The sequence below is a fragment of the Anopheles ziemanni genome, chromosome X (assembly GCF_943734765.1).
Source record: "Anopheles ziemanni chromosome X, idAnoZiCoDA_A2_x.2, whole genome shotgun sequence".
Classification (NCBI taxonomy): domain Eukaryota; kingdom Metazoa; phylum Arthropoda; class Insecta; order Diptera; family Culicidae; genus Anopheles; species Anopheles ziemanni.
In genome coordinates this window covers 9067726-9191587 of record NC_080707.1, presented here as the reverse complement: position 1 = coordinate 9191587, position 123862 = coordinate 9067726, and the positions used below count along the sequence as shown (strand labels likewise).

At 41.4% G+C, this 123862-nt stretch overlaps 6 protein-coding genes across 6 annotated transcripts; 3 read left to right on the top strand and 3 right to left on the bottom strand.

The window, feature by feature from the left end:
* The first annotated feature begins 6646 nt into the window (after positions 1 to 6646).
* On the top strand, positions 6647 to 12243 carry LOC131291427 (membrane-associated progesterone receptor component 1-like). The gene is made up of 3 exons (XM_058320637.1): positions 6647 to 7950; positions 11774 to 11926; positions 11993 to 12243. Exons 1-3 carry the CDS (start codon positions 7617 to 7619, stop codon positions 12241 to 12243), a joined length of 738 nt encoding a protein of 245 aa, XP_058176620.1. The 5' UTR covers positions 6647 to 7616.
* A 5945-nt stretch (positions 12244 to 18188) lies between these two features.
* Positions 18189 to 19628, bottom strand: LOC131291002 (DALR anticodon-binding domain-containing protein 3-like). Its single transcript, XM_058320194.1, has one exon. The coding sequence runs from the start codon at positions 19626 to 19628 to the stop codon at positions 18381 to 18383; it is 1248 nt and encodes a 415-aa protein (XP_058176177.1). The 3' UTR covers positions 18189 to 18380.
* A 30003-nt stretch (positions 19629 to 49631) lies between these two features.
* LOC131291001 (rhophilin-2) lies at positions 49632 to 100495 on the bottom strand. Its single transcript, XM_058320192.1, has 9 exons — positions 100433 to 100495; positions 54258 to 54502; positions 54030 to 54183; positions 53600 to 53741; positions 53312 to 53523; positions 53116 to 53223; positions 52909 to 53053; positions 50986 to 51986; positions 49632 to 50003 (listed from the first exon to the last, which is right to left on the bottom strand). Exons 1-9 carry the CDS (start codon positions 100493 to 100495, stop codon positions 49632 to 49634), a joined length of 2442 nt encoding a protein of 813 aa, XP_058176175.1.
* A 2460-nt stretch (positions 100496 to 102955) lies between these two features.
* Positions 102956 to 106662, bottom strand: LOC131290784 (uncharacterized). The gene is made up of 4 exons (XM_058319959.1): positions 106529 to 106662; positions 104984 to 105273; positions 104430 to 104582; positions 102956 to 104331 (listed from the first exon to the last, which is right to left on the bottom strand). The coding sequence occupies exons 2-4, from the start codon at positions 105150 to 105152 to the stop codon at positions 104006 to 104008; spliced, it is 648 nt and encodes a 215-aa protein (XP_058175942.1). The 5' UTR covers positions 105153 to 105273; positions 106529 to 106662; the 3' UTR covers positions 102956 to 104005.
* Positions 106663 to 107877: 1215 nt separating this feature from the next.
* LOC131290830 (longitudinals lacking protein, isoforms H/M/V-like) lies at positions 107878 to 110164 on the top strand. The gene is made up of 7 exons (XM_058320010.1): positions 107878 to 107964; positions 108031 to 108321; positions 108431 to 108557; positions 108624 to 108720; positions 108799 to 109578; positions 109641 to 109864; positions 110027 to 110164. The coding sequence occupies exons 2-7, from the start codon at positions 108195 to 108197 to the stop codon at positions 110076 to 110078; spliced, it is 1407 nt and encodes a 468-aa protein (XP_058175993.1). The 5' UTR covers positions 107878 to 107964; positions 108031 to 108194; the 3' UTR covers positions 110079 to 110164.
* A 1037-nt stretch (positions 110165 to 111201) lies between these two features.
* On the top strand, positions 111202 to 112854 carry LOC131290819 (large ribosomal subunit protein mL38). The gene is made up of 4 exons (XM_058319999.1): positions 111202 to 111356; positions 111463 to 111618; positions 111763 to 112120; positions 112207 to 112854. Exons 1-4 carry the CDS (start codon positions 111218 to 111220, stop codon positions 112787 to 112789), a joined length of 1236 nt encoding a protein of 411 aa, XP_058175982.1. The 5' UTR covers positions 111202 to 111217; the 3' UTR covers positions 112790 to 112854.
* Positions 112855 to 123862: the final 11008 nt, after the last annotated feature.

The window sequence follows — 123862 nt, the reverse complement described above, 5'->3', positions numbered from 1 at the left end:
GATTTTATCGAATCGTTCGATTTTGCTTAACATCCTTCTTAATAATCGTTTATTAGCATTCTTTTGAGTTTACGTACTACTTTTTTTAAAGTAAAGATACTTTACTGCATTGGCAAAACTGTATTTGCTAACTTAGGCCTTGTTAGTTCCAGAAATCGAGATTTAACATTCCCGCACGGAGCGTAGAGCGAAATTGCATCTTAGAAAATCTAGACTATTCCTTCTAAATTTAACCTAGTTGTGCTTCGAAATTTTAACTAACTTGCTATTGTTATTTAAATAAGTTATTTTTTTGACATATAAATCGCTAATTTTACGATCTTCCCAGAAGTGAGTTGCATACAAAGTAGTTACAAATCAAACGATATCTAACTGATTTTTGGTAATGACCACAAAACAAAAACAAAGATACAGCAATAGGACAGTATTTGATTGCCCAACAAACCATTCTCGTGGACCAGACTTTGGCCAACATTCAGCCTAGAGTAGAGTTTGTAACGGATGGTATTCTACCTGGACAGGGAGGATCTTTATCAACAGCTTTGAAACAACTGGTCCGTCAATATTTCACCGTCACCAAAACTTCTGCGCGTGGACGGGAAGACAATCTTCGGGACGGCACTAGGAATATCGCCGAAGTGTGTGCGTGCGTCTAAGTGTCGCGCCAGGCGTGTTATTTATTTATACACACGTGCACCGCGGCAAGGTGACGTGCAACCGGAGTGCACCGATGCGTTTCGATGCACTTTTCTAAATGCGTGTGCCCAGCACTGGAACGGCTGGCCGTTTCGAGTGGCGTTCTGGTGGCAAACATCGCCAAGGCACGGCATTACGGAAGGACGACCTCCGTCTCCCGAATGGGGATGGTCATAAAATCCTAATATTAGACCGCGCGCGCCGGATTACTGCCGGATGGGAATCGCCTTTGCGTTCGCTGTAAGTGGTTTTCTTTAGTGGCTTTTCCTTTATGGTAAACTAATCGCCACCGTCAGCCGCCGAGTTGTCTCCAACAGCTTGGTGTCGCTCCGATATCCACCGCATAGCAATGATTAATTCGTTGTTCATCTTCTTCGCGATGCTGCGAGCGTTGTGCTACATGGATCTTTTTTTTCGGTAGGCAATAAACAAGAAATGAAGCATTATGAGTCATAATGATAAGAAAGAACTCTAATGAAAGGGACATCGTCAGAAGAAGCGGATCAAGGCACGATTCACGGAATCATTTTTATAATTTAGCTCTAACCGAAACGTCAGACGTTCAAGCCAATTCCCTTATATAAATTCAAACAGTTTTCATTTTTAAATAACTGAAATTTGAGGGACTTACATTCATGCTTTATACAATTCAAAAGCTCAATCCCGTTAATGATGAGTTGAATGTTCTTCTTCGTGGTTCCCTCACTTTTGTAGAAACAAATACACACTGTTAAGCCTCTCTTATCGTTGCGAAAAGCTGTTAAAAGGTACTTCCAACTAAAGCATTTCCTTTGCCGGAAGCGTAGCGGAAGAGGCCTAACGGTTTCTTGCCGCTCGGCTTCCATTTTCGACCGAAACGTTTTTATTTTCTCTTCCGTCCCACAAATGCACCCCCCAAACGTTTCTCCCTCCCTCCACCCTGCCTCACAGACCAGATGCGTGTGTTTCCCGGGGGGTTTTGGTTTTTGGGAAGGATTTTTCACCGAATTTCATTCGTAACAGCAACCTGTTCCGCTGGGAATACCTGCCGGAAACTGGGAATGCCAGAGCTGGGGTGTGCTTTTGCGCGCGAAGCACCCCACGCGCGATGCGGTTGATTGCGTTCATTTTTTCATTGATATTTAATAAAACAAAAAAAAGTACGAATGTTTCAGCGGTGTTTTGGAACCGGGGCGGGACGGAGCAGCCCTCAAATCGATAGCCAACAGGTATGGCGCGGAATCAGCCTGCTGGCAATGCATTGTTTCACAAACTAGCGGGAAGGAGGTCAACGGAGGGCGCGCTGGCCAAAAACGGGAAGCAGCATAGCCCCACATACGTGTTGTATTGTGTTTCTTTGCCTATGCTTTTGTTGCTTTTCTGCTTGTCTATTTCCTTCAAGCACGTGTTCGGGCATCGACTACCGTTAAGTTCTCCGACACACGCCTTCGCAGGAGTACTATCAGAGTCCGAGGGGGTCAGTAAACGCTCCTCCAGAGAAAATGTTACTGTCCTGACGAGATGTTTGCTTTCCAACGGGAGCCAGATGTGCACCGGAAGCCCGATCAGTCCAAGTGTTTTTCCTTTCGGCATTACCGATCAATAAACTCCGGTTGTTGAACACTTTGACTGCCAATGACCCAGATAGTGGTTGCTCTTTTAGCTAAAAGGAATCTAGGCTTTCTTTTAACTAATCAGCATAGTTTCAAAAGTGACGCAGATTGATTTATGTTTTGGAAAAACCGCCCAACTCTCATCGACGGAAGTTGTCCCTCAGAACGTATCGATGTTCGCATCACATCATCGCCAGGGATTTTGCATGGCACCTTCTGCAAAACAAAGTTCTTAGAAAGAATAAAACTTTAGCTACGCTATCAACATGCTAATGTGGCGATTAGAATACAATTTGGCAGCAAACAATAACCTGTTTTCCGCCTCACATGCCTGCGTGTGCCCTTCACTTTCGAGCGAATTGGACGGTTGGAATTTTTGGTAGACCGTCGTTAGAGAATAAAGCATGCACAACACATCGTTCAGGTGCTGTCCCGTGCTTGCGGCGGATCGTGACAGCTATTACATTGGCATGTTACGATCATGACAGACGGGCGGACGGCACAGGCTGATAACGGCACAGGAACTCGATCGTCCCTCCCCCGATCCCCCATTAGATTGCGGCTCGTGCTTGAATGATGGTTTCGGGTTTGATATCATCGCCGCTCCGGCAGCCTTGATTGTTGATTGTGTCGCTAGAGCAGCCATCCATGGATGTGGCAACACGGTTGTAGTCGGAAGTCGACGTTTGTAAAGCGACGGTGATGGCATTCTTACACCAGGGAGATGACACTATGTGACACAGCGGACAGAGATGCCCGCGTAACCCACTCCTTTCGACACACACACACACGCGTTCACACAAATTGCGCCGTCCACAACGATGCTATTGATAACGATTATTTAAGTGCTACAGTCTTTTTCAGCCCCAGCTGTACTTGACAACATGAAAACAACTTTGTCAAATTCGAAATTAGCATAGGTTGTTTGATATTTAGTTGCATGATTTTACATAAAATTTTACTTCTGTTTATCCTATCTCAAGTCTAATACAGAGTAGTTAGGCATATTAGACCTGCCTACCAACAGGATGTGAATGCCATCACCGGATTTTCAGAGTAGAAAGTCTCATGGAAAAGAATTATCCTATAAATCATCTCGAGTGAAATGTTCTTTCATCGATTTCCAAACAAAAGATCCAATTGAAAAGACTAAACAAATGAAAATATCTGTAATTAGTCCTGAGTCGTTTATAGATTTAGTAACTTATTGGAGAAGGTTATCTATTTTTGTACTATACATTGCTTTGTAAAAAAAAGATTAAATAGTTCAATATTACAGCTCTGCTGTTGATTTGTTGCTAAACTTAAGATCATCAACGTAGAAGTGGCAGCCAACATCTATGGAGTTCCGATAGACAAGCAGTTTTCTTTTTCCATTATCCTGTAACAACATTCCTTCCAATTCTTCTGGGAGGTTAATCTCCGTTGTAGATACATGTTACATCTCGGTTTGGGACTTCTCAATCAACAATGGTTGAAAAATATAATACATAAATGATTTTGAGCCAAGTTCAATTGGGCTGAGAAATACTGTAGAGAGGATGATCTTCCTGCTTTTGTGTTAGACCGCTTGGCCACAGATTACAACACCACACTGTTGTCGCACGTACTTCAGAACGCTTCACTCGCCTTTTCTCCTTCAACTGAGGGTTTTCCGCGCCGCACTTCCTACGCCAGTTAACGAATTAATTCACGCGGTATGCACTTATCACTTTTTGGGCTCGGGAAGGGCAAAATGGAAAACGGGAAAAAAAATGTTTTATACAATTTATCCGCGCCTCACCGATTGTAATTGAAATATGCTCTCAAAACCGAGCAGGCTGTTTGCACACCATCACCACCTACACAAGTTTGTTTAGGTTGCCCAGTGATTTTGAATGGACAAAGTTATTGAACTTGAATAAGTTTCTCCAAATGGTTTGAAATCATATGAGATTCATAGGGCTTGTACAAACATTACGGACTGCACTGCACCACAACAGCACGCACTCAGACTGGGAGTTTTAAATCGAAGAAAAACACCGTTTCTCTAGCCGGAGCAGTGGCGATGTAAGAGACATCCAACAATGGAAAACCCGTACGCAGCAGCGGTCGAACTAGGACTGGAATTAGAAAGATCGCCCTCGGCCGCCTATACCCGAACCGTAAGCAAACGGTACAATGCAGCAACACACAGACACATTGGAGCGTTTGTGCGTCGACGAGACAGGAAAACGTTAGATGGAGGAGGAAAGTGGAAGGGACTGGCAACAGCTTATCTTTCCAGCATTAGAAGAGCAAATGAATGAACGATTGAGGAGAGGAGAGCGCCGGAAGAGAATTGAAGTTCTCCCGTATAAAGTCGCGTTAGAGAAAACGAAATGTTCAGGTGTTTTAGGAAGGAATGAGGAAAGTAGCCGAATTTAATTAAAAAACGAGCAATGCACAAAACTACAGTTATTTTTGAATACCATAAAGATTCATAAAAAAAAACAAATATCAAAATCGCACGCGTCCAAGCCATTCAAAAACAAAAAGGATGAAAACATTATCAGTTAAAAAGCATTTTGTCGAAAAGATCATATATGCGAATATTACCACCAGTTCAAGCGGCAAATGAAATCATGATCCAAGCATAGCTTTCCGTTTTTTCCGGAAATTGTAATTATTTATGAATTGCGATAAAAAGACTCATTTGTGCATACGGAATTGCAGAAGCATTAGAAGATTGCTGCATGTACTTACGTTGAAGACTGTCTACCAACTGAAATGATAGATGATATATTTGCAATTGTCTAAAGCAACCTCAGTCAGAATTACAAATGAACCACCATTGAACATGTACTTTACAGATTGTGTTTATCATCTAAAGAACTATGAATATTATTTAAACATCACGAAACACTTTTAATTTGTACGGAAGGGAAATGCTTATTAGAAGTCAAACATAATACGTGAGCTGTTGTCCTGGGGGAAATTTCTAATTTCATCGAATGCAATTTTCCAGGTAGATGTAATTCAAACATGATTCATGGAGTAATTCAAAGGTGTCCCATAGCATGTAGGTAATCATGTTCAGTTGATGTGGCAATACTATTTTTGCATCAATTCGCCACATTGGAATAACTAGTAGTAGTTGGTCAAATTTGCTAAATAACTGCAGTACCATAGTACTTACTCTAAAATCAGAAATATCAATTTCCTCGTATTGCGCAGTCCGCTTCTCTACAAATATAGTAATTGTCTCATAGATCCGTAAAACGTTTCTTAAAAAAATAGATTGTTATTACTATTAATTATACGAAAAAAACTCTGCTTTGTGTTGGTACCTGTTATCCTGTTTTGAGTCATCTTCGCCAATTCATATCTTTGCATCCTGATTTCTGTAAATACACATCCAGTTCCTCAACGAGGGTGCGGATAAAGAAAGAGATTTCGATCATCAACCCACAGCTACATACGAGCACATGCTACAGGTAGTTCAATTGTATTTTCCACAAAACATAAAACCCGTGCACAAAATTATTTTCGCCAGATTTATTGCAACAAAATCACCTCGATTCATCCTAAACCGTTTGCACTTCCCGTGACAGCTATTCGCGTTTCATCTGAAATGTCAGAGAGGTCTTCGCTTACAGAGATTTTCAGATAAAATCATAACAGCAGCAGCATTATTTCTAACTGCAGCACATGATATTCCAACTGCATTAGTTGATTTTCTAACTCGATGCAGGCTAAAATCGATTTGTTCGGCAAGTTCTGTTTTGATTCACTATCCACCAGCTTTGCTCGATGTATCGTTTGTGTTTTGTAGTCAACAGTGTTGCTCGGAAGAATGCTTTGGTGCCATAATCGATAGAAGCACCCCCGATTCAACCGGATTCAAACCGGTTTAACTGATGCAGTTGGAGTATCATATGCTGCAGTTAGAAATAATGCTGCTGCTGTTATGATATCATTTGAAAATCCCTGTAGCTTGATAGATATAAACCTTATTTTCCTACCATGGAAACGGTTCATGTATCGTACGTCAGATGTATAGACTTATCCCAGTTGTATGACATTAATTTCTATTCAAATTTCTTCCTTCCATTGAAATAAGTGTATCGAAGTAGTTAGCGACAAATTCAACAGTTTATTTGTTGGATTGCGCTAGGTTATGAATTTAAAATGTTGTTCAATTATCAGCACGTTTGAACGTACTTTTCAAATGCATTCCCTCTACACCTTGGTCATGACCGGAGCTTTCAGCATGAGAAAACGCTTCAAGCAAAAGCTACCATTCGCTTACCAACACTACGCGGACTGGTTTATGCGACTCATGGTCCAGTCAACAGTTGCGGTAACATCAGTGTGTGTTCAGACCCGGAACCAACAAGCTGTCGGTGTTGTCGCGTAGTAGTTCAAAAATCTACGCGTACATGTTTTTTTTAAAGAAAAGAAACGCAACAAGAACCTACATCTCATTCGGAGTTGCTGCAGATTGAAGAACGCAGCCTCAGCCAGCAGAAATAGCTTATATTTCGCATGCATCGTCATCGACGTTCAAATCGTCCGCCCTTTGTTTGTGTGTGTTAGCCGCGAAGTGCTCGGGCTCGTTAATTGTTGGCTTCTGCAACCCGCACCCCGCCCCTGCCAGACGGAAGCGTAAATTTTTCGAACAATTGTTACATCGGGTGTTGCACTTGCGGCAAACTAGCACCAACATTCCAGGCACGGTGTTATGTTTCGCAGCTAGACTCGCTGTGCTGTGGAAGTGATTCACGGCGGTTTAATCCGTACATCTCGTCACCACTGTGGTAGTTGTGTTGTTGGCATCGGGTAAAACTTATTACGTTGCCACATTAAGATTGTTCTTGACGAGCGCCTCAATCTGCAAGTCGTAAAGCGGAAAAATCATCTACGAGCTACAGAGCAGCAGCGACGGTACAGACACTGAAGCACGCACACAGGCTGGGGGTAAGAAGCCAGGCAGGGTCACACAACATATTGGCCAGTGGACCGTGTGCCAAATCGCCCAGTCGTCCGCTTATCGTCGGAAAGTACGCACAACGTGGAGTACGCGGAGTAACACGGAATAGCATCGCCGCCCCGAAAAGCGCACCTTGCAGCTCCCCGCGACGGCATACGCAGCACCGAGTTGCGAGTTGAAGCCGTTGTTTTTGACGTGAACTAGTGTGCGTGCGGTGCTTTTCCTAGTGCTGCACCGGGGGGTGGCCAGTCGTGCGTGAACGGCAACAACCGTAGTCGTGTGGCAGCAAAAAATAAAAAAAAAGGAAAATCTTCGGCGGTGACCTCACTTGCAACCATCAGCAGTAGCTTTCCATCGATCAACCCAACGCCACGAGCATGTCGGGACCGGAAACGTCCACGAGCGGGGCGGAGGATCGGACGGAAGCCGGCGAGGCCGGCCTGCTGTACGGGATCCTGAACGAGATCATCAGCAGCCCGCTCAACCTTGCGCTGGTAGGCGTGATCTCCTTCCTGCTGTACAAAATCACACGCAGCCGCCAGCAGCCGACGGCGCTGCCGCCGCCACCACCGGAAATGCCCCGGCTACGGCGCGATTTCACCGTGGCCGAGCTGAAACAGTACGACGGCACGCAGCCGGACGGCCGCGTGCTGGTCGCCGTGAATGGCAACGTGTACGACGTCACGAAGGGCAAGAACTTCTACGGACCGGGTAGGTTTTTCTGCGCGGGGTGTGGCAATCAGGGGGTTACTTTTGGGCACCCCGGTCAAGGGTCGGCGTTTCACCGGGGCGCCGCATTAGCATGTGCCTACCATGCCATCCGCTTCACAACGACCGTCGCCGGAAGCGACATTCTCAATGTCACCCGATCGGCGATCTTGCATTCTGTTGATTCAGCTGGAAGTCTTCCATCGAATAACTTTAACCGACATCGAGAGCCCATCGAAACGAGACGAGCCCGGAACCCGCACCCCGTGCAATATCTTCCAGAATGCCTTGTCATTGTGACGTCTATCAATCTATTCAAACTGAAACGGTTCCCTCGTTTCTATGGCTGGAATCGGGGTGGCATTTGTCTCGAGAAATATGATGTTTCCCATTTAGAGCAAATTAGCAGTCGGTATCCCTACCTGCTACCTGCTAGCAGCTCACATTGAGTTGTTTAGTCTGTTCATTTCAACCGGTCAAGAAATAAACATTACTTTTCTCGTTCCAGACTAAAATTGACAAAACCGAAAGATCAAGCAGTTCGTTTCGGTTCAAAAGGGTGCATTGCCAAAAAGGCTTAGTAATGAAGAAGCGGTGCTAAAAGGCTAAACGTGATATCGGTCGATATTGAAATGCTCTCTGACTTAGTCCTGTACAGTAGTAGGCACATTTAGCCGATCGAATGGAATTTTCATATGCGCAAGTCCTGCGATGAAGCTGCGCGAACAAATAGCGCTGGCAGAGATGATGGATCGACGGTTCTGACTTGCTGGAATACGCCTTGATAAGCGAAATGCGAGGCACCATTACTAATTATTTACTAGATAGGTGTTTACGATGCGGTTACTCATTACTGGTGAGTCAGGTATTTGCAAATCTGCATCTAGTAAAGCGTCTCGTAGCGTAACCGCTATGTCAATCATCCAACCTTCGACCACTAAATCCAACGTTTTGATGTGATATGGATGGTTGGTTGGTTAAAACCTCGCGTTCCCCGATTGAGTTGCGCGTTGCACTTTTTTACACTTTTTTATACGCCCCGAGGTCGCTTTATAGTGGCTCTGTTGTTGAAATTATTTGCATTAACAAGCCTCTATTTGTCTCACCAACATTCCGGTTCGCCGTATTGCCTTGCCATCCTTATCTCTTGTGCACCCCTTTTCGGCGCTTGTAGCGAAATCTATGTACTCTCCTGTGTGCGCCTTATCGAGGAGTAAGATGGACACTTTATCAGGTTACCCAAACAGCACGGTACACTTTGAAAGGCCGTCGCTGATATCGCCGAGTGAGGCAACTTGGGTGGAAGGAAAATTTAATCTTGACTGTCGTTATTCAGCAAAAACTAGAGCGACTCGTATTACAATCGACAGAACGGGTATTTACCGTCACTGCATGAGTGAGTAGAGCTTTAGTGAGACTCTTGTATAATCACGGCGTCGTGGAACACTTAACTAGCTCCATTTGGTTTTAATCCAGTATGGATCAAATCTGGTCAGCAAGGCATTTCATAAGTCTCAGACCACAACGCAAGACTTTGTTCTCTGAACTTTAGCCTTTAAGGCTTACATTTTACCAAACTCAACGATTGGAAACAGTTTCTAAAACGTTTGGCATGTGCTGAAAAGTGTTATTCTACCACTCTGCAATGGTGCCGCAAATCTATAGCGTCAACTTAACCGCCGACTTTACTCCGATGGAATATTTCATTTTTCTGCACCGTCATCGTGCGACATGGGAAGTTGAAGTCCTCCCTCTGTAGAAGCCAGCGGTTCCCAAACAGATGCGCAAGTTATACGCGATGCACAATTATTGCAAGTATGGAATACGTCTTAGCACGTACAGTCTTGGTTTTTTTGGAGCTGGTTTATTGAGTGGAGTTATTTTGGAGAAGCTATTACTAAACCATCTTAGCTTGATTGACTATCAGCTGCAATGTCATCGTCTCTGCGAAATGTCTACTCGTACTAAAATCAACAAATTACAAATTCATTCGATAATTTACTATTGTAAAGAAGATGTTAATGAACTTTCTAAAAAGAATTGATAAAGTCTGTACTTCAAGCGTGTTCGTTAGTTTCAGACGCTTTTGGTCGTTTGCAAACAAATAATTTGAGCTTGTTTGGTTTTTTGTTTAAACAAAAACTTTAGCCTATATTTGAAATAAAACTGCTTTATTATATAATGCACTGTTCTTCGTCTCGATGGGGAAATTAATCGCCGAATGTATTGCTAATGCCTCCAATGTGGGTGTTAAGAAAAAAAAAGTTGTGAACCACTGGTATACATACGTTTCACATTCACGAATCGCCAAATAAAAGCGAACAGATTGCTTGCAGTTAACATGACATTTTTCTTCCTTTTTAGAAGCCAATGAGACGTCCTGACTTCTGGGAACATCTGAGTACGCTAAATGTCTCGAAAGATGCTTCACCACACCACCAACCGCACACGCGACGTAGAGGTTGCCCGTTTTTTTTGTTTTCCTCTTCATCGCCTTACCGGCTTGAACGAAACCTTGACCGGCGGACGAAACAAACTTGTCGTTTTGCTCAATTTCAATTCCATCCGTCGAAGCTGACCCGCTGGCCTGGCGCCTCAGGGGTCAACTGAACACCCCCGAGGAGGGGTTTTGTGACGCACATACCGTACAGTGGATGGAGCGCTAGGTTCGGTTGCCCTTGAATCGAAAGTAGGCCTCCGGTGCTTGATCCAGTGATTTTGGATTCAATACTGACTAAATTAGAACGATGATGATTTTTCGCTTCCATATGGCTTTGCTGTGTAGGAGTTTTGTGTTTTTCTACAGCGCTATTATTGTGGTTCGATTTGAGCACGGCTGTGCTTGTGGTTGAGTAAAATCTTAAACTAACTCGCAAAATGGTTCTCTCAGTTTTATTCGTTTTCCTAACTCATATGAACAGCTACGAGTTATGAGATGAAAACCCAGTCATATATCTTATTCAGAAACTATTATCTTTGGAATTTAATCGGTTTCTAAGGTTGTCATTTTCGAGAAGCGATTTGCAAAAAAAAGTACGTTAAATCTGAAAAATCGGGCTTTATATGTTTTAAATCTCTCTTGCTTGTTCAAATGCCAAAATAGGATATGGGTTCATATAGTCATCCAGAAATCGTAGAGTACCCTCAAATTGTCTGACTTTTGAAATGAAATGTTTTAAGAATAGACCAAACCTGTTGGAGTGCAGTGATGTTAAGCTAGAAACAGATTTCGTTATCATTTTCCCGTTTTCTATCCTCGTAATAATTTTTACATCCATTGTTGGCTAGCTGATGAGTTGTTAGTTACTTATTGATTGTCGAGAGACAAGAGGGTTCTGGTCAGCACTTTGTAGAAGATCGAATGAAAATATGCTGTATTATAACATTTTCCTCGATTTTTTTTAACGAATATAATCGACAGATTAACAGTTCTTCTATGTTACTGAACAATACATATGGCGTTAAACGTACAGCAACAACAATGTATCAATTAATCCAATAAATGAAAGTATGATAATATGGGTTCCGTGAGGTTAGAAATAAGTAACATGGACGTGTGCGAAAACATCACCAAGATGTTATTTAGTGGCAAAGTATAACCTTTTTTTAAATATCGGAATTCGAGAATGACCTGCGTGCTAGTAGTGTTTTGTTATCTGATTTCGCTAAAGATCACGCACACATGAATGAACATTTGCTGCCTTATCGATCGGTTCGTTCCGGGAGAGCCTGGGGGTCGAAAGCAGTATATCTTCTTTCCAGTGTCGCGGTTTATGGACGCTCGTTGACACTTAATGCCATTTTTGTTTCCTTCCTCTGTCCTCAGGTGGTCCGTACGCAGTGTTCGGTGGACGTGATGCATCGCGCGGCCTGGCAACCTTCAGCGTGACCGCCTCGCCGAACGACGAGTATGACGATCTCAGCGACCTGAAGTCGCACGAGATGGAATCGGTACGCGAGTGGGAGATGCAGTTCAAGGGTAAGCGAGTAGCACGCGAGTCCATCTTCGTTCTAACAAATGATAATTTTTGGTTCGGTGTTGCAGAGAAATACATTCTTGTCGGTCGCCTGCTGAAGCCGGGCGAGCAGCCAACGAACTACTCGGACGAGGACGAGGATAAGGATGGGTCGGGCGAGGGCGGTCCGTCGGCGGTGCGAAAACGTGCGGCGGCAGCCGCTGCCGCCAAGGATGCGGTCGCTGCGGCGGTCGAGTCGGCCGCCGAGGTTGCGGCTAGCAAGGGCGAAGCCGAAAGTGCCACGGCAGCCGCCGACGACGGCAAGGACAAGGCCGAGTGACGGTCCGCGTCGGACCAGCGCAAACTGCTGCAGCCAGACGCACTGATCGACGACATGCTTGCCATCCGCATGAAGGTCACCAGCGAGCAGCAGCAGCAGCAGCAGCAACAACAGCATTACCTTAACCATCTTTCCTACAGCTATCATCCCGGGTCGAATGGAAGGGAAAACATCGAAACGGTGAACGCCAGTAGCACACAGCAGCACCAACTAACGCCTCAAACATCAACCGCAGCACAGCAGAGCATTCAGCAGCAAGGACAAAACGAGCAACTTGGGGTCGATCGAGAGTTGGCAAGACAAGAGCCAGCGGCATCACGGCTCGATACCGAGCCCGAGCAGCAGGTGCGGCGCCGAGCGAAACGTCGCCATCAGCACCACCATCATTCTCATCAGCATCAGCGGGGCCAGCAGCATCATCGCGCTCAGCAGCGGCTACGCGAAGGTGCCAGCGAGGGCGAAACGTACGACGGAGGAACCGAAAGTGGCAGCCGCAGCGACACCAGCACCTGTTCCGAGCCGGACGATACCGCTCCGAGTGCTACGCCACTTTCCATCGGCGATCGACTGCGCTACGATCAGCACTCGATTTGCGATATGTTTGGCTTCTGAAACCGCTAACACTGCTTTTAACCTTACCGTTTTTTTTTTGGGCGGAAGAAGCCGAGGGTTTCGAACAACAACAAACCTGTTGCCTCACCCATAACCCCCCTGGGGCTATTCCGGTTGGGGGATTTACTTTTTTAGTTTGAGTTTTACATAACGGACCGACTTGCTGCCCGGACGATGAGCTGTTAGTTCTTAAAAAACTATTTTACCGCAAATTGACCTCACCACGTGCAATAGAGTTGGCAGCTTAACGACGGGAGGTGGACGGGAGGTGCAAGGGTAGTCGATTCGGTTACCGATTTTCGTTTTGCGTTCGTCGGCCCAACGCCAGGCAATCTCCGCCCAGTCCGTGGTAACTAGATGTCAGATCTTTTAACCAAGCGGAATGTGAGTGGTAGGAATCATTTTTATTCACTAACTCTTTTGTTTGTGCATTGCACTTTTGTTCATCCAGTAGTTGCCTTTGGTTTTCTATTTTCTGTTTTGTTTTTCTTGGCGTGGATATGGTGCTTTCTGTTTTTCTCTATTTTGTTTCTTAGGAGTGAGCATAAATTACTAACTAATATATATTGTACAGATGAATGTTTATTTAACCGAAGGTACACAGAACATAAATACACACATAGACACACTTAAGTGCGCACCTACATACACACACATACACACAAGTATAGAAAGGATTGTGTAACTGCTTGGGCATGATTGCGAACGAAATTAAATGTGCCTCACAATTCGCGGTTGCCACGAATGAAGCAAAATAAAAAGTCATACAGTGAGATCAGGCTACTTTTTCTACAAAACTAAGTTCCATATTCAGGGCGGTTTAAGGTCAAGATGATATTGTTGTGTCCATCGGGGGAGCTCCTGTAAGTTGTCCATTTTGCCTGGGATGTATGTGAAAACAGAGAGAACAGAGCGTTCGAACCGTTGACCGAACACACCCGGGAGTCGGGAGTAGTTTTTAAACACAAAATTATACCGGCAAAAGTGCATACCTAGTTATACCGTGTGCGTCGAATTTGACGAAACTATTTTTAGCCCTTTATAACTTCTATGTTAATAAAGATATTTCCAAGATTCTAATCGTATTTTAAGAGTACATTTTAGTGCTGTTTTCTAATGACGTTGTAGTTTTAATCTGTACAATTTTGCTTCACTTTGCGCTAGCTCGGTGCAGATCGGTTTGGTAGAAATTCGAAGGGAATTATGTTAAAAACAAGTGCGCATCTGTTAGCCTGCTTGCCAAAGCTTTTTTTTATTTAATTATCTGTTTTATCAAGCATTCCGTACCAGAGCGTTCAATTCCACTACGTGGGATGCTTTACTATTTAGATTCATGTACTTTACAATTTGGAGTTTGGATTTTGGACATCATATGGTAATAATAAAAAAAATGCTTTCATATGTATTTAGAATCAGCAGCACACACCTTGTTTCTCCTTGGCTCACATGTTTTTCCTCAGAAGATGTTTATCTAGGCATACCATCCTTGAAAATTCGCGTGAATTGATTAAAGTCAACATCAAAACTCTATGAAACAAAAAACATTAATTAAACAAAGATTTAAAAACAAAAAAGGTATAAAGGGCTGAACAAATATTTCATCAATAATGACTCAAAACAACGTTATGCAAACCATTTCCGGTTTTTGGTATTGGGTAAATGAAAAAATTTTCTAAAAATATCCAAAATGTACAAATTGAATGGCGCAACAAAGCTTTTGTCTTCTGTTTCATCGAACCGTTACGAAAAAAAGCCGAAATTTCGTCAAAGTAACGCACCTGTCCAATTAGTGTTTACAGCGTATGGCACGTAGAGTAAAAAGTGTTTAAAAGAAGCACTCGATCGGTTTCCATCCTTCAAGGTACCGTTGCCCTAGGCACTTCCGGTGTGCAGCAAGTGAGCTAATCTGTTTCACTCCCAAACTAGAACGCCACAATTAGCAGTAAGATAAAAGGCAAGTGTGGACACAATATTCTCCAGTGTGCTTGATTTTAATTTGCGCTGTCGAGTAAAACACTGCAACTTACACCAGATACATGCGTTGATAACAGAGGAGAAAACAACATGAATAGATATATATTGCACGCAAAGCACGAACGAACCGATCCAAGGGTTGCATGGAAATCCGATTCAGGTGTATCCATATTAATTTCATTCATTTATAAGAAAATAAAAACATTTCCTTTGGTGTGTGTGTTGAAAAACGGATGCTATTTGAGATATATACAATAAAAACCAATCGTTATTGAATTAATTACACTCTTACAGTCAGTGGCATGGCAAATCAGTCGAATTTTGCCATCGAAAAACGAGAGCAGACTAAAACGGATGAACAGTGTTGACCAGAAGGATACTCGTACGTTGGAAAAAAACATTTACTGATGCTATCTGTCTCAAGGAGCGTATATATTGTTTAAAGTCGTTGGTTTATGGTAAAGGGCGAATCACTTGTGGGAAAGGGTATCCAAAAAAAGAAAAGAAAAGTAATAAATAAAGAGTATAATAAAATCGATTTATTATAATTGTGGGTAAAGCAAATTAAATACAAACTTGGCCGCACTACGTTACTTGTTATGTGTTGTGAGCAATGACTTATTTTTATTTATTTTTTTTTTTTATAATAACAAAATGGTTGTTGCGTTCCGAAATATAACTTTTTGTCATATAATTTATACCCGCAGGTATGTTTTATGATATAAAAATGTATTTATTTGTTAACACTCATCATACTGATATTAAAACCCACGCCGTCAAGGTGGTGAGCCCCCGCGCTCATGGACCGATTTTCTAACCGGCTTTCGCGGACCTCCAAATAATGTATATGTATTTATTAAAACAGGATGCCCTTGGTGAGCTTATTGATAGTAATTGATAGTAACTCTATTTCTTTTGCTTTTATTTGTTTTCCATTCTATTGCTTTTATTGGCAGGCGTTCGTAAGTGCATCTCAAATCAACCTAAACAATATACTTCTTAACTGATCTGTAAGAAAATATTTTATATGAAACTAAATAAGTTAACTGATTGAAATAAGTTCAAACAGTATCAAAAGCGTGATGGTTATGTTTTTATCAAACATGTTTACAAGAATTATTGATCCTGTTTATTAAAAATAGTTTCAGTCGTACCTTATCATATTTCAGTCGTAACTTTCTTCGCAATGAATTGTTTTATATTTCTTTGCACCACGGCACCTTTAGCTATATGCCTAAATACTACTGTGTTATATTTTTTTACTAGATATCATGATATGATATGATTGTTCAGTCATTGCGCATTCCTAATGATTAATACTTTTATATTCCTTGACTCACGAAATAGAAGAGTTTTACTTATATGTTAGAGTAAATAAATTTAAATTAAATATGTTTACTTTTTTTATTCAAATGTTATGCAATAAATATTTATCCTATATGCCTAAATAAGTCTGTATCAAATTTGTTTACTAGAATGATTGTCCAGTCATTGCGCATTCCTTGTTATTAATACTTTTATATTCCTTGACTCACGAAATGGAAGAGTTTTACCAATATGTCTAAGTAAATAAATAAATTTGAATTAACTATGTTCACTTTTTTGATTCAAATGTTATGCAATAAATATTTATCCTATATGCCTAAATAAGTTTGTCTCAAATTTGTTTACTAGAATGATTGTTCAGTCATTGCGCATTTCTAGTCCTTAATTCTTTTATATTCCTTGACTCACGAAATGGAAGAGTTTTACTTATATGTTTAAGTAAATAAATTTGAATTAAATATGTTTACTTTTTTTATTCAAATGTTATGCAATAAATATGTATCCTATATGCCTAAATAAGTTTGTATCAAATTTGTTTACTAGAATGATTGTTCAGTCATTGCGCATTTCTAGTAATTAATACTTTTATATTCTTTGACTCACGAAATGGAAGAGTTTTACCAATATGTCTAAGTAAATAAATTTGGAGTAAATATGTTTACTTTTTTTATTCAAATGTTATGCAATAAATATCTATCCTATATGCCTAAATAAGTTTGCATCAAATTTGTTTACTAGATTGTTTGTTCAGTCATTGCGCATTCCTAGCAATTAATACTTTTATATTCCTTGACTCACGAAATAGAATAGTTTTACTTACATGTTAGAGTAAATAAATTTGAATTAAATATGTTTACTTTTTTGATTCAAATATTATGCAATAAATAATTATCCTATATGCCTAAATAAGTTTGCATCAAATTCGTTTACTAGAATGATTGTTCAGTCATTGCGCATTCCTAGTAATTATTACTTTTGTATTCCTTGACTCGCCAAATGGAAGAGTTTTACTTATATGTCTAAGGAAATAAATTTGAATTAAATATGTTTACTTTTTTTATTCAAATGGTATGCAATAAATATTTATATGCCCAAATAAGTTTGTATCAAATTTGTTAACTAGAACGATTGTTCAGTCGTTGAGCGTTCCTAATAATTAATACTTTTATATTCCTTGGCACACGAAATGGAAGAGTTTTACTTCGTTGTCCAAGTAAATAAGTTTGGATTTAATATGTTTTTATCAAATATGTTAACTTTTTTGATTCAAATGTTATTTAATGCATAATATGTTGACCAGGATTCAGGTTCATTCGTACATTATAAAACAATCCTCTTCATGAATACTTTTATACGCCTTTTCACGCGAAATGAAAGAGTTTTACCTCTATGTCTATGTTTAAAAAAAATACGACCATCATAGCCGGGTATGTCACATAGTTTGGATTGAAAACGATGATATTTGGTGTTCAAAGCATTAAAAAAATCCTCTTAATGAATTCTTTTATACGCCTGATCGCGAAGTTGGTGAGTTTTACCTATACATATACCTAAATAAGTTTTGATTAAGTTTGTTTACTAGAATGATTATTCAGTCGTTAAGCTTTCCTAGTAAATAATACTGTTATATTCCTTGGCACACTAAATGGAATGGAGTTTTATGCTTTATGCAAATAAATAAGTTTGGATTCAATATGTTTCTATCAAATCATCACTTTTTTGATTCTAATGTTATGCGCTAAATATGTTTACCTGAATTCAGGTTCATTCGTACATTATATAAAAAATCCTCTTCATGAATACTTTTATATGCCTTTGCACGCGAAATGGAAGTGTTTAACTCTTTAACGGGTATGTTACACAGTTTTAATTGAAAACGATGCCAATTGATGTTTAAAGCATTTTAATTTTCAATATCACAGAAAACATAGCAAGAATTAAAATTTCAATATCACTGAACTATACTGCATTCTCTTCCTTTACTCTTGACATGTACTTTATGTTGACATTGGTAAAAGGGTAAATCTATTTTCGCATAAAAACTTGTAAAATATTTTTTTTTGTGAAATTCTTTTGCACTGGCCCATTTTGCAGAAAGCATTCTCGTGTAGGAACATAACTTTTTCAGTAAGTTAACAAGGCCAAGGAACGAAATAATTGCTTTTTAAAGTTTCAAGACATACCTCATTCGAGCATTGTTGCAAATCGTTCAATGCATTCAAATATCACATGTTCTCGATGGGCTCCAAGTCTAGCAAATGCAACAGGGTTCGCAGGATGTTGTATATAGCTTGTAGAAGATGTAATCTGGCAATCATAACCGGCAGCAACTTGGGGCTGTTGTCGGTCAGAATGCGTGTACTGCAGTAGTACTTGCTGAGGCACGAGACGAGGCCGAACGTAAACTCCAGCAGATAATGTGGGTCGATCCGGGCCAGCTCTCCGTCGCCCAACGTGCGTCGCAGGGCATACGGAAACCCGATCACGTACACGAACAGCAGATTCCACTCTTCTCGATCGGTAAGCAGGCCGAAGTCAACCTCGTCCACGGGTGGCATGCGTGGGTAACCTTCCTGTTCCATCAGTAGTCGGTACTTTTTGAAAATCGACACCAGACGAGCGAAATTGTACAGAATGAAGGTGGCCTTCTTGGATGGGTTCTGTTTGTGCGAGGCACCATGCTTCGGTACGCGCATATCGATCATACTGGAATGCTTCTGCTGAAGCACATCGACGATCGCAGCCGAGCGACCCAAACTGGCCACCATTCGCTCGAGTTCGTTGGAATCATGTATGCGCACCCCGTAGCGCTGTTGTGCAATCGGTTGCAGTGCGTCGGAACGTCGCCTAATGTAGTTATCCGCATCGACCAAGTCGGAAGAGACCAGCACCGGACCGGACAGAATTTCCACACGATGCTGTCGCTCGAGGGTATCGCCTAGCTGCTCGTCGATTACTCTGTTTTTTCTCTGAACAAACACGATCCTCTTAACCGGTGCCTGCATATCCACCTCTTCAAGAGTGTCCTTCTCCAATACGACATACCCAGCGAGAGTAAAACAGTTCTTCATAACCTTCCATAACGCCTTGGCACGGAAATGAGTCATCGAGTTTGAGGCGTCTTCTTCGATGGCCGGTGATTCTAGATACAGTCGCTCGGCTCCGTTGTTATGGTTTTCCACGGGTATTTTCCATTCCATCGCAGCAAGTGCATTACGAAAAGCAGTTTTTCGCTCGAACCAAACGTATGCTTCGCTACCAGTGATGGAGACGCGATCTACTGGAAGTGGCCAGCCCGCACTGGTTCGTTGTAGGAGCTCCACGTCGAAGTGGACATCGGCAACAGTTTTACCCTTGATCAACAGATCGCTGATTTCGCAACGCCTTTTGTCGAGAAATTTTATTGCAGCTGTGCTTCCTTCGTGCTGGAGAAACTCGTTCAGGAGGCGTTTGATCTCGAATACTATTACCATTTTGAATGCAACGGGATTGGGCGAGCTATTTTTTTTTTCTATCAGCACCCCAACGAGTCGACGAACAGCGATGCACTGGGGAATTTCCACTGAGCAAAGCGAGCCGCTTTCGACAGCATACGACAGGGGCAGCAAAAGATCAGATCCATACCGAACACATAACCCGACGTAAACTCGTATTGATTTCTTTAACTGGAGCACTATTTCTGAAAATACTAAATCAAATACAGAGTGTGGTAAAATCCTTCCGCCGAGAGGTCTGTTTTCCAACTGCAACTGCAACTGCAACTGCAGCTGCCATTTGACAAGCACGATCGAGCATCTGCTGTCAACGGGATTGTGCCGACAAAAGATCGGCACGAATTTGTCGTTGTAAATCGGTAGCAAAATAAAGGCAACTATTTTTAGCGAGATCACCACGATCACTGGATTGTTACACTAGATTATTTTGTTTTGTTTTCAGAGAATTCAAAACTGTCCAATTGATTTATTTTCCAACGTTAACAGACGGAATATATTCATGGGAGCTTGCCACTTGAAACCATTCGTATAAACGCACGCCAATTTGTGAGGTTATCATGATTGCTGGGACGGAAACGACGATACCTGTCAGTTTTTTCGACGTTGTCCCATACAAAAGGTAAACAACATTTTGGAAAAAAAGCGATAAAATGGCTGATATCGAAGATAGCGACACGAACTGCTGCTCCTCCAGCTCCTCGCTCGTGCGCTCATGCACGTAGTTCAGCACCTTTGGCGAGCGCTATCTTGTTCTTCAGCTCGCGGCACATGCGCTGCAGCCCCTGCGCCTCGTCGTGACCACACCCCGGTGTACAAAAACTTGCGTGCAATCACTGAACGCCATACATTAGAATTACTGAACGCCATATACTTGTATCACTGAACGCCAAGCAATAGGAGTCTTTTTGATATATGGCGTTCAGTAATTCGAAAAATGAGGGGAAGGCACTCTCTCCCCTTCTGTTATGGGTTACCCCTCCTCGTTCCTCCCTTCTCACATTTTTCCCCATACCCTCCGGGTCTCCCAATGCCCACGAGGGAAATGTCATTCGAAAATGTAAACAAAGACTATTTAGAAATTTACCATTTGTACATGTTACTCTTTTATTCATGTACTTTTATTCATGTTTTTACACTTCACTAGCACACCTCCCAGATCTACTCCTGGTGAAACCTGCAAAAGAAGAAACACTAAATCACTTGCTTGCACAATTATGCACAACATAATCAAGGAATACTTATCTTATCTTCTTTCCTTCGATGAATTGGAGATGGACGGACGCCAGCATCAACGAGCGGAAGAAGCGGAGAAGCACGATTTTCATCTGCTTTACTTGGTTATATGATAACAAACACTTTATTAATCAATCTTATCCATGCAATAATCTTGATAAGATTGAAAACACAACTATTTTATGCACTTATATTTTTACTGCGCTCGACGCACGCCAAGTGCTGCAGGCAGCTATCAACACTGAACTAGAGTTGGAACATCGGAGCTGGATCGTATGAGTTCATTTGCTCCCTATAAGAAATTTTTCATTCCGACCGTAAATTTAGTTTTATTGGCTCCTCATATTGCATTATGAAGATTCATTGTGCATAAAGATTGACCCACTCGTTGGTAAGTGGCAAGTGACTGACATTCAGACAATTTGACGAAAGCTGTTTGCTCCGGAGCAATCATTTACCGGTAACAAATTGTTTGAAAGCTTGTAATTACATAAGCTGTGAAATAATATAGCCACATAATTAACCAGCTCCTTGCTTACACGGGACAGGTTGACTAGTAGTAATCAATTGCCAATTTCAGGCTTTACTGCATACTTGCCTGAGCTATCAAGTTATCTTTTCGACGCACGAGTCAACTATACAAAGCAGTATTTGATCAAGCAGCGAATATAATTCTAATATTCGTTTTGTCCGTGACTTAATCAGCAGCATAAAATAATGAATAAATGAATAAAGATTATGGTGTTATACAGCGTTTTACATCTCACCTAGCAACCGGGACAGTGTATTTAGAACATCAAGAATGATAGCCTACTGCAGAGTATTTGATGTAGAATAGCAAAACCCACAAGTGGCAACACAAACCAGTAAGTAGAATATCCATCACTTTCTAGGATCTACCAGAATGAAAGTTGTCGCGTGGATGTTCGAAGTAGGCACGACCAGTCGAGGGGTGCACGTAAAAGTAGGGGAAAATCGCTTTCCGGTCGAAAACATACTTTTGCGAGGATTGTTGTGATTCGCGCTCGTTTTCTGATGCGAAAAAGCGATTTCCCCTACTTTTACCTGCACCCCTCGACTGGTCGTGCCTACTTCGAACATCCACGCGACAACTTTCATTCTGGTAGATCCTAGAAAGTGATGGATACCCAACGAGAAATTTTGGCGTCATTTTGATGTAAAAGAATTCTCTTGAGACCTGATCGCTCTTCTTTTCAGAAGTGTTTTACACCTTCTTTTGCAGCAGATTTCCTATGCAATTTTGGATGTAAAACACTTCTGAAAAGAAGGGTAAAACAATTCTCTTGATACTTGCGGGACACCGCAAAAGAGAACTGTTTTGACAACGTGACTGTGCAACGTGTTTATAACACCTATTTCTGGCTATACGCGTAAAAAACGTATACCCATTCGTAGTAGATTATATGAGCTGGGTTCAGGATATCTTTTCTTTCCCATAATAATTATTTTCATACAGGAAAATATTTTTGATTGTTTTATTATTTTGATACATCTATAATATTATATATATATATCGTCCGGTTCGGTAGGCAATCAGGGGAAATGTTCAGAAATCGTCCGACGCCTCCTCTGGTTCGTGCTGGCAAACAGCGACCACGGATCGTAGCAGGCTCCTTCGATGTACGATGTGCAGCACCACTCCGTCATGGCCAGTGAAAACACGTAGAACGCATTGATGATTATTTCAAGCCGCTTCTTCCTCCTTGTCGAGACCCTGAAATGTGTGAAAAGCACGGACAAATCATCATCAGTAAGAACTCTCTGCTGTGGGTTCTTACACACGTACTTACTGTCTGATGCGAGTTAACACGGCCCCGGTTAACCACCCCGAGTCGGTCAATCCAAGCGCTGCTATCGAACACTGGCCACCGATACTATGTTACAACCGGTAACAACCGATGATCGCCGCGAAGTCCGTTGGCCACCGACCAACTATTTACACTGCGTTGCAGTTTCTATACCTGTCGATGAGGGTCATCGTCCCTTCCTGTTTTCGAATGCTTGCTAGTTGGCCAGACTTGCACAGTAAACAGTAAACAGTAAACAAACAAAGGTTTGACAGCCAGTACCTCTTTCCACTGCGGTGCCTCCCAAAACAAATTATTGGTAGGTTATGAGGTGTCCATGCCTACCAAAAATACACTCGGCAAGGTTCTTTTAGGTAGGCATGGATACCTTTGGTAGGCAAGTGCAGCAGGGTTCTCCTTGGGTATTCTACTTACTGGTTTGTGTTGCCACTTGTGGGTTTTGCTATTCTACATCAAATACTCTGCAGTAGGCTATCATTCTTGATGTTCTAAATACACTGCCCCGGTTGCTAGGTGAGCTGTAAAACGCTGTAATACCATATTTTTTTTATCTACGAAAGGACTTGCTCCTTTGCTGGATCGGATGCGAAGATGTCATTCTTTTCTGGAGCTATCCCATCACTACACTGGTTTGTCTTTAGACAGCAGGAATGCTGACGGCTACTATGGAAAAATACGTTGGTCAAAAATAAATCTAATTGGTGAGCAAAAAACGTGTTTGCGATGAAATAAACCATAAACAAAGATTTTTGATTGGATACTATTTATTTATAAGTGCTTCCGGTTGTATATATTAATCAATCGCACTAAAAATCGCCAGTAACATAGTCAAAATATATACGGAATAAAACTTTGACCAGATGTAAATCAAACCTTCCTACTGTGGCAAATGTAGTTAGGATTCGAGGGGAGTAAGAGATATTTGAACCATGGATACCATAGAGGGTGAAACAGGAAGGCGGTGGGTGAGGAGTAGCTAGCAGTTGTGTGCAAGCAGCAGTTTGTTGGGTAGGGTGGGTAAAACAGTCAGTGAAACGGGTGGAAGTTGTGTGCAAGCACTCATTTTGTACCGCGGGGCATTCAACCGATTTCACCGGGTTCAATCGGTTTCACCGGATGCCGGGGTGTTGAAACCGGGGTACTTCTATCGATTATGAACCAATGAATGCATCCGAGCAACACTATTGCATACAGAACACGAACGATGCATCGAGCAAAGCTGGTGGATAGTGAATCAAAACAGAACTTGCCGAACTAATCGATTTTAGCCTGCACATTCGCGTCCTTCTTATGCAGCGATGGAGACCTATGCTAGTTATATACTTCGCTAAAGCTGCTGTACCAGGATTATAATATCAATTGCTACGATTCTGATTTCAACTGACAAAGTTATAATAAACATGATCGCGTTATAAAATCAACTGATGCAGTTGGAATATCATGTGCTGCAGTTAGAAATAATGCTGCTGCTGTTATGATATCATCTGAAAATTCATGTATGTTATTTTCCGAAATTGTTCCCCTGTCACCGCGAGACCACATTACAACGTACAATACCAAAAAAACTGGTACGGTTAAGGGACAGCGTACTATACCAAATGCAACCCAGCACTTTTGGGTTTTTTACATTCCTTTTGAAACACGATAAATTAATCCAAGAATGTTTTGTAACTGTCTGCCTTGTGTGTTACCTTCCTATCGAGCTTAAAATATATCATAATATAAGGCTACATTCACTCGTCTCGTATTGCCTGTTATCTTTATGGTACTCCGACTTCAGCTTCCTACCTTTCCTATACCATAAGTATCCATCAACGAATGATGAACTAATTTTTTTTTTTTGCAAGGCCTTATCTGTTCTGCGGCCGCCACTTAGCCTCGCTCTTACCACTTCAGAGGCCTTTATAACTTCACATTTCACTGAGTATGGATGCATTCACCAATTGTCTCCACAATCGATTTCTAAACGTAGAGAATGATCGAATAAAGTGGTGCTGTGAACAATTATTTAATAGAAACCTTCTCAGTGCTGTTCAAAACGTTTGTTTGTGATCGAAAAGAGACATAATTGTGGTAAAAATCTAATTTTCTGTGAAACACAATCCATCGTGTAGGATCAAAGTGAACTACATAAATTCAGTTGTTTCTAAAACTGTTCTACTCTGCGAAGAATGCAGTGCTGGGTAAGTTATTATGAAGGCCAGATAACATCAATAGAATAGTTTGCTCGTATTCAGTTCAAGTCACACAATATATTTGACAAGAAAAGTTGGAATGATTCATACTACCTTAACACGTTGACTGCCATGGCTATCATTTTTGATAGCCAGTGATGTTTCCTGGGGGGCCATGGCTATCATTTTTGATAGCCACCTACCATGATTTTTGAAGTACTATATCTTCTAAATGACAACTCTTACCTACAAATCCTTTGGTAGTTACATAGTTTCATCTCCTGTCTAGCTTAATTTGTGGTTGGTTTTACAATAACTGTGGTATGAAAAAAGTTACAAGCTGTTTTAGTGGAAGGTTTTTGTTTATTGAATCACATGTAAATCGCTTTGTCTCTTTCGCTTAATGTCGTTGCGTGTCTATTGGGTGAACGAGACGGATGCAGTCACGCTGCTAATACGTAAGCCGTTTATTGGAGAAATCTTGAGGCGCTATATATTTAATAATAACGCCAATAGAAATAAACAATAAGGTGTTAAAGGCAAAAAACCAGAAAAATATCAATTGCCGAGCTGTGTGTGTGCGCTTCGAGCACCTGTGCCCTTCCCAGCAGGCCATGGCTATCAAAAATGATAGCCAGCGATATTGTATGAAGAAAAAGTTTGGCCTGCAGGGAAACATGACCAAAATAAGCGTGGCAGTCAACGTGTTAAGGCTTGACACACAGTCGCCATGAATTTCATCATTCTCATTGGGCAACATCCTTAGTAGGCATAGTCATAGATTTACGCCCTATAGCTATAGCTTAGTCATAGCTTTTTCCCCATCGGAAAAATAGGGGCTATCAGTCGTAAGTATTGTTTCTAGAAGATTTTAATGTGATTGTACGCTCATATACAAATTTGTGGCCGAAAACTGACTGCCATGACTCTAATTTTTGATAGGCAGCTGTCATAAGTTCTATAAAGTTGATGAGCACTGAAAAATCCACGAACCGTGTTTTAACTATTATCACAGGCGGGGGGTCGAACAACCTGTTCTTTATCGTCTGATCATTGCTCGTAATTGAAAGCTTATGCTAGGGGGCGCATTCGGTGTTCGATCGCCGCCATCGTACTCGAACGCGTTCGACACAGGCATGCGGAGTCCATTCATTCTTTGCGATACGATAACCAACCTCACCACCTCACCTGGGCCCGACAGACACGGGCTACTCGCCTCCATACCTTACTACTCCGACACTTTTCGCGACATCCCGTACTTTTGTCCTTGTCGGTTGTTTTAACTTGGTTTTAAATGGTCACGCCCTTCACTTGGTCTTATAAAGGGTGTCCCAGAAAGTATAAGCACGATTTCTAAATTACGTTTCTGGAAAACGGATGACGCCAAACAGTTGATTCTTCGGGTGTTTGATTGTTTACATTCAAACCTACTAGATAGTACATCAAAACTATTTTTTCAACCGTTTCTGTTGAAATACGAGGCTTTTCCGTCAAAAAGCGCAAAAGCGTTCTGCACAAATGGTGTTCGACTCCTTACATTTCGCTAAGGAAATTGGCGAAATCGGTAGGTGTGAGTATCGGAGCCGTACGAACTGCCATCCAAAAGTTTCGGGAGGAGTCCAGCTTCGAGGATACGCCGAAAAGTGGTCAAAAACCTGGTCCTATCGACCAACAGTTGAACCGGGAAAGAGCAAAAGCATTCAAGCAAAAATAGGAAAGTTCCATCCGCGATGTCGCTCAACAAATGGGTACCTCAAAAAGTAACGTTCAATGAGACAAGGCAAGATTGAAATTAAAATCGTACAAAATCCAAAAGAAATCGAAACGGAGTGCAAATTAGGCTGCATGCATTAAACATCGGGCCCGGAAGCTGTACGACAAGCTGCTGTGTGGTTAACCCTCATGCATCAGTTCGACAAAGAGTCGACCAAGACCAGACCAATTGAGATATTTTGGGCGCTAACGAAGGCACACTTGAGAAAACATGTTAAAGCTGCGAAAAACATCGACAGTTTTAAAAAAAACTGTAAAACCGTTCAAAAGTGTCGAAAACCGTTCATGACAAGTCTGTGCTGAGTCATTTCGGAGGCGACAGATCAAAAGTGCGGTCATTAGCATACGATTAAATTTTAAAAATTTTTATTTTTCGCAAATAGTCCAGAACAAAACCCAAACACAATTTATTAAATTAAAATTCAGTTTCTGGAACAGGTTTTATTTTTTACCAAATTTTGAAATCGGGCTTATACTTTCTGGGACACCCTTTAATAGCTCCACTTCACGATTTTCTCACTAAGCCCACTTGGAATGAAAATATACTTATAACTGATCACTGGTTTAAGTTGATGCATTATAAATGATCTGGTATTTTAAACATCAAACACAGGAATGATCTTGGTGTTTTTTTTTAATGTTTACTGAACTTTAACTAGGATGGTTACATTCAAGTAGCACTGATTTTCTTAAAAGGTTAAAGTTGCAGGAATGGTATTTGTACATGTTGAAGCTACTCAACAGAAAGCTACAAGCAAAATCCAAAACCGTATTTTAACTTATTGCTTGCCTTATCTCCTACGTCGATCGCTTGGCCTCAGCTAGTCTAAACGCGGTTATCAGTGGTTCCTTTTTATCTTTATTTGTTCCGGGCTTCACGATGAAGTCTGGCTACACTGGGCACGCTACGAGGTTTTACTTGATAATCTCAATCGATGGCTCGTTGCTCCTGCTAACAAGCAGGAGCTGATTCATCATTCATTCAAATTGTTTGTTTGGTCTGGATGTAGGTGAAAAGAACCGATGATCACACAAACATCCTGAACTATGAGCACTGAGTTGATGGCAATTAGAGCACCATCAGCTCTCAGCTTCAGCTTTTGTTACTGATTGCAGCAGAATGGTCCATTCGATGAAAGATGAAACAATTAGTGTCGAATCGCAGCGAAGAAGGAAGTTTGTCGAAAGGGTCGATGAAAAATCTTGCATGTTTTGGGGTCTTCTGGTATTCTCCTAAAGCGTCAATTTGACTCAATAATTATCGATTTTTGACATTTCTTCAATCTCTTATAGGATAGTATTGAGGTTACTAAACGGAAACTATTGAAACTTGAAAGGACTGTAATAAAGCTTTTAGAACTCCATCGGACCATTGAACACATCCCTACAAACACCAACATCGGATCATTTCAACACGAGTTACCGCAATCTAGTCCGAAGACGCTGAATCAAGAAGAGCTACCAAGAATTGCTCCGTTAAATCAAGCCATCGAAGATTCCCATAATGACACTGAATCAAACGAATTGCAAGAAGTCTACCTTTCTGGCGCAACAACCATCAAGTCAACAGGAAGTGAAACGTTGACTCAACTTGCTTCGTCAAACCAAAAAGAGACAAGCAAACCAGATCAAGTCACAAGCAATCCTGACCCAACTTTGGCAAGTATTTTAACTCATACTGATTGTGTCGCTCTTATCAGCCTTATCTGCTACATCATCGCTTTGCCTCAGCTAGGCCAAACGCGGTTATCAGTTGTTCCATTTTATCTATATTTGTCTCATTCGTCCGTCTTCATGATGAAGTCTGGCTACATTGGGCGCATAACATTCTGGACAACAATGAAATGATAATTACTTTTAAAATTTCTTCAATCTCGTATAGGATAGTGTTGAGCGAACTAAGCGGAAACTATTGAAACTTGGAAGGACTGTAAATAAGCTTGTAGAACTCCATCGGACCATTGAGCACAACGCTACAAACACCAACATTGTACCATTTCAACATGAGTTACCACATTCCAGTCCGAAGACCCCGAATCAAGCTGAGCTACCAAGAATTGCTGCATTAAATCAAGCCATCGAAGGTTCCCATAATGACGCTGAAGCAAACGAATCGCCAGAATCGGGCGCAACAACCACCGAGTCAACAGGAAGTGGAACGTTGACTCAACTTGCTTCGTCCAACCAAAAGAAGACAAGCAAACCAGATCAAGCCACAAGCAATCGTGACCCAACTTCGAAAAGTCGTCGTGACAAGAATTGCGAAGGAAAGAACGAAAACCAAGGAGCCGGAACCTCCAACTTTGCTGCTCCTGTTCGCAAAAAGGCCGATGGAGTGGCAGCATTTCTGGATGGCATCGAATATCAAAAGGAAATAGCATTTGTGATTTTATGCCATGCGGTCAAGCTGATGCAAAATAATGAGACATTCACAGAATTCACCATAACCAGCGAGGATCCAGAAGGAGGCAAATTTGACGACATCGTAATCCGTTGCAAACATGGTAATCAAGCGTTCAATATGTTTATCCAAGCTAAGTGCAAAGCAGATGCGACGAAAGAACTTCGTTTGGAAGACATCAAATCCACAGGTGACAAAGATTTTTATATCAGCACGTACTTTAATGATTTTCTGCACCAAAACTGGGATACGAATGAAACGAATGTGTATGTTCTTTGTACCAACATTGGGCTGGCGGAAGATGTTGAACCGTTTGTGGAAAAATGTTCGCTTGGAAACACTGTGGATTCTTTTCTGGAGTGTTTGAGTGATGATGTTTATAAACCAGTTGGGGAGAAGATTGACGAAAACACAAACATCTCATTAATGGATCATATTCGTGAAAACTCGGATCTAAACCGACTTGCAAAGGGATTAGCCGACTGTATTTATAAAGAGAAAGACATCAATTTAAATGGACCTTTGTTTCAAAATTATCAACCCATAATCAAACAAATTGCATCACAAATTCCTGGAAAATCTGGATTTTGCAACGTTGATGAAGAGTTTTTTAAAAGGGAGGATGTTGTGGAAAGTGGTTTCAAGAGTATTTTTGGAAAAGCATATTGCAAATTGCTTGGTCAACAACATCAAGACATTTGGGAAAATGTTAGAGGAAAACGGTTTAGGATCGGGCGAGGTACTAAAGATTCTGAATCTAAAAAATGTGCGTTACCTCCAAAAGTAGATGAATCGCAAATCCGGATGTTTTTAAACTCATTCCGACTAGTTTGTAACACAAAACACGTGAAAAGTGATGTGATTTCCACTATGTCCAAACTATTACCATCGCTAAGTGCTCTGGAATACGATTTTTTACATGACAGGCTCTCAAGCTGGATCATAAAATGGATCCGAAGAGGAAAAGGGGCCCTTTTGGAAAAGAACGACATACAAAGTTTTTTCAATCTTTCAGTGCAGTTATTAGAATACCTACGCCTAAAATGCATATCACAAACGTACTGCACATCATTGCAAAACGTAGGTTTCCAATGTAAGAATGATACATTAGAGCAAAGAGAACTCTACAAAGAACTCAACTTGTGGCTATCAGAAAAGAATTCACATGAAATTAACACACTCAAAGTGCAGCAAGACAAATACCCTTCGTGGTTCGTGCTTCAAATTTTACAAAGCGCTCAAAACATCCCGGACAACAAGCTGGATATTTTATTTTTAGAAAAAAATTTGTTTGAAAAAGAAGAAGAAACAGTAAAGAATGTTTTCGGTGCGATGAATTTCTCGCTCGTTTTAGTGATCGATCGAAGCGAAAGGGCAAATGCGGAATCTAAAACTGAGATTTCAAATTGGTGTTTACAGGACAAAAGTTATAAAAAGATGATAATAACAATTGAACAGTCCTGTACTTTTGGAGAAAATGAAAAACCACTTTTATTTCAAGATTTGACGGACGACTGTGAGGGTAAACAAATAAGTAAAAATAACGCTAAGTTTTTTGGAACCACGATTCCGTACGAAGATATATTCTGCGATGGAGATGCCTTGACATTCGTTTCCGATGTTGGAAGCTTTGGGAATGATTCTGTAGTATATCGTAACATTAACAATGAACGATACTGTGAAATAGAGCCCATATATTTTCCGCGCCGGTGGAATCTACGAGGAATGAGCGATAATTCATTCGATTACGAAACTACGGGAATGTTTTGGAGAAATAGTAGCATATTCGCTTATGCGAAAGAGGAACTTACAAGGAAGTATAGTACAGTGGATAAAGTACCTATTGATAAGTTTTTAGATGAATTTCGAAATCTCGAACATGGATTTAAAAGGTTGATTAACCTACAGGCACAGGGACAGAAAACTACTGCGCAAACAGAAAACCAAAGACCCCAACATCCTCCCGGTTTCACAACACACAACTCAAATTCGGATGGAGAGACTTCTGCGAATATGAAAGCTCATATAATTTTTAATCCAGCCGGAACTGGCAAATCTTTCTACATGATTTGGTTAGCCAGTTACCTTCAGTTGATGGAGGGTTCCAAGGATTTGTGGGTTATTCATGTTAATTTGATAGAACATGTCATAGATTTTGCAGATACTCAGCTCAATTGTAAAGACACGATAGAAACTGACACAATAAGGTTATTTTTCCAACTGATTTATTTGGATTTCTATGTGACTAATAAATTTGATCGTAAAATGACTGAGTTGCGAAAAATTGCCAAAATACTTTCCAAATGTCTTCAATTCTCAGAAGGAAATCTGAAGCTGGATGAAAATGATCTAAAATGTACTTCGGAGCAATTAGTCCTGCTGAGAATATTCAAAAGCAAATTTAACAACAAAAAACTCATTGTTTTGATGGATGGGTTTGATGAGATCGCTCCTGATTACATGGACATGGTGCTTAAGTTGTTAGGAACTCTTCGCAGCCTCGAAGCAGTTTCTAAGATGTATCTTACTAGCCGTCCTTATGATTTTAAATCCAAAATGGATGCTGCATTGGGAGAATGTGGATACTATCGCTTGGATAATTTTAACGAGGAAGAGTTTTTACAGTTTATACATCGATATCTTTCTGTTCACATGGGGGAATATGATAACTTGGATAAACAAGTTCAAAGCAACATTTTGGAACTGCACACTAATCTGCTGGAGATGTTTCTTTCAAACATGATATACATTCCTTTGTTCTTGTCGATGGGTATCGAGTTGTTGCTGCCAATAGTGGAAAACAACTTGAATCAGAAATCAGAAATTAGTTCAATGCAAATACTTGAGGATTGTGAAAAACAGTTTTCAGCTCTGAGCATGATGGAAACTTTTATCGAAAAGAAGCTGATCGTCAGTATAGAGAAGGATGGATCTTGTGCTAATACGCCCAGTGCAAGAATAACAGTGAAAGAGAAACATGGAAGGATCAGAAAAACTCATTCTATTTTAGCTTTGTATGCACTTATGCCGAGAAGTGAAGTGGTGAAACTCTTATCACAAGAACAACAAGAAGAAGCCACCAGCTACATAGAAGAATTGAAAAAAGGATCAGAAAAGTCAGGCATTGTGGACGGAGTTGTGGACGATGCGCCAATTTTTATTCACCGTTTGTTCGCGGAATATTTTGCCGCGTTGTGGTTCTTCTCTAATGTTGAACAACCAGGTGTGATAAACTTCCTGAAACGTCATGCATATAAGAGAATGGAAATGGAAGACATACATGAGTTTTTAGATAGAATGGTTTGCGTGGACAAAATTCTTCATACGGCAATTTTTGATGGTTTGCGAGATAAAGTGGAAAAGCTACTGATTGAATCTCCACACTTGATTAAGGAAACGGATGATTGGGGAAGAACTCCAGTACATTTGGCTTCGTTTCGTTCAGTTCATCTGTTGGGTTTACTGTTGGATTCCAAATATGGATCGGAAGTCTTAGATGTCAAAGACACACATTTTGATTGGACTGCACTAAATTACTCTTACAATTGGTTAAAAACTAATGCTTTTAGTAACAAAGAAGAAACAAAAACAGTGTTGGATGAAGCGTACAAATTTAAAACTGCTTTGCTCGCGGCACCAGGTGCGAGGCGTCATCGTAGAAAAGAATTCTTCAAACGTTTGTTTACGTTAGTAGTTGACTTAGCCTCTTCAAATCCACATTATTTTAGGGCTTTAGTCAGAGAACCACGTGCTTTGGTTCAGAGATGCAATCGGTTCCGTGACAAGTTGAAACGTATTAAAATCAAATTTTAACCTTCAACATTTGTTTTTTTCAATAACGCTTCCACTATGTAAGTAAGTTGAAAACGAAATCAACAAAGAATGTTGTTCAAAAGAACGATTAAATTAAGGAAGTTAGTCAATCGTATGAAAGTATCATTCATTACCATTACCTCAATGATTAAAATTTCCACTAAACTTGAAGATCTCCTACTAGTTACTGACTTAGTTCCTGTTTTTGATTCCTGTTTTTCAATTAAATCATCTACATTCCACATTTGAAACTCAGTTTGATTTACAAAAACAAAACAAGCATGTACAATCTTTACACTTCTTGATAAAAAAAACAGCACATCATAAAAATGCACAAAACCTTTACCGAAGTTTTGTCGAAAAAGGCATAATTTTCGAATAAGCGTAAGTATATAACTCTGAAGTAAAGAGTAAAAAACAAAACTTTTCTCTCACCCCTTCTTAACCGACCATCTCCGGGGTGTCAAGCTTGTTTAGCATAAATATCACTATATTTGCAAAAACCATGTTCACGCTCTAATCACCAAATGGTTTTCTACAAATGATATGTAAAAGGGCAGGAATACATAAATATGCGTAGACACATAACAGTAAGACTTAGAACACAACCCTTCAAAGGAAAGGCAAAGGTGATTTACACAAATTTATACACTCATCGAAACGTGTAAAAGAGCACACTCAAATGCATTTATAATAAAATTTTTCTTTATTACAGCTTTAAAGTAAAATTTAGAGTTGAATAAACATTGAACGAAAGATAGGCACACAAGGGCTTTCGTGTCTCATTTACGTTTCCATTTCGTTCCTTTTCCTTTCCTACAACGATTTTTCTAATTCTCCTCATTAAGACTTCTGAAAACGAAAGGGGCTGAAGGTAGTTGGAATCAAACAAATCAACCATGTTTCTTTCGGTTCTTTCTTGCATTTGAGTTTGTTCAGTATTACAACAAACTTTAACTCTAAACCTTTCGTTCGTTTTTTAACAATTCCACTGTGTTTGGCTGCTACAAAGAATTTTCTTAGAGTTATTTCGACTTCGTATTCCTTGGTGGCCTTATTCGTATCGTTGGTAGTCTAAATGATTATTCATATCTACAACAAATTAGCTTACGCTGAAGTAATCGTTTATTTTGTATGTATTATTAATAATAACCTAATGAAACTAGAGCGCTATTCTACCACCTACCAGGAGCTCGATCCCTTCCTATTTTGTTATCTAACCCATTTTCTTTCCCTCTCACCCTCGAAAACATTCAGACGTTCCTCGGGCGAGCGAAGGTTGACCTGTTCTAGCAATTTCTTCTTGCGGTTGGTGAGCACAGACCGGAGGGGACACAACGCGGTTCAATTCCGCGCTCGGGACATGAAAGTGTGTAGAAGGAAGAGGAGAGAATAAGAGGGAGGGCCCCGAAAGGTGCAACTTCGGTTTTGCTTCGGCAATTTTCAATCAAATTGTTCTGATTGTTCGGATCCCGATTTGGCCACAATTTGGCTTGCTTTACTTCGTGCCGTGCTCCATGGGCAGCTCGCGGCACATGCGCTACAGCCGATGCGCTTTCTCGTGGCTGGTGAGCGACTCGCGCAGATGGGCCTACCGCACCGCTTCTTCTTCTATACAAGCCGTGATATATCCTCCTACGCTAAGTCGAACAATTGTTCAAATTCAAAAAACAAATTAATGTGTTTCCTTACACGTAATCAGAGACGTACCGACTCTGTCCGAACTCCTATGAAGGGGATCGTTCGTTACCTCGTGGTCTGCTTGATTGACTCAAACACCACGAGTTGTGCGACAGCTGTTTTTTTCTGACTTGAGTCACAGCTTGCCTGCGACCATGCGGTCAGAATAACCTTACTTTTCGATAACCTATTTCAGGAAATCCCTTGCACTGCTTCCGTTGCAGCCTTCCGTTTTCTGTACTTTTGATTCTGGCATTTATTTCGTTATGAATTGTGAGTCAATAATACATATTGTTTCTATTAAATGTTAGTGTGATTGAATGCTCATATAAATGGTTTATTAAAAAATTAAAGTATTATTAGCGGCAGAAAACTGTGCTCAATTGACAGATGTAAAACGCAAACGCATGATCTTGCAAAAGCTGTGACCAGAGGTTAATTGATAAAATACAATATGATTTAAAAAAAATCTAAACATCGAGTACCGAATTAGGCGTTATTCATTTTCTTGTTGTAAAACTCTTTGCCTATGATTTGACATAATTTGTTTTCAATTTAGTACACATAAATAATACATACCAAACAAATAACTAGACGTTTTACAATGCGTGCGAAATTAGCCCATCAAACCATGCGTATAAACGAATGATCGACTGATCTCATACGCCTTATTTGGCTACCATTCTGACCACACCCTTTCAAAGCACTTATTCATTTCACATTTCACTGGGTGCGGACGAGTACAGTTGTCTTCGACAATCGTTTTCTTAGCGTAGAGCATTATCGAATGAAGTGGTGCTGAGAGCATTTAATAAAGGGGAACATCCTCAGTGCTGTTGAGTAAGTTTGTTTGTGATCGAGAACAAGAATAATTGTGGTAAAAATCGAGCTTTCAGCGAACAGCAAGTAACGTAAATGACAAACCTTCGTGTCCGACCATAGTTTGATAAAAGTAAACTACACAATGTTAGTTGTTTCTTATACTGTTCTACTCTACGGAGAACGACGTGCTCGGTAAGTTAAGCTACACCGCTAAATCGGAGCAATAGGATAATTTGTTCGTATCCGTTTTGATTTACAAAAGAATTTTCATCAGAAAAGGTGGAGTGACTCATACCTTCTTAACGTACAACGTCATGCTAATCAATTTCATCATCCGACATAATCAATGGCAGTAACCTTAGACATAACCCTCTCGTTGGCTCGTTTGCGCCCGAAGGTATGCAATGGGTGGAACATGGATTCACTTCAAATATTTGAACCGTTGTGTTGCCGTTGAAAGCAGAAACGGTTTCAACTAAACGGTTAAACTAGACAAGATGGGTAGCATAAACCAATGAGTTCAACCGATGAAATGGACGGCATTGGACGGACTACGTGATTTGTTAAATAAGGGGGTAAATTATAGCGATTATTTGCAAATCCCTTCCAACTGCAAAGTACGAGGTGCATAGTGCAAGTGCAAAGCGAGTTGTCGCTCGGTGCTGGTGGTTGTGTCCCCGTATCGCTCCTGCTTTTGATCAGAAAACAGATACCGCTCCCGGTGCATTGTTTTTGAACCAGCGATAATAGGAAGGCGCGAGATGGTGAAAGCCTTTTCTTTTTTACACCAACAGTCGGGATATGATATTCCATACATCTCTCATCATCACTCAGCTTATCAGAAAGATCATTACACCAACAGTTCAGATTGATTGTTAAACAATTTCTGAAAGTCATGAATAAAATATTGTTGCTAAGCTGTTGCGTATTGCAACGGTCCGATTAAAACAGTCCAAATGATGACATAAAGAGGGCGCTACAGGATCGCTGCTCTAGAGTCGGTACAGCGGCACCTAGGCGTGTGAGTGAAGGAACAGCGGCCGATCCCGTGTGTTAATCTCTCCTGCCGGCAGAAAGAAAGTCTGTTGCGTTTGTTGGACATGTTGGTCCTGATGTTTTTTGTTAAGTTACTTGAAAGATGATGTTTGACGGTTCTGGTTGCGAAAAAGGAATGCTGTTAACAATAAATCAAAGGAAAAATGCTCATGACTGTGGAGAACGTTAGTCTGTGATCGGGAAAAAAAACAATTGTGGCAAAAATAAAATCTTCTGTGAGGAGCAATTTCCGTAGACGACAAACCATCATATCGGAATATTTTGTGATAAAAGTGAATTATTTGTCTTAATTTCTTATAAAATTGTTCTATACCACGACGAACCCTGAACCTCTCAATCGCCCTGAACCTATTAATCGAATTACAAAAGACATTCCGTCAGAAAAGTTGGAGTGAGCTAACGTGTAACGTCCGTAGTATCTTATTTAAGTTTTAATCTGTTAGCCTGAGATCCCGGCGAAAATTAGTTTGAATCCATCCTAAAATGAAGTTTGTCTGGGGAGATCCATTTTAGTGCTCAGAGGAATGAATCGAATCTGGTCCCGTCAAGAATTGGCCCATAATGCGTACCCGTGCTGGAAACGTTGTGAAGAAACAACAACAAAACATGGATGTATCATAAAATTCTCATTTTATTAACCCCGTATATTTCTACCTGTTTAAAAAGGAATGGTTCTCATGCTTCAAATGCTTTATAATATTGTACCGGTTTATAATTTTATGCACATAAATTTTATTCTTTCTGATAAAATCCAAGGCATGCACGTTTTAGGTAAAAACAGATGTTGTCTTTGTTCTCCTTTATTCTAACAATGTTTTATTTGTGTTTTTCATAGTGATCGAAACGAACTACCTGAGTCAAGTCCTTCCTTACACTGATCTGTCCCAGCATCGTCCGGATAGTTAAGCACTCGGTATGTTATCTGTTTTTATTCATTCCAAGTCGCTAACAACTATTTCAAACCAAATTGGTAAAAAGGTTTTTTACAGGGCTACGGAATGAATCCGCTTGTGCGCTCTTATATGGAGGGAGAACAGATAAATGTTGATAGCCACTACGTGAATGTCTATTCTATTTTAACAATATATTTTTTTTTCGTGGTCTTTTCATAGTGATCGACGTGAACAACCTCAATCAAGTTCTTCCTTAAATTGATCTGCATCATACGGATTGATAAGCACTCGGTAAGTTATGCGTCATTCGTCAGGAATTTTGTTACTCTGTTATCGTTCCTGGTTCCCTTCAGAGAATCGAGCATCCATTCCACTCAAATGCCCTCATTTCATATATCTTTGAGAGCAGGTTTTGTATCAGTTCGTGGCAGCTGTCACAAAATTAAGGCATTTTGCTCTAGGGATCACTAAATCTAAAAGGTATCCTCAGAGGCGGATCAATATATTCCGGGTCGTCACTCGGTAGGGTAATCGGTGCACTTAAGATATTTCCATTATCCTTAATGTTTTTGCATACAAAGAGCAAAATTTGAGTTGATTGTTCTGTTATTCCACTTGTTCTGAACCCGCTTTGATTTTTTATATAATTTCCGATAGCATTTCTTTTTGGATTTGTTTTAGAATTATACACATCAAAAATTTGATAAGATGGGTAATTCACATTTCCACTATTGGCATGTTGTTGTATAAGTAACTCGTCATATTCACCTAAGTAATCAGAACAAGCTAAAAAGTTCCCTACTATCTTGATTTTGTTGTTCATTATGACCTCCAAATCTTAAACCAAGGCGGCATAATAATTGTCTATTGAAAACTCAACTTATTTTAATAAATTGAAATTGGAACTAGGTCTGCGATGAGGAATATAATTCGCAAAGGTAACAAAACGCATTTTGGCCCGTGAATCGATGGCACTTCAAACGGAAAAATTTTACCGAAGCAAAGCAAAAGAAATCATATTCCACCAAGGCACTGTGGAGCGAAAAGAGCAAATTGCCGGGATAAAATTCAGAATCAAATGTTTTGCAATTTTTTCATTGTAATATCGTCTAATACTATTATATTACACGAAATTATTATGTTTCTGGACAATCCCGCCAGGTGGGTGCTGCAAAACCCACATATGTTTGGACTTTTCTATGCGTGCATTATTTTTTCAGTCTTTTTTTACATTAACTTAAAGATTTTTTTTAGTTTGATATAAAACAAATTAAATTTACTACAAACTTTCATTGAAATCTGAATTAATTGTCATCTGAAAAATAATTGATATTTAAAGCATCTAACGCGGATATAACGTCTCCTAACGAAAAGCTACTAAAATTCACGGCTTTTACAGGTAAGGGTACAAACAGAACAAAGTGTTAGTGTAGGGCACATTATTCCGAGGAATTGTGGGTATAAAAAGATGGGTTTGTGAGCTGTAGAACAAATAAAAGTGACCAATGACTTGGCTTGTCTTTCCTCTTTTACGTGATGTTCAACCATTACCCTGCTTCACATATTTCATTGAATGAGAATTTCAAATATTTCTTACCACACATGATGCTGCATATGGCATGATGGAGACGCCTAGTAGGTGATACTATAAGCTATAAGCTTCACATACGAAGTTAAAAAAACAGGTAAAGTTCGCGCGTATATGCAAAAACAAACCATCATTTATTGTTACAAAACATTCTAGACTATAAGGGGGTATGCAACATATTACAATCTTTTACAATCCTTAGCGATGGCGTAATTACGCCATCCTTAAGGTTTACCTTTAACGCCTTAAACCTTAAGGTTGAAAACAGAAAATTGAAAAAAAAATTAGGAGTTTTGCGAAACCATTCTTAATATTCCTTTCCATAACTGTGCTTGAAATTCGATTCCGGCCAGTATTATAGGAGTTACAGACCTTCAAAGTTGATGGATTTTTTTCACGCAATATTTTCACAAACCTTGACTTTGACGGGCTGTTTCTCAGAACCTGGAAAAACAGAGGCTCTAGTTTTTGCGTCATTTCTTAGTTTCATCTTATAGTTTAAGAAAACATATTTCATTTTTCTGAAATCCAAAAATGAATTTTTGATTTTTATACCAGCTTCGCTCCATCGTGCACGGGTCGCATGATTGTCACCTCTGTCCTAAACCGTCAATCGACTCAATAATTAACATGTACCTTTTGAAATTTCTTCAATCTGTTAAAGGATAGTGTTGATTGAAACTAAGCGGAACCTATTGAAACTTGGAAGGACTGTAAATAAGCTTGTAGAACTCCATCGGACCATTGAGCACATCGCTACAAACACCAACATTGGATCATTTCAACACGAGTTACTGCAATCCAGTCCTAAGACGCCGCATCAAGAAGAGATACCAAGAATTGCTGTATAAAATCAAGCAATGGAAGGCTCCCCTGATGGCACTGACGCAAACGAAACGCCAGAGGCCTACATTTCCGGCGAAACATCCACCGAGGCAACAGGAAGTGAAACGGTGACTCAACTTGCTTCGTCAAACCAAAAGGAGACAAGCAAACCAGATCAAGTCACTAGCAATCCTGACCCAACTTCGAAAAGTCGTCGTGACAAGAATTGCGAAGGAAAGAACGAAAATCAACGAGCCGGAACCTCCAACTCTGGTGCTCCTGTTCGCAAAAAGGCCGACGGAGTGGCAGCATTTCTGGATGGTCTCAGTTATCAAAAACAAATAGCATTTGTGATTCTGTGCCAAGCGGTCAAGCTGATGAAAGATGATAAGACATTTGAATTCAACATAACCAGCGAGGATCCAGAAGGAGGCAAATTTGACGACATCGTAATCCGTTGCAAACATGGTAATCATGCGCTCAATATGTATATCCAAGCTAAGTGCAAAGTTGATGAGACGAAGCAACTTCATTTGGAAGACCTAAAATCCACAGGTAAAAACGATTTATCACTTAGTATGTACTTTAATGATTTTCTGCACCAAAACAAGGATACGAATGAAACGAATGTGTATGTTCTTTGTACAAACATTGGGCTGGCGAAAGATGTTGAACCGTTTGTGGAAAAATGTTCGCTTTATGATAGAGTGTATTCTTTTCTGAAGTGTATGAGCGATGATGTTTATAAACTTGTTGGGGAAAAGATTTACGAAAACACCTCATTAATGGATCATATTCGTGAAAACTCGGATCTAAACCGACTTGCAAAGGAATTAGCCGACTGTATTTATAAAGAAAAAGACATCAATTTAAATGGACCTTTGTTTCAAAAGTATCAACCCGTTATTATAGACATTGCGTCAAAAATACCTGAAGAATCAAAATTATATAGAGTTAACGAAGAATTTTTCAAAAGTCCTGAAGTTGTAGAAAGTAATTTCAAGAGTAGTTTTGGAAAAGCGTATGAAAAATTGTTTGGGCATCAAGACATTTGGGAGGATGTTTACAAAAAACACTTTAAACTCAATCGATTACCTAATAAAATGTCTAAAAATTTGGTGTTGCCTCCAAACGTAGATGAATCGGAAATTCAGAAGTTTTCAGAATCATTCAGACTAGTTTGTAGCACAAAATACGAGAAAAGTGAGTTATTTTCCATTTTGTTTAAATTATTACCACCAACGTTAACTGGACCGGCACACGATTTTGTATATGACAGACTCTCAAACTGGATAATGGAATGGATCGGAAGAGGAGAAGGTGCGTGTTTGAAAAAGAACGATATACAACATTTTTTCAATCTTTCGGAGTTTTCATTACTTTATTTACACATTGAAGGCATATCAAAGGCGTACTGCACAACATTGCAAAACATGGGTTTGCAATGCAAGAATAATATATTAGAGACGAGAGAACTCTACAAAAAACTCAACTTGTGGCTATCAGAAAAGAATGCACATAAAATTAATACGCTCAAAGTGCAGCGAGACAAATACCCTTCGTGGTTCGTGCTTCAAATTTTACAAAGCGTTCAGAAGATCCCGGACAACAAGCTGGCCATTTTATTTTTAGAAGAAAAGGTATATGTAGAAAACCAACAAACAGTAAAGAATGTTTTCTGCGCGATGAATTTCTCGCTCGTTTTAGTGATCGATCGAAGCGAAAGGGCAAATGCGGAATCTGATACTGAGATTTCAAATTGGTGTTTACAGGACAAAAGTTATAAAAAGATGATAATAACAATTGAACAGTCCTGTACTTTTGGAGAAAATGAAAAACCACTTTTATTTCAAGATTTGACGGACGACTGTGAGGGTAAACAAATAAGTAAAAATAACGCTAAGTTTTTTGGAACAACGATTCCGTACGAAGATATATTCTGCGATGACGATGCCTTGACTTTCGTTTCCGATGTTGGAAGCTTTGGGAATGATTCTGTAGTATATCGTAACATTAACAATGAACGATACTGTGAAATAGAGCCCATATATTTTCCGCGCCGGTGGAATCTACGAGGAATGAGCGATAATTCATTCGATTACGAAACTACGGGAATGTTTTGGAGGAATAGTAGCATATTCGCTTATGCGAAAGAGGAACTTACAAGGAAGTATAGTACAGTGGGTAAAGTACCTATTGATAAGTTTTTAGATGAATTTCGAAATCTCGACCATGGATTTAAAAGGTTGATTAACCTACAGGCACAGGGACAGAAAACTACTGCGGAGACAGAAAACCAAAGACCCCAACATCCTCCCGGTTTCACAACACACAACTCAAATTCGGATGGAGAGACTTCTGCGAATATGAAAGCTCATATAATTTTTAATCCAGCCGGAACTGGCAAATCTTTCTACATGATTTGGTTAGCCAATTACCTTCAATTGGTGGAAGGCCCCAAGGGTTTTTGGGTTATTAAGATTAATTTGATAGAACATGCCACAGATTTTTCCGAAACGCAGCTCAATTGTGAAGACACGATAGAAACTAACACAATAAGGTTACTTTTCCAACTGATATATTTGGATTTCTATGTGAATAGTAAATTTGATCGTAACATGACTGAGTTGCGGGAAACAGCCAAAACACTTTCAAAACATCTTCAATTCTCAGAAGGAAATCTGAAGCTGGATGAAAGTGAATTAAAATCGGAGCAATTAGTCCTGCTGAGAATTTTCAAAAGCAAATTCAACAACAAAAAACTCATTGTTTTGATGGATGGGTTTGATGAGATCGCTCCTGATTACAAGGATATGGTGCTTAAGTTGTTAGGAACTCTTCGCAGCCTCGAAGCGGTTTCTAAGATGTATATTACTAGCCGTCCTTACGATTTTAAATCCGAAATGGATGCAGCATTGGGAGAATGTCGATACTATCGCTTGGATAATTTTAACGAGGAAGAGTTTTCACAGTTTATGCATCGATTCCTTTCAGTTCGCATGGGGGAATATGATAACTGGGATAAACAAGTTCAAAGCAACATTTTGGAACTGCACACTAATCTGCTGGAGATGTTTCTCTCAAACATGATATACATTCCTTTGTTCTTATCGATGGGTATCGAGTTGTTGCTGCCAATAGTTAAAAACAACATGAATGAGAAATTAGAGATTAATCCAATTCAAATACTTGAGGATTGTGAAAAACAGTTTTTAACTTTGAGAATGATGGATACTTTTATCGAAAAGAAGCTGATCGTCAGTATGGAGAAGGATGGAATTAATGCTGACACTCCCAGTGCAAAACAAATCGTGAAAAAAGAAATTCAAAATATCAGAAAAACTCATTCTATTCTAGCTTTGTATGCACTTATGCTGAAAACGGAAGTGGAGGAACTCTTATCACAAGAACAACAAAAAGAAGCCGCCAGTTACATAGAAGAATTGAAAAAAGGATCAGAAAAGTCAGGCATTGTGGACGGAGTCGTGGACAATGCGCCAATTTTTATTCACCGTTTGTTCGCGGAATATTTTGCCGCGTTGTGGTTTTTCACTAATGTTGAACAACCAGGTGTGATAAATTTCCTGAAATGTCGTGTGTATGAGAAGAAGGAAAATGAAGAAATACGAATGTTTTTAGATAGAATGATTTGCAAGAACAAAGTTCTTCATACGGCAGTTCTTGATGGTTCGCGGGAGAAAGTGAAAAAGTTACTGATTGAATCTCCACACTTGATTAAGGAAACCGATGATTGGGGAAGAACTCCAGTACATTTGGCTTCGTTTCGTTCGGCTCGTTTGTTGGGTTTACTGTTGGATTCCAAGTATGGATTGGATGTCATAGATGTCAAAGACAAGTATTTTGATTGGACTGCAGTAGATTATGCATACACTGGTTTGAAAGGTAAAAGTTACTTTTTCGAATATACCAAATTATTGATTGAAGAAGCATTAAACTTAGAATCTGATTTGCTCGATGGACCTCCAGGTGCGGGGCGAAATCGTAGGGTAGAATTCTTGAAACGTTTATTTACGAAGTTAGTACTTGACTTAGTCTCTAAAAATCAACTTGATCTAGACATTTCAATAAAAGATCCCATTAGTTTGTATCATCATTTTAATCCAAGTTTAATGTCAGATTTTCAGAAAGACTCAACTCTTTTGTCGGAATGTATCTATCTTGATTCTCAAATGCTTCAAATCCTCCTAGAACATTCAAATGAAAAAATATCATCAAAAGCACCCCGTTTAATACAAATTGCATTCAAGCATCGGTCAATTAATGTTCTTCAGTATTTTATATTGAATCGACAATTCCATTTGCCTGACGTGCTTTCTTTTGAAGACAAGTTATTGGTATTAGTTGCGTACATGCAGGGTGATGAAAGGAAGTTCCGAGATGCTTTTCATAAATACTGTGAGGACTATAAGATCGATTGCTGTGCAGAAAATGAAATAATTTCAGAAGTCGATGCACAAAGCTTTGATAAGAGCATTTTGTTGCGGTGGGAACTTTCAAGGCGATTCAAGGTTCCTTACAGTTTTGAGCTCTCTGGCACTCTCGGTATCGATGTGGGTTCCGAACTGTTGTTGTGTTTGGCATTACATACACAACGTTTGTCAATAGTAGAATACTTGATCCTAAAACTAAAAATGACCGTAAATAATCGGTTCATACAACATCTTGTTCAGATTGATCATATACACTGGCATCAGAGCACCTTGAATTTCCTTGTTCGTAGAAGTGAAGATGGTAGAAATGGTGATGAAACCGGACGAAATCTTTTCCATTCCGCCGTTGCAAAGGCTGGATTAGGTTTTGTAAAATTATTGATTGAATGTGGTTTCAACACAACAGACATCAATCCGAAGGAAAAGAACTGGGATGCTTTCTTTTACTGCGTGCAAAAAAACTCATGGGAAGGTTTGGAAATCTTCAAATATTTGATGGATTTGAGGAAGGAAACCCCATTGGATTGTTTCAATCACAAGGATTCGGATGGAAAGAGTGTCTTTCACTATGCGGCTAAGAACGTCCGATCAATTGCGGTTGAAATCATTCAGGGAAAGTTTTCTACGCCGCTAGAAGATTTAAATGAAAAGCAGATAATTGAGTTCATAAACCTCTTGACCTTAGAGGACCTGAATTCAGAAGAAATATTGAGTTATTGCGAAATAAGTTGGTTGAAGAACGAAGCGATGTGCATTAAAATTTGCGAAACACTGGATAAGAACAATAAACTTAAGTACACTGATTCAATGGGTAGGAATCTTTTACATATCGCCATTCTACAGGAATGGTTTGTTTTAGCAAAATGTCTTATTGAACGTTTTGAGTTTAACGGTGAGAAAAAAAATAGTGAAGAATTCGGCTGGAATGCTTTCTTCTATTACGTGAAAAAATTAAAGAAACAAAACAAATTTGGTCAAGAATCCCTGTCATTCTTTTTGTACATGATTGATAAGTACCCACGATTCGATTGCGTTTATCAATTGGATTCTAAAGGAAAAAGTGTCTTTTACTATGCGTATCACAGCTCTAAGATTTCGAACGCCATCATTGAAAGACAGTTTGGTTTGCCACTAAAAGAAATCACGTTGGAACAGAATGCTAATTTGACAAATTTTGTGGAATCAACGGGTTTCAATCCAGAAGAAATATTGAGTTGTTTTAAAGCAACGCATTTGTCGAACGAAGCGGCGTGCATTAGAATTTGCGAAACACTGGATACCTACAATAAACTTCAGTACACTGATTCAATGGGTAGGAATCTTTTACATATCGCCATACGGAAGGAATGGTTTGTTTTAGCAAAATGTCTAATTGAACAATTTGAGTTTGACGTTGTAGAAAAAAATAATAAAGAAAACAACTGGAACGCTTTCTTCTATTGCGTGAAACAATTAGAAGCACAAAAAAAAATTGGTAAAGAACTCCTGTCATTCTTTTTGTTCATGATTGATAAGTACCGACAATTCAATTGCGTTTATCAACTGGATTCTGAAGGAAAAAGTGTCTTTTATTATGCATATTATACCAGCTCTGAGATTTCGAATGCCATCGTTGAAAGACAGTTTGGTAAACCACTAAAAGAAATCACGTTAGAACAGATTACTAATTTGACAAATCTTTTGCTAACAGGGGGTTTCAATTCACAAAACATATTGAGTTATTTCGAAGCAACACATTTGTCGAACGAAGCGGCGTGCATTAGCATTTGCGAAACACTGGATAGGAACAATAAACTTCAGTATACTGGTTATATTGGTAGGAATCTTTTACATATCGCCATACGAAAAGAATGGTTTATTTTAGCAAAATGTCTTATTGAACGATTTGCATTTGACGTTGAGGAAAAAAATAATAAAGAGAACAAATGGAACGCTTTCTTTTATTGTGTCGCCTGGAGCTTCACTTTCGAAAGAGAAGGATTAGCAAATTTTTTCTCTTACATGTTGACAAAAAACGTCGAAAAAATGTCGAAAAATTGTTTCGACGATCGTGATTCGGAATTCAAGACCGTCTTCTACTATGCTTTAAAGAATCAGCCACTTATCGCTGACAAGATTATTACTGAAGAATTTAAAGCAACAGGCTCAACTTCGATTGAACAACAAGTGTCCTGTTTTGATAAACGTTTTAACAGAGAATGAAATTAGGACCAATAAAGAATTGATGTGGTTCAAAATGATAACTTTGATTCCTAGAGGTTGGCCAGAGCCTTCCTAAAGCTTCTACAGCGCTTGATACCGCTTCGCGGACTGAGCAGTCGTAAGAGGGTAATCGTTTTGCTGTATTTTTTTGTAATTCTCGGTATATGTACCTATATTCTTATATCGCCATACGAACACTGGTATTATATGTATGTAACAGGTATGCAATTTGCAAAATAAAAACAAAAACATATTTTAAGCAAAGATTTATGAGTTCTAGACGGTAAGCTATTGCCAGCAAAATTGAACAAAACAAGAAGCCACATCGAACATAAGTTAAAAAAAATCAAAAACCGATAGTTGTAGTATAGAATGTAATAAGTAAGGTTCATTTGTTCTGCTTATAAAGTTAATAAATATCTTGTATTCATAGTGATAAGAAACTGGTAATAACCATATATGCTTTGGTGTCGTTTTAACTATGTTTTCGTCACATGTCGTCACTACTTCGATTGTAAATAATAAACAAACAAAGGTATACTAAAATTACCATAGTCACAGTGACATTCTTGAGAAATATCTGAGAACATCTGGTTCACTTAGCCCGCTTCCAGGTCCACTGCATTCATGTAGGAATACGTCCCAGTGCCACGCTTATGATCGTAAACCGTTGTAGGCAAAGCTGATTAAAGAAAGGCCTAAAACCGACTGGAAGGAGGCAAGAATTTCTGGGTTGCAATATGTTAGTGCTATTCGAATGCCAACCTAATATTACCAATGCACTTAGTTTTCAGCCAGTTCATTGCGCGTTTATTTTCATCATTGATCTCAATACTGTTCGCATCTTTTATACGCAATTAAATTCCATCAAATGAAAAGATACAACTTGTTGAATTATACGAAATAAAGTTTATTGGCGTTTATTATCCACTATTCTTTATTTACCATTGAAAACGCCAGGCAATTATCCTGCACGGTTTTCTCCAAGCCCGGAGTCGCAACTCCGACGAAGAAGCAAAGGGGTGAGACTAAGTTGGGACACCAGTCGATTGTAGCTAAGAAACTGGTTTTATTGAATAGAATGCGGAGCATATTGAACAAGGATATGCTCCGCTAGCGCTACTTAATCTACCCTACTTATACAATTTTCCCTACTAAATACAGCTACCCTTGTAGCTACGGAAGCAGCAGAGCCTGTGTGCGGAAGAAAATATTACACGCGGCGGAAAATACTATCTTACGGAAGTAAACTTAAGCCGAACTTACATACTAATGCGTGCGTGGGCGTGGCCACGCGCGCATCCTATCCTAATTGCCCTACTATTCTTCCTATCCTAGCTAGCTTCTTTGTGTTGCGCATTACCCTAGTCCCTATCTATCCTACTCTATCTTATTGGCGCGGCCCTAATCCCTATCTATCCTATTCTATCCTTCCTTATCATAATAATCTATATCAACCTTATCCTAGCGACCTATATTTATCTTAGCCTAATAAAGCTTCCTACGCAAGCTCCGCTGAGCTTACGTAGGAGCTTTCCGTCGGTCACAACCATCATAATGTTTGACCCATGTTGCAAGGACCAAATATTTTGTAACAGTTATTCAATTTAAAATTGTCTGCAGAAGTAAATTTGCTTACCTTTTGCAGAAATGAAATTACCATTTGCTTTGGTATAAAGTAAAAGATAACTATTATCTATTTTAGCTTTTTTATGGAGTTTTGTGTACACTATAAACTCGACCGATACTGAACCGTTGCTTATGAAACTTTCCACACATTAAGTTTAACCACTGCAGATGTTATTGAAGACTTGTTTGATTCCTGTTTTTCAATACAATTATCCATATTTTACATTTGAAACTTTGTTTAACTAACACAAATAAAACAAGCATTTATGATGCTTACACTTCTTGACAAAAAGCAACTCATCATAAAAATGCACAAAACCTTTACCGAAGTTTTGTCGAAAAAGGCATAAATTTCGAATTAGCTTATGAACATAGCTCGGATGTAAAGAGTAAAAAACAAAACTTTTCTATCCACCCCTTCTTAACCGAGCATCGCCGGGGTGTCAAGCTAGTTTATCATAAATATCACTATATCTGCAAAAGCAATAATCATGCTCTCATCACCAAATGGTTTTCTACAAATGATATGTAAAATGGCAGGAATACCGTATTTTATCGAGTATAGTGCGCACTTTTTTTCAAATAAAAGGTTTATGAAATACTATCTGCGGAATATTAGTATATTCGGAAGTTACCCAAGCAGCAAGTTACCAAAACGAACTCCTCAATGCTTTTGTTTTGGTTTAGGTGCGCACTATACTCGTATGCGCACTATACTTGATAAAATACGGTACATAAATATGCGTAGACACATAACAGTAAGACTTCACAACACAACACTTCAAAGGAATGACAAAGGTGATTTACACAAGTTTATACACTCATCGAAACGTTTAAAAGAGCACACACAAATGTATTTATAATAAAGTTTTTCTTTATTGCAGCTTTAAAGTAAAATTTGGAGTTGAATAAACATTGAACGAAAGATAAACACAAGGGCTTTCGTGTCTCATTTACGTTTCCATTTCGTTCCTTAACCTTAATTAAGACTTCTGAAAACGAAAAGGGCTGAAGATAGTTGGAATTAAACAAATCAACCATGTTTCTTTCGGTTCTTTCTTGCATTTGAGTTTGGTCAGTATTAAAAAGTTTAACTTTAACTCGTTCGTTATTTAACAATTCCACTCTGTTTGGCTGCTACAAATAATTTTCTTCGAGTTGTTTCGACTTCGTATTCCTTGGTGGCCTTATTCGTATCGTTGGTAGTCCAAATGATTATTCGTATCTTCAACAAAATAGCTTTCACTGAAATAATCGTTTATTTTGTTTGTGAATGTATTATTAATAATAATTTAATTAAACTAGAGCGCTATTCTACCACCTACCAGGAGCTCGATCCCTTCCTGTTTTGTTATCTAACCTCAAAGACATTCAGACATTCCTCGCGCGAGCGAAGGGTTGACTTGTTCTAGCAACTTTCCCTACCACAAAGAGTGAGCACCGAACGTAGTTAAAAAGTTCTTATCGCTTAAAGTGGTCCCAGTGCTGTTGGAGGCTCGTCTGCATGTCCACAACCTTCTCTCCTCTATACGTACACACACACACCCACTGTTTCTAGAATGGCATATCATGTTGGGCCGTGACAAGGACAGCCAGACGGTTCCGCTAGAAGGCTAGAAGATTTTTCCCAAGCTCTGCGTGCGCCGGAACGGGTTCCAGCTGCCGGAGGTGAAGCTGCTGAGGCGGGTCTTCGAGCCGAGCTTGGAGCGGGACGATTTGGCGAGCGACTTGGTGGTGGTGCCGGTCGGTGACGGCGCCCCGGACGAGATGCCGGACGAGCTGCCGGACAGCGTCGAGATGGAGCCCTTGCTGCAGTGACTGAGGGCCATCGGCTTCAGGTAGTTTCGATCCATCGGCGTGATCACCTTGAGCTCGAGACTGTTGCCACAGGTGCGGATGAGCTTCAGCACCTGCTGCAGCGTGTACCATTTGACGTCGACCCCGCACAGCTCCACAATGAAGTCGCCCTCCTTGATGCCACCGAGCTGTTGGGTGAAGGCATACGAATAATACTTCTATGTTAGTTTATTTATAAACATTTATGAACATAGTCTTTGATTGAATATAATCTTTTAAAACTCATCACCAATGATGGGTCAATTTTATGATGAGAAGAAAATATGGATCAAGAATCGATTGAGAATGGTTAATGACATCTCCAATTTAGGAAAAAGAGAATGGACTCTTCACATGTTCAGGGTTAGTTACGCTGCATAGGGTTTGTTTACTTCTTTTCAAGCACGAAAGGATGACGTTAGTTAAAACATTTGGATCTGTTGTTCATCGAGTGTTTTTGAAAATCCAATTAGTCTGTTTCCAAAAGTGACGAAATTCAAATGACATATCTGTTCGAACTAGTGTAATAAGCTGCTGTTTTAATAATAAACGAGATCACAATCTACTACTTTTTCATCTACTTGGTTGGCAAATCGCATTGCACGTCTTTCTTGTGAAGTGAAGCAACAAGAGTTGTTTCTTTTTTGAGAAGCATTTTCTTTTTTCTAACTATCTCTGAAATATCTGTTCTTCCAATCGAGGAATAGTTTGCTTGTTTCAATAATGTTTATAGAAGCTATCGCGATGTTGTCATCAACACCCTAAGTAAGTAATCTCTTTTCGCGAGAAAATATAGTAGTTGTCAATAGTACGCTGTGTTTCTCGCAAGTTTTGTACCGTAAATATAGTTAATGTAACGAATTTGGATTGCGTTGAAATAATTTAAAGATCTCGAACTGTCCTTATTGTAAGACTAGACCTGCGTATTAAAGCCCTCCATTAAATCAACATGTCTTATACAATCTCCCTTGTAGTTTTGTTCGATTTCTAGTTTTTCTTTGATTTTATTTGGGTAAGAGAAGTTGTCATTACTTGAAACTCGAAAGGATTTTGTTCGAAATGAATGACTACGGTTACTAGAATTTGATAAGGGGACCGGATTCTCTTTGCAGAACCCAAGTCCTAACTTACATCCGCTAGGGAGTTGATGTCGACGGTGGAAACCATGACGGGCGCGTCGCTCCGGATGTTGAAGCCGAAACTGCCGACGTCACTATCCCCGCCGGATGCACTGTTCGCACCGTCCACGCCCTGTGACAGCTGGTCGGCGGCATCGTCCTGCAGCTTGAGCGCTCGGAACTCGCGCTCCGACACGTTGCAGACGTCCTTCAGACAGACCTCGCACGTCCGGCTGTCGTTGTAGTAGTTCGTCTTGTTGGCGCACTCGCCGCAGCAGCGCTGCTGGAAGCCACTGCTGTGGGTGCTGTTGCTGCTGTTGCTGCTGCTGCCGTTGCTGCTCCCGCCGCTGCTGCCGTACGGCGGCGACTGCTGCTGGCGCCGATCGAGCGTGCCACCGCCGAGCATGAGCGCGGCGCTGCCCTTCTGCAGCCGGACGCTGCGCGGGGCCGTCCAGTGGCGCCGGGCGGAGAAGATGGCGATGGGGCCGAGCCGGCGGAACGGGTCCTCGATCTTGTGCGCGGTAAAGTCGGGCCCGGTCAGCGTGATGGTGAACTTGGACGTGGCGTTCAGCGTGACGTCGAGCAGGTCGAGGTCGGACTCGTCGAGCCCGGCGTCGGCCGGACCCAGCGCACACGAGCGCTCCAGCTCCAGCTCCTCCAGCTCCTCGCTCGTGCGCTCGTGCGCGTAGTTCAGCACCTTGGTGAGCGCTATCTTGTTCTTCAGCTCCCGGCACATGCGCTGCAGCCGCTGCGCCTCCTCGTGGCTGGCGAGCGACTCGCGCAGATGGGCTCGCCGCACCGCACTCGGCTCCAGGTCGGACTCGAGCGATGCCTCGTCGAAGATGAACGTGTCCTTTGGCAGCGCGTATCGCTGCCGGGCACTTCGGGCTGGCGTGCTGGTGTTGCTGCCGCCGCCGCTGCTGCTGCTGCTGATCTCGCTGCTGATGCCGTGACTGTCGTTGCTACTCGCGGACGCTCCGGTTTTCGTTTTCGCCGTGTGGTAGTGCGCAAGGGCTGCAACGGGGGAAGGAGAAACATCAAACATCAGTACCAGCAGAAGGGCAGCTATTTAAATTTGTTTATCTCGTTTCTTGTTTAGTTTAATTCTCTTTTCTGCGATAAAAAATATAGTTTTAGATTTCAACGTGTTGATTGCTTATTTATTTCCCGGGCCTTCTGCTTCTATCGATCGCCTTATCTTATCATTTTATGATATTTTTCGGAAGTTGTTCCACTGTTACAGATATAGTTTTTTTATACAACAACGTTAATTGAATTAAACGAAACATGATGTTTTTAAATCGAGTGCCGAACTAGTATGGCGTTATTCATTTTCTAGCTTTGAAACTCTTTGCCTATGATTTGAACACATTTCCGATCAATTTATTTTTACTTCTTCACAATTCAACTTCTACGCATTGCATATGAAATGTTAACAATGCGAAGATAGTTCTTTACGATATAGAAGCACGAGTAAACTCTATTTATTTATATCTGAATGAAAGGGTGTTACGAGTTACATAAGGAAAATGAATAATGTTTAATTCAATGCTCACTATTACAAAGATTGTTCAACGCCAAAAGAAGACGATTAGTTCATTCTAACAAATACACTTTGAACCACATAAATGGTAGAAATTGATGGGAAAATTGTTCACCAAGATAAAACAAATTGTTAAGAATAATTAAAGATTTTCAAAACACAAGTTTGAAACAGAGCAGAAAATAGAATCTAAATGAACTATTTGACTAAATTCTAATAAAACTCTTTTAATGATCCTAAGAAGCTGTTTACATTCCATTTGAAACACGCTGAATTAAAACCACGAATGTTTTGTATCGGTCTACCTTGCGTGTTACTTTCCTATCAAGATGAAAATACATCTTCCACCTGAGAATATAAGGCTACATTCGATCGTCTCGTATTTCCTGTTACCTTTATAGTACTCCGACTTAAGCGGAACCAGCCCGGCCCAGCACTCGGGCAGGTACGTGTGTGCATCGTTGCTGTGTATGATGCGGTGGATCTCCCGGTACTCGAGAAATAGCTGCGTTGCCTCGCCGGACAGATCTCGATGACTCTGCGACGGGATGGAAGAGATGGATGATTGCTAGGACTTGGTTGGTCAGGTGGATTGCTTACCTGTGCGTTGTTTGGTCCGTCGCCGTAGTTTTCCAGCTGCAGCAGCAGCTTCTCGTACAGACATTCGCGCGCTTGAGCTAGCATCAGCGCAACCAGTACTTCCAGCACCTGGAGTGATGCGAGAGAAGAGCGTATGAAAATCATGCAAGCCCGACAATCAAGGTTGATTTTTGGGGTAAATAAAACAGTATCAAACCTGTGGCTTCAGGTCCATCGAGGGCGCGTTGGTGAATGTGTCGAAAATGTGGCGGAAGACGCCGGCCGCCCGCAGGAAGTTGTCCACCGCCGCGTCCAGACCCTTCTCCGACGAGCGGTCCTGCTTGGCACCGATCTGCGTGTAAATGGCGGCCAGGTTGAACAGGATGCACGCCTTCTCGAACGCGACCGTCCGTTGGCACGAGGGCACACCTGGGCAGGAGGGGGGAGAGCATGGGTTTAGAGCATGTGCGGTGGGGGAACATTCCTGGCTTGAGGTTGTACCTACCGGTTAGCGAGTCGTACCATTCGAAGTAAACGCCCAGGCTGCGGTCCGGCGGGAAGAAGCGTCTCTCGACGTAGTACAACAGGTTGTAGTAGCGGAACAGCAAGGACACGCCCTGTGCGTCGCGGGTTGGCGTTTTGGCGGCCTGTCAAAAGATCGTATCGAAAGATGGCGATGAGTTGTGTATACTTCATAAACATTCACGCTATACTGAAGCTAAGTTTGAATGCTGTGACATTTTCTCAATAGCATTTACACGATGTCCAATATTTCGTCATACACCACGCGAAAGAAGATGCGACTGATACCTAAGCCTGAGTTTGCAGTTTATATAGAGCTTTCAGAATACCATCAACATTGATGATATGATCCATGAAATAGCAACGAAAATAGTTAACAAATTAACTAGAATCAGGTCCGTCTCAACACTCACCTGTCTAGTGTCGGTGATGTCCGCAATAGCGTCTTCGTAGGTGTGAGAGTTTTCACTGTAGTGCTCCAGGATGAAGTCCGAGAATGGCTCCATGAAGTTCACCTCTTTCGTTTCCTTCAGCCCGAGCGGAATCATCGGTATGACGTAGTCAAGGCTGGAAAGGTTAACGAGACATACGCATAAGATAAACCAATCTTTCTGACACAGATCTGAATTGGCTACACTAACCCCTCGCTCTGGTAGATCTCGACGGACGAGTTCAGCTCGGAGAGCTGCTCCTTCAGCAGCTGCAGGTTGGAGTTGACGAAGCTCAGCTCGAGCGCCACCGTGTCCTTGAGCTTCTTGTTGGTGGTGGCCTTGTAGAGGTTTTCGGCACCCGCCCGTAGCCGCAGCTCCTTGTTGATTTCCTGGTTGAGCTTGCAGCGCTTGCTTTGCAGCTTCCCTCGGCATGTTGCCGCCCGCGGATCCGATCCCTGCAAGAAGACAACAAGGGAGCGATGAGAAGTGACGCTTACATGGTAGACGTTGCGTTAGAAATAGTTCCCGCAGTTCCCCACATCTGTAAAGCAACAAGATGTCGACGAAAGGAGCCATTACGCCGAACGAGCGGTGCGCGTTTATCTAATAGACCGCTTAGGGGTCATCTCACATCACCGCCGCCATGTCTGGATGGTTTCGAAAATAATCAAATTATACCAAACGAGGAGCACGCAGCGATTAGCCTACACTCGCGCGAACAACTCGGATGGTGGGAACACCGGTGGGAGTTTTTCTCGCGCAGATAATAGCAACAAACCACCCTCGTTAACCGCTGCAGAGAGCTTGAGGGCTAAAGGAAGCTTCAACATATCGACCAACCTGCGGTGAGGGAGAGACCTCTTCCATTTCCATTTTGGCAGCAAAGTTCAACGCTTCAACGGAGCGAAGGTACAAATTAACGTCTGCTAGCAATTGGATGAACCCTCAAGTTATTTTAGCCATGTTGGAAAACGTGCCTGATACATACGATGGGCGATGAGTTGCGCTTCCATCAGATAAGCAGGGTCTATCAGAGATACGTGCATACTCATTTCAGTCGCTTCGTGCAGGTGCAGGAATTCCACCGCTACTCCGATGCCGGCTTTCGGCAGCATTACCGTCATAAGACATAATCGGATTGCCGGGAGCAACCTTCCCTGGAGGCAGAAAATGTCACGCGACGCGTAAAAATGTTGTAAACCCCGCTGGTTTGGCGCTGCCCTGGAGGCAGAAAATGTCACGCGACGCGTAAAAATGTTGTAAACCCCGCTGGTTTGGCGCTGGTTTGGCGCTGGTTGTGACACGCAACCAGCGGGTCTGAGATGCCCTCGTGGGCGATTTTGCGCATGCGCATGGGTCAGTAATGGCGGCCCCCGAGTACCCTGTGTAGTGATGGTCATCATGCAAACATAAGTCCGCCAGTTCCATACATTGTTCACAACATATATATTATTTTCTGTTTAATTGATTAACGACGCTAATATACACTATTCTTAATATTAAAATTCACTTAATATCACTAAATACACAAAACAACACTGGAAATGTGATCCGGCCAAGTTTAACGCGATTCCGAGGTACGCCGTCGGACCCACATAGGTCAAGTGGTAGCCAAAACCAACTCCATACAAAACAGCTCCTGCAAATAAAAAGAGATATAAAACACTTAACATGGATAAATAATATAACATATGATAAAATACTCATCTTTTTCCGTTTTCCACCGATGAATTCCTCGAGATCGGATCGGACGCCAGCAGCAGCAGTACCTCACCATGCGGAAGAGTAGCGATGTAAACAACACTACAACTTCCAATTTCGGGCCGAATATGAACCGCAAAGCAAGCCCACGTACAAAATCTTCACTCTTAACGATAATGATCACTAAATAACACTGAAAACATCACTATTTTACGCACTTTATTATCACTGCACTCGACGCGTACCAAGCGGTCCCGGCGGCTGCCATCACTGAACGCTCCCCTGACAGCTTGACTGTGAGCTTGGGTTTGAGACTATGGTGGTCAAAAATAAGTGTGATCGTTGAACAGAAATCGCGTGTGGCGAAAGTTTATCTGTCCTAAAATTGTTTTAATTTGATAATGTTTTTTTTTGTACGGGGTTGAGGTTTCGCCTATTCAACAATTGCATGAAAAATCGGTGATAAAAATAATTTATCCACCCGCAATAAACTTTGTCCACAGGACAACCAAATCCCACAATAATGTAGGCGGTTTCGCTTGGCACGGAGCGATTGAAAATCTGGTCGAAGTGTGAATTTGATTTTCATTGTTATTTTCAAATACATGGTCGTAAATCATATTGAAAATGATGGAATCGAACGCATAATCTCTTTTCTATGTTTATTTCCGTTGTAAAATGTGCTGAAATCATTTCAAGTGCATTATGGACATGCTTTTTAAGTACGTTTAATCTGATTAGTTTTATAATAAGTTTGAAATTGAACCAACTAAGTTTGAATGACCAACAAGGTCATTGATCAAATCGACATTATTTCTTTAAGTTTGGCAAAAATGAAAACTATTTCAAAAATTGACTAAGTCCCAAAAGAGCGAGTACGAAAGTCCGGGGTCGAAGGTGGGAGTAGGATGGCCTGCTAAGCGTATCAACGGTGTTGCACATCGTTTGAAAAGTGTGGGCCAATGAGGGGTGGAAACGGATGGAGACGGGAGAAACGTAGACGTGACAAGGAATTTTGAGTTCCCGCTGCCACCTGGGTGGTTTGGCGCTGGTTGTGACACGCAACCAGCGGGTCTGAGATGCCCTCGTGGGCGATTTTGCGCATGCGCATGGGTCAGTAATGGCGGCCCCCGAGTACCCTGTGTAGTGATGGTCATCATGCAAACATAAGTCCGCCAGTTCCATACATTGTTCACAACATATATATTATTTTCTGTTTAATTGATTAACGACGCTAATATACACTATTCTTAATATTAAAATTCACTTAATATCACTAAATACACAAAACAACACTGGAAATGTGATCCGGCCAAGTTTAACGCGATTCCGAGGTACGCCGTCGGACCCACATAGGTCAAGTGGTAGCCAAAACCAACTCCATACAAAACAGCTCCTGCAAATAAAAAGAGATATAAAACACTTAACATGGATAAATAATATAACATATGATAAAATACTCATCTTTTTCCGTTTTCCACCGATGAATTCCTCGAGATCGGATCGGACGCCAGCAGCAGCAGTACCTCACCATGCGGAAGAGTAGCGATGTAAACAACACTACAACTTCCAATTTCGGGCCGAATATGAACCGCAAAGCAAGCCCACGTACAAAATCTTCACTCTTAACGATAATGATCACTAAATAACACTGAAAACATCACTATTTTACGCACTTTATTATCACTGCACTCGACGCGTACCAAGCGGTCCCGGCGGCTGCCATCACTGAACGCTCCCCTGACAGCTTGACTGTGAGCTTGGGTTTGAGACTATGGTGGTCAAAAATAAGTGTGATCGTTGAACAGAAATCGCGTGTGGCGAAAGTTTATCTGTCCTAAAATTGTTTTAATTTGATAATGTTTTTTTTTGTACGGGGTTGAGGTTTCGCCTATTCAACAATTGCATGAAAAATCGGTGATAAAAATAATTTATCCACCCGCAATAAACTTTGTCCACAGGACAACCAAATCCCACAATAATGTAGGCGGTTTCGCTTGGCACGGAGCGATTGAAAATCTGGTCGAAGTGTGAATTTGATTTTCATTGTTATTTTCAAATACATGGTCGTAAATCATATTGAAAATGATGGAATCGAACGCATAATCTCTTTTCTATGTTTATTTCCGTTGTAAAATGTGCTGAAATCATTTCAAGTGCATTATGGACATGCTTTTTAAGTACGTTTAATCTGATTAGTTTTATAATAAGTTTGAAATTGAACCAACTAAGTTTGAATGACCAACAAGGTCATTGATCAAATCGACATTATTTCTTTAAGTTTGGCAAAAATGAAAACTATTTCAAAAATTGACTAAGTCCCAAAAGAGCGAGTACGAAAGTCCGGGGTCGAAGGTGGGAGTAGGATGGCCTGCTAAGCGTATCAACGGTGTTGCACATCGTTTGAAAAGTGTGGGCCAATGAGGGGTGGAAACGGATGGAGACGGGAGAAACGTAGACGTGACAAGGAATTTTGAGTTCCCGCTGCCACCTGGGTTATATAATGGGTGTTTCGTCAGACCCCAGTGAGGGATGAACCCAAGTCGGTGTATCGTATACAAAATCAGATCCCTGGGTAGCGTCATCATGGGAAGATACTACTTTCCGGAGAAGTCTTCCTCACACGCTGGGACTACATCCCATGAACCGTGTCGAGAATCAGATTTTGGAACTCTATGTCTAGGTTGCAATCCATTCTGTTTCTAGAGTCTGAAGCGATGGATGCATGCAGCTTTGGCATCAGCCCGGGTCGCCATCGCGGTAACATCGGCGTTCCACAAAAACTGAAAGGGGCATCTAACGGGCTTTTGTCGGATGACATCCGATTCTCCCGCTTATCAGCCACAAGCACACACAAGACGCAATCGATGGGAAAGATTTGTCTGAACGATAAGAGGGCCGTCGTAAACAACGTAAATATTCGGCACCGCAAGGGAAGGAGACAAATGTTTCGAAAGAAACTCGTCGGGAAGGAATTGTGGAGATTGTTAGGGGTGAGGGCGAGAGAACGAGAGGTGAACTTCCTGTTCGGACTACCTACTAGCGTACGAAACGATCACTATGGCGCCCGGGCGACAAACCAGGGGGAAGAAAAATCCACACAAGAAACCGCAACAATAACCGTTGCTTTCAAACGCACGAAGCGCTGAATTGGGGTCTGCGCCGTAAGTTGGCAGCTGTCGGTAGGTGTTGATGCCGTGCCATATACTTCCAACGTGATATTTACGGAAGGAAATAAGTTTTACTTGCAGGCAACATTGTCATATTTGGAGAACGTGGACTTTGGAGAGCTTCGAGGCTTTGAAAACCTTTGAGACTTTGGAGAACTCTGGTACTTGGGGACATTCAAGGCTTCGGAGATACCCAAGACCTTAGAGTCTACCACCAATTCCCTTTTTAAGCCTTTGCTTGCACGAAGCGTATCGATCTAGGGCATGCATTAGTGCCACGTCCGGTATGGCCGCAAACGATGTTAGACAACATCGGAAGCAGCTTCAATTTGTCGATATCTAGCGTTGTGTCATCGGCGGACGCGTCTTCCGATAATGATGATAAAAGTTCCAATCAGGCAAGATCGCACGTCGTTTCGTAACACCGCTTACGCGTATGAGGAATTCGCCTTTGAAGGCAAAGCAGCCAATCTCCGTTTCAGGAAGCACCCAGGACAAAAATGGGTTACTGGAACGCCCCACTGAGAGCCCGTCCGAGCCAACGCGGGAGAAAACGGGATCTCTGACACACATTTATCTCCAGTACCCTCCACATACGTCAATCCCGCGCGGACCCGATCGTTAGGCAATCCCGAGTGGAAAGGTACGTACGTGTGTGGATGCTGCTGCGCCGGTTACCATCTCGAACATAATCTACCAAAACCAGTCTTCGAACGCGGCTAATGGCCGGTATGTTGCAGGAGGGGGGGGAGGGGGAAGGGTTCGATATTCTAGGGCAGAAAATAGACACAAGCCCTGTCGTCGCCAGTGAAGGTGAAGTGGCAAATGACGCAGTTATGTCCTTCCTGTTTTCTATTTCGTGCGCTACTTGTATGACGACTCGCATCTTACGCCATCCGTTCGCAACGGTTAGGTCTAAACCGATTATGCGTGTATCTTCATCAACTAATCGCTCCACTGTTATCTAAGAATCGGGAAAGAAAAAACTTTCTTTCTTGAATGCCGTCCGTTTTGTGCCGTTAATCGAAAAGTTTTTAGAAGAATATTTCATCATTTGGCGCTCTTCTTTTCGTTTCTAACTTCCTTCTAGTCTTAGTTACAATTTAGGCAAGTATAAAAATAACCTCAAACAGACTTTTCTTTCCCGTTGTCTTTCGGGTCAACTTAGAAAAGCAATGTTGTGCTTAAACTAAATCCCAACTCCACGCTTTACGTGCTATTGTTTGCGAGCAGTTTTGATAAGATCGGCTTTTTTGTTTTGGCAATTTAATATTTGATTAATACAAGACACAATTGAAAGTCTCCACTGCGTTCATAACCAAAATATGTAAAATAAATTGATGAAAGATATCATTATATTTAAGAAGGTGAATGCATTTTCTCGGTTCACTACCGCAACCTTTTGGTCGCAAAGCGTCTTTTGCCAACTAGAATTTAACATCCATTCTAGTTTGTCATTGGCTCTTCGTACTTGCTGATACTTCCAATTTCATAGGCTCTGTGTTTTCCTAAAGTTGTTTAGTGTTTGATTACAAGAATTAAAGAATATGTCACTTGACACCAGACCGGAGACACAATTTACTTTTTGGATAATCTACTACGATATGCTTAACTGAATCACTGTGAACTTATCGTTGAAACGGTCAGCAAGCATTTAAAAACATTGTGTTTAACATAAATCGTATGTTAATAATATAACAAAAGTAAAACATATGTAATTAATAATATCATTTGTAAGTAAATATAGATAAAGAGTAACCTAAAACATTTATACCAACATTCGTAACGAAAATACTTTTAGTAAACTTATATAAACCGTACTTCTACCTTTCTATAACTTCTAAATTACGAAGCAACAAAGTAAACAGTAAACGAAAAGCTTCAAAATGTGGATGTATATTTTTCACTCATTATTGTCATTTTGATTGTCGTTTGTCGTTTTGATTTGAAAAACAAATCTGATGGACAAAGACTCAAATAGCGTTTCGTTTATTTGTGTTTTTTTTGTATGTTTTAACAATTCGCTTAGCGAGTTTTTGTTGAGTGAAATTAACCGCTTTGTAGATTTTGATTCAAAAGAGAAATGTTCAAAGCAAAATATCCTGCGCAAACAAAGCAAATCAAGTGACTCCTTGGGAGAGGAAAAGTGGAACGCAATATGTGGGATTCTTGCAGTTTGCTAAGTTGACCGAATTTTCCACCGGTGGTAGAGTTTTCAGCTTTCCAGAATGCCGCCCGGCGTGTGAGTAGGGCGAACTGTAAGAAAGGAGGTTAGAAAAGGCAGGCAGCAAAAGTCTGTTGTGTCACTTGACATAATCTCGCGTCAGCCGCGGCCTCGGTTGCAGCATCGGGCCGCGGCCCGTATGTAATCATCACCCCGTTTTCCCGAGGCCAAACCCTCGGCCCCTCCCCGAGGTCCCCCCTCCCGAAGCCTCCCGGGGAACAACAACACAAATTCAGGCTACCGCATTTCAAACCGCCGGTGGAAGAATGCCGGCCACCGCACGGAAGAAACCCTCGGTGGAGCATGGGGACGGGGAGGGGAGGGGCGTGCTTGGCGAACCTTCGTGACCCCATTCCGTGCCGGGAGCTCGCGGCTCGCGCGCGCGCCGATGGTTTTGGATTTTTCTGGAGCGTCTAACTGGGTTTTTCTTTGTTTCATCCTACGGCGGGAGTGCGCCAAGTGGTTCGCCCTGCCGATCGCCGGTCGATTCCCGAGTGCTTGTTCTTCTTCCTCGACGCCACTCAGCCGCCTCGAATGGGTGAGTTATTTTCTAATTTTTTGTCTCTATGTTTTCCATCGCCAGCCTTAATGTTTGTGGAATTCGATTTTTTTTAAATGTTTTGTTGTTCTTTTTCGTTTTGCGTTTCGCTGGAAAACCTAATCACCTAGAAGGGAACTGCTTTTTGTGCCTCGTTTCGACTTCGGTGCTTCGGATGGTAACCGTTAAATGGGACCTGTGCTGATGCTGTGTGTGTGTGTCCTCAAGAGGAGGGAAACAGTAAGCTTTCTCAAAGTAAGGTGACGCCACGCTTTCAGCAGCATCCGAATGCAACGTGAAGACAACTTTTTCAAACCGTCAAGAGGGTGCAGAATGTAGCAGCTCAGAAGCACATTATTATGATCCAGATGTGTTTTGCACAACAGCAAACACGCGCAACGAGGAATTCCAAAATGGCATAAACAATTCCATCCGTGCTAGCGAACGGTTGCTGTTTTAAGAACACCAACAACACCCGGTCGTTTAATGGCGTGGTCAAATGTCACGAGCGAATTGTTTCCGTGCCGGGTCACGGCGCACGTGCCTCAACGGCCATTTTAAACCGAGCTTCCCGCGTCAAGTTTCGGTGGCATTTATTGCCGGGGGTTTCTTTTTTTCCAAGGCGACGCTTGGTACCGAGCATGCTGAGACGAAGTTAACACATGGCTGGTAATGCACACTGTAAGCATTTAAGCGCTAGAATAAAGTTAATTTTTGGTGCGTATTTTAAGAAAAAAAAAGTAAAAACAAATAATGACAAGACAAATGATTTCCTTTTCATATTACAGCAAAATCAAAACGTTTGATATCAGAAACAAGTGGGTTTGCAGAGTAAATACATTTGAAAGATGCACTGAAGACAACAATTCTGTTCATGGAATTGTCTACCCTTTCAATTATCCACTTTTGTTGATTTTTCATTGACGTGCCTGATGTTATACAGGAAAACAAAACACACCGATAGAAGTATTTTATCTTTTCGTAATTTTTGTACCAAACCAACACATTGGACTTGTTTGATGTATTCTAAAAGTAATAATGCATCCACAAATCGTAGGTTTGGATGGATTTAGTTATTATTCTTATTTCGGGAAACACGATCATCATGCCTAGCGAAGAAGTTCTTATTAAGGGAAAATCAGGTAAAAAGAAAGACCTTAAATCAAGAAAACGGAGCAATACGGACGATGAAAAACATAACATGCAAGTTGAAAATATTTTATCAATTAAAACAAAAAAAATGAAAACTATATGAAGTAATCAAAAATATCTAAACGACGTCTTTAAACAAGAAAGTCGTACAATCACGTCAAAATTCTTTCATTGGCATGTTTCGTGTGAAAAAGTGATCTTTTCAACATGCGACTATTCGTACCAGTAGAGAAATAGGGGATTGGTTCAAGCACCATGAAATCAATCTCTTGGATCGGCCAACTTTTTCACCGGCACGGGGAAATCTAATACGTCACAGATTTACCGGATAACGGCAATTATTCAACGAAAATAAATGAGCAAAGAAGTGTTGTCTAAACAATCGACATTTCAAAACAATATCAAAATTATTCCTAACCGAATATTTCAAACAGCAAGTTAAAAAAAAAATTGTTAAAAATATGTTGCAAACATTTATGAAGTCGTAAATGGCTCTTTAGAAACTGGAAAGCCGTTTTAAAACAATGTTCATTAAACGGTTTTAGTTTACACACATACCCAACACAACTAGTAAAAGTTGATTCAAACATTAACCTGCTTATTTTTATTGTTTAAATCAATATCCTACTTAAGTCAGCAAAATTGGAGTGGCTCTATAGAAACTGAACAAAATGTATCAACCTTCAACAAGTTAGTGGAAACTAGAGAAAAATAACAAAAAAACAAATTCTAAATGATCAAAACATCCCCTAAAGAAAGGGTATACCTTTTACTATAGTGGATCGAAAAGTGTCTTCTAAAGTGGAAGTGTTTAACAATCTCGCCTTTTTTCTTCGTGTTTTCTAGTTTGCTATCGTATGTGTTGTAGCAATTCAATTAGATTAACAGTTTCAGAAGCAGCTTTGAATTAATTTCACCATCGGTTTTTGGATGTCCCAAAACGGCAGGCGAGAGGAAGGTTTTGAGCCTTTCTCTTTGAACCCACTCGTGGCTTTTCTGCACTTGCCTTTCCCCCGCTCGCCTTTTGGGTGCACTAACTTCAGCCGCCCAAGGATGCTCACCTCGTTCACGAAGATTATAATTAACGCTCCAATGGCCACTAGTGTTCGACGAGGGGAGGAATCGAAACAGAAGCGAAAGGGAGGGGGGGGGGGGGAGAGGGAGCGGCCCGAGATCGTGCCAAAAACGAGGAAAACTAAAATAAACACCTCGCAAGCACGCACGCGGTATGCGCGCGCTTCCTTACGATTTGAAGACGATTTTCGTGCGGCTCACAGGGCTGGGTTTTCCTTTGTTTGTCCCGGGGCGTTGGTCTCCCCACACACGGCGGGAGGGTAGGAAATAATTGCCGATTTTGCAACCGACACCGGCCGTGTGCGAATATTATTACTTTTTTTAGTGGCAGCCAATTTACGCGAACGCACTCGGATCGAAAAGAAGGTGAAAGCTACGAAATATGTTCCTGTCGGGTGCGTTGTTGCCGGTTGACTACGCGCGCGCTTTCTTCGCCTTTCGCTTCGCCGTTTTCCCTCCCCCTTCCCCATGCTGTCATCCTTCCGTGCGGAAAAATCATTCAACCAGTACTAGAGTTTAGTGAAAACATTATTGGGTTTTCATCCATTTAAAGTACTCTCAACCGGTTGAACATATCCCCTATGCTTTTAAAATGTTCTCTCTACCTATTGAAACATTCCATTATATGGATCGAAACCCTGTATCTCAGGCTCAGCGCGTTGGCAAAACTGCTTTGTAGCATATTTAAAATGGGTACATCTTTCCCATGTGTTGATTTTAAATCAAACTATCGAACCGATCCCAAATCATCCCACTTTATTCATATTTCATCGTTTCAGGTACAATCATTGTGTCGCAACGTTCGAAGCAAACGTCAGATCGAGTAATGAAGTCAAAAAGAAGACGATTCAATGTTTGTCACAAGCCAATACTGTTACAATTTTACTAGAAAACCTTTTCTTCTTCTTCTTTGGAGGTTATTCTGGGAAGTCCTTTCTGCTCAGTTTACCAAGCAACTCAAAGCATAAACTTCTCAATTTGTTTGAAAAAACATCTTCCAATTTGAAGTGAGAACAGTCGTAAAGACAATTAAGGAAAAACATAGTAGCGCTAAAGTAAATGAAAATAACACTTGGCAGCAACATTGATCTTCCAAACCCGAAAAATATTTGACCCTGGTACAACACTCTTCTCCCTCACTGTTTACAGTCACACACCTTCAGAGCAAAGCGAAAGTTAACTAAGCATCCATGTACAACTAAGTTCGCAGCCGCTTGCAACACGAAACGCGGAAAGGCGAGCAGTAAAAAGGTAAAGAGGACTAATTTAAAAGGCCCAAAACGCAAAAAACTAAACCGCGCCGCCGGCGGAAGCCACACTTTGCGGGCGGAAGACAAGCGGCCAGGAAGTTCCATTGCGAAGCAAATGCCGGAGCAGGAAAAGCGGGCTGGAATTATAGAAACATTAATTTGGCACAAGAGGAAAGCCGACGGAAAAGGGAGCAAATGTTAGGGAAAGGTAAAGCGAAGGAAAGGTAAACTAATGAGAGCGAATGTGGGTGGACACCGAAGGTAAATTACTAGACCAGAAGATGCTTCAACTAGGGAATATAAACAGAGCGGCTAGAGGATTCACCTTATAGCGAACGATAATACACTACCTTAAGCTGCAAATCCTGCAGATAACCCATGGTGACGTTCGCCAAGCCTGGCCTGGCCGTGTATTGCTGACTCGCTTTTCCTTCGCCGGCGTGCGCTTTTCTTCTTCAACGCTCGGACACTTAATGACGTCGTTTGTATGCGCACCGCGAACCGAATCTCACTGTTAATCACTGCTAAATTAGCGATGTTCCACTTTTTTGTTTTGTTTTTGCACCCTAATTGCGATTCAGTTGAGTTTAGCTTCACAAGAACTCATCGCCAAGGATTGTTTGCAAATCGGATCTTTTAATTGCATTGTTTAGCACAAAGTTATCGTTTTCCATCGTACAGCTGCATGGCGCACGGTGAGTTATCCCTTCGAATTGAACAAACTGTTTATCATTTTTTGTGACTTTGAGGAAGGCAAAATATCTGCTTGTGTGTGTCTATGTGTGTAACATATTTCCTGGTCTTATTTTGACGGAAGGTGTGCTGCTTTGTCGTTTTAACTTCGCTACCCAACAGGTTGTTCCCAGCTTGTCATGAATGTTGAACACGCCACAAAGCACTTCCCCTAATTTTGAAAAGAAAACCAGTGGAAAACACACACACACGCGCACATATGACTTTTTGTTTTTATTGCGTGCGCGGCTTACACAGAGCCGGGAAACGGGGTGGTTGGTTTTCGTCGCATAATTGCAACCCCATTACATACGCGCAATGTAACGAACTCGAACCGGATACCCTGTGCATGCGCCTGTTCCCAAACAGGGGTGCTAGCTGTTTGAAACATTGATGAAATAAACCCAAACGAAAGCAAAACAAAAAAAAACGACAAATCAACCAGATTGTACCGACCAACCCCGAACCAACTTTCGCCGAAACGCAAACGTTGCGTGAAGAATGCACTACCGTATCGATGATGTTTACGATCAGTTGTAGGGTTTATGAAACCTTTTACAAATAGATATTGTCCTTTTAGACCCACGTTTCAATAGCTTTGACTTAAGACATGTTGCATGGAACAGAAGGAAAATAATGCAAACCATAAGATGTTAATGTTACTAGGAAAGTTCTAACAGAAGAAACAAAAATAATAAAATGTATGAAGAAACTCAAAGTGATTCATAAACACAAAATGTAAAGATAGTCAAAAGTAAACATGAACAATAGAAAGAAGCAAATGTATTAAACGATGTAATTAATTTGTTGAAAAACATCAAACCTAAGAAAGAAATCAATCAAGAACATACCACTTTTTTATAAAAATTGAAAAAAACAACCAACACAATTGTAACTTGAATGGTTTTGGAAAAAGAAGAAAGTGAAATCATTTGATGTAAGAGTAAATTCTTTTGTTTCTATGGTTGCCGACAAAAATAAAAAACATATCCTAAATTTTTTTGAAAAAGCTATTGCATCTTCTTAATGATTTTTCATTACCCTGTTTTTTTTTGTCTCTTGGGCGGGAAGTGAGAAATTTTCCCTTTTGCTTAGAAAAGAAGCTAAACGAAAGAAAAAACAAAAACTACTATCCGCTTTTAATTGTGCGAGCGGTTTTTGACCGGCACATTTTGTGTGCATCTTTTTTTTCTTCCTATCGGTTGAAAATATGCTTCCCTCCTGCCGACCCCTCCCTAGCTCTCCGTCCGCTGGCCTTAATGAAAGATTAGCATCATTTCTTTGCACAAATGGTGCGAGGAATCGGTCTGGCCAATGGGTCCGTTACCTCTCGGTCAGTTGTTTGAGGTACAACTTATTTATCCTAGCCTTTTTTTAAAGATAAAGTTTCTTTTTTTCTTATTTTTTTATTAGATGGTAAAGATTTAAAGGAACGTGTTTGTTTTTAACCATTTGCAATTTTACCAAATTTGCACAGATGTTGTTATGAAATATTGAAAAAACTATGTTTACATTTTCCTCCACAAAATAGAATAAAAAAAAACTTGAATTAAACACTTCAAATTTTCAGCTCGAAATTCCGTGTGATTCGATGATTTTTTACGTTAAAAGAAAGAAAAATAATAGACCACACAAGTTTATCATCTTCGAAACCTTTCATACACGTTTTAAATCAGTTTGTAATAAGTAGAACTAGTGTTAGAAAACAACTCGCAGCGGATTTCCTCTTGCGCACCGTCCTAAAGAACTGTTTTACTCTCTTTCCCATCTGTCTCTTGCCGTTAATACCTTTACTTCCAAGCCCTTCGCCCAGCTTCGGCAAGCACCCGAAAGAAAGCACACCTTTCATTCCAAAACATTCAAGCCCGCACCTGGCTCTCTATGTTTTAATAAAAAAAAAAAAACAAACCAAACCTCGCGCATTACTGTTAAAATGAACGGTTAAGGAATTTTGGGCTGCAAAAACAGTGAGCAAAAGGGTGGAGTGTGTATCGCTAACGGATTATTTTGCGTACACACCACTTTTCTCCCACAGACGCAGCGTAGCAGCGTTTGTTGCAGCGAAGAAGGGAGCTGGAAATTATGTTGGGTGCTTGGGAGCTTACCCACACGGCACGGTGGGAGAAAAGGCGGATATTTTGGAAAAAATCGAAGTGTTTGTATGTTGATGGAACGGAGCTTAAATGATAGTCAGATAGTTAGGCCGTAGTAATATTATTTCAATACATTGCTAAATGTTCTAGTTACATACATCTGGGAAATTTTTACTTTATAAAAATAGATATGTAAAAATTAAGTCCTGAAAAATGCAGTCCTTTGAGTAAAGGTATTGGAGAACTGAACGGAGTATTACAAGATTCCGAACTATCATGTTTTTGAATCAGTTTTGGTTAAAAACAATCATAATCGTCAAGAAGTTTAACAATTTTCAGTAAATTAAGCAAAATTTTAAATGACGTGATTGTTCTACCTTATCCCACTGTGCATGTGGGTGGGGGGGGATACAAAAGTTCTCGTGCACATTAATGCTCTATTTCACTCGTGCATCCCGATGAGAGTATGTAATAGCATAGTAGAAAGAATAGAAAATAAAACGCTTAAAAAAACAATTGGTAGGATTGACACGACAAAAACATTATGGCGAAGAAAGTGGTTTCCATGAGCATCAATCGTTCCGCTGAAGAATTTCCCTACCCAATCGGGTGGGTGCCAAGGAGGGGGAGGGGGAGAGGGTTTTTCCTTATGATTTATTTACTAACGGACCCCACTTAATTGAGCGTTCCGCACGAATGGAGCCCACATCTGGCGAATTCGACGGCGAAAAGAGAGAAAGAAAAACTAAAATAAATCATCCAAACAGAACTGAAAAGTCAATTTCCGCCCCGGGGTGGAAAACCGAAGCGGCAGTTAGAGACAAAGCTCATCACCGGCCCGAGACGCATTTGCAAGGGCAGAATTTGGGGAGCGTTGGGAAATGGAGACGAACGAATCTCATTCGGAATGAGGAATATGAGCGAAAACAGGAAGGATTCTGCCCGTCATCATCGTGATCACAGGCTGGGAGGAAGGCGGGGTGAAAAGCTTTCGCAGTTACAAACGGTATAAGCGCTGGTTCTGCAACTTTCCAAGCCCTCCATTTCGTTAGATGGTTACCTGAAGTTTTCGGCGCCGACGAAATGCAAACGAAGTACGGCGCCGGGAGGGGGGGAAGGGGTGGGGCGGGCCGGTTCCGTCGTAAAAATAGTGATTATTTTCTTTATTTCCACCACACGCTCGGGACGGTTGATTGAAGCTTAAGCAGCCAAGGCAAGGCAAGGTAAGCATCAACAAACCGAAAAATAAAACAGGATCGATATTTGGCCGCTTCCGTCATCCAGATGAGAAGTAAAAGTTCCCCATCCCTTCATCGATATCGAAGGGGTTGGGTGGCGGGTAGCATGTGTGAAAGGATAATCGGATTTCCGGTTAACAGGCAACTGCTTACGTTGACTGATGAAAGAAAGTGTCCGTTATTTCCCGACGAGGGAAGTCAAACCAGTGCTTGCGTACAATGACAAGTTGCTGATTCGCCTGCATTTCGTTTCGTTTACTTCTGTCTTCTTAATTCTCTTTTCCTCTTTCTGGTCTGCGAAACGTTCCAAATACAAGGGAATGTCGATACAGCCTCCTAATATTAGTTTAAATATCCCATTTTAGTTGTTCGGGCTACGATTTCAACGAAACATGCAATCGTTATCTTCTTTAGATTTATTTAAAGATCAATCACTCTACTGCGGAGTGAAAGGTGAGATCGTTTGAAATGGCTTAATCCATCACATTGTTGTACTTTTGTTTTTTTTTACCAGAATGTTTCGATAGTTTGCGAGCTGTTGAAAAAACGTGCCGCTATCTAATGTTTGAAGAATTTTATCATGATTGTTTTCCCCAGCAACTTTACCTAATTTTAGCATATGATTTGAGGGCGACGCGGAAAGGAGTAAACGTTAAAGAAATTTCTTGTTCCATTAAACATTGTTTAAAGCTAGCAAAGATTTTGGAACTCGCAACAAATCGAAAAACAAATTCGAACAGTTGACAGAAAATAACCAAATGGTAATTAAAGTTAAGCAAGAAAATAACTTTAACACCTCAATCTCTTGCAAAAACATCTTGCAACTTTTAAGACATACGTTTAAAGTGGCGTAAAATAGTTTATCTTCTTCATTGATAACAATCTGCAGAGAAAAAACCATACTATTCGTTAGTTTGTTGTGGTATTTTATAACTGCCTTTTTCCTCCTTTTTTCAATGTTGCCCCTATACAAAAATTTTGTTTCGAACATGGAAATGCGAAGACAAACAGTTTAACTTTGGGAGAAGAAACTAATAAAAAAAAGGTATTGAAAAAACAGTAACAAGATAAAGTGCCCACTTCAAGAGCTTATCAAAACACAAACAATTGGGATACTGTTAGTGTTTCGATCAATTATATGGTTGTTACAAATCTCCTTGGCCAATTGGGTATTCATAGTCGTGATCTTACTTGACTTGATGTATTTGAATCTCATAACATAGCATATTGTTTATGAAGCTCAAACTATAGACAAGTATCTTACGCAAAAAGGTAAGCAAAGCAATGGTAAGCAACACAAAAGAAACCATCAAGGATATCTTTAAAACACTTTAGGTGTCAATAATCGAACTTTCGAACAACTTAAAACTTTAGTACTGACCAGAATTTGAAAAAAATCGCCAGCGATTGTAAACAAAAAAAAACAAGTGACGTTTAGTAACATTGAAAATAAGTTTATATCCCCAAATCCAACGCTTCTGGACGGATTTCGAAAGATACTCAAAAAATCGGTAAAAATCCTTGATAATTGGCACAAATTAGATGTAAAGCATAAGTTAAAACATGTTCAATAAATACGAAAACCACCAAATCTTGTTTTCGGCAAAAGACAAAAGCTGATGAGTTAGAGATAAACTCAGATGCGTTAGAGACAGAAGCTGATGAGCTATTTCAAAACTTTGTGGCTTAGAGACAACAACATCTGCTTTCGAGGTTAAGTTTTTAGTGGCAACGATTGTATTTTTCTATGCCGTTTGATGTCAAAATGTGTTTACGTGCTGTTTCAGTATTCAACTTTACTAATATGTCCCGTCACATGATTCGCTGGTTTCAGGTGTATATGCTGTCGTATTCGAGCATTTTCCCCTGTTCTTCCCCGCACAACACTGATCATCAGTGTGACGCATGATTCGTTTCAGATTACAACGGGGTGGAGAGAAAATTCTCCCGATCTCCGGACGATGATCCGGAAACGGATCCGGGCGGGATGTTGCGGCACGGCAAACGATCGCGTGCTCGGCCCGCTTGGTTGATAGTGTGTTGAGCGACAGCCGGGACGGGAGGAGATTGATTGTGGCCGCCGGAATGTAATGCTGGGTGTGCCTCGGTTCGGCGAACTCGCGCGCGCACACTGGGAGGATCCGCACCCGCCGGTCTCTCTAGCATGGAACTAGGGGGTGGGGGGGGAGGTAATGTGTTTTTCCTTCGCCAAGCACAAAGTGTCTGCGCCCGACACGCAACGGTGAACACGCCTCGGGCGAACACGCCAAGAACAACATCGCCAAACGGTCGTCGACCAACAGCCCGTGACGAACGGCCTGTCTGGGAGTGTGTGTGTGTGTGTCACAAAGGTCTTGCGGAGGCCAGCGAGGTGCCTGGCGGGGTGTAGCGCATTTCCGGAAGCAACAGGTGGGGACGAGCTTACGACCGAACCTTTCGAAGATTGAACAACTACTTCTTGTCGTTCAGCTCTAAATTAATAAAACTTAACCCTCACGTTGGTCGGTTTAAAAAAAATCATATTGCACACAAATAAATTGGAGGTTTCCTAAAAGTCCTTTGGAAATTATTGCAAGCCGCAAAAGAACGAAGGAAAATCACCATCCCTTCCTTCCCACCCGAAGCGAATGCGATTTTTGCGATCAGTCAATTTTCCCGACGCCTGTATTTTCCACCTTTCACACCAAAACAAAAAACACCTCGCCCCCCGGTGCAGTTGCACATTTCGGAGGCTGCCGCGACTAATTTCGAGCGGGGTGTTGTTGTGGTTCACTGTTGCTGTTGGGCTGTTCGAAAGTTCACGCTCGATCGTTGATCGCTGGGAGGGTTGGCCGAAGGCACACTTGGCAATGACACTCACGCGGCCGTGTCTCGGTTACGGTCGCCTACTTGCCCGAGGGGGGGAGGGGTTGTTCGAAGCATTTCAAAGTCAATGCTGCAAAAGCGCCAACGCGGAAAGCGCGGAAAACTCGCACAGCGAAACGGCACAATAAAATACTGCTATCAATCACAATAAAACAAAAACGAAAACCACCAACCGTGGGTCGACCCCGCCGGTGGGTTGAGGGGGGGGAGAGGGTGTCACTAAAACGGCAAAAACCATTCGCACATTGGGGAAAAAAAAAACAAAAAAAAAATACACACACACACACCAACGAACGGATGCACCTTGAGGAAACGACGCGGCGCGAAGGACCCCGGTCCGGACGCGAACTGAACCGTCTTGCCGAACGCTCGACGAAGAAATGCTGACACCGCTGCGGTTTGTTATGTTCGACACCCCGCTTTTTCCCGGACCGGATTCGCCGAAAGGGGGTGCGGAGAGGGAGAGTTGCAGGTGGAAGGGCCACAGCATAAACACGGGCGAGCGCGCGTGCGCCAAGCCAGCAGCATAACAACAGCAGCCGCAAGACGAAAGCGCGAACGCGCGATGGAAAGATAAAGAAACCGACAGAGGAAGTGAGAAAGAGAGAGAGAGAGGAGAGAAAAAAGAAAGAGACAGACACGTGGGAAAGAGATTGAGGTTAGGTAAACCGAAGTGGAAGAGAATGAGACAGCTGGGCAGGAAAAACTCTACCGACAGTGAGTAATTCACACTTAAGATAAAGAAGTAGAAATAGAGACATAGAGAGAAGACATAGAGAGAGAGAGAGAGAGAGAGATAGAGAAGGTAAAAGAGCACAACAAAAGCTAACAAGTTGCCGCAGAGGAAAAGCATAATAATATGTTGAACGAACGGAAAATAAAAGAACAGAAAGGAAACACCACACACCAAGGTGGGGAACGCTTCTGCTGTGTTCTATTAGATAACACACGAACAGTTATGCTATTTTTCACCTGATTCTTCCATCATGTGATTCTTTTGCAGTAAACTGTGACCGGAAAAGAGTTAAAAATGGATCAGATAAAGATAAAGCACACTGGTTAACCTTTGAAGTTGCAAAATAGAGCTGCTTTCGAAAAATTACAAACAAACATTGTAAACAAGGTTTTTTGAAACATGCTCTAAAATATGAAACTCTACCCAATGTATGTTAAATATTAACAACTTGATCGTCTAAAAGAGCAGATAAAAAAAGTTTAAATTAAAACCTAATGCATAGAAAACCGACTGAAATAACTGTTATAGCACTTGGAAAGTTGTACACTATAAAAAGAAAACAAGAGCAATGATGCAGTTTACCTTTCTTATATTTTCCCCTCCCCCAGGCTTGTGTCAACATGTTTTTCCAGTGCGGCTTCGTTAAGCACTCGTTTAATTAGGATCGATACGGTGGCAAGATGCCATACGTTCTGCGCGTTACATAAACTGATTGCAAACGTGTATTACGTCAACGTACAGCTCCATTTAATGACCGTGATACTGTTTCGCTGAATAGCTAGCGAAAGTCATCCTTAAGGGGATTTTTATTGTCCACCTTTAGTTTCTTGATTTGCTTATATATTCATTCTTTTGTTTCTAAATAAAAATAATTGTTGTAATTGTTCGTGTTATTTTTCTACCTCTTATCAAATCATAATATTCCGAACTCTCCCTAAATAAGGTGTAATACATCTTTTCTACACATGCTAAGCAAATTTCAGTTGCTTTTCTAGAGCCCAACGATGAACGGCCGTTGCCAATCGATCCGACCGGACGAAGTCGTCAAATACAAAACGGCTTGCCAAAAATACAACTAAAAATCCGCTCACCGTAATTGATCGGCCCGATTTGTTGAATCCATTTCATACAGCTTCGCGGTGCTCGTTCGCTTCATTTCGTTTTGTTTTCGGCCACAGTAGAGTAGCGCGGGGTTAAATAATGCTCGTGCTGGCTACTGGTTGACTTTGATAATCAAATATTTAAACGTTTCCGATAAGCAGCGGTCACGTTGAAGCTTATTAAAGAGTGTGTTTGCTTTACTTCAGGGAATTTTCATAATTCAGCATATGCTAGATTAATTTTCGATTTGTTACAAAAAAAGTAGTATTAGCTTAGGGCAACAGTCATTTCGACCGCTCTTTTTAACACGTTACAGCTTCGTTATGTTTAAAGATTTGATGAATAACCCATAAACTGCTACATTTTAGTGAATTTGTTGACCAAGTTTTGGCGTTTTTGTTTTTTTTTTATGCACCTTTTTATTATTCCGTTAGCTCGAGGTGGAGGAAAAACAATTGAGCTTTCCAACTTTCATTCACTTAAAATGTCAAATTTTAATTTAGCAAAACGCAGCAAAAAATGCGCTAGAAAGCTAATATAGTAAGGAATTACATTTTTTATTTTGATAGTATAAAAAAATACGGCAAAAGATAGTAAACAATAATACTAAAAAGTAGCTGTTTGAAGATTTGACAGCTAAAAAAAACTTTGACATTACGAAATTATAGCGACCAAAAACGCATTCGGGTTTGTTCAATTTAGCATAATTTGTTTCTCGAACCTTGTCGAATAGAAAAATCTGAAATGTTTGTTTCAGATGTAGCTTTAATTATACCCTTTTGCAATGTTTTGTTTTCTTTTCGATTAAAAATCTAAATTTCCATAAGATTTTCGAGCAATGTGTTAAATAATTACAGTAACCAATACTGATGCTCCTGGTGCGATCCATTTAACAAAGTTTATGGGAATACAATTTCCTCCGAAAAACAAAACTAAAAAGGTAAAACATATAGCAGAATGGACGTCATTTTACCCCGCACTACTCTAACACGTGTCATGCCGGGTCGCGTCTCCCATCGTATCAATTCGTTAATAAGCCCGGCAATTCGATGCTGCGAAGCGAAGGAGAAATGGAGGGTAAAACAAATAGCAAGAATCTCGCACCCCCCCCCCCCCCCCCCCTTCACTCCCTCCCGGAGGGGTTGTCGGTTCCGATTCATTTGCATCGTGGTACAGATTTGCCTTTTTTTTCCTCTCCCGTACGAGGTTAGTGGGTCGCGTCCGCATTGAGCGCATTTCCTTCCCGTGCGGCCACCGTCGTAACGCCGGAACGTGTGGGAACGCTCGGCAGGCTTGGTGGTAACTGGTTTTTCTTTTTCGAATGTGGCCGCGCACTTCGAGGCAAATATAGATGCCGCGCCGGTGCTTCGCCGCGTCACACCAGCAGTCGAACAAAGAAAAGAAGGGCTCCAAATTGTCCACTGGCCGACTTAGCATCCCAGGTAACGCGGGAGATTAAGAAGCGATTAAGCGAGGGACGGTTCGATAATGAATGTCAATTTGAGCGGAGGCTGCACGGCGACCCGTTTTCCGTACACACCATGCGCGCACGTACCTTCCCGGGCACGTCCCATCTGTGGGGTACTGAAGCTTTGGATCAAAAGACTTGAACGATTCGTATGGCGCGGGAAGCGACGAACCGCACATCAACCATCAATACTTGGGATTATTACTGTGTCCGTTTGTTATGTCTAATTTTTCTTATTTCTTCTTCTTTTTTTACTATTATATTTTTTACAATAATTTTGCTTTTTTTGTGTGTTTTAATTTTACTTTCTTAAAATTTGTTTGTTTATGTTTTAAACGTTTCTTTAATCTCGAGCTCGTGGTTTTCACATTTCTCCCTAATTGTTTCACATGTTTTAGGCAATATTAATACTCTTACTTACTTTTAAATTAGTTTTATTTCCTTTTTACTTTTAGAATTAGATATATTATTGTCCACAGGTTTCTTATCACTGAGCTTCTCTTTAATGCTACTTCTATTTTTTTAATTTTATTTATTATGATATTACGGGCATCGCCGTATTGTCTAATCCTAATACTACTAGTTCATGTTTTACACTTATTTAGATGTTTTAATGTTACTTTCCTAAGATTTTTTTTACATTTTTTGAATCGTTAAAATTTCTCCCTTTTTGTTTCACATGTTTTTGGCAATAGGAAAACTCCTACTTACTTTTAAATTACTTTCAATCCCCTTGACCATGCATGACGTGTTCTAAACCCATCGAGTCGGTTTCAAACTCATGGTTTGTAAATTTTTTTCAATGTTTTTAGTTGATTTAAACATTAGTTTGATTCCCGTTTACTATAAATGTGGAATGGCCGACCTTTGACTGATAGATGAGTTGAAAAAATTGAAAGTTCTAAACCCGTTGGCAAGCTGGCAAAACATGTTTACGCAACAGTGCCACGTTATGTCACAGCGTATCATGTCGTAATGGAAGTTTGCACGAAGAAAAACCATTACACCCATCCTGAGGGTTCTACCAAGACACCCCACCCCTTTCCGCATGAAGGAAGCGGTTTGGAGGACCTTTGTGCAACGTTCTGCGGCAGGTTGTTGAGGCCAGAACGGAACGTCATGTAACACCAGTGGCAGTACGAGAGCAGGAACAGGTTATCAAAGGAGGAAAGAAAGCAGAGATGATGAAACTAATCTCACGTGCAGCCCTCCCCACCATCGTGAGCCTGTTTTCGACCTCGTATGGAAGCGAAAATTGGCACCGACTGGGGGTGGGGCTGGCCGGGGGTCTGGGGAGCTTGTTAAAAGCAATCTTCGCTATCACCCTTCGATCAATTCTATCGATCCGGCCACGTTCGGGAAACGGGGCGCTAAAGCACGCGGCAGGAAAGTGTGCGCGCCGAGAGGCGAGGCTCATATGATTGGCATGCTACATAGATTATGTGCATCTATGTTGGATGCTTCGCTCCCCATGATTGAAGGGGGGATGTAGAGGAGATGGTGGAAAGCACAAATCTATTAATCTTGTATCGTTTACTGTGTTTCACTCGATTGCTCCGTTTTCTAGCTCCACTCGCATCGAATGAAGAAAGGCCGTCTATTGCGTCTCCCTTCTTCATTGCCTATTCTTTCTCATTCATACACACACATACGCATGCAGGTACAATATACATAGTTATACATAAGCCATACTCAGTTATTCCCTTCACGGTTCCCTTGTACCAGCGCTGCAATCTTCTTGAGCCTTGTTCTTAGGCCTTCACCGTTTGCTTTCTTCCAACCCTTAAACTCACCCTCTCCTCCCCCTTCCCCCTTGCCCTCGAGCTAGTGGAAAAATGATTAGTCTACTCATCGGCCGCTCCCATCTGTGTGTGATCTTGATTATTTTTTCCCCCTTTTCCTACCCGAAGTCGATGACTTTTCGATCGCCCCTAGGCGGGGAAGAGAGAGAGAGAGAGAGAGAGAGAGGAATTCCGGACAATGCGGTGGAAAAATGGGGTGGAAAAAAAATCAACCACCGCAAAAGACCACTGACCACCAGCGGGGAGCACACGCGGACCCGGCTCGAAAAGGGTTTTCCACGCCAGCAGGCGGTCCAAGTCCAAAGGCAGCGGGTTTAATACAGCTCACTTAGGACCATCCGTTGTTTTTTTTGTTCTGTTTTGTTCCGTTGCAATGAAAATCTTACCCTTCGTACCGTTGTATACTGCTGCAGCTAAAAGGCACGTAAGTGGAGCTGGCCCGCGCCGGTGAAACATAATTGATCAGAACTCGACTCGGAAAAGAATGTCTTAAAGTTTTTTTAATACAACAATAAAATAATTTTCGAAAAGGGGGTGGAGGGGTGGAAGAACCCGCAGAGGGAGGATAGGGAAGAAGAGTTATAGGAAAAATTAGAACAAGATTATAAAACAGCAACAAAATGGTAGAAAATTAGTGAAATTGCAACGGTTCCGATCGAAAGACTTAAACGCTTCATATGAAGCTGAAAGCGACGAACCCTCAGACAAACCGATCAATGAATTTTTTTATGCACGTTTTTTCGATTGAACACCGGGTGCTTAAACATTCTTTCAACAAAAAAACGATTTTTTTCTGCATAGTGACGGCTTTCTTCCACAGTGGTTTATTAAAATTTAATAATTACGGAATTTTTTTTTTCTCCCAAACCAATGGAGTGGCGTGGAGGGGTGAAAGAACCGGTAGAGGGAGGGTAAGGAAGAGGGGTTATGAGAAAAATTAAAACAAGATTAGCAAACATCAATAAAAGGGCGAAAAACTAGCGAAATTGCAACGGTTCCAATCGAAAGACTTAAACGCTTCATATGAAGCTGAAAGCGACGAACCCTCAGACTAACCGATCAATATATTTTTTTCGTGTGCGTTTTTTCCGATTGAACACCAGGTAGTTATTGAATACGTTCATTCAACGAGGAAACGACCTTTTTTGCATAATAATAGTATTCTTCCACAGTGGTTGGTAAAAGGAAGACTTCCGATGAATATGTTAATATGAAAAGCAACGTATACGGTATTAGTGTACCAAATTGTCTCGTTCTATTGTACGATACTTCACTTCTTCCGTTGCTCCACATTCAAGTTTATGTTTTCTCAACGATTGTGTGGTGCAGAAAATGGTGTTTATTTAATGTTATTTTTTTATTTTTCTCAACAATCCATGCGCTTGCTTTCCCACGTCGGTAACAGACGTCCCCGTCGCGACTGCGCCAATTGCAGCGCCCGTAATCGCTGAAGGGCTGAATTATGCTGGCCAATGCTGGGTGCGATTTTGATGCGTTTTTTCCATCGTTCCACATAACCACACCGGCTTGCGATGCGGAGCGGCGGTGAACGGGAAGGGAGTGACAGCGACAGCGAGATACACAAATATCTGGCCACGAACAGAAGTCAACAACAATGCACTCCCATCGAGCCTAACGGGAAACGGGAATTGGCTGTGGCCGGGTGTTCATTTCCATTTATTCCCCTCAGCCCCGCCCAACGGTCGGCCCAAACGCTACCCGCGTTCACACCACCGGCGGCCCAAAACACCGTTTTCGAACCAGAAATTGACGACGGTTTAGGCTTGGTATGCAAACGAACCGCGCGCCGGGGTGATGAATTCGTGGAAAACCGTTCCTCCCGCGGTGCGTGGTGGATGGGAGGCTTACCTTTAGTCGCTCCCTTCCCGGTTCAGACCGAGCGGTTTTATTTCCTCCCATATTTGATTCTGATACCGCGTTCCGGCAGCATCGGCACGCCACGTTCTCGCCGGTTACGGACGGACACAAACCGTAAAACAAAGCAAAAACCTATGCTGCTCGGAAACCCAGCCCCGAAGTCGCGACGATCAATCTGGGCCAGCGAGCTGCCACGTTTTCACACATAACGCTACAACCAGACGCAACCGATCGTACACCCAAAGGCAAACCGGATACCAAACTGGAGGGGAACAACCAAAATGTTTGTGGCCGATTGGCAACTTTGGAATTGGCAACCTTTAGGTGCTTCCGTTTTTGTCTCCACCGATTAGCGCGAAGGAACATTGTCGACCATCGAAAAGAAGATTCTAAGTGGACAACAAGAAAATTTGTAAGAAAAATAACAATCTAAAACGAACAGAAAATAAGGAATATGTTAGAAAAGAATAAAAAAGTTATGAGGCAATTATACTGTATTGGAACTAGAAAACATAAAAAAAACTAGAAAACATAAAACTTTAAAATACGACACAAAACAAATGTTCAAACAGTAAAATATTTCATCTTGAAATTCTTTTACAAAGATATCAATTTAGATGATAAACAAACTGCTTGGAAAACACATTTCTCACTAATCGAAGGAATTGAACAAAATTGTTGTTTATTATTGCCAAATTATTGCTGATCACAATTACAAACAACAAATATGGTAGAGTAAAAATACTTTATAGTTGTTTGCAAACTGACCATCATTTAGTCAAAAAAAAACACAAAAATTATTATATAAATGTACTTTTTCTCTTCTTTCCATTCTCTTCTACAGAATCTTAAATCAATAATTAATAATGAACAAATTTTAGGTCAAAATTAAAACAATCTATCTTAATATTCCATAAGAAGATTATAAGTTCGATAACGTAGATTAGCTTAGTTGTTTAGCTATTTTAAATGAAGTAAATATAATGTTCATAAACAAATTGGTTAGCTATTGTTTTCAAAACGAACAAAACTGTCGACTCCGAAAAAGAAAGCAACGAAAAGTTTTCCTTTGACTACACGACTACAATTCACGACAAAATAATTTACATCAGAGGAAGGATGTTTTACAGAATTTTCAATATATTAATTCTTTTTGATACTTTTACTCCTGGAATTTCGCAAAATAAAAAGAACTCATTTCACGAATTATTCATTTGGTTTATTAATATTTTTACTCACGATAGAAAGTTTTGCAAACAAGTAGAGAGCTTTCAAAAGTTTCTTTGAACCCAAGGTAAATAAATGAACAATAAGTTTGTTGTTTTAAGTGTGTACTAATTTGCCACAATTTTTAAAAATATATAAAAGAAATATAATAAAAACATAGAAATATACCAAACCCTCAGGGAAACTTGTATGAAAACTCGATGCGGTCTAAATGTACATAAAACAACAACCAGCAACTGTTGCCGAGTATAAGCTAGGCTTAACCCATCTCGTGGGATTTCCGAACGTTGGAATTTTATTTCACTTCGCTCGGCTGGCCCCGACCGTGCGAGCGCTACCGTAATTGGAAAATAATTAAAAGACTCAAGACAATTTTCTGAATCGAAAAATATATCGATGAAAACCGAAGCGTAGAAGGAAAGCCCTGGCCCCAGCCCCAACCGGCGAACAAGAAACGTGGTCCCGCGTGTAAAGAACAGCCCGTGTGCTTTTCTCGAGTAGCACCCCTTCCTTCCTTTCTTCGATCAAAAGTAAAACTGAATGGAACAATTTCTTAATGCCGTGTCTCGGTCTCGGTCGTCGCCGTCGTCGCTGGTCGCCCGGTTTCGACGGCTCTGGCAGTAACGGTGCGAGAAATTAAACACTAATAACCGCGTCGTAACAAGCAACAGTGAGCAAGAAACGCACGGTCTTACGCTAGCAGATCGTCGTACCATCCCGCCGCAGTCATCGAACTATAATAAATTGGTTTGGAAGAAAAACACCACGCGTCTTTTCTTTTTCTTTTTTGTGCTCCCTTTGATCCACCACCCATTTCGCCCAGGTGCCTAATCGAGTCCGATTTAGTTAGCAGTCAGTGAAAGTTGCTTTTCGAAAACAAAAATCGACATTGGCAAAAAACTCCAAAACGGACGGAGAGCGATGAATAGAATAAATTGTACTCCATGTTCTGTGAAGTATCTTTTATTGGACCTAACATCATTGGAACACTAGTTAATTATTTTCTTCTTTGGCGTAACGATCATTTTCTAGAGGACTAGAGCTTTATTCAAAGACAAATAGGAAACAAATAAACAGAATATCTAACCGTTTGAAACACTTGAACTACTCTAGTGAAATATTTCTGTTCATTGGTATTTAAACAACCAAACCAAACCCAAAATTTAATTTAAGAAAATGACATGGAAGTAAACCATTAGCTTTAAGTAGAATAATGGGATCATCATACCATCTCGAGAAAAAGCTATCCCCTTCAACAACATCTCACGAAACGAAACAAATTGAAAATTACTTAACAAAACAAATAAATCTCTACTCGTTTTTCTTGCGGTGTGATGGTGAAGAGAAAATGATTACTTATGCAAGCTGGTCCACCGGTTTCTTTCATACATTCTTAACCACATGCTTTCCGGTACGTTCCCACGACTTCTGGCGCATTCTCGATTATGCCTCCCGGAAAAACTACCGCCACCCTTCGAGAGGGGATAAAAGTAACCCTCGAGTTTTTCCCTCAACATTCTAATTGATGCTAGTTGTGCTGTGATCTAGTTACTGATGTTAAATATATAATTAAAATGGAATATTTAATGATGTTTTTATGTTTCTAACAAATGAAGCTGTACAGTAAAGGAAAAAATTAGGATTTATTAGGAAATTAAAACTAACTACAAAAAAAACACGTATGAAGAACCTTTGATGAAACATTAACATTTTGAAAAATATTTATAATTTTGTTTTAAATAAATAACGGCAAAGTAAGGAAATAATCCTCAGTTTCTATTTTAATATTCACCGAACATTACTTCAACCACGGTGACCGGCGATCTCGTTCCTTTCTAAAACACATCGCAAGTAGTTAGCTTAAAAATATGTGAGAAGCCTAGCTCGCGTTCGCACGTTAGAGTTTGCAAAATGGCAGCTCCTATTGTTCCGTTCGCCTCAGTTCCACAGCACTTCGCCGCCGTCGGAACAACAATGCAAGATTTCTTTGCGTAAGAAAGGCAAGCCTTGCGTCCAGAAGTCCCCCGACCTCCCCCGCAACCCGCGGCTCGTTTGTACGGCATTTTCAGATCAGATTTTCACACTCCCACCCACCCGCCCGGTGGTTGCATTATATGTTTATTTATTCGCACGTTCGGAGTACCGTTTTCGTAGGCCAGGCTCGTTTCGTATTCGACAATTCATTATTTTGCTCGTTCTCATGCGCAAAGGTGCTGGAGAAAAGTTCTGGAAACCGTGTGCGGTCGTGCAAATGCGAATGTCAAGGCATAACACACTGTAACTGTACTTAGATAGTGGACAATTAACATGCAAACAAGTACAACTTCTTGAGATAATAGATTTAGATTCAAATCAATTGAGACGTTTAGTGCAACATTTGAAAAATTGTGAAATAATATTCATGATTAAGATATGGACGTAACTTAGAAGATAACAAGAAGAACACTAGTAATCCCACAATGAGTAGACATAAACAAAGATGTTAGTTAAGCAAAAAAAAAAAAAACAAAAGAACTTACAAAGCATTTGTTTCAGAATTTTGAGGAACAAAATGAAACATTAGTTGTGAAAAAATTTAAATTTCTAACTCAAAGAACCAATAACCAAACGAACCAAAACACTGTAAAGATAGTATTACAAATGTTAGTAATTTTCGAGACGTTCAAGCTTAAGAAAATCCCCTCCTAATGCCCGGTAACGGTAGTAACACCCCGTCACGTGTTCCGGTTTTCGAAGGAAAGCCAAATAGCTACACGAAAGCTCCACCTTTTCCTTATCCAGTGCAGCTTTAACTTTCTTTTCCATTCCATTTTACGGCTTAAGTCAGAGGCAAGCTAAGGCGGGATGGGTATAGCAAGACGAAGCTTTCGTTCAGTGTTTCGGGCTTTCGGCGAATGTGCTTTTCGAAGCGTTACACGTTCGCGTAACACCTTGGTGTTTGCTGTGGCCTTAAGGTTTAGAGACGCACTGTGTTTGTTGTGAGTGAGTTTTACACCCGGAAAATTTATCTCTTTTAAATAGACTTACAGCAAACATGCAGAAGCGTCAAAAGATGCCCACGAATAAAATAAATTTTATACTTGGACGGGTAGGTAAACATATCTGACAACGAGAAGCAGTAATTGGGATGATTTGATAGATCACACAGTTACGAAGGAAGATCGATAAACCATATATTCATCGAAAAATGAGGTTGCAAAGATGTTGTTCAAAGAGCAGGAGCAAGAAAAAAAAGATTATCTATAAATCGAAGAAGAGCACAGGCAGCAAACAGTGCATCACAAGTGTAGCCACCATTATTAAACATGAAAAACATGGCTTTGGGTGCGTTAGAGGTCGGTAATGTTTGCAATTTGCCTGCAAACGCCGAGTGCAGGAGAAATGCAGCTTAAAAATTGGAACGAACAACCGAAACCAAGCGGAACCGTGTAGGAAAATGGAAAACACGGACGAAAGCAAAAAGAATACAAAAACAAGTAACAGGCAGAGAACGGTCTTTTCCCTGCCCCCCCTCCGGTACAGCAGAGAGTCTTTGCAGACTTGGCAGTATCATCAAGTCCCGGTGTTTCCCACAGAACCGACGCGAAGGAGAAAACTATCCGTACACGGACCTTCGGGCGCATTCGTGCGCCGGTGCGTGGGAAGATGGCCGGGGATGAAGGGGGAGGAATAAGAGAGAGAGAGAGACAGCCCCGATGCACCGCGGTGCCGCTGATAAATGGAACGTGATGAGGCGAAACTGCACCGAACGCCTGCCTGCGGGCGGATGTGCTATCGGGATGGAGTCGGGGAGGAATTAAATTCATGTTAATAACCTTGCGCCCATGAAAAAAAGAAAGAGAAGAGAAAAAACGAACGTATCATAACACACGGCGAACCAGGCTGAGGCGCTGGCTGGTGTTTCGGCCCCACCTGCAATTGAATAACACCGATGCGTGTAGATGGATTAGCATATCGAGCATCCGGTCGCGTTGGAAGACCCAACTCCAGCATGTCGGGAAAATATATATGACGCACCCTGCCTGGATTCCGAAACCCTGGAAGATACTACCCTGCCGTCGTAAACAATGACGTAAACCGATGTCCAAAATACGCCGCACGACCCAACCCGCGAGAGGGTGGAGGAAATGACCTCAAACTAGTCCCTCATCTAATATGCAGCTTCGTGCGGCTAATCGCTCCTCCGCAGCAAACGGCACGTGGAGTTGCCCACCCGACCATAGATCATCACCTCGACTGGAGTCACGAGGCGTCAAAATGTCACGTCAGTGAGTGGAGAAGATGAGCCATGCCATTGAGAGTCCAGCTCTTTGGAGGCTTAGAGATAAACAAACTGCTAATCAACTCAAAACTTGGTGTGAATCGATCATACTGAGACAATTCGCACTAAAGGAAAATATAACATTGGAACACAATAAAGGGATTAACCAAAAGTCTAAATTTTAGACGATTAAAAAGCAATTAAATCAGTGAAGTTGAGACAAAGAGAAGTTAAACAAAATATTGTATCTCCACTTACTGACTGGAATAGCTTTTCTTAGGACTGTCCAATAGCGAACAGAACTTAGATTTTATTTAGTGACTTTTCACGTGGATGTTAAATAACATAATAGAAGCTGAATTGAAAATTATAAACGACCTATGAAACATGTTTGCAGAAAAGAAACTACAAATACATTATAAGAAATATATACCAGCTTTTGTATCTTACTAAAAACATGAAAATGAACAAAGTAATTGTGTTTTTCGTAGATAATTACACTATAACAACAAAAAACAGTTACTAATTTATACTTTCAAACGAATTTGTGCCTATCACCAAACATAAACTTTTTACCTTTTTTTTCGAATACATTTTTTGTCTGAGCAGTTTGAAATCCACACAGAAGCGGTGAACAACAAACAATAATCTTCACATTTACAATTGTTTTGAATAACCAAATTATTATTATGCCAAAATTGAATAAGAATACAAAACCAGATAAACACGAGACAAAAGCTTATGAGTTAGAGATAAACTCAGATGCGCTAAAAAGATAAGTTGACAAAGACTGTATCATTATGTCAAAATAGATAAATTGCGATGTTTCTATGCATAGTTACGTCAACAAAACTCAATATGATGATTCGCTCTTAAAACAAAGTAAATCAAAAAAGTAAAAGGCCTAAATGATGAATTGACATCCTGAGAGATGAGGAAAACTAAAAAACAATATGAAATAACACAAATCTGGGAAACAGAAATTTTACAAATTCAACGTGGGAAAAAGTATGTAAACGCTTCCCGCTATGGAGAACTTCCCGAACATCGCTTCCTAACGGTGTGATTGCGCGACCTTCAAGTCGAGGTAAGTTCAAGTGTTTTTCTACCTTCAGGCAAACCGTTCGACTGCTAAAACGATGTATCAGATCGACCGTCCCGTGCGATAAGGGAACAAACACTTTTCGCAAATACAGCTTTCTCAAGTCGTCGAATCGGTGTGAAACAAGCACTTGAGCCCTGGCGCTTGCAAACAGTGCAAGTGCAAGGCACCGGAGTGCGTGCATGTGAACCGACGGTGAACTCCCGGAGGTTGCTTTTTCCAGCCAGTTGCTTGCCTTGTGTACCTCCAAATGGGGGAGAAGAAAATAAACGCGCTTGAAGCTGGAGTGGCAAAGGTAGCAGACGTAGACGGCCTTCGTCGGTCTACATCAAGAGTCACCCGATGCTACTGGAAGCGAGTACGTCCTTTTCCGGCGCGAACCGGCGTATAGACCCGCGTGAAGTGTGTATCGAATGTCTTCCAACACGTGCGCAACGCAAAACTGCTCTCGATAGCGTTTGTTATGGACTAATAGATACTTCAACTTATAACGTATTTGGTCAACAAACTCAACCCGAGCCAACTAGCAGATCACCAGAGCGGTATATCGATGGATTTATCAACTTGTACCGAAACAAGTGCGTAGAACCGAAACTCGTTCTTTGTCCTTTTACCCTTCGTTCAGACAGCTACTTAGACTCAACTTGAAATTTCCTGCTATTCATTAAAGGTCTTAAAAATCTCAAATACAAATAAAAAGACATGATTATAACAGCTGCAAAGAAACAAAAATGTATATCTTCTGACGTAAAAATAGCGTTCTAGCAAAAAATAATAGTAGGCATTAAACATGTTTTTACAGTTGTAATACGTAATTATAAAAATAAAACTTTCTAAAAGGAAAAACAAGAATAAACAAGAATAGATATTGACTATTACAAATATTATTTTCCAAGAAAACAATGCAAACGTCAGAATGAACAGAAACAAATCGATAAGGATATGAAAAAAGCGTCAGATTGATACAAACGATAAGATGAGGAACAAGTTTTTGGAACATTTTGAATTAATGGTAATTACAACTTGCTGTCTCCGTACTTCTTGAAGATCAGCATCATTTTGAGAAAATTGCAGTTACTTTTTCGTTTGTAATCGACTCAGTTTACCTCCCCTTCATTTATTTCTGCTTTCTACTTCTAAAAGGTGATTGTTGGCAAAGTTTTCTAGTACAAGTACTTTACTATTCTCTTTACATTCCTCCGTAAGACTCAGTTAGTGTTAAGTAATGCCAATTTCGCTAATTGAAAGTAGTTTCTTGCTCTGGTTTCAAGATAAATAAATTCCAAGCTGACTGGCAGTGAACTCATCGTTTGGCAAAACGCTTCCGCGACGATTCTTGACGTTTTATGGACCCCCGGAGGGGCTACTACTGCAAGCAAGTACACCCTGCGGCAAGTGTACGATCATTGCGGCGATGGGCAGCAATTAACCTGAGCACATGGTGAAGGTGAGCGCCATGCCGACAGGTTCGCTTGGCGCGGATGATTAACAGGAAATAAATAATATCGCGGCATTCCGACGGGCACCGGAGCGAACAGGTTCACCACCGCCACAGGTTGACCGTGACACGGAACGTAGTTTTTTTTTTGTACGACGCGGGGATTCGTGCGGGACCAGACCGGAGGGAGGCATGGTTTTTTTTTATTGCCCTCCCTTCTCCGAGAGGGACCTATTGTTTACAAATGGGTAATTTTATTAATATACTGCCGCGCACATCACCGAAAGTCCCGCTCTTTTTACACCTCATCGAGCGAAGGTATGGGACGGGTTGAGGTGACTAAAGGTGAGATCACGAGTTCAAGTTGAAATAAAAATAGAAATAACTCTGTCTTCATTACGACTGCTAATAAACAAACAGCCAGTCAGTATGATCGTAACAAGATACAGGTCTTATATTATATTTTTTAGAATAAGATAATTTAGATCATCCTAGAATTGAATACTCCGGAACACAGAAGAACAGAACAAACCAAACAACATCTACAAAAAAGATAACCGTCCCAATTCCGAACGAGTTAGTCAAGAGGACTTTGCATCTTTGATGATCTTTGACAAGTAAAAAAAGATACATAGATGTTTGGAGATTGATAAAATCAAATGAAAGGTGGATATCAACGAGTATAATTGAAAGATTCATTCTTTTGTACTCTGTTTTTGCCTAATTTTACAACAAAAAAAAACAATTCACCAAAGAGAAAATAAAAATAATAAAACATTCTTTTTAAGAAATAAATAAAAAAGTTTTCTTAAAAGTTTTCTTTTTCTATCCCAAACGAACGTAAAAGATTAAAAATAGATTTATCTTCGTATGTTGTACACTTGTTTACAATAACATCAATCATAGTCAATCAAAATTAGACAAATTGTGTTATCCCTTCGATTTCGTTTGAAACACAAAAAGGTAAACTAGAATTTTTCAATAATTTTGTTTAAGTTACTATGTTGGTATCATAATAATAATTAGCATTCTTGAAAAGTCCGTGTACGTGTTCTTAGCTGGAAGCCATCTAAGAAGTAATTCAATGAACATTTTATCAAAATTCAGATATGCAGAAAATGCTACTTTTCAAACCATTGCTCTCTACACTGCACGATTTAAAATCAATCTAAGCAAGCTTTTGAAACTTTATTTGCTATAGATGAATTTGCTTTGCTTTGCTAGATCGATAAATAAATAGACAGATTGAGATAGATAACCCTTTTTATCATGCTTCGCGTACACTAAATATTTGTACATAAGAGAATTTTCGTTTCATTTTGATGTTATTCATATTGAACACTCTCTCCAAAGAAAGTTAGTGTGGCCAAAAGACGGTACATTATAAATCGGGTTTGCCTTACTTGCTTCTATTTAATTGGTATGTTGTAATCATACCAACCCTTGCCGGCTGGGTTTTCGTACCCCATCCAGCTCCATCAGGTTTTTTAATGCTGTTAAGATGTATGGAAAACTGGAAAATTGTTCTTCTCGTTCGATTGAATGCAGTAATTTTAAACAGCACAATGTTGTAAGCTATAAAAAAGAAACCCGGATAGGTAAGGGTTGTTATATGTGGAGCTCCCACGAATTTTATAATCCAGCTGCTTTGTGCTTCGCGCTCGTCTACGCGTCCCGCCAGCGTCGAGATCCGTCCCAAACTGCCCTTTATTGTTCGCCAGAGAACGAACCAAGGCCGGAAGGAAGCAGAACTGAATGGCGCGAATTGCGCATCAACCCCTGCCCCCCTTCCCCACCACACGGTGTCGCTTCATCTCGAGCTGCCTGATGTAACACCCGAACGATGGGGCACCGAAGGTCGATGTGGGGGAGGGGGTTTTGGTCGCTAGAAAAATCCGACACACAGAGCAGGGGAGGTCTTGGGAAGATTTCTCCCAAACAGGAGAAGGGGTGAAAAAAAAAACTGAAATACAACAACCCTAACGTCGTCACCTCCACATCGGTGCCAGCGGAATGTCTACGATAACAAGACGCCGGGCCAAGACCACTACGCCCGGGGGGGACATCCGCGACTATTACGGTGCAATTGTTGGTATCATTGTCGTCATTACGCTGCCGGCCTTTGGCAAAGCCCTTGGCGCAGGGTAAGCGGTTGGCTCCGGGAAAAACGGGGGAGGGCTGCCGAGGCGTAACGAGAAGAGGAAACAACAGTCACCTCCATCATCCTCCCGTGACTATTGCATTTTGTCTTCAGGTTTCCCCGGGTTTTTTCTGCTCTTGGTTGACTCCTCTCCGTTGTTTTTGCCTTTATCTCTCCCTACAAAAAAAAGTGAAACTTACACGTGACACATACATCGGTGCGCACGGTAGTCACCCAAGTCCTCCCGCGAGCTAGGGAAATGGCTTTTTCTTAGAAATAAAATTAATCACACCCAGCAAACTGTGCATCGGGCACAACGGCTTCCGATGCAACCGACTCGAAGTGGGAAGCGGTGAAATAACTTCCCAATGACGAAGAAGCTGTAGTAGTAGGGCAACGGGAGTAGGTAGCAAGCGCTAGAAGTAATTGTTATTTTTAGTATTGTGCTGTCTGCACACACTCTTGGGTCGTTTTTTTTTCCTTCTCAAATCCCATTGTTTTTAAATTGTTGCTATAGTTTCTCCCCTTGGCTTGCAACATCTTCGCGGGCGGTTTTCCTTACCCACCACTACGCGCCAAAGCTCGGCGGATATGAACGCTTATACTCACGACCTTATACGACCCGAGGGAGGGTGGTTAAAACATCAACCACTCAACCGTGTGTACTGTTTGAAGAAACCCCAAGCAAAATGTTTATACTAAGATAGTGTTGTGATTAACAACTTTTTTTAGGGATTTGAATTGTGCAATTCACGATGACTCGAATCTTTTAGTTACTCTTTTGTAACTTGAATACTTAACATTAAATTCAGAGCAAAATAGATGCAAAGAAATTTCTATACACTCTATGCATTCTTGCATAGTTGACCCTGACAGCTGATATCAGATACCTTCTAGATGAGAAAGCAATCAAATAAATCATCTAAATTAAAAGTAGGAAAGCAAGCAAATTTTTTAAATGAAACTGCTATTTACACCCATCAATGTTAAATAAAAAAGATGAAACTTCAATAAGTCAATAATTAATAACTATTTAAATCAACAAAAACTTAAAAGAAGCATATTTTACAACAAAAACTTAAAAGAAGCATAGCATATATGGTGTGGCCATAACTTGGAAATAGCTCCGACCGAAAGATAGGGCCAAAATAACGAAAAAAGTGTGTTTGGAAATTGATTATTTTTCAGATAATTCGACGTTTTTTGTATTATTAACATTCTTTTGCAAATAGAGAAGAACTATTTTGAACACTTTTTTTTCAAGTATTTTGTACAGCTGCTTGATCGATTACTTTGCTTAAACCTTGCTTTTAACTCTTCCCTGATCGACGGCTGTAGAAAGTGATTGCTACCCCACCCATACCGCTTAGCCGTTGTTGTTGATTCTTGTGAAACCCGATCCACCCACTGGGCGAGGGACGGATGTCTACAAGACGAAGGCCCAGAAGGCTCCAAATTGCCCACTTTTGCCATTCGCATACTTTGACGTCGCTGTTTTTTTTCTCTCGCGGCGCAGCAGCGCTAGATAATTGATTCGCAGCTTTCAAACACGACGTACTTTCGTTGTTTTAGGTATAGGCTTTTCACTGTTTAGTTTTTCCTTCTTGCTTGCGCACGCCCTCCCCCCCCCCGCTTTGTGTTTTCTCTTTGTTGATCTTCAAACGTGGGACAACGATGGGATGGAAAATTGCGTTTGCTTTTGAATGTGCGTAGGGAAAAGCGGGTGTACGAAGCCGGCCTCTTGAAGGTGTACCCGGGGGGGGACGGGTGAGGCGCGTCGAAGGACCCAGAGTAGGAAACAATACGCATAGATGTGCATTTTGTTTCGTACGGTAGATGGTTTAGTAAAACCGACTGCACTTCAGATTATCTGCAGAAAGAAACATGTAGCTGCTTTCTAATGTGAAAGAAAAACCTCTCATGCTGCTAGTGGTGCACACCGTATTAATTTAACTAAAAACTAAGTAACTATGTCAATTATACATCAACTCCTGTGTGGAAGTTTGAAAATTTTATTCTAAACAAAACCATCCAACAAGTAGCTCATCCTTAGAAGCGTACCTTCTCTATTTACTAAACCATATAACTAAACGTTTTTCCCATGTGAGAACACTTCTAAAGCATTATGTTTTGGCCGTACAGCTGTCACCACTAAACTCTGTCTCGAAAGAAGAGGGTGTTGTTCCTGTCTCTAACGCATCCAAGTTTGTCTCTAACTTATTAACCCTTTTTGTTTTACCGAAAACATTGCAATAATAAGGGTAATTGTTGTTTGACTACATAATTCTACAGTGACTACAATTGATTAATTTATTTATGCGTAAAACTAAAGTGTGTTATTACCACGATTTTTTTACCATTTTAAAAAAAAGGGGAAAATAGGAGTATAAACCTTTTTTCATAGCTGATAAACGTCACTATTTTTGTTTGTTTACACGCACTGCCATATGTTTTTCATATGTTGGTCAGTACCAATTTTTTTAATTCATTTTGTCTCATGTCCTTTTTGTAAGCAGCTTCATCAATTAAGCTTCAGTGCTACAAATATAATTTTCATATTTATATTCTTTCTAAATAAGCAAATTATATAGGGGTACAACTTAAATCACGAAACAAAACCGGATAAACGCCAGCCAAAAGCTGATGAGTTAAAGTCAAACTCGAATGATTTGCAGACAGAAAATGATGCGCTATTTCAATCACAGGTGGCTTAGAGGCAAATATAGGTGGCAACGGCTGTAATGCAAACACCTTTATGTTCGATGATTCTTCTAACTTCTAGCGAGCTTGATTGACATAAAAACTATAAACAGAACGTCGTTCAAAATAATTAGTTCTACACTCACTCTTCACTCTACAAGTCTTACTGAATTTCCCAAATGAAATAAGCGAATTATCATTTAAATTCCCTTAAAATTAAATAAAACCTTAAGAAAAATGAAATAATGGTAAGGTGGGGTTCCTGTTGGTGACAAATTGAACAATCATTTTTCATCTGCTCGTACAAAGTGTGGCTTTCAAAAACAAAAACCAAGGAAATTAAGTCCATGTAGAACGTGCACCGGAACAAATGCACTTTGTTGGCATATGGATTTGGAAATAAACTTCATACAGCCGGATCTTGCCTCAGAGTGTTGCCGGTCCATTAAGGCAGCGGAAACCGAACTGAAAATGGGAACGAAGTGAAACAAGCCAGAATTTCCGACCCTTCCCACCCCTTCCTCTCAGCACCTCTTGGCCTAATAGATGCGCATAGTCCACCTGCAAACGCGACGTTATCGCGCGAACAAGCTAGGCAATTGTTTTCCCCAAGACCAGTTTCCAGAGCTGCATTGCCGTGTGTGTGTGTTTTCTTTATCAACCCACCTCATAGTTGTTGTTACCGTGCCTCATTATGTTTGCCCTTTGCGCCATGGCTTTTGCTTATCGCGGAAACGGTGCGCGATAAAAATGGCTTTCGCGGCGACTGTTCTAGGCCATTCCGCCGGGAATGTTTGCGTCGGGCGGGCGGGGTCAAACCAAACCAAACCTAAAGCCCGACTGAGTGTCAACCCCGAACGCGGACGGATCGATAAATTTATCGAAACTGGTAGAAGCCCACCGAAAGCTGGCTGTCAGTAGTTTACGCAGTTTCTTTTTCTTTCCTACATGTGTCTGCTAATCAGCAAAAACAGTTTGTTTTTATCTTGCGCTCGACTTAATCTTGATAATGATATTTCCATGTTGTTGCATGTTGTACCCATCTTTCCACCCCCAACCTTGCGCACCCCACGCGATGGAATGTGATTTTTTTTCCCCGGTCTGTTCCTAAAAAGGAAATCAACGCACTTTACCTCAGCTGTCCTTCGGAGAGCAAATCAAAACAAAGCGACAAACAGCGCCTTGAAGAGATAAGGTGCGTTCCGTTGAAGGAGCACATTTGTTCCAGAACATTTTTTGGTGATTGCGTACCGCGTCGTTACTACATTGGCAAAGGGAAACGGGATGCTTGAGACGTGTGGAATGTTCGACACTCTTCATGGAAAGGCTTATTTCGATCGTAAAGCGGTTAAGATAGCAGTCAGCTAAAAATAAAAAAAGATATCATAATAAATAAAGAAGAAAAACGATACTGTTTACAGGTATACGTTATAAAATATACATAAAGAAGTGAAGCGTAGGGTAGGCAGCACTAAACACCTGCCCCGATTGATCGAGGCCCCCGTTCTTTGTCCCATATTTTTTCAAATCTTAAGGTTACTTGTCTTATCAAATGCAAGATGAGTTTGTGGATTTACTTCCGAGTTCGAGTAAACGATATGAAAAACAGAGAATGATGCAACTGAACCATGAGAATAATGAAGGCGCCTTCATCAAATGTACTAACGTGTATTGAAATGTTCAACTTAAAAATTTTATAGAAGAAGACGAAAATTCTCAGAAAAGTTTTGGGATGATGAACCCAAAGCAAAATTAATCATAATGAACAAATGGCAAAATAATTCGTTAAAGCCAAATAAATTAAAGGACAAGAAGCAAAATTAATGTCCCACACATTTCAAAATAAAGAAGCAATGCTTAAAATTGCATTAACTTTTTCTTTTCAAAAAAGAAATATTTGAGTTTTAAATCGCCTGACAAGCAAACAAAAAACTAACAAGAACCCCTAGAACGCTTAATCTGCGTTAGTATATGTACATCAAGACAGTTAACAATGAATTGGAAAATACAATGAAAACAAAACTCGGAGATTTTACATTCATTTTAAAACATCAAAACATTAAACAAAGAACACAAGTCAAGCAATAATTCCAATGCGTAAGCGATATTATTTATCATAACGGATTTAAACAAATAAGTAATGAATGCTCCTATTGCTTCATATGTTTGTAAAGCCAAGAAGCCTGGTGGTAGATTTCTATAACATGATAAGATTTTATATATTAACCTTAGATTTTCTATTTTTGGATAATCTTTGGGATTTGAATATGTTTCTTCCAACGGCTATGGCTGCCGAAGTTGGTTCTGCTGTGAATAAGCAATCCCAAATGTTTAATATTTCTTTTCCATTCCCTGTTGTACCTCCCATCCGCACCTTAGCCTACGATAACAATGTTTCATTCTTCAAGCAGTACACGTTCGGTTCGGTTCGGTTACACTGCACAGCCTAAACCTCGGTCGAAGAAACTGGATACGATGGTTTTGCCGGAGTGGCGAGTGCATTTCAGCTAGCTTTTCCTTTTCCAAGCACGACCAACCGATCGAACCGGGGAGCAGAAAGCGGAAACCTTACATACACAAGACAAAACACCCCCCAAGCAAACACACGCAGCTGATGGCGGCCAAGAAGGTCCCCTGGCGGCTGGTACGGCACACCGAGGCTCAGAAAGGATGACTAATAGAGCTCGGAGCCCCATTCGTCCCTCCCCCGCGTGACCCTTCCCCCGAGCGGAAGTGAATCTGTTGACGCACGCCCGGGTATTGCTCGAGAACGGAGCGGAAAAATCGTGACTCTGTCGGTTTTCTCCCTCACATCTTTCTCCTGCCCATTAGCATACACATTTTTACATCGACAGCCCAATACTCAGGGCGCTTCTTTGCTTATCGATGCTATAGCTTATGTTCCAGCCGGTAAAGAGTGGCACTGTGAGAAAGAGGGTGGCCTTTTGTGTCGGTGTTTAGCTAACGGATGACAGTTTGCTAAGTAAGTGATACAGAGAAAACGTCGACGTTAAAGCGAAACTGTTTTGGACAACCTTTTCTTTGTTCTAAATTGTTCCATAAAAACACCCAACAGTTAGCACTTCAACTCATTAAAATGTTCAAGCTAAATAAGAGGTTAAAAAACTGCATAAAACATGATATCATGATTTGATGATACAGTATTGGTAATGTTAAAAAAACTAAACTGTTTGCCTCACCTTCTCACGTGCTAATGCAAAAATACAAGTGTTGCGAAAATCAACTTACTTCAACATTCTTTAGAAACCTTTTCTTCTGAATTAATTGGCGTAAATTTGATTTACACCTCGCATCGAACGAAATGTTATTCCCAAACAGTTTAATCTTGTTTTCTCAGTTAAAATTAAATTCAGAGCTAGCAAATAAATAAGTAACAGATAAATGGTAGATAAAATCAATTACTTTAGCGAACAAGAAATGCAGGAAAAATAAAAGGAAAAACGGCCATTCTCGCTTGGTTCTCGCATTGTACCATTCCATTTTATCATCCCCGGTAAGACAATTGGTTTGAAGCCGTTCTTTCGCACAAAAGACAACGAACTGTTGCAAACGTTCATGTTATATTTTTCATTCATTTCACAATTTTCCATCTAAGGTCCGCTTGAACTCGTGCCAGCAATGCGAGCTGATGCTTGAGAGAGTCACTGCAAGCCTCCGCTTTCAGTCAAATTATTGCAACAAGCAATGCGACAAGGGTTGTGGATTTGGAGCGGAATTTCGTTCACTGATGGCTCATTGTTTAATAAGGTACAGTTTTGCGTCTGATCAGTCTATTTCGAGGCGATTTGAAATGGATAAGGCATTGACACGAAACCAAGACGAACGATAGGCCAATGGCGTCCATGTTGCGTGCGTTTGCCAGCGTTCACACAAAAATCGCACAAAACTTTGTGAGGCAATATTTGTTTTTGGTGCTGAGATTTTTCGAGGCCAGTAATTATCATCACAGAACGGGAAAATTAATTATTTTAGATGATAATCGTCGTTTTTGAATTCGTTCATACGAATCGTTCTATCTTAAGCTTTGGTTCTATTGATCATGAGACATTCGAAACGAAAGTCATGTCATATGTTAAAAACAATGTCATAGTATAACACAAATAAAAAATGAAAAAAAGGGATAAAAATAAGAATTTGACTTAATATATTATAAACTGGCATATAAGAGCTTAAAAGTGGAACGAAAACAAAAATAACAAACGCGTTCAAAAACCAAACCCAACAGTGATGTAATAATTTTGACTGTAATCAGCCAATTTAAGTAATAGAAAACCATACTTAAATTAAGAAAACGAAGGAAAAAGTAGATAATCTAAAGCGACTCCGTTCGGAACAACTGAATCAAACTTTTCTTACACGAAAGCCGAGAGAAAAATAAACATTGGAACCGCACAATAGTTAAGGCCGACCGTGTAGGAGTTGCTATGCATTACTTTTGAGGCAAACCCGTGTGCGCGATCTTGTCCCAGAACACCACGTCCCCCTCCCTCCATCCCTTGGCCGGGCCCAAACACACACACACACACACACACAAGACGAGGGTGTGGGAGGTTCGTTTTGCTTTGCGAAAGAAAAGCCACATTGAGCCACGTTCTCAACGGCGGCATCTCTGATGGCGGCAGTGTTGTAAGCCGCAGCAGCCAGACACCGACGACGCAATACTCTGACTCTGGCCGCGGCTGCGCCCCAAAACAAACGCGAGAAGACATCTTCGGCTCCGTCGTGACGTAACCTCCGTGGCTCGCCCAGATGATCGCAGGTTTAAGGTTTGGCCCTGCCGTGGCGTTCTATCGCTTCTTGAGTTTTCGTTGCCGGGTCGATTTCGGAACCACTTCATTCGTCGATTTACATACATTTCAGCATTTTTAGCAGATCGACATTCCAGCGAAAAGCAGACTTTCGATTTCGGAGGAGGGAATCAAAAAAACATGAATAACACAACCGGATGGAACCACGTATTAGTTCGTATGCAAACGGATGCAAACGGGATTAGAGCGACGGGCGACATTTAAAAGTCGCCGATCCGAAAGGGGAGAAATTCCTCAGGGACGCTAGCATACATGATGATGCAATCACATCCTGAGAGAAACGCCAGCAGAGATGTGGCTAATTTATTTACATATTGATACGTTTGATATGTTTTAATGAGATGAAGCGAAATCCAACACGTCAAACCGATGAAATCATACCTCAACTGGGTGTGGGTATGTTGCGCATGTGTGTGTGTCAATTCCCGGTGGTTCCCAAGTCTATTATATGCCTAAAATATGCGACGTTGACCTACCCATGTTCCCGCCTCGACGAACGAGCGAACTGGTTTTTGGTGGCACTTCGGCTCCCAAAACATAACTCGCTTTCGCATTCACGCACCCCAAAACGCACTTCTCGAAGATGAAGGAGGGAGGGGAATGGTACACACACACACATACAAACATACTCAAAAACTTACATCCGAAAATCCCACCAAAGTCAATGCTGGTCTACTCAACCCAACATCGACTGGATTAATCTTCAATCCTGAAATTAACGTTACCTTTTTGAAAAAACTTTGACCAAGTTATTTTTCTAAAATACTTCAATTTAGTAGATACAACCAAAAGAAAATGAATTTGTACTCGCTTACAAACGCACGATCGGCTTTGTCTTGACCAGATTAAATAGGTTTAGATCATGTTTTCCCCCTCATTGACTTCTTGCGCATCCAACTTATACTGTATAATTTTCCTGTTTTAAAAACAAGGTATAGTTGGAAAAATAAACTGATAATATAAAATAAAACAGGCCCAAATTGAAATAGGGAAGCTAAACATATTACACAACGAAAAGCAAAAAGAACAACACACAGCCTACGACGCACCCTGGACCCTCGTAACAATAACATATACAGGCGATTGTTTTGCGCTCGGTAGCGCAGTCTCCTCCGCTTGTTTTTTTTTTTTGTTTTTTTGTATGCATCCCCGACCCAAACCGGCCGTCCACTGTTAACAACCGGTTCTTTAGCGGCCCTCCGAGCATAAGGCATCACCCATGGAGGGATGCTAAACGGTAGGGAAACAAGGGCACACTACACCAAAACCAAACAAGTTAGTAGCAGGCTTAGTGAATTAAATTTTTCTTTGAGTTGTTATGTTAGATAATTTAGTCAACAAGTACTAAAGACACAAAGAAATTTGAATTCTTCAGTTTTTTTTTCATTACCATATAACAATCAATGGAACAATTAAGTATTCGCCATGGTAAACGCATTAAGAATGGATAACTTTTATCGATTCGCTTTGTGGCAGCATATTGCATCATTAAAATATGATTTTTCATTTAAAAAACGTTATTTTAATAATTTTCTATGACCCACTTTTCTTCACCAAATTAATATATTTTCAGCTAAAATTAAAAACGAATAAAAACATTGAAAAATACATCGCACAGTCCATGAGAAAACGCAACAAAAAGTCAACAAGTGATCTAAACAGCAGCCGTTCTAACACCAACAAATTTCTAAAAAACCTAAAGACCAGAAAGTAACAATTTAATTTGTTTTATATTGTTTTGAATTCTACGCAAAACCGACATTGACTAAAGCTCTTTACCTTATAGAAACTTTATATTATACGTTGACATTCACTGAAAACTAGATGCTGCTTCTTTCAGGTGTACATATAGCCCCATTTTCTCCTACATTTCCACTGTGAGCCTTTTTTAAAGGGCTAGGCTTACTTTTTATATTTTTTGCATTGTTATCTGATTGATTATCATCTTTCAACTGTGACTTTGAAGAAATGTGTTCATCATTTTTATAACTTCGACGGAGATAGAAGAAGAACGAAACATCAACACCAAATGTGCGAAAGATTACGTAAGCTCGACCTCGGGGAATCACTGGACGTCTGCAGCAGTGGTTGCCTATAATTCCTTAACGAAATTAAAGGAAGGCCGAGGACGGTTCCCAGCCCTTGGGATTCCGATGAAGGCCGGCGGACGGAACGGAGGGGGGGTGGGGGTGTGTGAATCGATTTCACTTTCACGTGTGCCGGCCTGAAGGCTCGCGGATAGTGTCGAAAATGCGCCGGTACGCGAAGAAATGCGACGCCTCGGCCCCTGCTTCACGGTCCACGGCCAACGAGATTCGATACTTTCATTCGTCGGCTTTCTTCGCCGGCCCCCGGGTATGCAAAACATCCTGCGCGTCCTGCCCCGCCTCGGGCTGGCTGGTTTGAGAAGTTCCGAAAATGGTTACCAATCACGCAACAGATCGGAGTGTGTTTGGCGAAACCTACACTTTCCCCTCCCCCTGAACGATAAGACGAAATCTTCAAAACCACTGGGATGTTCGGCAAGGTAAGCTAATGATCCAAGAGTTTGATCCATTGCAAATTATTTCAGGACAATTAATCTCACTGAAACCCTAATTTCAAGGTCGAGTGATCAACACGAGACGGTAAACTCCAATGAGATCCAATACATGTTTTGATACAATTATGCATTTCGAAAATGTTGCAACACATTCAATTGAATTATCACAACGCTTACCTTATGAAACGCTACTTAATTTGCCAAGGGAAAGGTTTTACTATCTTTTTTTTTATATTTTTGCTATTCACATGTGTGATAACGATAAGAAATGTAACCATATCAGCCTGGTACGAATGTTTTGCCCCCAAAAAACCCTTTCTAACTATTTATTAAATACTTCGAGTTGCTTTACGTTGTTCTTTGAGTTAGTTACTCCCTGGAACTATTTTGTCGATAGAATTTGTCAATTAAACATTGTTAGATTGGTTAGATTCGTGTAATGCAACGAACAATGACATATAAAAACTGACATATCAGTCAGACAGGATGCTTTTAGTGTGCAACAAACTAGCTCTGTGGTAATAATAAAAGGAGATAAAAAGGAACGCCTTCAACGAAAGGGGAAAAGGAAACCCAATACTGCTAACTGTATTCAGCAAACATGGCAGACATTGTCCAGCTAATGCACTTAAAGTGTGTGATCTTCGCAATGATTAATTATGCCACTGCCAAAGGGGATGGTCAAAGTGCATTATCCTTCCTCTTCTTGATGTGTTTCCCACCTGTTGATGATCGTTCGAAGTGAGCAATCACAGTAACGGAAGTGAACGGCGTCTAAAATCGTGTATGAATCACATCATCTGGATGAGAACAATCGAGATTCCCACCGGCAGTGAGTCAACACTTTGCCCGTCGGATGATAAGAAGTTATCCGCTTGGGGCCCTTTTTTTTTGAAACCCTACAAACAGTGGATGCGGATGAAACAGTACATGTCCCCATTCCTGAATTTCAACAGGAGCTTGGAGCAGGTTTGTGGAACCCGTTGTCGACAGCCCGCTGTTTGCATACGTCAGGTGGAACGCATGGTTTGGTTACACAAAGATGAAAATAGAACACACCTAAAATTGAACTTCCCGAGCTTGAAAGCGTGGAAACAAGCACAGAACAATGGCTAAACACTTACCCTCATAAAGCAGAACGACATGTCCGGTTTCCCCTGCTGCTCGGCCGTCGCTTCGTTTGCCATCTTTTTTGATATTTGGTGTTAATGCTGATCGACGGTTGACAACGTTGCAGTTTGATGGGGCACGTTGACGGACTGGGTGGACAAACAGTCGACGCGGCGAAATCTTCTTCGGCCGGCACCGTCGCGATCACTTTCCTTTTCTTTGCCTCCTGATAGCGATATTTATTTATTCTCTAGCGCGGGTTTCGGGTTGCGATTTGTGACGCGCGTGTGTCAGGCGGCCCAGCACAGCTCTTGCTGAGGTATCCAGAACGCATACCAACGCGCAGGGCCAAGCCCAAAGCGCCCGACAACCTGTCGCGGAAAACCCGGCACTTCGCACCACCGCACACCACACACCTCCAGCCAACACTAATTTCAATTTCCCCGAACGCGCAGGAAGTCAAGGATCCACCGCGCGTGCACGTGTGTGAGTTAGCAAGGGATCTAATCCGCTTGTTTTATGACGCCACCTAAACACCGGTAGACACACGATGCTTTTCTAGTCGCGAACTATTAGTACGATGACACACTGGGTGCATCTTCGGGATGGCCCACAAAAGAACACACCACACCACTCCGCCGATTTGATAACCCGCACGCGGTTCTGTTGTGTTGTTGTCGTCGGCGACCGATATTACATAGGGGGTTGGTATCGAGTCGCGCATCCGTTTCCGTACGCATCGAACGTGACCATTCCGTACGAGCTCGCAGTCTGTACTGGGGCGCGCGCGCGCCACGACGCGACGATGCGCGTATTCCTCCCTCTGTCTGTCTCTCTCTATCTCTCCCTCTCTTCTGCAGCTTCACGATAACCTCCCTCACCGCCAGGGGTGTACCAAGCTGTGGTTTTCAACCTTTTTAAAAAATGATCGCAAAAGTGCTATCGCGTGCTAAACAACGCTCCGTAATGTATAAGACAATATTTTCCACCGATACTATCATTACCAGTAGAAATATAAACAGTTAATTGAAATGTTTTAATTCACATATGCTATCAATCTATTTATATATCCAATAGAATATAAATACAGTAGCTATATGGTTTTCCAACAGTGACTAAAACATTATTACATCTTTCTTTTACAACGGTACAACACTGTCCCCCTCCACGGCGCTACCCGATTACACTTACAGGGATTTTCAGATGATATCATAACAGCAGCAGCATTATTTCTAACTGCAGCACATGATATTCCAACTGCTTCAGTTGATTATAACTTTGTTCACCGATCATGTTTATTATAACTTTTACAGTTGAAATCAGAATTGTATCAGGTGATGTTATAATCCTGGTACAGCAGCTTGAGTGAAGTGCGCAATTATCATATATACCATAATTACAATATCAACTGCTACGATTCTAATTTCTACTTACAAAATTAAAATAAACATGATCGCGTTATAAAACCAACTTATGCAGTTGGAATATCACGCAATGCAGTTTGAAATAATGATGTTACTGTTATGATATGTATCATCTGAAAATCCCTGTATGTTTAGGGACCCCGCTGACAGAAGTCCATATAAAAAAAACGGCTTTAACTCGGCTTTAACTTGGCTTGTAGACAGTCAGACTATAAGCCAGAAGAGAATGCACGCTGTGACGTCATCGCTCTCTGCGCTTCCTCGCTCACGCTTCGCTTGCTCTCTGCTGTTTCTTCTCCCACCCCATTTCTTTCTTGTCAAATCAAAGCATGTGGTTTTGGTATCTTATAAAATCGCGAGGATGACAATTTATTAAAACAATCAAATACAATACAATATTAATACAATATTTTACTGCTGATATTGTTTAAATACTTATCCGTTAGTTTTACCACGATCGCCATTCCATCCATGGTGGTGCAGAAAAGCCTTCATTCTGCTTCGAAGCCGCATCTTCGCCGTGGTCCATTTCATACATCAGCTGCTGTTTGTGCCGCCTGACAATCACTTCTTTCACACTTCACTACTTCAATTCACTTTTAAGAATACAAAACTACACCTTTGAAGATGTGGAATCACGAAATTTGTTGAAGACAACATCGGATAACATTTCCCGTGTTGTTTACAATCCTACGCTGGCTGCTTTGACAGATTCGCTCAAAGTGGACTTGCAACCGAGAGTGCACTTGGTGTACTAGAGCAAAACTGATCGCGTCCAAAAACTAACACCCAGAAAAGGGAGAAAGAAAATTTTTTTTCGAATGTTGGAAAGGGATGACGGGATGAAATCGAGAGAGCGTAAGAGACTCTGTCAGCGGGGGAGGGAGGAAAAGCCCACGGCAGGTTGGGTGCGGCTTCCCTCCGTGACGTCAAACCCGAGAGCTGCCACTCCCCGCCACTCTTCTGCTGTGTATGCAGTTTCGATAACCGAACCCCGACGTTCCCGGCTCGTTGTGCACCTTGCACGCAGCAAATGATACCGTCGACGCACAAACGAACCATTCATACATGTTGTAATATGTTTGAAAGAACCAAATGTTTTTGTTTCTCTCATTGATCAGTAAAAACAATTTATTTCAATTTTTCCTTTTTCGATGGTCAGTTATATTATTCTATTTCCTCCAAGTTATGTCTTATTCATACCTGTGATTTTTTTTCTCTGTTTTCAATCGTCCTATAAAGAAATTATGGTTATACTGCTTTCGTAACCGTTTGTATCGCGTGAACAGAAAAGCCAGCCAAGCGCCATGAGAATAAATAAAACTGTTGTAAGTACCGTGAAGTCTGCTGGTATCCTTTTACATATATGCATTCGAGCATAATCTATCCTGGCGAACACGTTACAGTGTGCGCTCTCTCTAGAAGTTGAGTATTCTAGAGTCTCAACCAGTACTAGCTAATCAAGCAATTCATCATCGCTGGACGGTTTCCGTTGCGTAAAAACTAAATTCAGGTCCAGGGTTAGTCTGTCGTTTTGCAAAGGGGAATGTTTCCATCGTCTACTAGTTTTCAGTAACATTAAGTAATGGTGGCAACGCAGAGCACGTGCTCGGAGCCCCGTGAATACTAAACAAAATTCTACAGAAAAGTGGATGTGTTCGTATGATCCAGCAAGAAGAAACTCGATTTTCGTGATCCTTTTACGCGGGAGGCACAAGACAATAGAAGATACTCCTTTCTTCATAGCTGTTGTAAATCGAAACTAGCTGCACAGTGGTAGAAAATCTATCTAAATAATAAAATACCTGCTATTTGACGCCGAAGAGCCCTGTTCAGAGGCATAGGATAACAGGGGTTGATGCCTACCTTCTTCCCTCTCCTAAAGAAATGCAATGTTCCGTGACGAAAACGTAAACTATATTCAAGTGATTTCTATGGATGACGTTTAACCTTACTATGGGAGTGATTTTTTGTTTTGTTTTTTTTTTTGCTTGATGCCTTATTTTAAGAAGCTTTACAAGCCGATAGAGAGATATGATGTTAAAAGAGAGAAAAGAGTGGGGCCACGGAAGTAGGAGTCACATTCACACAGAGCACGAGAAAGAGGTTTGTTTCCACCAGGTTTCACCCCGTTGACCCCACCCAGCTGCCGCTGTGGCCTACTTAGGCATCTTCTACGGTACTGCCGATCGGTCGGAGTACGATTCGCGGATCCGTGTCCAGCATCCGGTCCGATTCCTCCGCGCTGCTCAGGCAGGAGTCTTTGCTATCCGGCATCAAGTTCCTTCGCTCTTCGTCCTCCTGGCGGGTCGGAATTTCCGACACCGGTGCATACTGCGTGTGCGACACGAGCGGGTCCGTGCTCGGATTCAACGCCAAAATCTGGCCTCCACCATTGCCCTGCAGCTGACGCGCAAGTCCCTGCTTCTTGGACAAAGCGCACGGACAGACGCAGCTACGCCGCCAATCAGCCACCTTCACGTACAGTCCTACATTTTACAAGTCAATTTAAAAGAAACCATATATTAACTCTACGTTCTCCCACGTGTGTGTGTGTGTGTGTGTGTTTGTGCTAATGTTAAAATACCTAGAAGGACCACTCCCAGTAAAGTGACCAATACGCCGGCCACAATAAGTCCGACGTCGATGCGTTCTTCCTGTGCCTTGCCGTCTGGATTTATTTCTGGGTGTTGTTCGGCATCTGAATAATCTGCAGAACCGCTAGCAACGAGGGCAATACCTGCAAATTAACAAAACTATTATTGTATCGATAAGGTACGATCATAAGCTATATTCCTTTATCGCTTCGTTGGAATTGGGGTTTAGACAGATACCTTCAATCTTAGCTAAGATCATAGAACCATATTAATGTCTTGGACATTAAACAGTTTATAATATGAATTGGTTTCCAACGAACCCATTTTAAACATAATGAAGCTTTATAATCCGATGGAGAAAACTTATCTTCTGAATTAACACTTAAAAATGCATGCAGTTGTAAAAGCATTTAGAATTTATATGTACGGATCTGCACGTGGAATATGCAGCAAACAATTTTACATAAATGTTTGAAGTGTGTCAGTTTAAATGGACAAAGACAATTTTCACAGGACAAACATCTGTGAACTGATGGATCCTCACCTACAGCAAACATGACCAAGCCAAAAACGAGTACCGATATTTGGGCGGCAGGTTTACGAAGCATCTTCAGCGATGAAGCCGCCGTCGTCTGCGCCAACAGCCCTCCAGCACTTGGACGCGCCTCGAACGACACCGTCGTCGGTTGATAAACTGGTCCGCTCTCCGGCATCTTGGTTGTACTAGCTTTACACTCGACGTGTTCGATTCGAGCCGGTTTTTAGGTGATGCGTTCAGCGCGCTGCGTTTATTGATGATCACCCTTGGGTTTGCCGCCCCGTCAGCAGGTACGCCTGCAAAATAGAGACGATAAGTGTTGCGTTATAGATTTTATGCGATGGCATATCGGAATACTGCAGCAGTATCCACCAATGAGATAGGGTACGATAGGGAGGTAGAATCTAGACAATAAAAGGATGTTGCTTGGTTGCAATGCTAAATGTAGCAACCACCCACTCAACGCACATAGAATGACTCATCCGGAAACGGCTAACGGTTCGTACCGCACCTTTGGTTCTACCCACACACCTACACCAAGCACGGTGCAATGCATTGGATTGCCGTAGCCTGTTCCAGGTGGTGTTGTTCATACTCACTATAAATGAGTCATTCAATTCAATTTAAATAAGGTAGTAGGAATACAATCGATATTTAAGCGTGCGTGGCGTAGCTTGCATGAATAGCGGACGCAGTGCCTCGATAACAGCAAATAGTCGAAAATGGTGATCATGATTTTGGTAGAACGTAGAGAATCGATGATCTTCTGGCGCACTAAATAATGTTTGTCGTTTGTATGAATAGATTTTAAATTACATTCTGATTCAATGAATGAAGCATTGATGAAAAGTCCTTCTTAACCAATTGGTTGAAGTAGATCACTCCGAAATGTGTTATAGAATACGACGATTGATATTTAAGCTCTTCTGAAGTTACGTTTATGAAAATTTATACACTAATTTGCTTTACCATAAATTTACATATTTAATGCAAGGTCAAAAACAAGCTATTTTCAAACATGTAATGCTAATGTATTGAACCTGATGCCACATTGTAAGATTGATTCTTATTTTAAAACAAAATGCGGTCACAACAGCCGATTGTTAAGCTTGGTTTAATGGAATATCACATCCAAGGATTAACACTGCCTTTGTTGATTTTCTCAACGATCTTTCTGATCCAGTTTTGATTCTTTTTTTTATGTAACTGTAAAAACCAACAGATTGACTTTTTCCGCTCCACAACATGTCCAGCGTTCTATCTGAATGACGCGGAAGCGCATCGACATGATTTATGTTTTGGCACATATGGACGAATACATTCGGTTTTCAGAGATCGAGATGTTTCTGGATCATGCATTCCGGTTGCACAGATGTTAGCCGCGATGCGTGCGATAGTTTTCTAATGCAGAACAAGAATCTTTCATCGAAAACATCAAAAGGTGTGGAGAAACCTGTTCTGAAAGCACCGTCCATCCGTAAGTCTACCGTTTTCGTATGCTGGATGTTTGATAGATGTTTTCATTTTAATACAACAGAACGGTTCCATTACCTTCAATGATGTACAATGTTTGAAGCGACGACCAGTAATTGATTGTAGGATTGCGGTTAAAACACTTCTACCAAATCACAGAATGTAGAAAACAAAACTTCTGCCAAACCAAGCTATTTTACACGATTTGTTTCCGAGATCAGGTTCTGTCATGTAGAACAAACTAAAAAAAATAAGAAAAGTAATGAAAGGTATCTATGTCGATTGTCAAATTTTCATGCGAATCGAGATTACTAGAACGAAGCAATACTTTACTTTTTACTCGTTTATTTTTTACTTTCTTTGCTAAATCTTTTGAGTGTTTGAGTCTTATCCGCTTAAACTTTTTTATTAACTGTAATACGTCTGTTGCCATATCATGTTCCATGAGTTATTCAATGAAATGTTATAAACTTAAGCAATCAATCATTAAACTCCATAAACCGTTAAGATTATACAATACGTCCACTATTCCTGTTTTAATACATTCCTACACATCTATGGCATTGATCGCATTATCAAACCTTCATTAAACTTTTATCTACGAGCGCAAAATATTTTTCTATTTGTTTATGCTGTTTCCATACTGCCGTGCAAGATTAATTGAACGAGCAACCTGGCCGTATGTAGCCTTGTGCTTGTTTTCTAGAACTGTCACATATCGAACCAAACAACCCGTAGAGGGACGCGCTCAAGCGATTTAGCAACTGGTTTTATTTCATCCTCAAAAACGAACAAGTGAATAAAGCGCTTGCCATCCACGAAATCAATCGTGAATTGTGTTTCTCTGTGCTGGTAAGTTGTATAATAGTTTTGAACGAATAATTGTTTGAGAAACTTCACGATTGCGTTTGAGTCGCAATGTTTGGTTATGCTACTTGCGTACAGCAAACTTTCCCCTGAATGAACGCTGAATTGTTTACAGTTGGCCAATCGGTCGGTTTCCGAATGGAAAATGTAGTGTTTGATTACTGCCAACATAACTATGACTAATTTATCTCATTTCAGACGTTTATTTTCAGTATCAATGGCGCCATACAGCCCCATTTGGAAGTATTTTTCTCGTTTAGAAAATGGCACGTCTGCCGTTTGTGTGTTATGTCGCAAGGTGATATCCTACTCGTCATCTACATCGAACCTGAAAAAGCATTTGCTTAAAAAACATGAGCAGGCTTACGACGAGATGAAGAAACTTCCAGTGGGAATTTACAAACCATATAACACTACCTTAAAAGCAGGTACAGTATTTAGTTACCACTAATGTATGTTATTATAATGTTATGTTATGTATGATATTATAATGTTATTTTCGTACATTTGGGACATTCCTTTATTTCAATATTAAGCAAAAATTTATGATTTTTCAGCTCTGGCGGCATCCAAAACACGCATAGGAGACCAGGAGAAAAATCGAGTACAAACGAAACATGGAACCTACGAAAAATTAGATAAATCATGTAATTTTAGCCATGTCCCATTACTTACTTTGGGATTTTGTTTCAAAAACATTTCATTACTTTTAGCTGGGCCTAGAAAATCCAGTCCATATTGGAATCATTATACTATTCTCAAAAATGGAGTTTCTGCAAACTGTCATCACTGCGGCAAGGACATTGCCTATTCCGGAACATCAGGAAGCAACTTGAAAAAACATTTGGAGAGAAAACACCCCGAAGTTTACACAAACATGGGAGACAAGTCAGAGGTTCAAGAATCATCTGACGAAACTGAAAATGCTTCGAAATTCATGATTGATGAAGTACAACCTATATCTGAAGAATACGTAATATCCGAAGAAACATCAAACGAACAAGGTAATTTGTTCAATTCTTGAAACGCATGATTTTGAAACGACACTCCATTCAAGATGTTCACATACATGGAGCACGTCAAATGTTGTTATTAACTTATTTTACATCACAGAAAAACCACCTTCCGAAGGAGATGAATCTGAAGGACCGGAAAGTGAGCAAATAGAAGTCGAAAAGTATCATCTGAAATGGGATTCGTATCAACAAAGCATTAATCTTTCATTCTCGAATCTGTATAAGTGAGTTAACATTTTTGAAATTTCAAATTCGATTGCTGAGTGAACCTTTCTCATTTTTATTTACAGGAGCGTTCGCTACGCCGATGTTATGCTAGTTACTTCCAACGGCGAAGAAAATTATACTATACCTGCGCATAAGCTGATACTAGCAACTTCTAGTATGGTGAGGGATAAATTTAAAAAGGTTTCCTTTGCGTGACAAAATCAATAACTTATTTTGGTTCTTCATAAATACCAACAGTACTTTGCCAACATCTTCGATAAGACTACTATTCCACCGAACGCTATTACCTATATAGTTCTTCCTCCTGATCTCACATACGGCTCGATTCAAGTATTACTTCAATACATGTACACGGGCGAATCGATCGTGTCGAATGGTATTCTGGACGAAGTTTTTCACGGTGGCGAAATACTGAAGATTCGCGGACTATGGGGAACCGACGTTAGAAAGCCATCTGGTGCCGAAGGGCATACGAGAGAAACGGTGACAAACGCTGCACAGACATCTCCTTCTCCATTGCAACACCATCGGTCGCAATGCGCCTCGGTGGTACGAGCAAATCGCCATTTCGACGACGATCCACTCAGGACTCGGTCAAAATCATCACAATTACAACAATTACGAAAAATCCGGAGTAAGCCAGCTTCCACTACGGCCGCATCCCGCAACGTACACTTGCACAAGGGTACCATAATGAAAAGGCTACCAAGGACTGAGTCAAATGAAATTATTGGTATACCACACCAGCAGTTGAGTTCTAAGAACGCAATGGTAGAATCTGGCACGAGCAAGTATGACGAAGAAGTATGCAGCAGTGAACCAGCTTTTTCCATAACAATCGTTGGGACGGACGAATATCAAATGCCATCGACATCCACCGAAGAGCCTGTATCCCCTCCTCTGAATTGCGAGCTGTGCAGTGCATCTTTTACAATGGCCAGTGAATGGGTTCGACACGTTGAGAATCACAGTGAAACGATAGAAATCTCACCGAAACGTCCACGGCGAACAGAAGAGGTAAGATTGTGAGTGTTGTGCGTGTAAAATATGTTTGATATGCCTTCCGCCTGCTGTTTCAGATAGCTGGAACCGATGAAGTGGGACCATTAAGGTGTGATTTATGCAATACATACTACATAACACCGGCAGACTATATACGGCACGTACAGAGTATGCACACGGAAAGAGAACTGACTTCACAAAAAATTCGAGCCTTTCTATCAAGGCGTATTTCTCCGAAGACTCGATGCTGTTGTTCAGCAGTGGCTAATGAAGAGGAAGCATCAGCAACAGGAGAACAAACGTAAACTATTTTTTTTTATATTACTTGCCTTTGGAAATATAGTAGACTCGCGTTTAAAGCGGATAAGATAACCATGGTCGATACCCGCGAGTCTACTGCATTAAGAAATAGTTTGTGAAGGATATATTTTAATAACTATTGTTTCGTTCTCATCCTTTTTAGGCGAATTATCTTCCACGATCCTGATTGTAATGGCGATGAGCTCCCGAAATAGTTTTGAACAAAGGTGCGAGCTCCAGTGCACAATGGAATAATTTTGAGAATTATTACGAAATATAAATCATGCTTACAATTTCTAACGCAGACATAACAAACAGTTGTTATAAAACATGATAATAGTTCTGTCGTCTTATTCGTTTCGAATTTAGGGTTCTGTTCGTATACAAGTTATCGAAATCTACGAACTACAAACATCTTTTTTGTGGATGTGACATTTTCATACAATTAACTCTTTAGCTAGTAATATTATCGAAATAATAAGATGAATGTTATTTGCTTGTTGAAACGTTTTTTTTATCCAGTGATCCAGCGTTATTGATTTAGTGACTACCTCTTCTGATGATTTCAATGAAATGTTTGGTTGGCGTTGAACATTTCTGTTGGTTTTGCACTACATATGCAAAATGCCTGCATCGACAGATAGTAACTATACTAAAATCTTTCCATCAACCCATGCATGATGTAAACTAATTGTTTCGTCTCTTATAGAAAATAAAGGATTTAAAATAGCGATCGTCGGTTTATAGACCACAGTAACTCTCCTGGCAGAGAGGCCATACCAACTAGGTATGTCGTGGTATATTGAAAATCGTTAGTTTCAAAATTACAATTAGGTAGCACGGTTTTTTTAGAAAAGGAGATTCATCAGGCATTTTGCATCCGGACTTGACTTAGACCTACTTGGCCATTCGACCGCTACCAGGCCTTTACTGGATATGCGATCTTGAAAGATGATGATAAAATCAAGATGAAAAGGTTGGTTTTCTTAAACAAATCTTCGATTATATTCCGCGAGACGAATTCATGCGCCGCTCATTGCATACCTTGAGGCGCAACTGTTTGTGAACAAGAGCATACTCAGCAAAAACCGAGATAGGAATTATCGCAAGCTTGTTTTTACTGTACACTTTCAAAACAAATCTATTTTTATTTGTAGTTTTTGTAAATTACTATTATACCGTAAAGTAAACCTCGTTCTGAAGTGAATTAAAAGATATAGTTATACCGGCTTGCTATGTGACCGCTAACTATACATCGCCGTTGTCAAAACTGTCAAACAAAACGTCAAACCAAAATCACAAGCAACGCGCATGTATTATAAGTACTTTGATCAAAACCCGAACGTTTCCAAACATGGCTCATCTTATTCAACGAACATGTGAATATTTGCTACTCAAACCAAATGTTTTCCAAAAGTTCGACATACGTTGTGGTCATCGGCTACGAGGCCGTGCACCGGGGATCGCTAAAACACTGAGAGAGCGGCTTGAAGGTAAGACTGCAGAGTTGCTGCAAGAATGACTCAAGAGGAATGTGGTCCAGTCCCGTTTCATAACACTAACGCCGGAATGGTTTACCGGCTTTCTGGTTACTTGCAGAAGAAAGTGCAGTCGATCCCGACATCAGTAAACCAGTTAATATAGGGTTCCCTGCGCTTAAACCTTCCCGGTCCACTCAGTTATCCGAGCGACTTGAACAACTGAAAGCCCAACGTAGCAATCCAGAACTGGAACGTCAATCAAGGGAAAGAAAGTGTAGGTATATAGTGTTGGGCTTTACAGATTATACAGATGCAGAGTAATACCACTTACGTATTTCCGCATTTTCTATGTGAAACAATTTAACTACCGATCCAAACGTTCAATGGCAATTAATTAGAAAAAAATTCTCCATTTTAGTAAATGTAAATTTGGACCAGGTTCGAGAGGATTGGTTGAAAACGAGCGGACCATTTCACATCAAACGTATAGCTGAGCACTATGGAGTGTTTAAGCATCTTTTTGGCTCGGCTTACTTTGTGCCCAGGGTAGAGCTGAAGATTGAATATACATTGAAGGACACCATTCACCCAGTGCGCTATGGTAATATTCTAAAGCCAAGTGAAACACAGAACGCCCCGAGCGTGCAGTTCGACGGACGGTTTAACCTTTCCAGCGATGGTAAAACTCAAGCTAAAGAGCAGTTCTGGTGTCTGCTTATGACAAACCCTGATATGAATGTTGAGGGTAGTGAAAAAGAGCACTGCCATTGGTTTGTGTGAGTATCCGGAGTTCGTCCAAATCGTTGGTTGGTGCTATATTCCACAATACTTACTAGAAATTTATTCTCTTTTCCTTGCTTAGAGGGAACATCCCGAATGGAGACGTCAGCAAAGGTGATTTAGTGATGCCTTATTTGCAACCATTCCCACCAAAGGGGACCGGCTACCACCGTCACATATTCGTGCTGTACAAACAGGAATCTAGAATGGATTTTTCACAGTATCAACAGACGGAAACATACTTCCTGCCTGGGCGCTCCTTCCGAACATTGGACTTCTATCGTCAGCATCAAGACAGCATAACGCCCGCCGGCTTGGCCCTCTTCCAGTCCGACTGGGACACCAGCTTACCCGCGTTTTACCAGGAAAAGTTACAGATGCAGCACCCGGTATACGAATACGATTTTCCCGCTCCCTACATCCGCGACCAAGAATGGTTCCCTCAGCGCAAGCCCTTCAATTTGTACATGGACAAATATCGGGACCCGGCACAGATCCGTAAAGAGTACCTGGTGCGTAAGCTCGCCAAGACGCACCCGTTCGAGGGACCAGAGAAACCGCTGCGATTCCCGAACGCCCATTCGGTGGGCAAGGAAGTGCCGTCCTGGTTGCGTACGGAGATCAAAAAGAGTCGTCTTGGCTGGGGAAGAATAAACGATATATAATATGGTCTCAAGGGCCCAGCATAGCCATGCACGTACGCCAAATGAAATGCAACCCATGAGCGCCGGAGTACTCTTCCTGAAACGGGAAATTTAATAGATTGAATAAATCGCGTGCTTGCACAGAACGTTAGAACAAATCCAAAATGTCTGCCATTGTTACCGATAAATTTGGTAAGTTAATTTCCTATTACACTACACTCACACTATTACATTGTGCCATTACAAAAAGTATTATTACGTTGTAATGATAATGTAGTAAACATAGTAGCAAAATAACAATTCTGTCGGTTTGGTTTTAATTAAAAAACGGTTGTTTATTGGAATATACATAATACACAATGTTTATCGATGTATTAATACAGAAATAGACTATACGTATTTTTTAATTATTATTTTGGTGTAAGTTATCACCTATATGTTTTCTTCGTCTATTTTACAATTTTATTTTTATTCTGGCCAGCAGTAAATCACTAGGGGAAATAATTTGTCACTTGCCGGAAATATTTTCCCAACGTTTGTTCTTATTTCCCATCGCCAGGTTGTATGAGAATTTGAATGTTTGGGTGGAATTTCACGTACCCCTTTTTGATTTCCGAAAGGTCACGTACTAGTATAGGTTTTTTTTTTCTGAATGTAATCCAACAATTTTTCTTTTTCGTCATAGTTAGATTTGAGCCTTCTGTTGAGCCTGAAATTTACAGATTACGAAAATGGTTGCGAGCTGTTACATTCGTGGCCTAGTGGGAAGGTTGCATTTAGATAAGACCTGTTTTGCCCGGTATAAACCACATGATAGTCGGTAAACATGCATTAAACATTGCCCTTTCTTTAGTTATTTTTGTTGTTGCTGTTTTCGCGGCCCTGTACCGTATCAGTAAACTGGGTTAATGGGGAAAAATGAAGCAAACAATTCCACTGCGCTGCATCGCACCGCATACCGGAATGCCGTACAGGGTGTTTATTTGAATGCTTAAGCACACGCGTGGTAAAAACATGGAATCGGATGATACTGTTTCCCTCACGAGTGATAGTTTTGGGAATGTGTCCGGAAGCGATTAACCGGGCGTGTCGACCGAAAACGATGGCGCTCGTCCCTGTCTGGGGGATTCCTTGTGGCATTGATATGAAAGCAATATATCTACAGCTTCCGTAACTATAGAAGAACCTCCAAAGACACCCAACGCCATAACAGCTAACTTTGGATACTGGAAGAACGGCGAACTGGGAAGGTTACCGAGCGCTTGGCTAGGATTTCATTTTTGGAAAGTTGTCGCAAATTTAACGATCTTCACTCGTCCATAATTGTCCCGCTCCTATTTGCCAGCCGCACTGGAGCAAGGTCTACCGGAGCCGTGCAGTGGGTTTTACGGCTGAGCGGCTTCGACCCACTCCATCCACACGAGCCGACGACGTCGTGCAAGCTAGATTCGTCACATGGTCCGAGGCAGATCGATCTTGTCGGCTCGTTTTGGTTCATTTGACGCATCATTTTCGACATCGCTGTCCGCGACTTAAAAGGGCACAAACAAATTGAAAATGAAGGTGGCATGAATTCGTTGGAATCGTACATACGACGTCGTCCACGTACCTGTCTCCCTGCCTGGTGAGGTATGTCACTATTTGAAGATCCGCATTGCACAATACAGATATGTATCTTTGAAGATTGCACCATTGGGTATCGGAGAAGATCTTCTTGTATACATATCTGCACACAACTCTATTGATAAAAAATATATGTCATTGATACGAGTACGATCACCAACTCACTATGCTCCCTGATAAGCGTAAACGTAGGCTTGGGTTGGACAGTTTGAAACCTTCATACATTTGACGTTAGCAAAAAACCGGACAATATACTCCTTCGGGGAACGTACTCCCTCTGTCGGAACCTGACCTGGGAACCACGCATGTCACGTTATCTGTCGTCAGCGTGTGCTATCTTTAACAAATATCAACGCGTGTGTCGATTCCTGGGCAGTCGTTCGGTCTTTACACGCGCCGAATACTTCTCGTTAACACCACCGACTTAGGTTCGGCTCGGGCCACTCCTGCATGATACCGCACTGATATCGACAAACCCCGCGGGGTATCTGTAGTCTTTATTACATCCTCTTAACAAGGTCACATCGGTGTTGGCATGCCCAATTCCGTTATCAACCGTACGGTGCTAACGGTGGATTGAAGTCTATCAGTTAGGTTTTCCGATATGTTAGTTTCGAAGAAAATGTAATACCGCTCTTTTTCTCCTTTGCTCAATGTCGTTAAGTTGTTAAATTTTAGGATGTCTTATCGAAAGACTATATCAGGGTGCTGAAAAAAACATGAATGTTAATATTTGCTGATTTATGTAACTGAATTTATCGACCCGCTGTGGCTCAAAAATAACTCCAAAAATGATAAAAGAGCTTAGCGTTGCGCGACTTAAGCATGTTAGCTAATTCTTTTTAATCAACTCATTTGATACAAAGGTTTCTAATGAAATCTAAGCAAGTTTTGAGCACGGTTTTGATGCACTGACTCAGGAATGTCTATCGCTTCCCAAGCAAACACCTGCTCACCTGCCGTGGAGCTTGGGCAGCGCAATCGGAAGAGTGTAATTTAACATTAAAAAATACAATATAAAGAACTTATTAAGGAACGGGGCCCGCGGTCGATGAGGGACGGTATTCGGCCGATACTGGGCATGGGCGAGTGCGCATTTAGGATCCGGATCGAGCACTTAAATCTGACGAAGCCAGGTTTGCCTGACTGGGAGCAGTAGTGCTGCCCAGCCGTAAACCAATTCGCCCCGCCACACTTCGCTTCCTTTTCGTGCCAGGGACTAATTGGACCACTCGCAGGTCCCAATTCACACACATACAAACACTACCGCTGTAAAAATAATATAATTAACGGGATGAAACATCGACAATCCTGTATGAATCTGCCTTAACCCCTTGACCGTCCGATCGCACATTTGAGGTGTCACGACATGGGGGCTCAGCTTGTCACGTGCTTGGTTGTCAGCGTGGCCGACTGGATTGCCACTGTTGAAGCCTGTCAAGGTATGTCCTATCTCATAAATAATTTTCTTGCGGGCCGGTGCCAGGCTAACCAACACATAATTAGTTAAATTGAAATTGAACTAGAACTGATAAGTGAACCTTCGAACGCACGCCACGGAGGATGTTCCTTTTTTAATTTTTTTTTTATACCCCGGAGCTGAAGTTTGGTGGCAATAAATGTGTCAGTGTTGCTATTTAGTAATTTGATCATCTTGGATGTGCTAACCAAGTGCCCTTAACCTGAGCCATCGTCAAGTGGCGTGTCGTGATAAAAGTAAGCAATTCCACCTTTTCCCGTACGACTGGTGCCACGTTGCCGCGAAACCTGCGAAGAGAAAAGAATAAATAATGGTAGAGAAAAGAAAGGGCACAACACCTTCTGCCTTTACCTTCTTTTTTTTTTGTTATTTTCCTCGTTTCCAATTTCTTCTGCATAAATATTAATACAGGCCCTGGATCCGGATTGGGGGATGCGTTTTCGGTGTCTGCAAGGGCGAGTGCTCTAATTGGAGTGTCTATAGCAGCTATGGTTGAATTGGCGTCTCGGAAGAAGTGGAACGAACGGCGTCTCGGCCGCGCCACACTCTCTCGAGCACGGCTGCACCAGTCTTACGTTCCACTAATTGGCCGAACGGGGAAACCGGGGGCTGATTGTTTTCCCTTTTTTCTGTTTTAATCTTATCGGTGTATAAACCTCGGCCCGGCCCTTACCCGACCGGCGGTGGCCGGGTTTGTGTGTGTGTGTGTGTTGCGTGGTGTGCCTACGCCCGGTGATAGCAGGGAAATCTGCACAACACCGGCTCGACCCTAGCCGCGTTGATTTGATTTGCGATCGACCGAAATTGGCTCCAATCCCATCGCGGTGCGGATAACATCTCGCCGATAAGCAGATCTACAGCTGGCTGTGCAAGGTGGCACCGGTTATCAGTGCCCGAGGTGTACTCAATTGGCCGCCCGGTGCCATAAACGCAAAGCAAAGGTGTATTGCCCCTAGCGCAGCACAATCGGGCTCGGTTTGGAGCGCTGTATCTAGGAACTTTCCGATTTGGGATTCGTGCGAAATCGTGTGCGTGCAATCGCCGGCGAAGATGATAATAATAAATCCTAGTTCAATGTCATTGACCCGGCGCTTACCTTCTGCTTCAGCCGAAATCCACCGTTCCAAATCCGATGGTCAGGCGTCAGGGCCGAAGCGCATATCGCCCCACCGGAATATCCCATTCCCCGTAAATCTTCAGCCACGGTGGTATCCACTAAATCTTCCGCTCGAGCTATCCATCTAGCAGGCACTTTCTTCAAGTTTCACCACCGTGGCCGCCGCTGCCACGATAAGCTACCGGTATCCCAGGCGAAGGGGCCTACCCTTGGGGCTTGGGCCCGACTGTTGCCATTAGCTGCTGCCTTTGGTCGGCACTCCGGGTATCTCCCGTTAGAACACGGAGCTCGCGGAGCCATGTCGGATGGAAAGTACTGTGGCCGGGGGAAGAATAATCACACCAATAATGGTGGAGAAAACAAAAAATAACACGAACAAATAAAAATGGACTCAAAATGGGAACATCGTTCGGTATTTTTGCAGTTATACGTTGCTCTCTTTATCGCTGCCCGTTTCAGTCCGCCTTCCAAATGCCCGGCCTCTGCTGCTCTCGTGCTGCATCATCGGCGTGCTGTGTTCGATTGGATCATTCTGCATTAGATGCGCCCCTGGTGATTTCTTCGGGCGAACTCTGGACCACCAGATAGCATCTTCCACCTCCGATACTGCCGATCGGTAAAATTTATACTGGCAATGTTGCTCATTGCATGTGAACTTCAAATTTTCTGGAACCTCGTAGTAACAACGCCATGGAAACAAAAATCACCATCGTACAAAATGGTGTGTGTGGTTGTTCCTTACCTACCCAAATCCGGTTTTTATGGGTTGCCTCATCGTTTACGAAGTGTGACGAACGCGTTTCCAGAATTGAAGCCTATCGAAACGATACGTACTATCGGGCTACATCGCTAATCACATATGATAGCGACATTCTTTCAATTCCGAAGAGTACTGATTGAACTCGCGTGATGCTTCACTTCACTGATAAACAACACCAGACGAAGCCATACGGAGGGGGCCGCCAGTGATATTATGGATTTTTAATGCCCTCATACCGAAGCTATGAGTCATCCCTCGGTTCGTGCTGTCGTTGTTATCTGGAGAAACAAACAAAAAACCCCCCGTCCGCGTTAAAGCTGCCCAGCTATCGGGTTTTGTGCGCTGTTAACATTCAAACCCACGAACACGTACACAGTATACCGATGGCAAAGGCATTTGACGGATACAAAATAATCCCACGTAGCTGATAAGACCTGCAGCTGCTACACGGAGTCAAACGCTCGAGCTCTAGTACTAAGTCGCCGTTCAGTAGAACAAATCGGTCCAGATTGGAAACATAGCATTCTAAAAAAAAAAAACAACATAGCTATTAAGATAACGTATGGCACAAATTTGTTATTTTAAAACGATTTGAGTGACGTTCGCATATGTTCTTGATGATTCTGGGCTTTGCAATAAGGAGTAAATCAACCAGTATCGCCTCGGAATGTCGTGTATATAAGATCTAAATCGTAAACTACCCTTCATTTGCTGTGCAATTATGAGTCTTCGAAATCTTACGCACACTGTTATGGACGAATAGTTTCAGCAAGTTGTGTTTAATGGCTATCTTACTCTGTACTTGCAAGGGTCATTAGTGTTGAACTGCCACTGAGTTTTGGTAAAAATCGCAAGAAAACTCCAGTTGGTCACGTAAAACTTTACCCTAGTCACGGTAATATCGTACAAAAGCAGAAAACTGCACGTTTTTTTTCCAGCGTTGGAGTTATAAAATCAAAACAACAAAAACAACAGCAGCCCACGTGTGTCCGTTTTGCTAACCTATTTTGTCACTTCGGCACAATTTTACGCAGACCGTTAATGCCCATTTTTAGAGAAGCTGAATGACGGTAACTGGAAGTAAGTCTTGCACAGTGTGTAAGAGGCTACTAAAAATGATCCCACTTGATTCCCGAGTAACCATTTACGATCGATTTTTTTTCTGCAATATCCCACATCTCCTATAGAGAGTTTCTATAGGTTTGCATCTCCGGCTGTATACCGGTCCAGCCAGTACCGAAACAAGCGCATACATCGGGTGTTGGAGGTGATAGCTTATGTTCCAACTATGCTGCTTCACAGCCACGTGAGAAGCGAATCAGGGTAGGTTGGGTTGAAGACCACACGTCCGGCCGGTGAACACTCGAACGGCCAACACCTACGCCTACATTGCAGTCCCAGCTTTGCGTACCGAAACCCCTTCTGTCTGCGTCCGCTACGTCTTTACCCGAAGCACCGGCGACGCCCCCGGAACATTTCCATTTCGTTCATCACAGGTAGGCGCCATCTTAGTTGGTTATAGGCCGTCACACACGTAATGCCCGCACCTCTGAAGGTTTGAAGGAATGCAGGTCGATTTCGTTATATACTCTAAACGCTGGTCCAGTTGGATTGCAATCCCACGCAGTCTGACACTACCGCGTCCGGAGATTCAGAGACATCTGGGCCAATTTTTTAACATCGCCAAGATAAGCAACCGATGGAATTAAGAATTAAAATAAATTTAAAAAAATGACTTTTGTAAATTCAAAAAACGATTGTTTTATCGTTTATCAAGAATTGTGCATTGAACAATTGAACATTGCTTTCGAAATGAAGATCTCAAAATGGGTTATCTACTCCCAGCATCAATCTGCTCTGCCCATCGGCTTTATAAATCAGTGAGGTCACAACCTGTTGCCACGGACAAATATGCATACCGAGTACGCGCGCCAACCCAGTCAATGTCAAGTGCACACGCGACCCCACATTTTTCGCGCCAGTAAAATGGCGGGGATGTTTCATTTCTTTTTTCGTTTTCTCGTCCCTCTATTCGCTCCTTTCCGGCCTTCAGCACACTCGTTTGTCACCAAATGACATCAACTTCCTTTCTGCTCCTCACGTATGTCGACGCGGCTAGACACTACGTGAAGGTTCCGGCGAAGTTCAAGTAGTGCGAAGTGTGTTGTCAGGATGTCAGAAGACTTTTTAAGGGTTTGGAAAACCTATCCTAAAGACATTTGACCACAACAACCCATCAGTATGGGGTTCGGAGCTCGAGTCTGGCAGCTCTTCCGGTATTACGGACGGCTGAACCCCGAACTAGAATGTACCTCCCGGCAATAGGGCTCAGTAAATCTCCTCGAAGTGAGGTTAAGTCTTCACGAGGAAGGATGTCGCGCCGCATAGAAAAGAATCCATCTGTATAACCAATTTCCGCCCTCTAGTATCTACGACTTTTGTAGATCAACCACGCATCGGAAAAGGTGCCCCTTCGGGCAAAACGATCTTGACCCGTTTTGCATCACCGCCAGCCTTGTCCCACTGCACCAAATGGGGGAAGGGATGAACAATAAGATGGAAGTAATCCAACAACGTGAAGCGCGTCACCTAAGCTTTGCACTCAGTTCGCCTACTTGTTGCGGCACTTGAGCCGCGCATCACGCGACCCTGGGCCGACGCACTCGCGAGACCCAGCTCCACCGAGCGACGGAATAAGGAAACACGGGAGCAGACTGGTCGACAGATCGGGCGGTATCAGAATGAAGAGGGAAAAAAAAGACACACACAGACGAGGAGAGTGATCGCGGCGAACGTCGCCTGTCTGTCTGTCTGTCTCCAACCGTCCCGTCCGAGGCTGGGAATGGAATCGAACCGCTCGAACGTTGATAACCTTATTTAGCCTTTTCGCTGCGTTCGCCGGCCCGCTCTACGTATAGCCCTACTTTGGCACGCTCCCGGCATACATACGGCAGCCTCACTCACGCACGTCGACGCGTCCTTCCATCGGGTTCCTCGGTTCACTCGCCCCATGCCCTGTCTCCATCCGCTCGCCCACCTCTTACCACCTCTGCCGACGAGTATCCTTAGAGCGCTCGCTCGCTAGTGTTGGTGGCGAATGCGCATCACACACCGAACAGTTAGGACCTTAAATGGGCAGCGCAGCAAAACGGCGTGCGTTCGTTTCGTTTTGGCGCGATCCACTCGCACGACTCCAGCCTCCGAACCGTGTGGGCACGGTTTTGGTCAACTTTCAGCACTACAATGCCGCGATGTGCCGTCGGAATGCGTTAAAGCAGAGCATTTTATTCCATTTCCAAACCCTACTCAACCATCGAGACTGCGTCGCTGGTAAATGTTCCCTTTACAATGCGCGTTAAACGGTCGTCCTGTAGATGACAGTGAATTTCGTAGCTTATTAAAACCATAGCAACTAAATAAGACCGTACAAGTAGTGGCGGATCCATTTCTAACAACGACCCTGAAGATCCGATCGAACGGTGTCCCTTTTATGGTCAATCTTTTGAAAATCTGTAGCTCTATGAACCGTTTATAAGTTTTTCGATCATTCGACAAGCCTTCTGTAGTGTAATTCTATCTAGAAGATTTTTGAGGCGAAAGAAGCCACACGGCCCAAAGCCTCTAAAAAATACTTACTACTCTATCTAAAAGATGACTAAGTTCGAGAGTTGTGTAATTCCGATTCAGATTTATGAATCTGAATGAGACTTTGCATCGTTTTAGAGATTCATGAATTCATGAAATACCCAAGATTTATTTATGTTAAAAGAACAGAAAACTAAAGACCAAAAAATGAGAAGAGAGATTACCTTTTTTTGGACACATGATCCATGCAAATTAAAGAATCATCAAGATTCGTGAAAGATCCATGAAGATTCATCAAGGTTTCGTAAGATTCACCAACATTTGAAGATTCGAATCCCAAAAGATTCATGAATCAATCTGAAATGAATCTTAGGTGAAAGATTCATATGAACACATCTCGCCTAAAGATTCATAAGGTACAACGATACTAAGTTGCCATCGAGGATCAAGGGTAGTTAAGTCCAATTATTGAACTTCGACGGTTTGATCAAGAACAGGGGGTCGCAAAGTTGGGCTCTTTTTTAGATCTTCTAGCCCCTTTCAGGGAACGTGTGTCGACCACTATTCAAGAAGCTTTGAAGTAGACATATGATCTATTGACCACTGTCTTTCAGAGCTTCCTTGATGCTGTACAAACGTATAGCAGTGCACATGTTTTTATTTTGGTTCGTTTTGAACATCTTTAATGTTTATTTGAACTTTCTAAATATCAAAAATGGTGGATGGTGTTGCTCAATATATATACTTATTATGGAAATATAGTATTTAATGTTTCACTAAGAACCGCGTACTCACCGTCGAGCATTAAGCCCAAAACGTTGAAATTGTCCCATAACTTCGTGCGCTTTAATCGTAGACATATCCAGAGTAGTACCACCGATAGCTATCAATGCTGTGCTAATCAAACTCTCACTTCTTCCTTTTGCGCGCGCGTCGAACGATGCCGTCGCATCGCGAGAGATTGCTATATATGGTACAGCAGTAGCAGCGACCGCTTCCTCGTCGGACCACACTTGCCGACTGGGCAGCGGCCACCTAGAGCCGGCGAGCCGACGTTGTGCACAGCCTTTTAGGCGTTCACGTCGCACACGCACGCACCATCGGCGAAGTATTCTGGTTTTGGCGCTCGGTGCCAGGTTTGGCCATAAGATGTAGCCGTTTTCGGTCAACGCGGCGACGAAGGTTAGCCACCTCGTCGCCCGTTTTCGGCCACTAGGCCACTGAGCGGGGGGGCCATTTAACACACCGGCCTCTCGTCTCCCCGTCTCGATCCTTGCCGCCCGATCGATTATCCTTCCCCGGAGTGTTTTGGTCCGATGGTTAATCGAAGAAACGGGTGTCCTTTTCGAGACAGTGCACCAACCTTCACCGACGTCTAGTGCGATAGGGCTCGTAAACGTCATTGCCTAACCATGTGCGAGCCCAACGAGCGCTTATCAGTTAACACGGAGCTACTTGGCGGGGATTTAAATTCCCCACTTTTCAAACTGTCAACTTTATCACACTGGATTCTTCTGGTGAAGGGATTTATTTTTAAATTTTGAAATCTCCTTCACGTCGAGCGCATCCGCTGGCTACCAGGGGAAAGTCTTCGATAAGACACAAACAGCCGATTGATAGTACATTGAGGTTATGTGCTTAATTTCCCCGTACTTGAACTCGCAGCAAGAGGCTGCAGCGTGCCATTCAAAACTAATCGCTAGAGTTCGCTTGTCGGCTACGAAGTTCCTGGCATCGAAAGTCAAGGCATCGAGGCAATCGTTTCCCCGTGACCCCGGGGAGGGGTTTCACCCGTTCCTTCAACGTTGTGCGATTTTGCGAACCGAAGATTCCCATCTAGAAGTGGCACCCGAGTGCGGCCTTAAGCAATTGCGCGACTTCCTACTGTGAGTCGCCGGGCGCGTCGCTATATGCATATTCGCTAGGGACTGTGGTGCACAGGATGTCACGATGTGTTGCGAGCTTGAGTGTGAGTGTGCACTCGAAACCGGAAGCCCCGTATCGTTTCGCACTGCTCGGAAGATGCTCGAGCCCGGGCCCGGCTGCTGGTGATGTCATCGATGGAATGATTTCTTCATATAGCAATGTAGCCTTCTAGCGATCGATGAATTCTTGTCTGCTGACGTCAGTCACTTCCTATTGAGCACGCGGTTAATTCACAACAGCTTCTACGGCAGGAACGCGGCACGGGAAGAAGTGAAAGAAACAAAGGGGTGCTAGAAGTAGCAAGAGTGATACAAGAGTGGCTGCGTGCGAAGAAGACGGGAAAGTTTCGAGGAGGTGTGCGAGAAAGCAAACGGCGAGGAGTTGAAGCAGCAGGAGGAAACCAGCCAAGTTCGCTAAAGGCGTCTGCTGACATAAGCAAAAATGTTGCTTGGTAATTCGAGAGCAATATGGTCCAACGTCTTGCTAGCCAGCAAGAATAAGAGAATAAGTTCCCCAGCAGGTTCGAATGCCCTTATCCAATATCCTCCGGTTGAGTTTTGAAACTGTGCTTTAGTTATTCGAGATGCACACTCTCCAATATTC

What these genes read in the sequence shown, in the direction of transcription:
- LOC131290819 (XM_058319999.1), top strand. Translation starts at nt 111,218, where the DNA reads ATGGCTCATCTTATTCAACGAACATGTGAATATTTGCTACTCAAACCA. An exon ending in ACTGAGAGAGCGGCTTGAAG is followed by an intron (nt 111,357 to 111,462) that starts GTAAGACTGCAG and finishes GGTTACTTGCAG; the next exon opens with AAGAAAGTGCAGTCGATCCC. An exon ending in TCAATCAAGGGAAAGAAAGT is followed by an intron (nt 111,619 to 111,762) that starts GTAGGTATATAG and finishes TCTCCATTTTAG; the next exon opens with TAAATGTAAATTTGGACCAG.
- LOC131291002 (XM_058320194.1), bottom strand. Translation starts at nt 19,628, where the DNA reads ATGGTAATAGTATTCGAGATCAAACGCCTCCTGAACGAGTTTCTCCAG.
- LOC131290784 (XM_058319959.1), bottom strand. Translation starts at nt 105,152, where the DNA reads ATGCCGGAGAGCGGACCAGTTTATCAACCGACGACGGTGTCGTTCGAG. An exon ending in CTTGGTCATGTTTGCTGTAG is followed by an intron (nt 104,583 to 104,983) that starts GTGAGGATCCAT and finishes GTTAATTTGCAG; the next exon opens with GTATTGCCCTCGTTGCTAGC. An exon ending in ACTGGGAGTGGTCCTTCTAG is followed by an intron (nt 104,332 to 104,429) that starts GTATTTTAACAT and finishes TGTAAAATGTAG; the next exon opens with GACTGTACGTGAAGGTGGCT.
- LOC131290830 (XM_058320010.1), top strand. Translation starts at nt 108,195, where the DNA reads ATGGGAGACAAGTCAGAGGTTCAAGAATCATCTGACGAAACTGAAAAT. An exon ending in AGAAACATCAAACGAACAAG is followed by an intron (nt 108,322 to 108,430) that starts GTAATTTGTTCA and finishes TTTACATCACAG; the next exon opens with AAAAACCACCTTCCGAAGGA. An exon ending in GTCCACGGCGAACAGAAGAG is followed by an intron (nt 109,579 to 109,640) that starts GTAAGATTGTGA and finishes CTGCTGTTTCAG; the next exon opens with ATAGCTGGAACCGATGAAGT.
- LOC131291427 (XM_058320637.1), top strand. Translation starts at nt 7,617, where the DNA reads ATGTCGGGACCGGAAACGTCCACGAGCGGGGCGGAGGATCGGACGGAA. An exon ending in CAAGAACTTCTACGGACCGG is followed by an intron (nt 7,951 to 11,773) that starts GTAGGTTTTTCT and finishes CTCTGTCCTCAG; the next exon opens with GTGGTCCGTACGCAGTGTTC. An exon ending in GTGGGAGATGCAGTTCAAGG is followed by an intron (nt 11,927 to 11,992) that starts GTAAGCGAGTAG and finishes TCGGTGTTGCAG; the next exon opens with AGAAATACATTCTTGTCGGT.
- LOC131291001 (XM_058320192.1), bottom strand. Translation starts at nt 100,495, where the DNA reads ATGGCAAACGAAGCGACGGCCGAGCAGCAGGGGAAACCGGACATGTCG. An exon ending in TAAGTCGGAGTACTATAAAG is followed by an intron (nt 51,987 to 52,908) that starts GTAACAGGAAAT and finishes CCCCCGTTGCAG; the next exon opens with CCCTTGCGCACTACCACACG. An exon ending in ACATCAACTCCCTAGCGGAT is followed by an intron (nt 50,004 to 50,985) that starts GTAAGTTAGGAC and finishes TTCACCCAACAG; the next exon opens with CTCGGTGGCATCAAGGAGGG.